Genomic DNA, 144179 nt, shown 5'->3' on the forward strand with positions numbered 1-144179 from the left:
CCCCCTCCCCCCCCCCCCAGTACTGCTCTGCTACCAGTTGAACCCTGATACTACTCAATTCTTTAGAAAACCAATAATTACAATCTCACCACAGTTATTTACAGGAAATAGGAAACCCCAGATCACTAGTGATGGACAAGCTTGTGATTGTTTTACAATTTTAATTTGACTCAAAACAAACATTATTATAAACTTCAATTCGGACATTTGCGCTCTTACTGAAGCAATATACAGATCTTCACTTTAATTTAATTACATAAACACGAATAAGAATCACATTTTGCGTCCGCAACCGAAATCATAGATAGTAGGCACGGTGAAATAATCAATCATAAACAATCGTTCTTATTTAATCATGTCTCAAAAGACTAGTAACACTATACACTTCCAACCAAAAGTTGCACAGCCACATAATACCATAACTTCATTAAAAAGCAAAGATCTTAAACCTTAATAAAACTGAACCACCCACATAAAGGTCCACAGTGAATCATGCTTATACTAAAAATGCAAGGTGGGCCAACCAACGTCGCAAAACTGGCACACACGAAAAATAACAAGTTGCACATTCACTAATGATACACAAATGATTAACATAAGTGTTAAATAAGAGTGGCTAGTAGTAACTCAGCCAGTAAAATGACTTACAGAAACCCTAATATTAACAAAGTGGCCTCACTTAACTAACGGACATAATGACTCAGAATGATTCCCAAATTGCACTAACTTAAGAGAACAGCGTTAAGGCCCACAGCAGTATTTGGAAGCAATAGCGCTACGGCCGGCAGGCAATACGAGCGTTCACTCCCCACGGCTTGTGCACAGGTTCACTAGCAGGCGGTATATATTTACATATAACAGGTATATAAGAGGAAGAGAGGTATCAGTGTCGGTCGGTGAGGCCTGGCACGAAGTCGGCGTTCCAAAACATCCCAAAGGTGTTTTATAGGATTCAGGTCAGGACTCTGTACATGTCAGTCCATTACAGGGATGTTATTGTCGTGTAACCACTCTGCCACACGCCGTGCATTATGAACAGGTGCTCGAGCGTGTTGAAAGATGCAATCGCCATCCCCGAATTGCTCTTCAACAGTGGGAAGCAAGAAGGTGCTTAAAACGGCAATGTAGGCCTGTGCTGTGATGGTGCCATGCAAAACATAGGGTGCAAGCTCCCTCCATGAGAAACACCACTACGCTGTAACACCACCGCCTCCGAATTTTACTGGTGGCACTACACACGCTTGCAGATGACGTTCACCGGGCATTCGCCATACCCACACCCTGCCATCGGATGGCCACATTGTGTACCGTGACTCGTCACTCCATACAATGTTTTTCCACTGTTCAATCGTCCAATGTTTACGCTCCGTACATCAAGCGAGGCGTCGTTTGGCTTTTACCGGTGTGATGTGTGGCTTATGAGCAGCCACTCGACGGTGAAATCCAAGTTTTCTCACCTCCCGCCTAATTATCGTACTACTTGCAGTGGATCTTGATTCAGTTTGGAATTCGTGTGTGATTGTCTAGATAGATGTCTACCTATTACACATGACGGCCCTCTTCAACTGTCGGCGGTCTCTTGTCAGTCAATAGACGAGGTCGGCCTGTACGCTTTTGTGCCGTACGTGTCCCTTCACGTATCCACTTCACTATCACATCGGAAACATTGGACCTAGGGATATTTAGGAGTGTGGAAATCTTGCGTACAGACACAAGTGACACCCAGTCTCCTGACCACGTTCGAACATCTGAGTTTCGCGGAGCGCCCCATTCTGCTCTCTCACGATGTCTAATGACTGCTGAGGTCAGAGGTCACTTATATGGAGTACCTGGCAGTAGGTGGCAGCACAACGCACCTAATATGAAAAACGTATGGTTTTGGGGGTATCCTGATACTTTTGATCACATAGTGTACTATTTGCATACGATAGCTCAGTGGTGCGTGGAGAAAACCCAGCACTGAACTGTCCTATGCAAAGAGTATCTTGCATTTAGCCACTCCTGCAGGCATCGTGGCCAGCATACACATATTATGGTGGCACATACGTGGGTAATTTGATAATGGACTAAGGTGAAAAACTGGTCGCCAGTTAAATAAAAACAACCTCTGTGCAACTTTGACAGTTTCGTAATTTCATTGAGTCATAGTAAATTGCCGCCTATTGCCATCCAACATGCTGGAAGTGAGCAGCTTTTTAAATCAGCTCTTGCAAACCGTTGTTTCAATCGCACTGCACATGATTACGTTGTGTTCAGCTCTTGGTCACCCCCATGTCAAGAACTGACACCTACGGATCTCTTCTCACCCGGTTATGTGGAAGACCTTGTGTATGCGCCTCCTTTCACGAAAGCAACTCGAGAACTCAAAATGTACGTGTGACTACACATGTGCTTCAGAATACGTGATACGTATTATCGCTTAGATGTCGTCTGTGTTACCATGGCGAGTCTATGAAATATGTATAAAACGTGTAAAAAAAGTTCTTTCACATTCTCTGTAATTCATATTAATATATCGCCTTACATTACATACTCATAGTTGTAGTCATTTTGAATCCGTATTTCATTTTCAAAAAAATGGTTCAAATGGCTCTGAGCACTATGGGACTTAACATCCATGGTCATCAGTCCCCTAGAACTTAGAACTACTTAAACCTAACTAACCTAAGGACAGCACAGAACACCCAGTCATCACGAGGCAGAGAAAATCCCTGACCCCGCCGGGAATCGAACCCGGGAACCCGAGCGTGGGAAGCGAGAACGCTACCACACGACCACGAGCTGCGGACTCTTTCATTTTCATTTGCGCTATATTAACTGAATAGAGTCGAGACATTACACACTCAACTTAAAAATATTAGGGCTTTGCGTCCCATCGACAACGGAACCACTATAGTTTGCAGCTCGGATTCGGACTGGAAAGCGGACAGGATGGAAATCCGTGGAGATAAAAAGAACGATAGTACACGTGATGTACGTTACACAGTTCCTCCAAAATGATGTGAGGCTGATTTTGTTCCTGGTGTATAAGCGACGTCAACGCAGTAACTACGTTGTCAGCTTAAACTAATTGCTGTAAACAACAGATGTGTATTCCACTAATCAGTTGTGAGCAGGCAGTGTTAAGTAGTGGATCTGCAGCCATAGTGCGTCAGTGTTGTTGTTGTGTCACAAATAACAAAGGAGAAACATCTCTAATAAAAGTGTCCCAGACATTCTCAAAAAGAAAAGAAAGGCATGTGCAAACGTTGTCCTGCATGTTGACTGCCGACCAAAAGCGATGCGTGAACGCCTGCCGGGACTTCATTGAAGTGCAAAACGTGCAAAATCATTTTTTGGAAAGTGTCATCAGGAATGAAGAGACATGGTATTAACAGTTCCAACCTTCCATAAAACGCCAAAGTTCAGAAATTCACACGAAGAATTAACGCTTTTACGATATAATAAACATTGAAGCCAATGTAACGCGCCAGTTGAACAGCATCCCAAAGAAGAACTGACAGTTGCACGTGGTTGTATGAACGTTCTGTGCGTTGTAGACAGGTTGGGGGAGGGGGGGGAGACTAGTTGGGGGGAGAGGTGAGACTACATAGAACACCTGAAGCATTAAAACAGCCGTCTTAACTTCTGTCTATTCTTTTGTTTATCCACTCTCTAAACGTCATTAGGCTGGAAGGTTGCGCGCCCGGAGCAATTTAAGATAAGTCGCCACATAAAATTAATTCTGGGGAATGAAGATACTACAGTAAAATTTATTGCGTGTGTCCTAAGCAAAAGTAACTCTTCCAGAAAAGAGCTAGCTTGCCAACTCCGGTCGATTCCTAAGCACTGCTCGTCAATCTGAGCCGATCGTCAAGCTGTATTATTGTAGGCCAAACAGAAGGTTCAAAGAAGATTTCTACTTTTATTTGTGGTTTGGTTCAGCCAGCGAGAGAGCGTCACAATGATCCAACTTTAATTACAGACGCTTTAACAAGGGGGAGGGGGCTTTGCATCAATGAGAAGTTTACTGTTCAGGTTTCAGAATCTCACGTTTCAGTAAGCATCCGGCAATAAATTACTTCCTCAGCCATAAATCTCACGAAATGAACATGACGGTAGAACCAGGGACGTCCGACTTCTCACATTGGCTTACCAACAGATGCCTACAGGCACACCTTTCGCGAATGGAACAGGAGTGTGTCCCTGTCAGGGATCCGTCAGTTTGTTAGTACGTTTGTGGAGATATATGGCATTACATATCTACGCATAAGTCCTCAGACCGCTGTAGCACGGTTGTGACTCCGAAACACGGACAATTATACTGCTAAAATATGACACCACTGATGGGGAAGTCATCAAGCATGAAGGGATGCAGGTGGTTGGCAGCTGTCAGCATGTCTTCGATTCCTGCCACTGGTCCCATGCAAGTGCAGGAGAATGTCTTCCATAGCATAATACTGCTCTGCCCAGCCTCCATCAGTGGCGCGCTGCATGTTTCGATCAGCCGTTAACCCCGATGACGACGTTTGTGGAGACGACCATCGACCTAGTGTAGCAAAGACGTGACTCACCCGACGAGCTGACAGGCTTCCATTGATCGACGGTCGATTACCGTGGTCTCATGCCTGCTGAAATCGCAACTGATGACGTCATTGGGTCAATATGTTAACATGTTGGGGTGGTCTACTGCGGAACTCCATGTTCAAAATGTACGATGAACGGTGTGTTCCGAAACACTTACGCGCACCAACAGTGTGCTCTTTCGGCTCAGACGCCACAGGTCAATCCTATTTTACAGAGCAGACAAATCTCCGAGCTCCATGTTCTATGAAGAGTCGTGCAAGTCCAACCATTTAGCTGCTGTTTCACTGTTCTTCTACCTCTTTCCGTATATGCTCACGACAGTAGAACGTGGACATTCGAGCAGTTTCGCCGTTTTCGGGTTACTCGCTCTCAGGCTCTGCGTAACAATAATCTCCCCTTTGTCAAAGTCGCTTATCTCAATGGATTTCCCTATCTGCAGCCAATATCTTTGCTACGGTGCTCTCCCGTCCGTGTCTGCTCCGCTTACATACTTCTGTTACTGCGTCACGTGCGCGCAACGCCATCAGTCTGCATTCAATGTCGCGGTGAACTGTGATCATAATTATATTTTAACTAAAGTTCAGTCTCGATCACAACATTTATGTCTCAATAACATGGGTGACCGGTTTCGGTCATATTTATATAACCATCTTCAGGCCCTTGGCTTCCTTGGAGGATGGTAGGCGGAGCTCTCCTTAGTTGACTTCGTAGCAGCTGAGGAGAGCTCCGCCTACCATCCTCCAAGGAAGCCATGGGTGTGAAGACTGTTATATAAATATGATCGAAACCGGTCACCTATGTTATTGAGGCATAAGTGTTGTGGTAACTGGAGCGTTAGCGGCCACTGGAAGAAAATACCGCTGCTGCACTTCACTAATAAGTAACAGTCAATTTAATAATTTAATAATTAATCACCACATAGGAAGACGGCTGCAAGATTTGGCCAACTCCAACACATCATATGATGCTGCTAGCCCAAACAGCCAAGGGGGCAACAACCTGCAAATGAAAGAATAGATGTCACAGTAGATGAGGTTCCATAACAGGTTAATTGATCACTCAACTTCAGCGTCCAGGTTCAGTGGGCAACGAACTTGTCACTCTCGCAGCTAGCACCTCACGATCTGACAGTGCGTGCACACCACCAGCGGCCCCAGCTCGCGCCGCAGAGCCCCATCCTGAATGACTCACTACATGCAGGACGCAGACAGCATTAAAATAGCTGCTCATTCAAAACCACAAGCTACGCACGGTTCCACGAAAACACTTCCACAAAAATCTCGAACAATACTAAAACCGTAACTGAACAACAACGAGGACGAATAGCAAGTCGACACACACGGAGAGCCCAGAAACGGTCGGCGACCAAATACACGTCGTCCGATGAGACGAGCGGCCGAACGACCAACCTAGGTCGTCCCCACTCAATTCATGTGTGTCGGCAATGGTCAGGCGAATCATGGCTGTCCGGACCTCACTGCTCCTCCGTCCCGACTCGCTTCGGACGGAGGACGTCCCAGAGACACTGGCTCGGACAAAACAATGCAGAGGGAACAACAGCCCATTGGCCACCCGACATCTCTGCACAATGAAGGAACCGACCGAAGTCCTGCAAGATGTTCAATTGAAGGGGCCCAGAAGTGTTTGGAAGACCAAATACACTTCGCCCGATGACACGACCGACCGAACGACCAACCAGCGGTCGTCTCGTTCAAGCCTCCTTCCGTCGGAGAGTGCATGTGTGTGTCCCCAGCAGTCGGGCGAGTACTGGCTGAATAGACCTCACTGGAGCTCCATCCCGACTGAACTCCCCGCACACCACGACCCGGCAGTACTAGCGGTCCCTCCAAAGATAGTACAACAGTGCTGTTATCGATAGCGCTGCTGCTGCCACTCACAGGCAGGCAGGCCAGCAACTTAGTGACGCCAGTAAATCGAAGTGGGGCGGTAGTACCGCAAAGACAAGATGTCAAGTAAAAAATGGCGCGAACACGAGTCGCGCACAGCTCAACTGCATGGCGGTTGCTTTTTTGATAGAAGACCTGTAGGTTGTGTTACGTCGAAACCCACACACCAGCAGCACCTTTTGCTGTGGCGCCTAGGACATGGGCACTGGAGTAAAGAAGAATAGGGCCTCGTGCTCTTCTCGCAGGAGAGTGAAATCAGTCTGAGTAGTGTTTCTGGACATACGCTTGAATGGCGAGTTGGGAGAGACACAATGCACTCAGGAACTATGTCGAACGTGTTGGTTTTGGTGGTCCAGGTGGTCAAATGGTTCAAATGGCTCTGAGCACTATGTGACTTAACATCTGAGGTCGTCAGTCCCCTAGAACATGGAACTACTTAAACCTAACTAACCTAAGGACAACACACACATCCAAGCCCAAGGCAGGATTCGAACCTGCGACCGTAGCGGTCGATCCAGGTGTTGTTGGTGCGGGGTGCATAATGCTGAATGGATGTACTACCCTCCAAATCTTTGAATACGGTACACTAAGTGGTCAACGATAGTGTGACACTGTACCCCTTTCCCGTGTGCATCTTCTCAGGGGTACATGTGGCCCAGACTTCGTGTTTATGGATGACGATCCACAACCGCATTGAGAAGTGCAAGTGGAGGAGCTGCTGGAACGAGATGATATTCGGCAAATGCACTGGTCTGCCCGCTCCCCCAACTTAAATTGCATCGAGCAAGTGTGGGATGCATTGGGGAGGCGTATTGCAGCATCAGGTCCACATGCACCGCAAACCAACCATCATCTGTCAACCCCACTGCTGGAGGAATGGGATGCCCTAACACGAGAAATCCTGACCAACCTTGAGGTCAACATGGGTGCTCGTAGCAGAGCTTGCAATTCCGTCGTTGGTGATCACACAGCCAATTAAGAACCATCATAAAACGCGGTGCGTTCTGTGCAATTATTGTCTTTGAATAAAAGTGTAATTCTGTTCGTCTCAAAGCCTGTTTGTATCACTTTCTTTCTGGACTATACTGTAGCAGTTTTTTATATGTATGGTCCAAGTTTTGTTGAGCTATATTACTTTGCAGTGACTAACGTTCTTAATATTTGCATACCAGTGCATTATGAAACTGTCTGTAACCCTCTGTCTAACGCAGTCGTCTAACTGTATACTATTTAAATGAGTAGGATGCGTTATGCATCTCTCTAAATACACTACTGGCCATTAAAATTGCTACACCACGAAGATGACGTGCTACAGACGCGAAATTTAACCGACAGGAAGAAGATGCTGTGATATGCAAATGATTAGCTTTTCAGAGCATTCACACAAGTCGGCGCCGGTGCCGACACCTACAATGTGCTGACATGAGCAAAGTCTCCAACCGATTACTCATACACAAACAGCACCGGCGTTTCCCCGGTGAAACGTTGTTGTGATGCCTCGTGTAAGGAGGAGAAATGCGTACCATCACGTTTCCGACTTTGACAAAGGTCGGACTGTGGCCTATCGCGATTGCGGTTTATCGTATCGCGACATTGCTGCTCGCGTTGGTCGAGATCCAATGACTGTCAGCAGAATACGGAATCGGTGGGTTCAGGAGGGTAATACTGAACGCCGTGCTGGATCCCAACGACCTCGTATCACTAGCAGTCGACATGACAGGCGTCTTATCCGCATGGCTGTAACGGATCGTGCAGCCACGTCTCGATCCCTGAGTCAACAGATGGGGACGTTTGCAAGACAACAACCATCTGCACGAACTGTTCGACGACGTTTGCAGCAGCATGGACTATCAGCTCGGAGACCATTGCTGCGGTTACCCTTGAAGCTGTATCTCAGACAGGAGCGCCTGCGACGAACACGGGTGCACGAATGGCAAAACGTCACTTTTTGGATGAATCCAGGTTATGTTTACAGCATCATGATAGTCGCATCCGTGTTTGGCGACATCGCCGTGAACGTCCATTGGAAGCGTGAATTCGTCATCACCATACTGGCGTATCACCTGGCCTGATGGTATGGGGTGCCATTGGTTACACGTCTCGCTCACCTCTTCTTCGCATTGGCGGCACTTTGAACAGTGGACGTTACATTTCAGATGTGTTACCACCCGTGGCTCTACCCTTCATTCGATCCCTGCGAAACCCTACATTTCAGTAGGATAATGCACGACCGCATGTCACAGGTCTTGTGCGGGCCTTTCTGGATAAAGAAAAAATGTTCGACTGCTTCCCTGGTCAGCACATTCTCCAGATCTCTTACCAGTTGAAAACATCTGGCCAATGGTGGCAGAGCAACTGGCTCGTCACAATACGCCAGTCACTACTCTTGATGAACTGTGGTTTCGTGTTGAAGCTGCATGGGCAGCTGTACCTGTACACGCCATCCAAGCTCTGTTTGACTCAATTCCCAGGTGTATCAAGGCCGTTATTACGGCCAGAGGTGGTTGTTCTGGGTACTGATTTCTCAGGATCTATGCACCTAAATTTTGTGAAAATGTAATCACATGTCAGCTCTAGTATAATATATTTGTCCAATGAATACCAGTTTATCATCTGAATTTCTTCTTGGTGTGGTAATTTTAATGGCCAGTAGTGTAGAAATGATAGGAGAAAATAATACTATTTTTACAAACTGTAGTTTTTTAGCACAAAGGAGTGTTTACCAGCATTGTCTGTAAGCCTTAAATCATCATCAGTCCACATACTGCTGAGTGTAGCGACCCCGTTTCTTCATCCATTTCTTAAGTAGAGGTATCCTCAACCAGACGCCTCCATCCGCAACAGTATTAAGCCTCTTCTTAATATAACGTGAAGGGGCAGGCCGGTAATCTAATTCGCTGGTTTCACCCATAAACTTGCTGCACTTTCTCCTAGTCTCCTGCCTTCGATTTTGCCTTGGCAGATGGTCTTCTCTAAATTACCCTCAACTCGAAATGTGCTCAAGTAATCTGAAGTAGCTTGGACTGGCATCAGGAGATAAACGCCATGCTCTCATGCAATGCGAGCATTGGTTTCTCTTTCTGTTCATGGTATGCACAACATCTTCCTTCAACACCACACCCTGGCTCGATGGTGATGCTTGTCCCAGTCAAGATGACGTGGAATGGCGTCCGTCGATCACGACAACGCCAATCTGCAACTATTATTTTTTTTAAAAAAACTCCTCTCTCGGTATGGTTAGTTTTCAGATACTGTCTCTCAAAACTGATATCAACGTCTCGATGGAGCCGCACGCCGGAGTGTGTGCGCCGCCCTTGCTTGTAATTAAAGCAATGGTGTTCGATGTCTATCGATCTTCTCCACTTATAAATATAGCGACTGCACCACTCGATAATGCGATGACTCCTTTGATCTGAAATGATAACCGAAAGTCCTTTGGGTGTTCGCGACAGACTTTTCAGTTTACGCGAACTTGGTGATTGTAGTTCTTATGCCCGGTTTGAGAATGGGTGGCCAAACATTGAAAATATAATGTCTTGAATAATCAATCCATCACCCAAGCCGATGACACACCATGATCTTTTGCGAGGATATTGAGTTGTTAATTATTATTCCGTCGTCAAGGCGACGCTACGTCGCGTATTCAACAAGTACACGACGTAATTCCAGAGATAACATGCCCTTGAGCAATGTTCAGAATCCGTCGTATTTCGGTGTAAACTTATTGCTGTTTACAGTTAAATTGTCACTAAATCACTTTTCACTCTTACGTTATCCGAAGAATCAATTAATTCCACAAATACACTTTAAATGTCCATTAAATGACGTATGCGACACGACGAATTAAAGTTAAATTAAAGTTTATTGTTCTTTGTAATTATTTGTCCCTACACTGAGCACACACACCGATTTTTCATTCAGGGAATTGCGTCTGTTAGCATCAGCAATTCTGACTTTGACGATAGATTCTGACAAAACGGTGCAATTGTAAGTTCTTCGTGGTTGAGTTTATCTGTTGCCTACTCAAGTCTAATAATTGAGTTTACGTCGGCGATCAGTCTCTTTCTGTGTTCTTTGATGTTCGTGACCATTAAGTGTCACGAAGGCTAAGTCCCATCACAAATCAGTAATCACACGAGATATTTTTGTGTCACATGTATCAACTATCCCGTTATCTGTCTAAACGGTAAAGATGGTTTTACTTCAGTCCGACTCCTGACTAATACTTCCAAGCGTAAAACTTCTTCAGATCGGTTTTAAAACAATCTAGTAGCGCTTAACATGTGTACTACTATTGCAAGAGTACAAGAGAGAAGTGAAGTTAAAATTCCATTGCCGAGTAACATTGTAGTCACAGCGAACTTATAGCTCGATGCGGCTGCAACTCTCTTCTAGGATAAATGTTATCTTTGGTCAGTTTATGGTATGGGCTTTAACCTTCGTAAATAATGATTTTTGAATTATTTCTTCAAAGTTTCTCTTTCGTATCATATGGTATTCTTTCATTCAGTCCTTTCTTTATGATAAGCATTAGTATTCACGTAACATTCTTGTTAATCAAACTGTCAAGAGTGTAAATTTTGTTGTCACTAGCTGTCATCACTGTCAGAATGACTGATTTTTCTATTTCTTTTTGCAACAAAAGGGTGTTCATTATTGGTTCTATAATTGGAGAGTTCAGGCCTTGGAGTCATACATAGGGAACACGAATGAGTCCACTAGAGAATCTCCGTTTTTTGGATATTGCCTGGTTCAGCAAGATCTTAGTTGAGTCAAATCATTTCAGTGTAGCGTCCCACAAATGTATTGTAAACAGAAGTAGTAACCACAAGTTCTTTTCTATTCAGTGAGTAATAAATGCAATGTATAACACTGATAAATATTCGATGTGCTACAATTAACTTGCACTCAAACCTTGTTCCGTAGGCACGTTTCTTGCAACAACCCAGCTAATCTCCGAGAGTGAAATGGAGCGTACAGTGTTCACTCACCCTCTCGCATTTTCTTGGATCCGAAACATAGCACGGACACCACTTTAACTATTCTGTCACGAAATCAACTAAAACGCGCATTACATTAGTAACAATGAGTGAACACTGGTGAATTACAAATGATTGGTCCATGCAGTAATCGGAATTGAACATGGCCACGTGACGCTGGACCGACCAGCCAAAGTCGTCCACGTTGAGTCGTCGAAAGCCACGAACAACAGCGATGGACGAACAATAAGACAACACTACAGAGTGAGAAGTCCAGTGTAAACCAATTGTAGAGCCTGGGCGTAGCATTATCTGGAGCAAAGCAACTCTGGGTCCAAGGGACGATACGAAAGCGCAGTGGGAACACGGCTGAGGTGCAGGCCCCTACACTGCGAGCTTTACAGAGCGTCCGCTGGTGCGGTAGTCTGACGCTGAGGCTTGAACAGTGCTGAGACGAGAAGCAGCACTCACAAATATTAGGAGCGCCGCTAGTGGCTGTCGTCTAAGTCGCGTTCTGGCGGTTTACTCATCAGGCCAGGAACCAAACCCTCCCCGTTCCTCCCAAAACGGGCGCATAGGGGTTGAAGCACCCTGGAGTATGTTTTGGAAGGTGAGCTGGGAGCACAGTAGGTGTCCTGGTGGAGAATCCCGTCACCTGGAAGAAGGAACGTGGAATATCACGCAATTGTTCAAATGGTTCAAATGGCTCTGAGCACTATGCGACTTAACTTCTGAGGTCATCAGTCGCCTAGAACTTAGAACTAATTAAACCTAACTAACCTAAGGACATCACATACATCCATGCCTGAGGCAGGATTCGAACCTGCGACCGTAGCGGTCGCTCGGCTCCAGACTGTAGCGCCTAGAACCGCACGGCCAATCCGGCCGGCTATCACGCAATGAGCTGGGGAAGGGCAATGTGGGAGATGCCCGTTGAGGGGATAGATGCTGTGATGTGTTCTCATCCTTCAACCTGCATCCACGGGAACTGTCATCGCTACTTAAGAGCTCGAATTGTACCCACGTGGTTGGGGGCTTTGCGACGGTGGGTACAACAATTCCCAATGACCCACCGGTGGTGGTGCACTCAGTAGGTGGGGATGGAGAACACAGCCGGCATTCACAAACGTTTTGCTCTATAGGAACGTGCCCAAACCACTGGACGTAGGGGGTATCGTCCAGTATTTCAGATTCAGGATCGTAAGGGCTGTGATGCCAAGAGTTAGAGGAGAGCTCGTGACTATCACCATGGAGCAATGGTCTTGGAAAGGGGAGGTCCTGTAGGTGAACAGAAACATTGTGAATGTTACTGCAGTAGTGGATATGCTCAATGCTATCTACATTTATTGTTTAAATGTATGCATCATACGGTGCACTTCACCATTGAAGGATGAGTGATAAGGTGGGCTAAGTAGGTTTTTAACGCCACTGGCATTGCCGAACTGTTCAAAGGGTGCTGTGAACTGGGGCTGTTGTCTGACATGAGGGTGTGGCTAAGCCCTTCTACGGCTAGAATCTGAGCAAGTGGATTGAGCATGATGGTCTTAGTGGTGGACGCCATGCTGACGACATAGGGGTAGCTGAAATCAACACCCATGACAATTAGCCACATAGAGCCCAGAAAGGGACCAGAAAACTCCAGAGCATTGTGGTCCTAAGGGTGGGGAGGGGGAGGCTATGGCGCAAAAGGCTGAGAAGGAACAAACTAATGTGGACGCACCTGCACACCATGGCATCAACATCTTTGTTTAGTTCTAATCAGCTGGCATGCCACCTGGCAAGGGCTTTCGTCTGCAACATACCCCAATGCCCCACAATGGAGGATATCCAAGAATGTACCTGGGATGACAACACAGTGGGTATCCACATCCGCATCCAGCAGAGGAACATCGGGGACAACAGACAAATGATGAGAAATAAATGTAACTCCATCCTACGTCCAGAATGCGATTTCCAACGATAAAATACCAACAGCCGTTATTTTGGTTTCATTTGTTAGGCAACCAGTTTTGGCATTACATTATGCCATCTTCAGGCCTGCATACACCGAGTAACCCTCGTGTTAGAAACTAATGCAGCACTGTAACTGTCATCGTGAAGTTTTTTTTTCCCACGGGCGTGTGTGCTCCTTGGACAGTTGTCAGCAAAGGCCAAGAACGCCCAATATTGTAAGAAGAGGGAAAACAGATTAGAATTTAACATTTGATTGGGGAACGAAAGATAAAGTGTTAGGTGGTGTCCTTTTCGAAGAAATCATCCCGGCATTTGTCTTCACCGTTTAGGAGAAAGTTTAACTAATCACGAAAAACCATAATCTGTGGACGTCACAGACATGTGAATAACCATTCCCTCGAACGGTACAGAGTATGAGTCTCCTAACAAAGATGGATGCAGTGCTACTGAGTGGTAGTTTTGCGGGTCACTTCTGCCTACCCTTCATGTACACCAGCGGGACATGTGCTTTCTTTTAACCACTGGGCACAGTTTCTGAAAGATTTGTGGTATGTTATGGTTAAGGGAGTAGATGTTCAATACTATATGGAATCCGACAGATGTTTCACCCGGGCTTACTGCTTTATCCAGTTTTAGCAATTTCAGCTCTCAAAGCCACTAATACTAATCTGGAAACCACATTTCAAAACGGAGTGCATTATTTCCCTTATTCAACTCTAAATTAGCACATTAAGTACGAAGTACAGGTAATCGTAAGCAGACAGTTGTCCTAGATACTTAGAAACAGTTATCATTCCGCTTCAGTTCATGTATTTGTTGAAGAGTAACGCTGCTTATTTTCACGGAAATATGAAAAATAAGGGCAACATCAACATCCTCTCGTAACGGCAACTGAAATTTAACGGCAGCAAGCATCCAGCATAGGAATTGTTTCCTTCTAGCGGAGCGTATGGCCGTGTTCTGGCGTAAAACTTACGGGTTTTAATTAAGGACGCCGACTCGGCTGCCTTAAAACGCCATCCTGTCAAAATGTTTTCGCAGCTGTGGCCTCTTTCATGCTAGCTCATTTTTAATTTACGCTATGCTCCCTCTCGGGAACCATTTTCAAAGCATTCGCTGACGTGGGTTCCACAGAACTCTTGTGTTTACAATATATTTTTGTCTAAACCGAAAGACCGTCTGTCAACATTTAGTTTAAATGATAGTCGTCGCCAGTCTAAAGTTCGATAGACTCGAGGAAATTCTTATTTATCTGAAATACCTTTTATCTGCAATATTTTGGAATTTAGCGTCTGACAGTTATCGATTTTCCACTGTTTCAGTCATCAGCTGTAATATTGGTTTGATGCAGTAACGGAACTCCATTTTTATCACTTGACGTGGCGCCTACTACTCAATGAAAACCCTCTACAGCTATGTACACACTACACAAGCCACCGTATGGTGCATGGAGACGGTACTTTGTACTGATCGCTTCTCTTCTTGTTCCACTGCAAACACAGCGAGGTAAAAGTCGACTGCCTATATGCCTCCGTAGGAGCGCTAATCTACATACAGAGAAATGAAAATTTTCATTTGTTTAAAATCGTATATCTCCAAAAATTCTTCACCAGTTGCTTCGAAATTCTGACACATAGCTACGTTATCAACCAATTAACATCTAATTTTTACACGTTACTGTACTAAATGTAAGGACGTACAGTATATATACAGGGTTGTCCATCTGAAGTTTCGTATGCGATTATCTCGAAAACTATACATCGGGTAAAAATAGTGGGTAAGACAAGTTCATAAGCACAAAGGGGGACATCAACTGATACTACACGTGACCCCCAGCCCCCGCATCCTTGGTTGGGGTGGGATGCAACTTTTAAATCTTAAATGGAAACACCCATTTTTATTGCAGATTCGGATTCTCCATAAAAAAGTAATCAAGTTTTAAGTGAAAAATTTTTTTAAACCATTGACAGATGGCGCTGAAATCGAGAAAAAAGTAAAACTGGGGAAGGACTCGGATTGATTTAGAATTATCCGAGAAAGACGCATCAAATCGATAAAAAATACGAATCAATCCTTTCGTTACGCCAAATTAAGCTATTTTTGTACAAAATGTACTGTATCCTACTTTCAGCGTAACCCAGGAACAACGACATGGACGTAGTAGAATGATGTTCCCATGGGGTGCCTCATTAGTGTGAGTCCCGTTGCCTCTCACATATAAGGGTGCTTAATGAATGAAATTAGCCACGAAGAAATTGTTCAAAATTATCCCCATTTGCATCATTGCATAAAGTCAATCGTCTGCGAAAGTTGTCGAAAGTTTTGAGAAGCACATCCAGTGGTTTGGCCGCACACGCTCTTCGAATGCGTTGCTCCATATCGTTTCGGGTTGTGGGCTGTCTTTCATAAACAATATTTTTTAAATTACCCTACAAGAAAAAATCAGGAGATATTAGGTCTGGTGAACGTGGAGGCCACTGAATAGGATCACCGCGTCCTATGCACCGACCAGGGTACCATAAATTTAAAAGGTTCCGCACATTTTTAGCATAATTGGGAGTTACTCCGTACTGTTAGAACCACATTCGTTGCCTGGTTTCTAAATCAACATCTTCCTATAGCTCCAACAAATCATCGCGGAGAAGTTGTAAATAAGATTGCCCAGTAACATTTCGGTCAAAGAAATACGGTCCTATCAAGTAACCGTTTAAAATTCCACACCAGACCATTAACGACCATTTGTGTTTATTGTCAATTGGTCTGTGCCAGTGTGGATTGACAGGGGACCAATAATGACAATCATGACGATTTAATTCGCCATTGTTTTTCAATGTGGCTTCATCGGTGAACATAACGTATCTGAAAAAATCATTGTCACCTCTTATCATTTCCAAGGCCCATTAACCACAATGCTCGCGTATTTGCATATCTTTCGGCGTTATTGCCTGTGTCATTGTGATATGATACGCATGATATTTATGTGCCTTCAAAATTTTCAAAACAGTTGATTTCGGTATTCCACTCAGTCTCTGAATCGCACGCCTACTCATTTTGGGATACGGTTGAACATAGGCGAGAACGGTAAGGGTACGAGCGTCATTTTCATTGTATTCGTAATGACGAGGTGGACGGTGCATGTATCCATTTCGAGCACGCTGAATGGAATTTCGAATAATGTTAGCGGTTGGATGTCGTCTGTTTGGGAAACGATCAGCATACAATTGCGCAGCTGCAGCGTATTTGTTACGGCATTCATCTAAAATTAACATCATATCAACAATCTCTGTAGGAGGATAGTGAGCCATGTTTCGCTAAAGAATAATTTCCTTTCGTCACTTGATGTTTACGGTTCACAATCTGAAAGTGAAGTGACGTCTGATCACATTGTACCGACCTTTATACTGAGCCATAGTTCACAGTTTGGCCACGGTAGCGCCACAGTCGGGTGAATTATGCAATTGTGAAGAGTTCCCTAAAGATATTTCATGACCATTCCGCCTCCCTCCATCAAAAACTGTGGCGGGTAGGATACATTTTGTAAAAAAAAAAAAAAATAGCTTAATTTGGCGTAATGAATGGTTGCACATTTTGTATCGATTTGATGCGTCCTACAGGGATCATTCTAAATAAATAGGAGTTCTTCCCCAATTTTAATTTTTCTAGATTTCAGCGCCATCTGTCAATGGCTTAAAAATATGTTTCAGACAAAACGTGATTACTTTTTTTTATGGAGAATCCGAATCTGCAGTAAAAAATAGGAGTTTCCATTTAAGATTTAAAAGTTGTCCCCCGCCCCATCCACGGGGGCGGCGGCTGGGGGTACCGTGTAGCATCATTTCATGTCCCCCTTTGAGCTTATGAACTTGTCTTACCCAATATTTTTACCCGATGTCACCCTGTATATATAGTGAAACGTTGTTAAAAAAAAAAAAAAAAAAAAAAAAAAAAGATCTATTTATGGCTTATCGGCTTACGATTAGAATGCCATCACCAAGCAATAACAATTAATAACAATAAATTAGATTCAGGGACAGAGAGAAGGGGGAGTAGAAGATGGACAGTGGGTGGGAGGAAATTGACATAGAAAGCGGAAAGGAAGAGAGACAGGAAGGAAAAGATTGACATGGGGCAGAGTGTGATGGACAGAGAACGGGCGAGAGAGAGAGGGGGTAGGAGGAGATGGGGTCGGAGGGGGCAGGAGAAGATGGACAGTCACGGAGTTGGTGAACAGAGAGGGGGAGGGGACAGAGGAGCAGGAGGAGATGGAGAGAGAAGCAGGAGGAGACAGAGAGAGGAGGGAGGAGAGGAGAAGATGGACAGAGACCGGGAGAGGAAGTTATGGACAGAGAAAGGGAGGAAGGAAGAGGAGATAGGGACGAGAAGATGGACAGACACAGGAGAGAGAAGGAGAACAAGACATATACCCTGTTCCAGTACATATTAGGAAGAAGTTCTTTCTATTTTCTTGGCTTTCCGTTTCACCAGACTTGCCATAGCAGTTTGTGGCCAGGAACAGCTAGTTTCTCTTATGTTAATCTGCGTGATCCTCACACGAAATGCGCATTGGCAGCAGTGGAATCGTTCTGCAGTCTGCTTCAGATACCGGTTTGTGAGGTGCTGGGGTGTAGAAGAGTTTGTACCTCTTTAATTCAGACGAATTTTGCATGAGAACGAGACATGCACTCGACTCCCTCCTTACCTACCACCTAATTAATTATGCGCACAACGGTAACGGAAGAAAATGTTGGTGGATCCTGCTAGTTGGTAAAATAAGGAGTGCACACTCACAATAACTTAATAAAAATCGTAATCTACTCAGAAAAAAGAGAACTTTATCATAGTAAACATCAAGAAATGGGATTCTGCATATATCTACGAAATGATATGCGAATTAAATATTGCAATGAGATTTATTATGCATCAGAACATAAATGTACATCATTGTCGATACACACAGTAGGTTAAAGGATAGGGTACACTGAACTATTATGAGAAAAAGAATTGGCTCCTACTCTCTATGATGAAATAAATTGACGATAATGACTGGAGGTCCTAATTAATCAAATATTAATCTCCCATCTATATAGCAGTATTGCAATTAGTAGTGAGAGCTCAAATGGGATCACATGGAGAAACAAGCAGGGTGGACTTGTAGCAAAGCGAACGCGTGTGCTGCTGAGGGATTCAGTATAAAATTGATAAGGTCCAATAATGCCAGAGCCGCAAAATTCTGTACCAGTACTGAAATCTGCAGCACGTCTTCGGCAGGCAGCGTCCTGATGATGTAGGCGCCGACTTCTGCCGTGCAGCAACACTGTGTTAACCCCTGGCCGCGAAGGCTGTCCGAGAATTCTACGTTCTTCCGAAAACGAGCGACCAAGTCGCGAGATCGTCCTACTCCGAAGAAGATCTGATCCCGAATTCCCTGCTCGCACAACGCAAGAGCGAAGCCAACATTGCTCTACTCCCTACTCTCCTCGAAAACTGCGAATCAGCATTCAGTTCTGATTCCAAAATTCCCCCACACTATCTCAGAACATCTTTTGCGCCAGTAACAACCGTTCCCTCCAATTTTGAGCAGGGCTTTATGACGTCAACTAGCCTCAGTTTAAGTTGACCAATCATGCCTCTGCTATTCAGCTTGCGTTTGACCGGCTACGAAAACAATCTGCCTAGACCATCGATCATCGGGCGCCAGACAGTCGCACCCAGCAGGGTACAATCCACAAGTATTCTCAGAATCAAGAGGACAATGCAGTCAGTCGGTGCCAGGAATCTTCATTCCGGACGCGCCGGAACGGTAAACACGTTAACTACGGAGACACTCAGACGTTTCGCAGGTCGTTTCGCCCTGCATACAATAGGCAAAACTCGACCGATGTCAGTCCGCCAGGCGCTTAAGCCTATTGTACGAACCGCTCAGATCAGAGAAGTGCAGCCCCCAACCGGAAACGCAGTGTGCCGCGTCCTCCGATGCTCGCCTCGCACAGGCCACTCAGGGAAGTAAAACAACATGTTCAGGAATCAAGTGAAAAGTGTTTTTTGAGCTCTCAGTACAAACACTCTCATTACAATAACCTTATTCGGTCTGTTACTACCATGCAATGACATAGAACATTAACAAAATTCATGAAAATGAGAGGAGACATGCAAAAGAGGGCATGGAACCTCTCAGGTTATATAAATTTTTCTTGCTAATAATTCGTGAGAAGAAGTTCGTCTTTCAACCAGGCATTCTGATTTGAATTCACGAAGTGTCTCTGCTATATGCACGTATTGATCGAACCTACAAGTAACTCACGGCTCGCCTCTGATTTGCTTCGATTCCTTCCTTTACTCTGACCTGCTGGGGATCCCAAATACTTGAGCAGTAATCAATAATGGGTTGCATTTGTGCCCTATACGCATTCTTCTACATACAGGGTGTCCCAGGAGGAATGGCTAAAATTCAGGTACATGGGAGGAACTATCGTTGGAAGCAAAAAAAGATGGGCTATAAAATGCACATGTTAAGTGCTATGAGCACATCTTCGTCATCGATACTTCGAAACATACATTTTCTATTGAAGGCTCTTAGCTTTCCATATTTTGGGAGGAGGTAGTGTGGACCAAAAAAGAAAAAAGTTTCCAGAATAATATTTTCACTCTGCAGCGGAGTGTGCGTTGGTATGAAACTTCCCGGCAGATTATAACTTTGTGCCGAACCGAGACTAGAACTCGGAACCTCTGCCTTTCGCGGGCAAATGCTCTGCGATCCGAGCTACCCAAACACGAGTCACGACCCTCCTCACAGCTTTAATTTCGCCAGTACTTCGTCTCCTACCGTCCAAGCTTCACAGAGTCTCTCCTGCATACCTTGCAAGGTTGCAAAGCTGTGAAGAGGAGCAGCGATCCGTGCTTGGTAGCTCAATTGGTAGAGCCCTTGCCCGCGAAAGGCAAAGGTCCCGAGTTCGAGTGTCGGTCCAGCACACAACTGTAATCTGCCAGGTAGTTTCAAGAAGAAAGTTTCCAGTAAAAGCGGGCTGTAATGAAAAGCAAAGAACATACTTGTCTGACAGAATCGATGATGAAGAAGGACTCATAGCTCTTATGGTCTGCCTTTTAGAGCTCATGTTTACTGGACTTTTTGCTTCGAATGATCATACCTGTCATCTCCCTGAACATTCAGCGTCCATCTGGGACACCCTTCAGATGACACGCTGAGAACGCTCATACCTAAGCATTGGGTCAAATGGCTCTGAGCACTATGGGACTCAACTGCTGAGGTCATCAGTCCCCTAGAACTTAGAACTACTTAAACCTAACCAACCTAAGGACGTCACACACATCCACGCCCGAGGCAGGATTCGAACCTGCGACCGTAGCGGTCGCGCGGTTCCAGACTGTAGCGCCTAGAACCGCCTGGCCACCCCGGCCGGCATCTAAGCATTTCCATGCTGTTTTCTCCCACCATCAACCGTAATAATTTTCAGACGTTTGCAATCCTTGTTACTATGTCTTTCTCCCTTCTTCCTTCCTAACCTGTTTTACATCTGAAACACCAAAATTCGACCACCCCATCAACAGCCTTTTGTGTTAATCCAGCATCTAACCTTCGAAAGTAATCATCTACGATTACGTTAGTTTTGTTTTTGTTTACAGTCCAATCGCAGCCAACAGATAGTGAACTTTCCGTCTCAGAAAGCACCCAACTCAGTTACTGTTCATTTTTTGCAACCACTACTGTGTCAGCGGTGAAACGTATCATGCTGATTTTCTGTGAGTTAGAAACATCTTCTGTATCTAGGAGGTCCATTACTTCTCTCACTTCACTCTCAATATTAAGTATTACATGTAAGTAGTGGTGACAAAGAGCAATTTTGTCTTAGACTTTTACGATGACTTCTTGTACCAATCTGTCTGTGCTGTTTACACCAATCTGCTTCCATAAATAGAGTGTATTATTGTTCTATAACTATAATTATTGTTCCGGCAGAGAGTCGGGACTAGGTTCCGAGAACACCAGAGTCTGAAGAATTTGAAATCTACTTTAAGTAGCCACGTACGTGATTCTGGCCAGTCCACGTCAGGTGTAGGTAATAATTTAAAAGTCCTGTGCACAAAACTAAAGGGCCAGACCTTAAAAATTATGGAAGAGGTTAAAATTATGCAGAGTCTAAATCTATGCCCCCAACACAGATTTAACAATCAGTTGGTGTAAAGACACTACAAATTCTGTCGAACTTTGATTGCTTTTCAAGGATATAATGTCATACTTATTCGACTGCTTGTTTATCGATCCTGGGCTTTTTGTTATTTGCGGTGGCGTCTGGTCTGTTTGGTTTTAACGATTTTTATGCTGAAGTGTTCTGCTGCGTAACGGGGGACCTCAATCATTCCTACAATATCTGGATATGCGCGAAAATGCTTGTAACTTTCCCCCTATGTGAATGGTGACATTAGTGCTCTCTGTGACAAACATGAACACGTTGACTAGCAGTGTGGTCCTGCATCGCGAGGCGGTTGGAGGGCTGCCGTCCACTGCTTCCTGGTAGGAAGTGAGTTTTCTTTGCCATGGCTTTTACTTTTGGTAGCTGGGGGTTTTACTGTTGGTAGATGGGGCTTTAATCTTTTCTTGTTTTCTTATTTTGCTGTTTCCATTGTAGGTAAACGCGCTTTTAACATGTCCGTTTTTCAATTGGTCAATTTGAGCTATGACACAGAGTTTGTTGCAGGTAACAGTGTTTTACTTTGAGAAGGCTGAGCCCCGTGCTTCCCGTACCAGGGCTTACTAATGTATAAGTATTTCATTTTGGTAGTCACAGACCATAAATTATTAGGACGGGTATCTGTTTCTTATCATAATGTTGATTGTAAGTTTCCTATCTTGTAGATGGACACATGAAGATGCGATATGAAGGCACGAAGCCGATAGTGTCCCTGTAAAAGTTCATATTCTGCTGAAAGCGGTTTGTTTCAGATATATGGATTAGTTCAAGTGCGGTTGCCCTCAGCAGAAAAAATATTTCTAAGTTCTGTAATTATAGTATATTCGAAAACATTTCATTGTATTCTACATAATCAAAAGCCTTTTACAAATCTATGAATATAATACATGTTTGCTAGTGCCTCCTAAATTTGGCCTAGCCGGCCGCTGTGGCCGAGAGGTTCTAGGGGCCTCAGTCCGGAACCGCGCTGCTGCTATGGTGGCAGGTTCGAGGTCTGCCTCGGGCGTGGAGGATGTGTGTGATGTCATTAGGTCAGTTAGGTTTAAGTAGTTTTATTTTCTAATGGCCTGATGACCTCAGATGTTAAGTCCTATAGTGCTTAGAGCCATTTGAACCATGTTGAAATTTTACCTCTACTCTTAACCTCAGTGCAATAACTGATTCTCGTATGCCCCACATTTCCTAGAATCAGACTAGTTTTTGGACTCTTCCTCTAGTCCAGATAACGATTCCTGCTTTCTTTTATTCTCTACTTAAAATGTACCATAAATTTATAATTTCCAAATTCATGTATTTTTCATTAAAATATGAGTAAATAGAAAATAATAGCAAAGAGGAGAGAAAAGAATTCCTATCAGCCCCCCCCCCCCCCGCCCTTCCCCCCCCCCCCCCACCCCCCCACCCCTCGACGCGGTGCTGCATGGCCGGTGATCTGAACTGCATAGCATACTGTCTAAGAGGTCTGCGTAATGTAATGAGATGGCAGACTCCAGTATCTACAGCGCAGCTTGCAGTCCAGATAGCGATAGCTGTAGAAGACAACGAAGTATTAGCTGAAGATCAAAAGAAGGCTTCCAGGCAAATGAAACTGTTAAAATCCTACTGATTTATTGCTGAAGCATTCCCAACAGTATTCTACTTTCTGAAACCCTCCTGAAAAGCAGTGGAGCTCATACAATAATAATCAGGCCTACAGAAAGATGACTAAACGCAACATTAATAGCAATTAGAGTTTTTGTGTAAAAGGATAAGGGAACAGAGATGGAGGTGGTGTATTTGTTGCAGTAGACAAGAAACCCAATCCACTGAGATAGAAATTGAAGCAGCTTGCGAGACTGTTTGAGGTAGTCTCAGTATATAGGGCGGGCATCTTCCTGTCGACTAGCACACTCACGTCCAGTTTTAAGTGAGAACTTTACGAATGTTCCCCAACCACAGTGTCAAAGTTTTAAAGAGACTTAAATCGTCCAATAATCAATTGGGATGATTCCAGTTTCATATGAGGTGGGCGCGGCAAGACATCCTGCGAACCGATGCTAAATGCTTTATCTCAAAAACTACTTGGGACAGACAGTTCGGAAACCCACTCATGATGGAAATAAATCAAATGGAGACAAAGAGACCTGACTTCTCTTGAGGAAGCATACATTTGTTTTAGTGACCATGAAGCAGGTGTAGCAAAGTACCGCTGATTTGTATGTTTACTAGAGAAATAGGCAGTAATGTTATGTCTTAAGGACGAACTCGAATCATTTAGTCCTGAGCACAAAAATGGAGAGAAACTGAGGACTTAGTTACGAACAATAGTTGACGAAGCATACCAGGTGCTCTGGTTGGAATAGTAGGTGATGGTCGGGACACTCCTCTGTAAAGAGTCCGCTAAAGAAACAAATACTAATGCGCAGTAGGTGCAAAACGAAGTGACCTGCCCGGATAGCAGCATGTGTTTGCAATCTGCTACCGAGATTCGGAGAGGTGTGTAGGACCCAGATCGAATCCACTTCGCGGATTAACGATGAGGGCTGATGTGCCAGCCAGCCTGGATGTGGTTTTTAGGCGGTTTCCCACATCCAAGTAGGTGAATACTGGACTGGATCACAAGTCCCGTCTCAGTTAGATAAAATGAAAACATTGATAAAACCATCAGGTTCGATTCCATTAGAAATCATTGTGCTCAGCTACTGTGAAATGATTATAGTCATGGATGAACACGATTTGTATGTTATTGAAGATGTTGCTAGATGGCTACACTGTTGCTGAAATCTAGCTAGATCTGCAATAAAATATAGATTGATACGCGACTGTTTGCTGTGTTAATCCTTGATTATAAAACGTTCGCTCACTTTCACACGGAGTAACACTAGATGCAGACAGCTGAGATAAATAAATTCCATTCCAGAGGGGGAGGAGGAGGGGGGGAATGATAACAGGGCCTCCCGCCCCCTGTAGGCCTAACACTAACATTGCCAAATAAGAAAACTGACATGAAGACTCTGTGAAGATACAAGAAGAAGGAAAAAAGGTGCAAAACAGGGAGAGAATAGGTGTAGAACAGGGAGAGAATAGGTGCAAAACAGGGAGGCAACAAATGGTACGCATTTGGCTTTAAAGTGCTATGCGAGGTCTCACGAAACCCAGAGAAAGTCTAATCATACGCATAGGCTGTCAGTAGCATTAAGATTTAGCGTCCAGACTATGATAGATGATACAGCCCCTCAGGGTAGTTGAGAGATGCATCCTGGATTTGGGTAGGCGCGCCGGCCCTGGATCGAATCCACCTGGCGGATTAACGACGAGGGCCAGTATGCCGGCCAGCGTCGATGTGGCTTTTAGGTGGTTTTCCACATTCCGCTAGGTGAATACCAGGCTGGTTCCCACGTTCCGCAACTCGCAGACATTTGAAAACGTTCGCACTATTCCATGGCGTACACTAGACGCAGACAGCTGGGGTACACTAATGCCATCCCAGGGGGTTCGGAGTGGCAGCAGGAAGGGCATCCGGTCACCCTCTGCAACTAACACTGCCATATCAATAGTAACACGGCAGATCCCGAGTGACGCGGGACAAAGGCCCCAGGAAAGAAAGAAAGAACTATCATGGATGACACAGGAAACGGAACTGAGTGTAGCCATGCAAAAACAGAAATAAGCCACACCGTAAAATATCAACGTCACCTTGGCAAATCATGCTGCTATTCTACGCATTTTCTTGCACACATCATTAATCAACAAAAATAACTGAAGAAAATACGTGTAACTGGTTTCTAACTGACAGTGGCCCCTCTTTCCTCTATTCACTGTATTTATATTACAAAACAAATGCTCCTCCTGAACAACGTATTACATCTCCTTCACTGGCCACATTGTAAGTAGGCTGCTTATGTGTTTCTATGTTGGTAGCGCTATGTAGCACTCTGTATTAAATCTCTGACTGCGCTGTGCGCTGTCTGTAAGAGACTCTCTGTGGCTGGCCGGACTTGCAGTTGGAGGTGAACAGCAGCAGTGATGGAGGTTCGAAGTGAGTAGATAGCATTGGTGGAGGTTAGGGGTTTGAAGTCCTAGCGCGGGTGCACGATCTGGACGTGTCCGCCTTGGAGACTGAATATTATTCATGATTATATAATTTTTGGAACTGGATGTCACGGAAGATTATATATTTGTTTTGAACTGGATGTCATATTATTAATGAAAAATACATTGGATGTTTTGCAACAAATTATTTCCTTTGCTAACTACATGCCTATCAGTAGTTAAAGCCTTCAGTAGTTAGAATCTTTTATTTAACTGGCTGGGGTTGGTGCTTGCAGCATTGCTGTAGTTCGGATAATGAAGATTTTTGTGAGGTAAGTGACTTATGTAATGTATAGGTTATGGAAATGGAAGAGGATGTAGATGAAGATGAAATGGGAGATATGATACTGCGTGAAGAGTTTGACAGAGCACTGAAAGACCTGAGTCGAAACAAGGCCCCCGGAGTAGACAACATTCCATTAGAACTACTCATAGCCTTGGGAGAGCCAGTCCTGACAAAACTCTACCATCTGGTGAGCAAGATGTACGAGACAGGCGAAATACCCTCAGACTTCAAGAAGAATATAATAATTCCAATCCCAAAGAAAGCAGGTGTTGGCAGATGTGAAAATTACCGAACTATCAGTTTAATAAGTCACAGCTGCAAAATACTAACGCGAATACTTTACAGACGAATGGAAAAATTGATAGAAGCCAACCTCGGGGAAGATCAATTTGGAGTACGTAGAAATGTTGGAACACGTGAGGGAGTACTGACCTTACAACTTATCTTAGAAGAAAGATTAAGGAAAGACAAACCTACGTTTCTAGCATTTGTAGACTCAGAGAAAGCTTTTGACAACGATGATTGGAATACTCTCTTTCACATTCTGAAGGTGGCAGGGGTAAAATACAGGGAGCGAAAGGCTATTTACAATTTGTACAGAAACCAGATGGCAGTTATAAGAGTCAAGGGTATGAAAGGCAAGCAGTCGTTGGGAAGCGAGTGAGACAGGGTTGTAGCCTATCCCCGATGTTATTCAATCTGTATATTGAGCAAGCAATAAAGGAAACAAAAGAAAAGTTCAGAGTAGGTATTAAAATCCATGGAGAAGAAATAAAAACTTTAAGGTTCGCCGATGACATTGTAATTCTGTCACAAACAGCAAAGGACTTGGAAGAGCAGTTGAACGGAATGGACAGTGTCTTGAAAAGAGGGTATAAAATGATCATCAACAAAAGCAAAACGAGGATAATGGGATGTAATCGAATTAAGTCGGGTGATGCTGAGGAAATTAGATTAGGAAATGAGACACTTAAAATAGTAAAGGAGTTTTGCTATTTGGTGAGCAAAATAACTGATGATGGCCGAAGTAGAGAGGACATAAAATGTAGACTGGCAATGGGAAGGAAAGCATTTCTGAAGAAGAAAAATTTGTTAACATCGAGTATAGATTTAAATGTCAGGAAGTCGTTTCTGAAAGTGTTTGTGTGGAGTGTAGCTATGTATGGAAGTGAAACGAGGACGATAAATAGTTTAGACAAGAAGAGAATAGAAGCTTTCGAAATGTGGTGCTACAGAAGAATGCTGAAGATTAGATGGGTAGATCACATAACTAATGAGGAGGTATTGAATAGAATTGGGGAGAAGAGGAGCTTGTGGCACAACTTGACTAGAAGAAGGGGTCGGTTGGTAGGACATGTTCTGAGACATCGAGGGATCACCAATTTAGTATTGGAGGGCAGCGTGGAGGGTAAAAATCGTAGAGGGAGACCAAGAGATGAATACACTAAGCAGATTCAGAAGGATGTAGGCTGCAGTAGGTACTGGGAGATGAAGAAGCTTGCACAGGATAGAGTAGCATGGAGAGCTGCATTAAACCAGTCTCAGGACTGAAGACCACAACAACAACAACAACAACAGGTTATTAGGATTTCCTCTAATTCAGGACAATTCTTTTGTATTAATTGTTTGAAGTCAGGTTATCATTTTTGAGCAGCCAGATCGCGTTATCCTTGAATATTGTGGGTCAGTGCTGAAATGACAAAATAGCAAAGAGACAGTATAGTCAATTTCACACAGCAAAATACTCTGAAACATTTAATTAAGAAGTTTCAACGTGTCAGACTCTTCTCTATAACAAAACCTTGTCAAGTTCAGATATTATTGTCAGGATTATCAGTACATAACGCGTGTTCACTAGCCCACAGACAAGTTCACGTAACAGTGAAGTTTCGCTACAGTCAGTCAGTTTGTCATTTAGTGCGAGGTGCGTTCAACAAGTAACGCTACTCCCTTTTTTTCTTCGGCCAGTTTCGGTTGAAAAGATGCGGAATTTGTTGTACGACATGGCGATATGTTTCCCTTTCAGCACCTACAGTTTCACGAAGTTGCGATAGATGGCAGTGCTGTACGTGTCCTTCATAATGGCATCAGTAACGGAGGTGCGTTCTAGGCAGAGAACTGTCACTGAGTTTCTTTTGACGGGAACCTAAAGCATCGCAAATATTCATAGGGGTTTGGCTTTTCTCTTTGGCTCTGAGCACTATGGGACTTAACATCTGTGGTCATCAGTCCCCTAGAATTTAGAACTACTTAAACCTAACTAACCTAAGGACATCACAGACATCCATGCCCGAGGCAGGATTCGAACCTGCGACCGTAGCAGCCCCTCGGTTCCGGACTGAGCGCCTAGACATAGGGGTTTGCAGAATATCTACGGAGTCTTGGCAGTGAACAAAAGCACTGTGAGTCGTTGGACGAGGCGTCTGTCATCATCGAAACATGGTCGCACAATCCAGTCAGATCTGCCGCGCAACGGACGGTTGTACACAAGCGTGACTCCTGCAGTGTTGGAACGTGCGGACACTGTCATTCGAGGTGATCAATGGATCACAATCAAATACCTAGCTGTGCATCTGGACGTCTGTGTTAGCAGTGCCAACCCACTCGTCCACCAGTTGAGATACTCTAAGGCAGGGGCGGGCAGGAATCCTGCACATGTGCGGTGCACTTGCACGCGTGCAGTTAACAGGTGTTCCGCGTGCACACAAGGGCAAGCTGGCCACCCACTTATCTCCCCTCCCCACCATACCTTCTGTCCGCTCCTTCTCTGTAATGCGTTTTGTTTCCTAGCTTGCTTTATTGAGTGAATGAATAAGGTTAGTAGGAGTGCTTGAAAGAAATCATGGCTTGAAAGAGTACCTATTACCTACGATACGTTTTATTTAATTACCACAGGTGGAGTTTACAATACATTTCATATCTGGAACAAAATTTCTGCCCGCATCTCGTGGTCGTGCGGTAGCGTTCTCGCTTCCCACGCCCGGGTTCCCGGGTTCGATTCCCGGCGGGGTCAGGGATTTTCTCTGCCTCGTGATGGCTGGGTGTTGTGTGCTGTCCTTAGGTTAGTTAGGTTTAAGTAGTTCTAAGTTCTAGGGGACTTATGACCACAGCAGTTGAGTCCCATAGTGCTCAGAGCCATTTGAACTATTTTTTTTGAACAAAATTTCTACATACACACAAACACAAACAGTTACGTAAATTTTCATCACTGATGTTTGCTCTTAACCGAGACTTATTGATTCAGCAAATGGATTTCCAGCTCTCGCTATATTAAGCGCAGTCTTATAACTTGCACAGACCGCTGGGCTATTATTGTTGTCGCCCTGAAAACTTGAAAACAGTGCTCCATAAAATGTTAAATCAGTTAGATGAGAGGCATGACGAGAGAAAGTCGCAGATCTCTCGTGACAACAGCAACTACGACAAATTCAAATGGCCCTGAGCACTATGGGACTTAACTGCTGTGGTCATCAGTCCCCTAGAACTTAGAACTACTTAAACCTAACTAACCTAAGGACATCACACACATCCATGCCCGAGGCAGGATTCGAACCTGCGACCATAGCGGTCGCGCGGTTCCAGACTGTAGTCCCTAGAACAGCTCGGCCACTCCGGCCGGCCAACTACGACAGATTCATCTGGTATCGTCAGATCGCTCTTCTTAAGCTCAGTCAATTCCCCATCCGCTCAGCATCCGACAATAAATTGTACTCGTCCTTGTGAAATTTATTATAATGGCCTTCAATACTAAACTTCCGTTGACCAGCGAGAATACTGCCACATATTAAACATTTCGAATTTTCACGTTTTTGCACAAAGAAAAAATGATTCTCCCATTACTTTTTAAAAGATAGCAAATCTCCCCTTCTTCGTTTCTTGAAATACAACGTTCACTACATAGTGCTCGCTTCGCATCAACGTCCGTAGCTTATCCTGGCACTACACTACCGCAACCTGCCGGCTGTCGCCACAGCCCCGCTCGACGACTGCACGCGAGCAGCACACGTGCAGCGCTGCGCGCTCAAATGGTTCAAATGGTTCTGAGCACTATGGGACTCAACTGCTAAGGTCATTAGTCACCTAGAACTTAGAACTAGTTAAACCTAACTAACCTATGGACATCACAAACATCCATGCCCGAGGCAGGATTCGAACCTGCGACCGTAGCGGTCCTGCGGTTCCAGACTGCAGCGCCTTTCACCGCACGGCCACTTCGGCCGGCGCTGCGCGCTCATGAGCCGCGTGCAACGTTTGCCCGCCCCTGCTCTTAGGTGTGTGCCCGCTGGGTTCTTGGCGGCCTAACAGAAGACCAGCAGAGTGGTGCCATCCGGGTATATAGGACCTCTCAGTAAGAGACGCAATGCTGTCACATTGGACAGAGTTTATGTGGGAAAACGGGGTTTTGTAGGCAGACGAGTGGAGAATAATATGGTGTATTGGAATCCTGAATAAAACCAACATGCTTTGAGGAAAAAAGTGTGCTGCAGTGCCCCTCGTATATTACCTACTACTGTTTAATTTCACAATGCATAACACCTTGTATGGTATCCTCAGAAATCAGTGTCAGAACTTTATCAGATGGACTAACATTCTTTCACTCTGAAATCAGCTTCCAACAGAGGCACAAAATCAATGCAAGGGCGAACAAACAGAACATCTAGCTGGGTGTAAGTAATACGTTACAGGAGCAATATATGGAATCATGGCAAGTATCTTCATTCCTTATTAATGAAACAATTATTATACAAGATGAGAAAATCATTGTAACACCTTGTAATCTATTATACAGTTACCAAGAAATTTTACAAAAAGTGATGCCTTCACTGTACAATGGATGAAATGGGTACATTCACTTCCGCTTAATTAAAGCCTTCGATACCTTTTTCCAACTTACAACCAAACTGTCAGCTTACACTATAATCCAGGCAATGTGGAAATTTGTGGCAAGTTCCTATGGGACTAAACTGCTGAGGTCGTTGGTCCCTAGGCTTACACACTACTTTATCTAAAACTAACTTAGGCTAAGGAGAACACACACTCATGCCCGAGGGAGGACTCGAACTTCCGACGGGGGTAGCCGCGTGAACCGTGGCAAGGCGCCCCAGACCGAGCGGCTACCAAGCGCGGCAGTCCAAGCGTCAGGCTATGCTACAGATCAGTATTTCATACTTCACTTTCACAGTTGTTGGCTTCGTAAGCTCACAACCAAATTGTCACCTTTCCACCTAACCCACATCTCGGGATATGCTACAAAACCGTCGGTCATAACATTCTATATTCCGAAATATGATATTGACACACACAAAAAAATTGTTAGTATTCTGTTCTCTTCCTGTTCGCACGTTTATGACATCACCGCCCGCATTATTACGTCATACGAAGCCAACATCTGATTTCGATAGGTTAGATTAACTCTTTATTGGCGTAAGAAATATCAATAGTATGAATAAATATTTGTTTTCCTGAGAATTCGAATATATTTAAAAATGCAATGAGACAAAGAAGATGATACCGGAAACCTGGAAGAAACAGGGTTAGAGAAGATCCTCTGAGTCAAATTATTGTTGAACTGTTAACAGAATTAGTATAATCACAAATAAACAAAAAATTGGAATCACGATTGTTTTGAGGCGTTAGATCTAACAAAGGATAAAGAAATTCATGGAGAGCTGAAGAATGCTTTCAGACAAGGTTGTACCAGTATTTCACAGCTTTCTCAAATTTGTTTTCTTAAGATGTGAACTTGCAGTAAGAACAAATAAGTAAATTTAGACCACAGTTTATAAGTGTCAGAAAAACTATACATAACCACATACAAGCTAACAAAATATAAAATAAGGCTACAAACAAGTACAAAATAAATGTAGGAATGCAATAATTAATTTCAATTGTTAGAGTTACTATGAGCGCAACCAATGATGATGACGACTGTGTTATGTTCCCAAAGAAAGGCAATATTGTTTGCCACTGCACCTTTCAGGATTTTAAGTTCTCTGTGGCATAAAGCGTGAATATTATGTTGAAGCTCGTATACGACACGATTAAGCTCAATCAAAATGAGGAACACCGAAATGGTTGCCCAAGACTAACGTGAGTGGCTGGTGAGAAATATGTGACATAATGCCTGTCGGTTAATATTTAGGAATACCAGCATTTCTGACATGTTGATATGCCTTGGCAAAAAAAAGGTAAGATAAATCGAAGTTAAGTTTAAAAAACTAAAATTTGTGGTAATACTTTCACCTGTCGCATATTAATATTGGCTTACAGACCTTAAGAGCAATTTTCTACTATCATTACAGAAAGAAGTGGCACACCAGCAATTAGCTAAATAACACAGAAATGTTAAGCTCGGCTTTTTAATCTTGTTTTAGAAAGGAGGATCCAGGAGTACTGCCTCAGTTTAATTCTGCCACCACTAATAACTAAACGTTTTAGCAAGTGAGGAGGTGGGAGTGGTATGGTGCCATGGCAAGAAAAAATTACACGTCACCTAGAAAAGAATATGTTTAGTAAGCCGTAAACTTCTTTTTTTTTTAATCCGTGAAGTTTAGCAATCCCAAATGAATGTATGAAGCCAAGCAAATTGAAAAACTTTCTGTTGAGGTTTAATATCGTAAAATTATGTACGGTTTCCGTCTCAGATAAATTGAATAAAATACGGAATGGATTCGGGACTTACTAAAACAGACAAAAATGATATTAGCTAGCACATGTCCCAAATAAAAATGTATCAGTCATCGTTTAATATTCAGTCAACACATCAGCTGACGCCTGGAAGCCGAGCAAAACAAAACAACCAATGGTGAATTATACAAGGTGTGCAACTTTGCTTCCGCCGTTTGCCGATAGGTGGCGACAACGGTAAGCAGCGGTCGAAAGAAACAGATCGCAGACGTCATGCAGTTAGCTTGGACCTTGGTCAACATAACCTCATTCAAGCATTAGTCGGTTTGTGTGTGCATCGTAAAGTTGTTCTTGATTGGAAATGTCAGTTTACCAGCCTAATTCTCGTCATTTGCGGGAGGTGTTACTGTTTTGCTTCAGTGTGAAGAAAACAGCGGCTGAGTCTCATCGAATGCTCTCAAGTACGTATGGTAAGGACGCTATTACTAAAAGAACGTGTCGTGAGTGGTTTCGACACTTCAAGAAAGGTGATTTTACTGTCTTAGACCGGCATAGTGGTGGAAGAGAGAATGTTTTCGAAGATGCAGGATTGGAGACATTGCTGAGTGAAGACTTGCGTCAAACTCAAGAAGAATTAGCACGATCAGTGGGAGTGACACAGCAAGCCATTTCAATACGTCTCAAGGCTAGGGGCATGATTCAGAAAGAAGGAACTTGGGTCCCGTGTGAGCTGAAACTAAGACGTTGAACGGCGTTTGTGTGTTTGTAAACAGTTGCTTCAGAGGCAAAAACGGAAGCGATTTCTGCATCGCATTGTGACCGAGGACGAAAAATGGGTTCATTACGATACCCCTAAACGCAGAAAATCATGGGGATATCCCGGGCATGCATCCACGTCGACGGCCAAACCGAATATTTACGGTTCCAAGATCATGCTCTGCCTTTGGTGGGACAAGCTCCGCGTCGTGTACTATGAGGTGTTAAAACCAAGTGAAACAATCGCAGGTGCTGGTTATCGAACGCAATTAAAGCGTTTGAGTAGAGCATTGAAAGACAAACAGCCGCAATACTGCGAGAGACACGATAAAGTGATTTTGCAGAACGACAAAGCTAGACCCCACGTTGCAAAAGAGGTCAAAACGTACTTGGAAAAGTTAAAATGGGAAGTCCTACCCCACGCGCCGTATTCTCCAGACATTGCTCCCTCTATCACCTCTTTATATCAATGGCGCATGGCCTGGCTAACCATCAGTTCCGATCTCATGAAGAAGACACAAATTGGTTCAATTCGTGGATGGCTTCAAAAGATGAACAATTTTTTCGAAGCGGGATTCGTGCACCGCCCGTAAGGTGGGAGAAAGTAGTGGCCAGCGATGGAAAATACTTTGAATGATGCATGTGTAACCAATTTGTTTCATTAAAGCCTCAAATGTTGGGGAAAAAACGGCGGAAACAAAGTTGTACACCTTATAAAATAATGTGAAATACAAACTTCAGAGTAACATTACCTGAATTCTTTACGTTGGACGCAGATGACTCAAGTTAGTTCTGTAACAGGGCGTAGAAATAAAATTTAACTAATAACGCCCACGAGGATCCAACTAAAGCAGCGAGCAATAAAATTAATACTGGGTAGAAAAATAAATCATACTAAGGCAACACAGTTCATATAACACAAACCGGGCTCAGACCCGATGGACAGGAATTACTGTGACATAAACAGACACAAACCTTCACCAACGAAAGTTCGCCAAATTATAATCGGCAAACATTTTAATAAACTCGGGCTCAGCTCAGACCAAAAATAAGTAATATAAAAATCTCTGCAGCGCAGTAGATAGCATGAATAACAGTTCACACAGTCTAAATGCTATGGGCTCACCAAACAAGTGCAATAAGCACTGACGAGTACAGCTCAATAGTCCGACCTTGCTCATGAACTCTGTAGCAACACGTAGCATACCAAGCTCCAGGACCATCCTCCAACATCTGGACGACGTGCTTCTCAGGAATACACACGTCCAGTCTAAAGCCTCAAAACAGTCTTTTCCATCTTGTGTTGATCCATTGTGCCTTCCATAATGACGGGATCGCCCAGGGAATCCCATGAAAACAATCCTCAGACCATACAGGTCGCTCCTCCGGCCGGGACCCTTCTGATGACCCATTGGCCGTCTGTCCGATGGAGCCTAAAACGTGACTCATCTGAAATGCCATCTGTCGGCACTGTGTGGACGTCCAGTTGCGGTATTGGCGTGCGAGTGGCGGCCTTTGTCGTCATTGAACAGCAATCAACATGGTCTGAGAGAGCAGAATGGGGCGGCCTGAGGAACTCATGGACTTCGAACGTGGTCAGGTGACTGGGTGTAACTTGTGTCATACGTCTGTATGCGAGATTTCCACACTCCTAAACATCCCTAGGCCCACTGTTTCCGATGTGATAGTGAAGTGGAAACATGAAGGGACACGTACAGCACAAAAGTGTACGGGCCTACCTCGTCTGTTGACTGAAGGAGACCGCCGACATTTGAAGATTGTCGTAATGTGTAATACGCAGACATCGATCCAAACCATCACACATAAATTCCAAACTGCATCAAGATCCACTGCAAGTACTATGACAGTTAGGTAGGAAGTGAAGAAAACTGGATTTAATGGTCGAGCGGCTTCTCATAAGCCACACATTACACCGGTAAATGCCAAACGACGCCTCGCTTGGTGTAAGGAGCGTAAACATTGGACGATTGAACAGTGGAAAAACGTCGTGTGAAGTGTCAAATCACGGTACACAATATGGCGATCCGATGGCAGGGTGTGGGTATGGCGAATGCCCGGTGAACGTCATCTGCCAGCGTGTGTAGTGCCAGCAGTAAACTTCGGAGGCGGCGGTGTTGTGGTATGGTCGTTTTCTCCAAGGAGGGGGGTTGCATCCCTTGTTGTTTTGCATGGCACTATCACAGCACAGGCCTACATTGATGTTTTAAGCACCTTCTTTCTTACCTCTTGCATGGGGGCTTAATTAAATAGTTTGAAAATATTTTTTTTTTATTTTTGGTAGCTGTATATCCGATTACGCTGTGTCGTAATCGGTTGGCCCTGACTAGTATTATTACGCTATCTGACTGCATTGAACAACAACAAAGAATGAAATGAAATTTTCGTTAACACAATTAATTAATTAAGTCCCCAGCAACTATAAAACCAACGCAACAACAAGCACAAGAGTAACTGTTCTGTGTGTGGAAGTATGACTCAACGTACACATCTGGCACGGTTCTTCTTCAATAAGACAAGAAATTTCAAATACCATTTATACTGAAGTGATAAAAAAATAGAAATACTATAATTGCTCAAGAAAACCAGGATTACACTCTAATACAAGAACACAAGCCAGATGCTTTGTTGACTGAACCTGTAATGACGCATTATTCAGGACATTAAAATAATGAGAAAAAAAGTAGTTTGTTACCTTAATTGATATTGATGAAAAGCACTCCAAACATTACAATCTCTCCACACCGACACGCTACTACCACATCTTAACCAGAACTCTCCAATATCACATCTCAGCAAGCACTGCCTACTAGCACATCTCAACAAACACTCTACTACGAGCTCTCCCCAAGAACTGACTACCACGAGTCCTCGACAGGCACTGACTACCACGAGCTCTCCCCAAGCACTGACTTCTACGAGTTCTCTCCAAGCACTGACTTCTACGAGTTCTCTCCAAGCACTGTGGAGGCGGCAGAATAATACTCTTTGGCGCAATCTCTGACGCAGTGGCTCAGTGTAGCCACCTTTCACTCTCTTGAAGAACAATTCGGGAATGGCGATTGCATCTTTCAACACGATCGAGCACATGTTCATAAAGCACGGCCTGTGGCGGAGTGGTTACACGACAATAACATCCCTGTAATGGTCTGGCCTTCACAGAGTCCTGACCTGAGTCGTATAGAACATTCTTGGAATGTTTTGGAACGCCGACTTCGTACTAGGCTTCACCGACCGAGATCGATACCTCTCCTCAGTGGAGCACTCCGTGAAGAATGGGCTGCCGTTCCCCTAGAAACCTTCCAGAACCTGATTGAACGTATGCGTGCGAGAGTAGAAGCTAAGGGTGGGCCAACACCATACTGACTTCCACATTACCGATGGAGGGCGCCACGAACTTGTACGTCATTTTCAGCCAGGTGTCCGGATACTAACGATCATATACTGTAGTTCAGGGAAACTGACGCCAAAACCATTGAGCATCGTGAAAACGAAACTGCATGACGAAATTTGCTTGAGATACAGGTGAAAAATGTTCACAAATACGAGTAAAATATGTTAAATGTAGGTGAGATATACACTGAAGCGCCAAGAGAACTGGTACGACTGCCTAGTATCATGTAGTATCCCCACGATTACGCAGAAGTGCCGTAACACGATGTGTCATGGACTCGACTAATGTCTGGAGTACTGCTGGAGGGAATTGACAACATGAATCCTGAAAGGCTGTCCATAAATCCGTTAGAGTACGAGGAGGAGGAGATCTCTTCTGGACAGCACGTTGCAAAGCATCCCAGATTTGCTCAATAATGTTCCTGTCTGGGGAGTTTGGTGGCCAACGGAAGTGTTCAATCTCAGAAGAATGTTCCTGAATGCACTCTGTATCAATTCTGGACGTGTGGGGTGTCGCGTTTTCCTGCTGGAATTGCTCAAGACCGTCGGAATGCACAATGGACATGAATGGACGCAATGATCAGACAGGATTCTTACGTACGTGTCACCTGGCAGAGTCGTATCAACACGTATCTCATATCACTCCAACTGCACACGTCCCACACCATTACTGAGCCTCCTCCAGCTTGAACAGTCCCCTGTTGACATGCAGGGTTCATGGATTCATAAAATTTCCCCATTTCCGTACACGACCATTCGCTCGATACAATTTGAAAAAGAGACTCGTCCAACCAGGCTACATGTTTCCAGTCATCAACAGTCCAATGTCGATGTTGAGGGTCCCGGGCGAGGCGTAAAGCTTTGTGTCGTGCAATCATCAAAGATGCACGAGTGGGCCTTCGGCTCCGAAACTCCATATCGATGATGTTCTTTTGAACGGTCCGCACGCTGACGTTGATGGCCCAGCATTGAAATCTGCAGCAGTTTGCTGAGGGGTTGCACTTCTGTCATATTGAACGATTCTATTCAGTCGTCGTTGGTCACGTTCTTGTAGGAGCTTTTTCCGGTCGCAGTGATGTCAGAGGTTGATGTTTTACCGTATTCCTAATATTCACGGTACACTCGTGAAATGGTCGCATGGGGAAATCACCGCTTCATCGCTACCTCGGAGATGTATTGTCCTAATGCTCTTGTGCCGACTATAACACCACTTTCAAACTCACTTAAATCTTGATAACCGATCTAACTACACTTATGGTCTTACATAGGCGTTGCCGACACCAGCTCCGTATTCTCCCTGTTTATATGTCTATTTGAATACGAACGCCTATACCAGTTTCTCTGGCGCTTCAGTGTATATGACATGTGCGTACCCAAGCAAAGTTGGAGGCAGAAGGCTCCTCCTAAACTCCTGGATCATTTTCAACCAACATTAGTGCACATATTACTATCTGGTAAGACCCATAGACTATATATTAGGGTGGAGATGATAACGTGACGTTTGAGAGAGAAGAGGAAGAGGAGGAAGGGATGGACAGAGAGCTGTGGGAGGAGGAGGTCAAACTAGAGGTTGGGAGAGGCAGATGATCAGAGAAAGGAGGCAGGAGGGTTTAGAGTAACAGAAGATTGAATCAAATACATATCCGGGCAAAGCCAAGTACTCAGATAGTAATAAATAATTATTTTTATTACGCCTGCTAAAGCGACGTATTTAATGATCCTTCCGTATTGAAAAAATTGTTTTTTCGAAAGAATTCGAATGACATCAGCACTAGCTGACTTCCAATCCATCGATTCAACTGCCAAAAGGTATAAAATTTAGTAACCCTTGGCAACAGTGGCGTTAGGCTGTTGTTCATAATTCTGTGGTTTTTCATGTCTTGTGTATTCTACCGGGAGGCTATACTTGAACTTTCCCTATTTAACACGCTATAACACGGAAACTACTTATCTTACGAGGACCAAACTTGGTAGCATTAATGTTAAGGACATGGGGAAGAGAAGTAATGGAGATTCAGTTCAATTGAAACACCTATAATGTGCTGCTACGGTACATCATACCATTACATACCGTTACCATTATTGCTGCAAAAGGGGCTCAATATGGCGCCAATCAGGGTCCAGAAGAGTCTGAAAGCGTAGGCACAGCAGACGAAGCATGTCCGGGTATGACATACTGAAGAGGCATATCGCAGTAACGCTTTTTAGTCCTTGAGCGCCAACCTGTTCAAAGAAGAATGGGCCAATGATGAATATGTCGTGAAGTCACACCATGCGGCGATACGTTAACCATCCAAAGGAACTTGAAATGCGCAGTGAATGGATGTGAATATCCACACACTCAACAATTCTGTGTGTTCACCTCACCCATCAGAGAAAAATGAGTTTTGTCTGCCCATAGGACGGTCCAGGGCCTGGCCTCGTCAGCTTCAATCCTTGCAAGAAAGTGGAGAGCGAAGTCAATACTTCGTTGTGCATCCTATGGTGCAAGCTGCTGTACGATGTGGATATTGTACGGATACCATTTGAGAACGGCTCAAATCCCTTTCTGTACGGTGGAAAATGGGAAGCTCAACTGCCGTGACACACTCATTGCCCGACGATCGGCAGTCACATACTGCCTTGTCTGCCATAGCAACAGAGATTTCATCAAACACCAGTGGTGCAACCGGTAATCGGTCTCTTCCCGTAGCGACGGCCAGTTCTCCAATTGATTTGAACTTCTTCATCATGCTCCACACAGCAGGTGGACAAAGAGAACCCTTGCGTAATCCTTCCAGCCGGTGATATTCTAGAAGTGTAGCTGCATCATTACTTTTGATAATACAGCGCCGGCCGTTGTGGCCGAGCGGTTCTAGGCGCTACACTCTGGAACCGCGCGACCGCTACGGTCGCAGGTTCGAATCCTGCCTCGGGCATGGATGTGTGTGATGTCCTTAGGTTAGTTAGGTTTAAGTAGTTCTATGTCCAGGGGACTGATGACCTCAGATGTTAAGTCCAATAGTGCTCCGAGCCATTTGAACCATTTGATAATACAGCTTCACCAACAATACCCTGCTCCTTTTGTCCAAGCTCATGTTGAAAATTCAACAAGTGCATTGCGACTAGTCAGGTGTGTGAGGCTATGAACCACGATGACTAACCACGGCACCTGGGGCCATAGTTGCAACTGGACGGTGGAGCTGTGACGAATTCTAGTCATGCACCCATACTCTAATGCTACCAAGTTTGGTATTCGTACGATAGTTAGTTTCCGTGTTATAACGTGTTAAATAGGGATAGCTTAATTATAACCAACCGGAATGTTGGATCGCCATAATCCCTATCAGTCCACTGGTAATCTAACAACCTTATGAATTAAGCATGACCAAATTCTAGAAATCGATTATATTTTTAGGCTAGTTTCGAGAATGTTCCATTCTACTAGATTAACCGTCTCCAGATGAATAGAAGTGAATGAATATTACGGTAAGTCAGAACAAATTGTGTCACTGCGCATAGAAACTGTACAATCATACATAAAGCTCGCCTCCTTCTCCGATGGGAGACTCGACTACAGGGTGTCCGAAGGACAATAGCCAATATTCAGCGATATGAGAGGAACGATAATTTGAAGCAAAACCCTTTATAGGAACGTATGTTCTATTTCGAATGGTAGCACCTTGTACAACTTATTATGCGGGAGCATTGGCTGCTCTGAGCATCATCGAGACTGTTGTAGGTTGCCGAGCAATAAACTATGCTATTCTCACGACAAAACGTCGGACGACAATCGGAAATCCACAGCTACCCCACCCAAGGTGCTGAACTACTGGCTTCCTTATCTCTAATGACACAATTCCACCAATCACTGTAGACGCCAACCACCCCTAGCCTCTACAAATGGATGGCGTGATGCAGTTGAGTGGAGAACTGTTGAACGATAGCGAAAGAAACTGAAGTGTCAGGAGGGCAGAAACTGGGCTCCATAATGAAACACTTGTGGGATGTCCTTTCACAGTCACTGCTCCCGAATGGAGAATCAACAGCAGCCGTTATTCGTGCCGACCGACGCATCAAGATTTGACAAAGGGTTCTTCAGCTACCGTCGGTGCTAGTAAGTGTCTGTGCAATGGCTAAGACGCTTGAATACTCAACGGTGTGCTGAAAAAGATTCAAAGGGATCTAATAGAACCCAGTACGTGTTACTCGACTCCCCACCTGCAATCCCCAAAAGGAAGAAATTTAAGGCAGAATATTAATCAGAGGCAAGTTTATAGCCAAGAGTGCCCTGGGAGGTGTCATAGGATCTGTATACATAAACAATCTAAAGGACGGTGTGAGTAGCAATTTAGGGGTGTTTCCTAATGGCACTGTGGTGTACGGTGAGATGTCATCGTTTGAATGACAGTAGTAGTATTTCTAGGTGTTGCCAAAAATTGGGACCCCGCACTACTCTCTAAGCGTAGAAAAATGTCAGTTATTGAGGATGAGTAGGAAAATGCACACAAGCGCACAAACAAGAATGGGGAGTATTTCATAAAGTACTGTCAAAATTTTAACTTAAAAATTACGTTGACACAATTTCAGACACCAAGACAAAAACTCACAGCGTGGAAAATGCCCAAAAACATGTGGGGAAAATTCCAAATAGACCACGTAGCCATAGCAAGTAAAAATACAAGTGAAATTCTAATTGTGAGAACTCTCAAAGGATTCTTCGAGTCTGACCATCACTTGCTACAAGTAAAGATTAGGCAAGTTCCAAGGAATAGAAAGACAATACAGAACAAAATTATAAGACCAGATCCAGAATACATAAAGATAAACGAAGACAAAATTACTGCAGAAATTAATCAGAATACAACAGAGAATTGGACCGACCTGGCGAAGGCAATACAGAAGGCAATGCCTTGGGGTCAGTCTCGCAGGAAACGCAAACATAGATGGTGGTATGCAACTTGTGATGAGGCAGCTGAACGAAGAGCTAAGGAATGGAAGAAGTTTAGCAGCAACAGAACAACAGAAACGTGGCAGGATTTCCACAAGGTCCAAAGCAGTCCTCGAGAGGTATTAGAGCAGTGAAAAGGGCATACGAGAAAAATAGACTAAATAAAATCGGGGAAGACTTCAAGGAAAATAATACGAGAGATTGCTATAGAATATTCAGGGAAGATAATGGGTTATCAGCCTCCAAATATCTGCTTCAGAAGAACAAATGGATCTCTAGAAACAAACGCTAAAGAAAACTGCAATATTCTTAAAGGATTCTTTGATACACTCCTCAACTGTGAGAAGCCCACAGAAAAATCACACTTCACGAAAACACTACCAAACCCAGACTCAAAGCCACCTACAATCACAGAGGTATAGGAGGCTATAAAACAACAAAAGAACAATAGAGCCCCAGGGGAATATGGCATTATCACTGAGGCCTGGAAATTCGCAGACAAAACTATTACAAATAAAATTCATAAAATTCTCTTCGAAATATAGAGTAAATGGAAAATTCCACGGGAATGGAAATGCGCACTTATTCACCCACTCCACATAAAGGGAGACAGGACAGACCCTACTAAATACAGAGGGATCTCATTATTACCGGTCACTTACAAAATTCTGTCCAAGGTGTTACTGAACAGACTGGAATTACAAGTGGATACAAAGATAGATGAATACCAGGCAGGGTTCAGAAAGGGAAGATCCTGTATTGAACAAATTTGGAACCTGCGAACACTCTTGAAGGTCAGACAGGCGAACAACACTGTAGTTACATTTGTGGAAGTTAAGAAGGCCTATGACGCCATTGACAGGCAGACTCTCTTTGACACACTAGAAGAATCTAGAATAGACATAAAAACTATGGCACTGATGGAGCAGATGCTCACAGACACCACATCCAAAATAAATTTTATGGGAGAAATCTCAGAGCCATTAGAGATACATAAAGGGGTCAGACAACCACTTCTATTCAACATAGTCCTGGACATAATTATCAAGCAATGGGAAGAAAAAGTAAAAGAAATTCAGTTAGGAAGAACACGCGAAAACAAGACAATCATCGAACGCCTAGCATTTGCAGATGACTTGGCAATACTCAGCAACAACCGAGAAGAAGAGTAAGAAGCAATGAAATATTTACATGAAGTCCCTGCTAAAACGGGGTTACAGATATCACACGAGAAAACACAATATATGGAAAGAAAGAACAACAATACACAAGTCATGTACACAAAATACGGATTGGTTAACAGAGTGTAAAAATTCAAGTCTCTTGGAGAATACAAACAAACTGGAGCAAACAAAGCATCCAATACAGAACGAACAGAAAAACTACAGAAAGCGTACAAACTCACACGCACACACTACAATGACAGAAGCAACTTAAGACACGCGAAACTCCGGCACTACAATACAGTTGTACTACCAGAACCCCTCAACGCATCAGAAACTACCACAATCGAGGCATCAGGCATCACAGAGACAGAAAAGAAAGAACGTAAAATCCTTCAAAAACTTTTTGGAGCAGTACATAGAGACGGTGTGTGGATGAAGAGGCCAACCATACCGAACATACTGATAGACTTACAGACATAATCAGAAAACGTCGGTTAACATTCTTTGGGCACATACACAGAATGAACAACACCAGACTCACATAGGATTTTTGATGTAGTCAACAGCTCGATCAAAGAAACCAACTGGTTTCATTAAATAGAAGAAGACCTAAAACAAGCAGGAGTCAATAATGAAATGATAGATGAACGACACAAATTAGAAACAAAATTATGAACTCCAAATTTCAAGTAAAAGAAAGGAAGAGATCGGATAAAATATGGACAGAACAAAGGAAATATGAACACAGACAAAGAATGAAGAGGTTTTGGAAGAGAAAAAGAAGAAGAAAACATAAAAAGAGGAAAATTGTATAATCATGTAATATTCAAGTTCACTGTCTTAAGGGCAAAAACGTATAATAATAATAATAATAACAACAATAACAATGTTTCCCATACTGCCTGTTATCCTTAATCCTTAGTTCAGAGGATATCATGTGACAAAGGAGCAAGCTGACTTCCCCATGAGTGATGCTTTCTAAATCCGTGCTGATTTGTGGGCAGCAGCTATTCTGTCCCAAGAGAACTTACTACAATCGAACTCTGAATGCGTTTAAGAACTCTGCAGCAAACCGATGTTGGGGATATTGGTTTGTAATTACCTGATTCTGTTCTTCCATGTTTCATATATACAGAAGTCACCTCCGCTTTTCCAGTGGCTTGGGACTTTGCTCTGGGCGAGAGATTCGTCATAAATTCAACGCATAAGTGGCCAGAGCCACAGAGTTTCCTCTGTAAAATCGGACTGGGATTCCATCTGGACCTGGCGACTTACTTGTTTTCAATTCTTTCAGTTGCTTCGCTACGCCGCAGATGCATAATTCTACATCCTCAGGCGGGAGTCTGTACGACAGTCCAACGAACGTTGCTTGTACGATCCTCCTGCGTGAGTTATTGCTTAAACGTGAAATTTTTAAACTTAGCTTTCGTTTTGCTGTCTGCTATTGCCACCCCAGACTGGTCGACGAGTAAATGGATAGAACATTCGACCCGCTTAATGATTTTAAGTACGACCAGAATCTAGAAGCACGTGTGAAGACACTGAACAAACTCAAGAACCGTTTCGTCGTGTGCGTTCCAACAACAATCCCAAAGAAATCTTTCTGCAACATGAAAAGAAACAACCATACACAAATATCAGAACCTGGGATCTTACCTCGTAACTGGGTTGGTAACATTGCATCATCCACCTTATAACGCAGAACGGATGCCCTCGCACTACCATCTGTTTGGCCCACTTAAGGATTTTCTGCGTGGGCCACACTTTGAAGGTGATGAGAACGTAATTCACACATTGAAAACATGGCTATGAGCACAGGATAAGAGATTTTATCAACAGTGAATATATGATGTTACACAACACCCATTCAATGAATTTGGAAATGACTCTCGTATAAAAGACGAAAACGGCTTTGAAATTCAGGAAGCAGTGCTGAACCCAGTGGTTAAATGCCGACGTACCATGTATTATGCTGGTCATTCATACGACCATCAAATATAAGCCATAAAATATTCTATTCAATGCTAATTTAGCTGACGCCACGGGGACGAACTTTTGGTACTTACACGTAGCTGATATTTGTAGTGAATTTATGTGATATACTGTGTGCACGCACGTCATGGTGGTACTGTAATTAAATTTCATTCTCTACCAGCTACAGCAGTGCTTTTAGTTCTTTATTTTTTGCCGGGATTACGGCAGCTGTGACAATAAAATTACGGTGAGGGAGATGAAAAGGGGGGAGGGGGGTGGCGTTCGACGGCCATGCGAAGCGCTTTCGAAACCAAGCTACAGGTAGAAAAGCACAGTTCGACAAAATTATAAAACGCTGCTTGTGCAGCAGAAACAACCCTTAGCACCGGACGCCTAAAATGAGATGTTGTCACTGCCTTTGCGTATATTTGCTGCTGGGTTAATGGGACGCTAACCATCGGGCATAAAAGATGTTTTATTAACATTTCTTAATATTTCAGCGTTTTCTATTTCATCACAGAATGCTCTACGGCAAAATATATTGAAAATAACTGGTCCCTCAATTTTCCATCGTGCAGCCTGTAAAGACTCTAGTGAGCAGCAAAATTTCCAAACTACTGTACGTGAGTAACTGAGCTTTCATCTTGCATATAGGAGGAAAAGTACGGCGATAGAGCGTTGGTTCCCTACTGTTGGCATATTACTTATTACACTCATGAAATATGAGCTCTTACATCACAAACAAGAGCTGCACCTGGCCATTCTACTGACGTACTGCATCTACAGGGAATTTTAAAGTGTACATACCGGAGGATATAATATAAACATGAACAAAAGCAAAACGAGGATAATGGAATGTAGTCGAATTAAGTCGGGCGATGCTGAGGGAATTAGATTAGGAAATGAGACACTTAAAGTAGTAGATGAGTTTTGCTATTTGGGGAGCAAAATAACTGATGATGGTCGAAGTAGAGAGGAAATAAAATGTAGACTCGCAATGGCAAGGAAAGCGTTTCTGAAGAAGAGACATTTGTTAATATCGAGTATAGATTTAAGTGTCAGTAAGTCGCTTCTGAAAGTATTTGTATGGAGTGTACCCATTAACGGAAGTGAAACATGGACGATAAATAGTTTGGACAAGAAGAGAATAGAAGCTTTCGAAATGTGGTGCTACTGAAGAATGCTGAAGATTAGATGGGTAGATCACATAACTAATGAGGAGGTATTGAATAGAATTGGAGAGAAGAGGAGTTTGTGGCACAACTTGACTAGAAGAAGGGATCGGTTGGTAGGACATGTTCTGAGACATCAAGGGATCACCAATTTAGTACCAGAGGGCAGCGTGGAGGGTAAAAATCGTAGAGGGGGACCAAGAGATGAATACACTACCCAGATTCAGAAGGATGTAGGTTGCAGTAGGTACTGGGAGATGAAGAAGCTTGCACAGGATAGAGTAGCACGGAGAGCTGCATCAAACCAGTATCTGGACTGAATACCACTACAACAACAACAACATACCGGGTGGTTGTAATGAAACTGACGGTGTTGCGAGCGCTGGAGTGCGGGCTTCATATCACAGACGCTGAAACATGATAGGTACATTTAATCAGTGCGCCCGTGGAATATGTTTAAAAAAATAATACTTCCATCCCCGGCCACCAGATGACAATATGTCGCCGTAAGCAGTCAAATTTTGGTTTGGAGGTAGGGAAATGGAACAATTAGACATATGATAATGGTGATTCTGGCATGTTTATTAGGATATGGTCACCAGTTACAACATGTGTTCGGTGTGGTTTTTCGACTCAACTACACGCTGCACCAGTAACAAGGCATTCTCGACAGTTGTTCGCAGCGTATCTGGTGTAATGTTCTCGTACGCTATCCTTCAGATCGGGAAAATTCCGGATACATTCCTGATAGACACAGTCTCTGAGATATCCCCACTATTGTAAATCACTTGGATTTAGGTCAGGGGGTCTGGAAGATAGCACATCTTGAAATTGCCTAGTGATGATGCGTTAGTTACCGAAGGCTTGTCGAAGAAAATGTCTCATATGTGGTTTCGCGTCAACGTGCGTGGAAATGGTGGTATAGACACTATTACGTTCTTGCAAAGCTGGAATAACGTTTTGCACAAGGAGATCCTTATAACGCGGAGATGTCACTGTGGACTTAACAGGCCCGCAAGGTGCCATCTCTTCGAAGAAAAACGGACCGAAAATGAAGGAGCTTGTGAAACCACACTACACAGTCACGTACGCTAAGTGCAGTGGATGTTCCCGCACAACATGTGACGGAGTAGAACCCCTTATGCGACATTTCTGTGCATTCACGGCACCGTGCAGAATAAAATGCGACTCGCCCTTTCAAACAGTAAACCCCAGCCACATGTCGTCCACTCCCATGCGTGTCAAAAAACGAAGGGCAAAATTATGACTTCTTAGCCCATCTTCGAACTTCATTTCGTGCACATCCCTTATGTTGTAGGGATACCAGTATAATATTCGCCGCAAAATCCCTTAAACTCTGGACAGGGGAAGAGACATAGCTTTAGCACTGGGTGCAGAATCTGTGGCATCTTTTCACGGTTGGCTATAAATATTGTAACTTCATCAACCACCGGCATAGGAAGGGGCTACCTCCATCTCCATGTTGCACCATCTCATTTAGTTGTTTCTTAAATTTTCTTCGTCATATTCGTTTTCCCATTTATTGACATTGAATCTCTTGCATTTGTTTCTGTCGGCAATATTCTCGCAACGCAGCGCTGCTATTGCATTTCGCAGGGAAAATTCGACGTTCTTAACTTACACCAACACTCACTTCTCTCATGAAATTAACGCCTGTCGCCAAGCGACAAACAGCACATTGTCGTCAAAACAGGTAACATTCCACATTCTGGATGCTAGAGCATCATATTGTCACCTAACGGCAGAAAGTGGAACCATTATTTTTTTTCAGTATACTGCACGAGCACTATGTTTAATGAGCATGAGGATGTAGTAGCGTCCTGCGATATGCACAGCCCGCACTGCGGCTCTCGAAACACCGTCAGTTTAATTACAACCACCCAGTACCAGCAAATTTCAAAAGAACAAGTAAATTTTCTAAATAAATCTTTTAAACATGTTGCTTCCAGACAGTCAGAGCTCAGTTTTAATGAGCTCAATGATATCAAATTTTATTGAAAGTAAACATTAAGAAAAAATTAAATCACCACCAGGAGCTGGTAATACTGAGCTATTACGAGCTATCAGTTTCATTTGGAACGATCATCATTAGCTACAGTAAAATCATTACAGCATTTTATATACAGAGTGTAAATATTTAAACACGCGTGGAAAATATTTCGTGCTCCTTAAGATATCCAACCCAGCTTACACTGCCTGATAAAAAGAATGAATCACTCAGAAGGCATGGTTAGATGTCTATGCAACTTTGTACAAGCTGTAACACCCCAAATATGGAAGCCCTAATGAAAGCACTTTGGTAGACGCCTCACTGCCATGAATCAGTACGCGATTGATTAAACGACATTGTATCTGACCGCTGGATTGGCCTCAAAGGGCAGGATGACAGAGCTTGTTTTGCATGAACGCTGCTTTCACACACGATCTGACACCATGCAGTTTTTACCTTTGTGGGGTTCATAAAGGGTCATGAGTAAGTGTCTCTGCCACCAACTGATCTACAGCTCCGCAAGACGACGGTTGACATTCCGCTGTGTGTGCACCGCCCCTTTTCGGTCCCGCACTCGAGCCGAAGTCTTTGGCCTCAATGGCGGCGTGCACCTTCTCGTCTATTTTTTTTATAAAATCGTTTTGAATTTTGTTCATCAACCACCGGCATAGGAAGGGGCTACCTCCATCTCCATGTTGCACCATCTCATTTAGTTGTTTCTTAAATTGTCTTGATCATATTCGTCTGTCCATTTATTGACATTGAACCTCTTGCATTTGTTTCTGTCGGCAATATTCTCGCAACGCGGCGCTGCTATTGCATTTCGCACGGAAAATTCGACGTTCTTAACTTACAACAATACTCACTTCTCTCATGAAATGAACGCCTGTCGCCAAGCGACAAACAGCACATTGTCGTCAAAACAGGTAACATTCCACATTCTGGATGCTAGAGCATCATATTGTCACCTAACGGCAGAAAGTGGAACCATTATAATTTTTTTCAGTATACTGCACGAGCACTATATTTAATGAACATGACGATGTAGTAGCGTCTCCCATAAGTCCAACCCCTCGTCCAAGTCGTGGGAGATGGGCAACGGCACAAAGTAGGGGACTGCCTATAGGGGCGATGTACAGCGGGGACTTCGTGTGCTCCAGGACCGCTACGGTAGCTGGGAAGGCCCTATGGGAACCCTGAAACGTGACGGCTAACGGGGCTCTGGTGAAGCTGTGATAGGCCTAGCAAGCCAGTAGTGGATAAATCAACTGCTTTCAAAAAGGGAACATGCCTCGGATCACGGAACGGATTTAAAGGAAACCGACCAAGCAATGGAAAAGGATTACGAGATGGTTTACGACTGGGCACCTTAAACGTAAGGACTCTAACTGGGAAGTTAGAAGAAATTGTAGAAATGATGGAAAGGAGGAAATTGGACATCTTGGGACTTGCTGAGAATAGGTGGAGAGGAGTTGGTGAAAAACCACTAAGTAAAGGATGTAAACTGTACTGGATAGGGAATGAGAGGGGAAGAAATGGAGTGGCAATAGTGGTCAGAGAGGGTCTGCAGGAGGAGGTGGAAGGTATCAATGATCGAATGATAAAAGCCAGAGTACGAGTGAAAGGAAAAAGCATTGAAATCATCCAAGCATATGCCCCACTGGTGGGGTGTACAAAAGAGGAGGAGGAATTTTAAGATGACATGCAAAAGCAGCTAAATGGAGGTAATCAGATTATAATAGGGGACCTCAATGCACATGTTGGCACAGACAGGAAAGGATTCGAGGAGATAATGGGACCAGAGGGCTGGGGGAACCGAAATAGAGAAGGAAAATTGTTGCTGGAATTCTGCAAGAGGAATGGGCTCGCGATCGCAAATTCCTGGTACAAGAAGAGAAGTAGCCACAAAATAACTTGGTACAGTGGAGACTGGTCCCAAACTTCAGTAGTAGACTATGTACTAGTGGATAGGCAGATGATGAGCAGCCTCACAGATGTTAAGGTCATTCCATCTGAGGCCTTAGACAGTGACCATCGGCTGTTGGTAGCCACCCTGAGAGAGAAAAAAGATAGGAGGGCAACAGACATACAGGAGAAAAGGTGGAAGACATGGATGCTGAAAGAGGATGAACGGAGGACCCAGTACCAGACACTGATCAGGAAGAAGCTGCCAAAGGAAGATCAGAGAACAGTGGAAGAAGAATGGGGAGATTTTAAGAGGGCTCTAGTTGAGGCAGCTGAGACTGTGTGCGGAAGAACTAGCACAAAGAGGAGAAGTAAGTAAGGGCGGAGAAGAAGAAGTGGATGGAAAAATGGACAAGAATGTTAGAAGAGGACAGTGAAGGGAACAAAAAAGTACTTTACACCATGGTAAGAAATAAGAGGAACGACAGAAGCGAGTGCCTGAGGATCATGGATAATAATGGAAGAGTTGTGGAGGAAATGCATGAGCTCAAAAAGATTTGGAAGGAGTACTTTGAAGATCTGTTGAATGCCATCAAGCAGGTAACTAACAGCGATGGAGAGCCTAAGGCAGCAGACGATTATAATAGTGGGGAAATTGATGATCTAACTTGGAATGAAGTGGAAGAAGCCATAAAGAGGATGAAAGGGGGCAAGGCACCAGGTTGGGACGAAGTAACAGTGGATATGATACGAGCAGCAGGAGAAGTAGGAACCCAGTGGCTATACAGAGTGCTGAGGGTGGTGTGGAAGGAGAACAGAATTCCTGAGGATTGGAAGAAAGGAATTATAGTCCCGATCTTCAAGAAAGGGGATAAAAGGAGATGTGAGAACTACAGAGGAATCACCCTGCTATGCCACTGTGGAAAAATCTATGAAAAGATCCTGGGGAAGAGAATAAGAAGCAGTATTGAAAGAAGACTGCAAGAGGAGCAGTATGGTTTCAGACCGGGAAGATCAACAACGGACCTCATATTTGCGGTAAGGCAACTGCAGGAAAGGCACTATGAGTACGGGAAGGACTTAATCATGGCCTTTTTAGATATTGAGAAGGCGTATGACAGTATCTATAGGGACAAGCTCTGGGATGTGCTGAACGCAAAAGGGATAGATGAAGAGATAACACGAAAAGTCAGAAAAATGTATGAGGGAAGTGAGAGTTGTGTGAAAGTGGGGAGGGAACGTACTGCATGGTTCAAGCTGGAAAATGGGCTGCGACAGGGAAGTGCACTTTCGCCTTTATTGTTTATTATTGTTATGGATGAAATCCTACAGCAAGTATCAGATGCAATTGGAGATCATAAAATGAAAGCAGTGCTTTTTGCCGATGACCTGATGTTATGGGGAAATTGCGAGAAGGAGGTGCAAGAGCAGTTAGATGCATGGGAGGCAACGGCAGCACAATATGGAATGCATTTCTCTGCAAAGAAAAGTGAAATAATTGTCACAACAAGGAAGAAGAATAGGCCAAATGTGGATATAACTTGTGGAGGGGAAAAACTACAAGTGGTAGAGAACTTCAAGTACCTGGGAAGCATGATTGAAAGTAAGGGGGGAAACGCAATGGAAATAAATGAAAGGTGCAGGAAAGCAAGGCAGTTCTTCAAATGCATTAGGGGGCTTATTTGGAGCAAGGAGGTGCCACAGAAATCCAAGGGAATTATATACCGAACCTACTTTGTCCCCATATTGGCATACGGAAGTGAGACATGGGTAATGCACAAAAGCGACAAAAGTAGAATACAAGCTAGTGAAATGAAGTTCCAGAGGAGCAGGTTGAGTGTAACAACACGAGACAGATTGCGAAATGTGTATGTGAGGGAAAGACTAAAGGAGGAACCAGTACAGGACAGGATAGAAAAATCAAGACTGCAGTGGTATGGACACATGAAGAGAATGGATGAGGGAAGAATTCCAAAGAGGATGTTTGATCTGCAACTGGAGGGGAAGAGGCCCAGGGGAAGACCAAGAGATAGATGGGTGAAGGGAGTGAAGGAATGTGTGACGAGAAGAGGAGAGAACTGGACGAAGGTGGAAGAGGGGGAATGGTGGAAAGACAGAACACGATGGAGAGGCTTGTGTTCCCGACAGACCCAGCCAGTGGCTGGAAACTGTCCAAGATGATGATGATGACAATGTAGTAGCGTCCTGCGATATGCACAGCCCGCACTGCGGCTCTAGAAACACCGTCAGTTTAATTACAACCACCCAGTACCAGCAAATTTCAAAAGAACAAGTAAATTTTCTAAATAAATCTTTTAAACATGTTGCTTCCAGACAGTCAGAGCTCAGTTTTAATGAGCTCAATGATATCAAATTTTATTGAAACTAAACATTAAGAAAAAATTAAATCACCACCAGGAGTTGGTAATACTGAGCTATTACGAGCTATCAATTTCATTTGGAACGATCATCATTAGCTACAGTAAAATTATTACAGCATTTTATATACAGAGTGTAAATATTTAAACACGCGTGGAAAATATTTCGTGCTCCTTAAGATATCCAACCCAGCTTACACTGCCTGATAAAAAGAATGAATCACTCAGAAGGCATGGCTAGACGTCAATGCAACTTTGTACAAGCTGTAACACCCCAAATATGGAAGCCCTAATGAAAGCACTTTGGTAGTAAAAGAAATAGCATAATTAGTTATCCTGACATTGACGGGAGCTACTGAGAACAAAATTAACACTATTGCAAGTTTGACTAACAGGAATACTATGTAACTGATGACGTTTGTTATAAGGAAGGGACTGAATGAAGGACTATCAGATGATACGAAGCCAAAAACTTTAAATAAATAATTCAAAATATATTCCTTACGAAGGTTAAAGCCCAGATCATAAATAGATCGGAGATAACATTTATCCAAGAAGAGAGACCGAGAAAAGGAAGGTGTTGAGGTTATTGATCGTGTAAAATGGACGAAAAGGTCAATGCGTCGTCAGAACAATTCGGGGGTACATCTGAACAGGCCTTGTCTGAAGATATACTATTTGTATCACGGAAAGAGTAGGGGGATTATCAGATCGTATTAATGATTTGGAGAAAAATTCGTTGTGTAAAGTGGACACGTACATGTTCCACCAGACTTAGGAGTTGGAGGAGGATTTCTCCGAGTGGATAGACCAAAATCGTGGAAATTAAGCGACGGGTGCGTTGGGCCATCGCGACGGGTGCGTACGGCCATAGTAAGTGCGCAAAGCTTTTAAATTACAGGCCAGGCGATAACACATAGTTCACTGATACAGACTACCAGAAATTTTCTTCTTAATTTTTGTTAACGGACTGCAATTCACTTTGGAGGTGTGGCGGTGGGACTTGTAGTCCCGTACCATCCTCTGACGGTAATGGTACTACATGAGTCGGGCAGAAGGATTTTGCCTAACATGGACAGGTGAAGGTGTGGCAGTGGGGCTTGTAGTCCCGTATTGGGGATGCTAAATGTGTTGGGAGGGAAATGAACTTATATACAACACCGTAAAATGTAGCTGCGAGAGAAAAACGCCTGCGAATGCAATATAATATTTGTGTAGGTGAACCATGGGAAGCTAATAGCCAATCATATGAAGAGGATGATCCTTTCGTTCAGAAAGGCTGCATCTCAGCATCTCATCATTGAAAGTCGAACATAGCATTTTTAAAAGTCGACAGTTTCCCACATTTTCAAATGAAAAGAATAATATTCACCCAAGGCTGTTCATTGATTCATTTAAAAGAATATTCCCTCGTAGCTGGACGGAATGTGATAAGTTGCAGTTTATTGTGTCAAAGATTGTGGGAGAGGCAGCGTTATGTGTTGCTGAAGTTAGCGAGACCTGTAGTTCGTGATCTGAATTTGAGAAATTGTTTCTGGCGAAATACTGGTCTCTGAGTAAACAAGAGAAACTGCGTAAGGAGGTATATCAACCACAACTTAGTAATTCAAAAAAGGGAACCGTCAGGCAGTATTTCGTACGCTACTTGAACAAAATGCGTTACTGGACAGAACCAATTTCGAATAGAGAAGTTATCCGAATACTTAAAGGTAGGTTACCATTAAATATTCGAGAGAAACTAATTCATGTTCCTGATTCTGACATTGAAAAGTTCCTCTCAGTGATCGATTCAATCGATATGCTTATGGATGATGCGAAGAAGTGGCATAATAATAACAACAACAACCATTATTATGCTAAGAACAACGGTAGTAACGACGCGTGGAATTGTGGTAATCAATTTAATAATCATTCTGGGGAATTGAGTCGTAATAACGGTAATTTCAAGAATGGGAATGATCATTTTTTATCATTACCAGAAGAAGAATCAGAATAGGAACACGAATTATCAATATTCAAAGGGGAATATTGTGGGAACCAACAACCAAGTGCCCTTAATGGGAAGTTTACAGCAAGTTAATGTAGTAAACACTAACACAAAGAGAAAGTATGGGGGGGCGGCAACCACTGAACTCTTAATACTATGATAATAATAGTAGAAACAATTGCGTTCTCATGAATCAACAGAATCAATCGAAATGGGGAAATTGTCCGATGCACCCTTCGAGTGCATCTTACGGGTCCAATAGTCCCATACCTTTATCAGATGGAAGAAGTACAGTTATGGATAATTCGTATCCACAAACCGTATCCACAGCCTAGGGACCTAAAGGACGGTCGGTCAAACTAATGCCAGTCATTTTAGACCTGGTATGAGGAGGGAGGCACACGTCGTGAGCTGATAAACATACTGAACTACAACAAGGAAAGTGATATTCGTGAGGATCTCATGTTAGAATCGAGACAGGAAACAAATGAGAGTGGATATATTTTAAAAGTAATTGTAGAAGTAAAAATCAATGACGTACCGATGAACGTGCTCACAGACACAGGAGCGACATTTAGCGTAATGACGATGAGTTGTCTAAACATGGTTAGTAAGCAACGAAAGGTACTCACCTTACCGGTAACGGGCTGCACGGTGTCATGGGGGCTTAGCGCAAAAGCGCAACGCATTATTATACCAGTGTGACGGTAGAAGTACAAGGGTTAGACACTGAATGCACCTTCTTAGTAGTATCTCGGATGTCAATGACGTGTATATGGGAAATGGATTTTTTTTTTTTGTGACTACGGTGCAATGATAGATTTTATGGAGGGTGTATGTACTTGCATGGTTAAAACTCAACCACTAAGAAATTTTATTAAAGAGGAAACTTATTTTGGGAAAATATTGCCAAAAGGTAACGGTTGACTGTCTTACGGTAAATGCCATATGATTGGAAAGCATTAATTGTATAGAAAGAAACGATGCTGAGATAAATGTATCAAGCTTCATGGCAAAGGTACTTGAATCGGAATGTCTGTCTATAGAAAATCAAGACGAGTTGGGAAAAGTTTTGCAACGATATCTGCCTGAATTTAATAAGAAACTAGGCGTTATTAAAGATTTTGAATTTGTATTCAAACGTATCCACACTCTACGTTTTGTAAAACCACTTATTCGATTCCCTGGTCAAAAAGAGAAGCCGTGGCCAGAGAAAGAAATAAGATGATTGATTGGGGAATAATTGAAACTTCAACTTCTGAATACTCAAGTCCATTGCTTTCAGTAACTAAGCCGAACGGTGATATTCGGCCAGTTCTTGACGCTCGCGACATTAGTAAAATTAATGTCTAGGAGTGGGGTGAAATTTTTTAGCTCCCTCGCCCTCTGAAGTTCCTACTGGCAAACTAAAATATCAAAAGAATCGAGAAAATATACGGCATTCATTTTCATGAGACGGAGTTACCACTCCAAGATAATGCCGTTTGGTCCCAATATTTGCGGGGGTGTTTCCATAACCGCTTTGGACACAGTGCTAGGACCCGATTTGTTAGAACGTGTCACTCTACAAGTAAGTGATCTATTGATCGCCACTGAGACCTGGAGCTAACATATCGAGTTAATTGTTCGAGTGTTTAGTAAATTTCTTGAGTATGGAGTCACGGTCAATTTGTGTTGTTGTTGTGGTCTTCAGTCCAGATACTGGTTTGATGCAGTTCTCCATGCTACTCTATCCTGTGCAAGCTTCTTCATCTCCCACCACCTACTGCAACCTACATCCTTCATCCTGCATCCTGCATCGCTTAATGTATTCATCTCTTGGTCTCCCTCTACGACTTTTACCATCCACTCTGCCTTCCAATACTAAATTGGTGATCCCTTGATGCCTCAGAATATGCCCTACCAACCGATCCCTTCTTCTAGTCAAGTTCTGGTACAAATTTCTATTCTCTCCAATTCTATTCAATACCTCATCGTTAGTTATGTGATCTACCCATCTAATCTTCAGCATTCTTCTGTAGCACCACATTTCGAAAGCTTCTATTCTCTTCTTTCTCTTCTTTTCCAAACTATTTATTGTCCATGTTTCACTTCCATACATGGCTACACTCCATACAAATACTTTCAGAAACGACTTCCTGACACTTAAATCTAAACTCGATGTTAACAAATTTCTCTTCTTCAGAAACGCTTTCCTTGACATTGCCAGTCTACATTTTATATCCTCTCTACTTCGGCCATTTTCAGTTATTTTGCTCCCCAAATAACAAAACTCATTTACTACTTCAAGCATCTCATCTCCTAATCTAATTCCCGCAGCATCACCCGATTTAATTCGACTACATTCCACTATCCTCGTTTGTTTTGCTTTTGTTGATGTTCATCTTATATTCTCCTTTCAAGACACTGTCCATTCCGTTCAGCTGCTCTTCCAGGTCCTGTGCTGTCTCATAGAATTACAATGTCATCGACGAACCTCAAAATTTTTATTTCTTCTTCAAGGATTTTAATTCCAACTCCGAATTTTTCTTTTGTTTCCTTTACTGCTTGTTCAATATACAGATTGAATAACATATGGTCAATTTAAGAACATCTGAATTTGGTAGGAATCAGATAAAATTCTTAGGACAGATCGTGACGCCACAAGCGATTGTACTGAACCCTAAAAAATTGGATGCCATTAAAAATTGTCCGTATCCACAAAATAAAAGACAATTAAAGTCATTTTTCGGTCTCGCCTCTTCCTTCAGAAAGTTTGTGTCACAGCAATTGTTAAATTAAGACTGTCTATTACGTTTGTTACGGAAAAACATTTCGTGGCACTGGACAGAAGCGTGTAGTAAAGCTTTCGATGATATTCGAAATGCTTTGATAAATGCTCCATTATTACATCATCCCCTAATGTATAAAGGCTTCTATATAGCGACCGATGCAGCTGAAACAGAATTAGGTGGTACACTATTGCAAATGAAAGATGAGAGTAATATAGAAACAATAAAAATCATCGCTTTTGCTCGCAGAACCTTGTCCGGTTGCGAGAGATCGTACAGCACTACTCAGCCGGAAATGCTGGCAATTATTTGGGCGCTTAAAAAGTTTCGGTATTTCGTGTATGCGAAACAAATTACAGTTTATTGCGATCATAAAGCGGTAACGTTTCTAATGACCAGTAGCATGCTGTATGGCCGATTAACGCCTTGGGCATTGTTGCTACAGAAGTATAACATAACCGTTAAGCATGTCAGGGGAACGGATAACGTTATCACAGACGCCTTGTCAAGACTGCCTACTGAAAAGGTAGATGAGGTCGAAGAAGAAAGGGTAACGGACTTTAATGTTTGAAACAATTTCGTATAGGAAAGAATTTAATGATATGTGTTCACGAATAGGACAGATGCAAAAATTAGATGCTAAATGGCGAAAAATTAGAAGCAAAGTAAAAGAAGGAAATCGTAGTAATGTTAGTGACCATTACCAGTTAGAATCAGATGTGTTATTTCATCGAAAGAACGAGGAGAATGATTGGAAGATATGCATTCCCTTACAATGTACTGTGACATTACTGTAGTTCACGCATGCTAGATGGGGACATTTTGGAGCCCACAAATGCTTGATGAAATTACAACAACAATGTTTTAGTCCGGGTTTATTAAGAAGAGCTCAGGAGATACTCAAAAGACGTAAAATTTGTCAAAAATCAAAGTCTGTTAATTATTGTATTAAGGGTGTATTGCATCCCATTATACCAACAAAACCACCGAGTATAGTCTCATGTGATACATGTGGACCACGTCCAATAGCCAAAGGAAATTTTAAATATATAATCGCGATGTACGACCTATTCTCGAAGTATGTGAAACTTTACGCTTTGCGAACTACCAATGTGAAACCCATGTTATTTGATTAATGTAGGGAAACCGGGAATGCTTATTTCAGATAACGCCTCATGTTTTCGGAGTAAAGCGTGGAAAGAAACAATGAAATTATGTGAATTCCTCATGTATTCATTGCACGCTTTAATCCATCACGAAACCCAGTAAAAGAGTATTTCGAGAAATAAATAGATATGTAGGAAGTTATATACACAGTCAAAACCATAGGTGGATCGAATTAATTGTAGATTTTGAAAAGATGTACAACCATTTACCCCATATGTCAACTGGGTATTTGCACAATGAAATTCTATTTAATAAGCAAGATAGTGATAATTGGCATGGTAATTTACCATGTATGCAAAATGACCCAAAGGATCATGATGAAATTATAAAGAAGATATACCTGAATTTACAACATAAAGCAAGGATTCGTAAACGTCAATTTGACAAAAAGGTTGGTGATAGTATTCTATTGAAGAATCATCCCAAGTCTTCAAAGATAAGAAAAATCAATCGAAAATGGAACAGTCTTTATAAAGGACCGTATAAAATCGTTAAGATACCACATGAAGGAAGCTTCCTATTAGAAGATGAAGAAGCCTCGATAAAAGGGGTATACCTTCATATTGAGTTAAAGAGATATTTTAGTTAACTGAAGATTTAGCTTTTAATTATGCAAAGTAGGAGGAGATATAATCCAAAAATGTGTTACAACAATCTTTGTGACTTTTATTTTATATTTAGAATTAGTGGACAGTGAATTAGTTTTAAGGAGTTTTTGCTACAAAATGAGTTATATCTAATTAATTTATTAAAAAATGTTATGAGCAACAGCTTCATAATGATAACTAATTTATATTAGTTGATCTTTATTTAATTAAATAGAAACCGTTAGGTGATATTCTCATGTTAACAGTTGATATTTTCATATTCTTATATTAACATGCCTCTACTTGTTTGTATTTGAAGAACGAGGCACGAGTTTAAATTACTCATGGGAGCAGAATGAAAGATCTTACCGTAGTCATTCGTGAATAGGGGAATGAACTTAACAAAATCACCTATTTTGAGGAATGAGATCCTAAAAGACAAATTAAAGTGAATATATTTCGAGGAATGAGATGCTAAAAGACAAATAAAAGTGAATATAATATAAATGATTGAACTAGTGATACATGATAAAAAAATTACTGATAAGAACAAAGTGTGAGGATTATTGTACTGACAGTACAAGTGTGGGACTGAAAATATTACCTATCCTACCACAAACATTATTGACTAAGCTAAGAGACAATGCACAATGATAAACATTAAGAAATGCGTTACCGAGGTGTGATTTCATGTCATGTAGTTGTTAGTTCCGAAAAGAGAAGTGGTTTAGATGTTTCAGAACACTCAACAGTGGTAATGAAGACTATCTTCGGACAGATTATGCTGACATGTGGTGCAGTCTAATGGGAGCGCAGCCACTGAGCAACGAGAGTAACTAGACGAGAATGCATGATCGGATCGTACTCGCTGCCATATGCGGTCCGATGCTGTTGCATCTTCGCCCTGGTAATTCGATAAGAGGGCACTGGCATCGAACCAGGCCATGTTCGCAGCTTTGCATGGTCTGGTGCAGGTGCAGCGGCAGTGTGGCAATGGGCCGAGTATATAATTGTGACATTAAAATGAAATGGTGAAGTAGTTAAGGAGCATGCACCCTAATTTCCGTATTAAGGTAAAAAGAACAATATAATGATTCGATTTTTTGTATGTGTATGTGTGTGAATGCCAGTAAGCCAGTGATAATAATAAAAAAAGGAAACTTTACCTGGTTAGGGACGTTGAAGCGGGAAGTCAGGTACCCACTTCATCGTCTGGGGGGCACATGTATCACCCCAAATATGGAACCCCTAATGAAATCCCTTTTGTAGTAAAAGAAATAGCAAAATTAGTTATCCTGACACTGACGGGAGCTACTGACGACAAAATTAACACTATTGCTAGTTTGACTAACAGGAATACTATGTAACTAATAACGTTTATTATAAAGGAAGGACTAAATGAAAGACTATCAGAAGATACGAAGCCTGAAACTTTAAATAAATAATTCAGAATATATTCTTTATGAAGGTTAAAGGCCAGACCATAAATAGATCAGAGATAACATTTATCCAAGAAGAGAGTTGTAGCCGCATCGAGCTGTAACTTCGCTGCGGCTACAATGTAGCACTGCAGTGGAGATAATTCAGTCTCTCTTGTAGACATCGCAATAGTAGTAAGCCTATTGAACGCCGCTAGATTGTTTCAAACCGATCTGAAGTTTTAAAAGTTTTCCAGTATCGACTTGAAGTACTAGTCAAAATTTCGAACTTAAGTAAAATAACATTTACGGTTTAGCCAGACAACGGAGCAGTTATTGTATGTGACAGAAAAGAAAATCGTGTGATACCTGATTAACGCTGGGACTTAGCCATCGAGATCTGTGATTGTCACGAACATCAAAGACAAAGCAATACACCAACCGCCGACATAAGCTCTGTTATTAGCCTTGAGTAGGAAACAGCTACACGCGATCACGAAGAACTTACATTTACGCCGTGTTGTCGGAAGCTGTAGTCAATGTCAGAATAACTGATGCAAATAGATTCAAGACTCCTAATGACAGATCGGTGTGTTTTCAGTGCAGGTTTAAATAATTACGAAGTTCAAGAAACTCCAGTATAACCTTAATGCTTCGTGTCGGCTACGTCATTTAATGGAAATTTACTGTGCAATTGTGAAATTAACTATTTCTTGAGAGAACCCAGAAGTTAAATGTGATTTAGTGATTTTATTAACAATGAACAGCAAGTTTACTCTGAAATACGACGCTTTCTGTACGTTGTCCGAAGAGTACTTTATCTCTGGAATTACGTCGTATTAGTTGTTGAATTAACACCATAGCGATGCCTTGACCCTTTATAATTCAGGACGTCCTATTATCTGCGTTTGAACACTCATTCGCAAACCGGGCATAATAATTACAGTTATCAGGTTCGCGTAAGCTTATCAGCCTGTCGCGAACACACGAAGCATATTTGGTTAATTGTTTCAGATCAAGGGAGCCGTTGCGGTACCAAATGGTGCAGTCGCTGTGGGTTCGAGGTAAAGAAGCGCGACAGAAAAATGGCTGTAAGCACTATGGGACTTAACATCTGAGGTCATCAGTCCCCTAGACTTAGAACTATTTAAACCCAACTAACCTAAGGGCATCACACACGTCCATGCCCGAGGCAGATTTCTAACCTGCGACCGTAGCAGCAGCGCGGTTCATGACCGACAGACTTCGTACACCAGTGCTTCAGTTTTAAACAAGGGCTGCTTACACATTCCGGCGTGCTGCTACATCGATACGCTGATATCAAATGGTTCAAATGGCCCTGAGCACTATGGGACTTAACTTCTGACGTCATCAGTCCCCTAGAACTTAGAACTACTTACACCTAACTAACCTAAGGACATCACACACATCACTGCCCGAGGCAGGATTCGAACCTGCGACCGTAGCGGTCGCTCGGTTCCAGACTGTAGCGCCTAGAACCGCACGGCCACTACAGCCGGCCGCTGGTATCAGTTTAAGGCAGATAGTGTCTGAAACTAATCAACCCGTTGTGGCCGAGCGGTTCTAGGCGCTTCAGTCCGGAACCGCGCGACTGCTTCGGTCGCAGGTTCGAATTCTGCCTCGGGCATGGGTGCGTGTGATGTCCTTAGGTTAGTTAGGTTTAAGTAGTTCTAAGTTCTAGGGGACTGATGACCTCAGATGTTAAGTCCCATAGTGCTCAGAGCCATTTTGAACCATTTTTGAACTAATCAACCAAGCGAGGAATTTGTTTTCAACAGTTGCAGATCGGAGTCGTCACGATCGACGGACACTGTTCCATGTCAACCAGTTTGGGACAACCATCACCATAGAGGCGACACAAATAAGACGCCACAAATGGAAATGAGCGTTTGGCGTCATAGGCCGGGAGGCGCCTTGCGGCACAGGTCCGGCCTCCTTGGTTCAGGTCTTATTACATTGGACGCCACATTGGGCGACCTGTGCGCCGGATAGTGATGAAATGATGATGAAGGAAGCACAATACCCAATCTCTGAGTGGAGAAAATACCCGCCCCAGGCGGGAATCGAACCGGGCACGTAGGACGGCAATCCGTCACGCTGACCACTCAGTTATCGAGGCGGACAACGCCACAAAGCACACATCACAGACGGGAATGTAAATTTTTATTTACATATCTCTGTAACAGGTGGAAGGGCGACAGGAGTACATTAGTCTTGTTCGTGTTCTTACCAAGCCTAGTAAGTTAAATAAGAGCTGTGGACTGTTAGATGTCGATTGGTCACTGTGAAAGGCACAGAGGTAATCGTATAAGGCCGAGTTATCACCACCTAAAAAAGTTTGAATGAGAAGTTATTGTGGGTCTTGCTTTGACTGGCTGATAAATTGTGCAGTATTCAGGTTTGTGCGGTATGCGGATGCGACAGTGGCATGATGTTGAACTGGATGAGAACGTGAGGGCAGGCAGACCTGTCGTCAAGGTTTCAGTAGGCCTCGTCTGACCACCACGAGCGAGCACCGCTGTATAGTGCACCAGATACGTCGTCGCCCCTTCACATCTGCACCTTCAATCTGATAACAAGTAATGGACTTCCTGTTATATTCAGAGGCATTCTGCATCGTTGGTCGGAGACTGTCAGCAACTGGACTAGGGGATTACCGTCCCATGCATAGGCGGCCGTTGACCACAACACAGGTACCAACATTTGGAGTGCCACCGTGACCTGGAAGCCCGGATTGGTGGTGGATGACGTCGCATTGTCTTCGTGATCAATTGCGGTTGTACACTAACCTGAATGACAGTCACCAGCGAACATGGCAGCGACCTGGGGGATAGATCCCATTCCTCCAATGTTTTGGAGAGGCACGTCGGTGTTCCTCCTGGGTCATGGCGAGGGGAGCTGTTGGGTATGACTTGGGTCATGACTGGTGGTAATTGAGGGAACTCTGATGGCGCAATAGTACGGAAGTAGTGTGTCCTCTCTTATCTCTCATGCGACAATATCGTGGTGCTATTTCACAAAAGTACAGTGCTCATCCAAACATGGCACGTTAGCCTGTGATTGATGGCTCTGCGGCCAGCGAGATCGGCAAATGTGTCCCAGATAGAACACATGTGCAGTAATTTCGGATGTCAACTCTGTCCTAGTGCCAATATCCAGGATATGAAGACCAGTTAGAACAGCTGTTGATCAATTAGCCTCAGGAGAGAACAGAATATCTTTATGATACTCTTCCACACTGAAGCAGTGCATTTACACTGGCTAGAATGTGTGCAATGTCGTACTCATGAGCGTGATCAGGCGCCGAAGTTCTTTGTAAGTTTGACTAAGACAACATCACACACCCTCTGAATCCGTGTGCGGATGATACAATTCAGGTTGTCTACCTCAAGGAACACGAAATATCTTCTGCACCATACTGCTTTGCCCATTCTATACTACCTCTTTACTGTGGCGTCAGTAGGAATATAATGGTAAGAAACCGTCCTACGTCTTTACTTCTTTTTATAGTTTCATTTTGACTGATACCATAGCATATACTGTAACAAATAATTTTACGTTGTTTGCTCATGATCATTTCGATCGATTCTGGTACTAAATAACGTTCATTTTATCAGTAGTTCTTGGTAGTACTGTTGTGTCCTGCCCACTCGTCAAATATGGGGTGCCTAGGAAACCTGCTTCTCGGATCGCTAGACAATAATTCAAGCAAAGCGGACTAATGAGTTTTATTATTGTACACAAAATTAAATGACAATAATTAACTTTGAGAATTTACAATGATGTGTTGCAAGCAAATGGTGGCAGATAAATAAGAAGCCTCTTCAGAACATACAATTCGTAATGCAAGAGAAGTAATTCATTTCCTAAGTCGCTGCTATACAAGTGCCTATTCTTGATACCGCTGTCGAAGTCGACGAACTGCTAGCCATCAACTGGCATTAGCAAATCTAGCAAGCACACAGTTTCTTCAGTGCTACGCCAGTCCAACAAGCTTTTTGTACATATGCATATTAGTGGGAAAAGTTGGAAATTTCAGCTGGACACGAGTGCCTCTGTTACGTTGCTGAATCATAACACATGTGAACCGTTAGGCTCCTCATGGCTATCTAAAATTAGCATGCACCTGACAGCTTCTAATGGACACGACATTCCCGTTCTCAGAAAGTGTACTTTGCCTGCCATGTATCGCTCGCGTACGCGAACTGTAACTTTCACTGTGCTACAATCACATGATCGTGAGAATATATTTGGCCTTTATTCTTTTGATTTGTTTGCCTTTAACATTCATGACAATGCGATAGATGCAATGCAGCTAACACAGATGTTTCAGTTTCAAAGCCAGCAAGTATCTACACTGTTAAACACAGTGCAGCAGCTACTGGCCAATGCTGCATGCCCAGTAGAACAACAAACTACACCTACAGCAGCTCCAAATACCATACCATACCGACAGTTTAATGAACAACAAGACGAATGGCTCGAATGGTTGCAACAGTTTGAAGCCCCAACGTAATTGCTCACAATGTACCAGTTACTGTGAAACACCACTATTTGTTGTCCATGGAAGAAAATGTTGTGTTCAGCCTCCTTCAGAAACTCTTCCCTAACGTAATCCGTGTGAACCTTCCTAGGATCACCTTGCAGATTCGCTAACTAACTATTATGACCAATGAGTGAATGCGATAGCAGCTAGGAATCAGTTCTTTAATTCCAAGAAACGGTCAAAACAAACTTATCATGAGTGGGTAACAAGTTTGCACAGTATGAAGAGGAAATGCAAATTCAAATGTGCTTGTGGTGCTTTATATTCAGATGTTATGTTGCGTGATGCGATCGTGTACAATGTAAGTGATGTCAAACAAATAGAACAGATTTTTAAACAGTCCGAATTATTATTTCAGCACGTAGTGCAAATACTAGATAAGTACGATTCTGGTTCCATGTCAACTGATAAATTTGAATAGCCAGCAATTTGTCATATTGAGTCACTCCTTGCTCACGACCGGCCCCTTAGGCAGCAGCAGTTTGCGCATGCCACGCTGCACAAACAATTCTCCATTCCACATAAGCCGCTCTCTAAACATGCCAACATAAGTCATGCCCTCGGTGCTACTCACAGCACAAACGCCAAGATTGCCCACCCGAACAAGCACAGTGTTACACTTGTGGCAAGAATGGACATGTACAATCCATATGTTTGCAACTGGACAACCATAGGAATACTGCCCACTCATAAAAATCTCGTCACAAGGCCCATGTCATTAATGCAGTGTATTCCAAGCCTGCAACAGACATTAGCAAATTTAGCAAGCACACAGTTTCTTTAGTGCTATGTCAGTCCAACAAGCTTTTTGTATATTTGTATATTAGTGGAAAAAGTGAAATTTCAGATGCACATGGGTGCCTCTGTTACATCACTGAATCGTAACACATATGAACTGTTAGGCTTCCCACATCTGTCTAAAACTAGCATGCACCTGACGGCTTATAAAGGACAAGATATTTCCCTTCTCAGAAAATGTACTTTGCCTGCCATGTATCGCTCACATACGTGAACTGTAACTTTCTCTGTGCTACAATCACGCGACTGTGAGAACATATTTGGCCTTGATTTTTGATTTGTTTAGCTTTAACATTCAGGATGCAACAAGTATATAGGTTTGACTTCTTATAAATATTAATGATCTGCTGTGTCGAAAATAAATACGACATATTTTTAAGAAGACTCTGAGCCATTGGGCGGTACTTGCGCATAATATATTAAAATATTAAGCTGTAGTAAATTCATCAGTTAAGTTTCTTCTTGTGACTGCTTTGTCTTAACAGCCATTTGGTGGCGGCAACCGTGGGTGGAACTAAGTAACTTTTTTGCAAGCTGTAGCTAATAACAAAAGATCGAGGTAACTAGCAGGTTCGCCAGTTGACACGTTTGATTCCATGGGAATAATTGTGCTTCACAACTGATGTAATCCAGAACAGAAAGAAGATCAGCATCGGTCACAATATCGTAATGTATTTTGTTGCAGATCTAGATTTCAGCTAACAGCGCAGCTATCATCAGTGCGCTATAGGTAGCTGTGTAGCCTCAGCATAGTTGCAACGACACATACCACAATATAACTTCGGTGTGTACAAGCGAAAGTCAAACTCAATGAAAGTTATTTGGAGAGGGTCCTGTTTTCAAGCTAAAATCTTGAACTTTCAGTGCCCGCAGTGCTTCCTGCTGCGTGACTGTTCTTCAGTCTGACGGTCTTACGAATTGGCTCATCGAACGTTATTTTTCTTTGCAAACAGAGGGTGCTGACTTTCAAGGCAGTAACGCTTCTAATCACTGGCTTCGATCTGTATGCCCTCTTTCTCAAGGAGACAGTGTGATTTTACAAAAGTCTCTTTTTTTGTATTATTTGTTTTAACAAAATTTCGGCACATGGCATGACGGTGATTACAACTGATGCCATACGTCTGTGTACCAAACCGAGAGAGTTGGGACACCAGTGAAGACACCATACTCGCTTTGGCTAGAATAGGTTTCGATTCCCTGTCCGGTTATCCAGATTAAGGTTTTCCACGGTTTCTCTAAATCGTTTGGGGGAAATTCTGGGCTGGTTCCTTTAAAAAGTATACGGTCGATTTCCTTCGCCAGCTTTCGTAAGTCTGATCATGCATTCCATCTCTAATGACGTCACCGCCAATAGGACGTTAAACCGCAATATTCCTTTTCTGTGTACGAAATGTTGAATGCGAATACAAAACCTGGTCATTATTTTCATTCAACTAATGCTTCTTTGGATTTACATAGATTATGTAGAAGCGAAATATTCTTCTAATGGACATAAAGGAACATAAAAAAAATAATTAGAAGAGCAGATATGATAATTAGACACGCGTGAATGACACATTTGGTTGTTCACTGTTTTCGAAATTCAGAATTCCGTGTCACATTTCCCGCTACAATTTTAATTCTGTTTTCTGTGAAGTGTTCGGAATTATGTTTGCTTGTTCAAAGCTGTCTTCAAATTTGCCGGCCGAAGTGGCCGTGCGGTTAAAGGCGCTGCAGTCTGGAACCGCAAGACTGCTACGGTCGCAGGTTCGAATCCTGCCTCGGGCATGGATGTTTGTGATGTCCTTAGGTTAGTTAGGTTTAACTAGTTCTAAGTTCTAGGGGACTAATGACCTCAGAAGTTGAGTCCCATGGTGCTCAGAGCCATTTGTCTCCAAATTTATTTATTCTAGTTATTATATTATTTTAAAGCTGACTTTTGGAGATGTCAGGCGCTCTTTTTAGTCGGCTTCCGTCTCCATAAATTTGTTTGGGATTTGCGACTGCTATCTTCAACAAACGTTAACAAATTTAACGAAATCTGTGTGGTTGGCGCAACACAAGCAGCCGACAATTACCACTGCAGGGTGCTGGAGTTCCAAACCACGTTGGAGATTACGTAGTTGTAGTTTTATTATTCCGCGAATCACTTTTGATAAGGTATTGGACGTGTTGTGATACTTTAGTTTAGGGAAAAAAAACGTAATTGACGTAGCAAGAAAAGTGCTTTTAGTTTGATAAGGTGGGATAAGTTAACGGCCGTGGCCTTACGGAAAGAACCATCCCAACATTTGCCAGAAAAAGCTAAATAATTGTGACTGTATATAGAATTTCTTCCAGATAAAGTATTTCATAGTGTAAAACCCTAATGCTACATTTTTCATTGAACTATCAACACTGCACATACTGTACACACATCATTTCAAAACGCAACGTCACATAAACTATCAACTGACATCCGGAAGAGACAACAATATTTGATTTCCATTATGTGTACCGCTTTTTCTCATTTGCATGCCGGATAAATCAAGTCAGCATTCCTCCACAGTGAGTGAGGTGTACAATCGTATCAAAACGCGCTCCAGCCATGTCGGAAATCATATAAACGTCCATATTCTAATTTATGCTTTGCGTGAAAATGGGTTGAGGGGTAAACCAACTGTATAGTACTCACGTACTATTCGTGCACACAGTAATTTAGCTGCTATACGTAAGCAATACGTCTGTTAATATTTGCACATCTACTACCCGACCACACTCACAGCCAGGAACTATCTCATTTCGTTAGCCGTTTCAAGCGTCACATGTAAAATTTTCCTTCTCAAACAACACCCGCACACCACCTCAACACCCATGTTTTACCTCCACTGCGCGTCCCTGAATCCGATTCCTTCTGTGAACTCAGAGCTGGCCATAAGCCTCAGAAGACTACATCATTAGAGCAACAGCAGCTGTAGTAATAGCGTCAGCATCACTTCAACGCCATTACTAACTCCGTTCATCGCAATATTAAAACCCTCCCTCTTCATGTATTGAATGCAAACTTTTATCGTCTTGTGCTATTTTCACTACGTTTGAGGGAGTCAGATAGGAAAATGAGACTAAAAGTAGTAAAGGAGTTTTATTATGTGATGTAATATGCACGGCACCATGTTCTAGCCACAAGATGTTAAAATGAACTAAGCGAAAAAACTTCCACAAATATTATCGATACTACGTATAAAAGGACTGTATCGTGTAAAAATGACGATAATTTTCTCGTTACTTCTGTAATAATTTAATTTCTGTGTGAATTAAAACTATTATCAGAGAACTACACTCATGGACAACAACAATTATAATCTTTTTTTTGTTATCTATGATAATTGTGTTTCAGTTGCTCTTCCTGTGCTAACAGATGAACTGTTCGGACGTGAGACGTGTGAGGTCTGTAAAGACCTAACCTGTAGTTATATATTGTTAATTATTATTTGAAAAATAGAGTAGTCATTGTCTAGACGTGGATTTGTATTTATTTCAATTGTAATCCAAACTAATTAATGTTTTAAGTGTTAATTTTCAGCTCCGCAATTAGGAGCGCAGCCATTAGCGCTAGTAACTTACAGCGAAGTTTACTAACAGCTGGTATAAAAAATATGACGGCATTTATCATTGAAAATGATTTTAAATGCTAAAGAATAGAGATAAAAGGCTTAAAGAGTTTTATCTGAATATATTACCTTGATATAAAAATAAATCGAAAATAACAAAGACAAATTGACTATCATCTGTCTGCCGCCATTTAGCAAAAATATCTCCGCGGCAGTTTTGAATCGAGAATTTTAACGAACATAAATGTTGTTAGATATAAATGAATGGAAGTAAATGTGCACTGGTGGTCTCGAATCTACTTTAAAAGAAATACTATAAACCGGTTCCGCCACAGTGGGTAGCAAAATAGTTGACGACGGACGGAATAGAGAGAATACTAAATGCAGACTGGCAATAGCAAGAAAAGTGTTTCTAAAAAAACAGAAATATGTTAATACCTAATATGAAACAAAGTGTTTGAAAACCTTTTTTTGAAAGGAATACTTCGAACGAAACGGTCTAGAAGACAAGCTTTTGAAATGTGGCGCTGCAGAAGAATGCAGTAGACGGGAACGTCCAATAACAAATGAAGTGGTACTGAATCAGTCGGGGAGTAAATAAATTTACGCCGCCATTTTGGTAATAGAAATAATCTGTCGTCATGACACTTTCTAATGCATGAAGGAATTTGAAATTTTCTGGTGGTGGTAAACGTAGGGAGTAAAAATTGTAGTGATACCATTGCTTGAGTACTGAGGGTCGGGTAGATGTACAGGGGTTTGATAAAGAAAAGTGAAAACACAGCGAGAAATGCATGCGTAAACATAAAAGCAGATGCTAGCCTAGCGGTGTTGTATTTGAACACAAACGACACCTGTGCAATGTCGTCAAAATGTTGCAAATATCAATCGTGGTCAAATCAGCGTTTTGTGTAGTTGTTAAACGATTATGTCAGAGCTAATTCGAAAGTTGGCCAATTGTTCGTGCTCTTATGGCGGATGCTTCTGTAACCACAGTAGCCGAAGTGTTCGGTGTTTCAAGAGGCACTGAATCGTAGTGTTGTACCGCATACAGGGAAGCGGAAAGGCATAAACATCTAAGTCACAACGCGGACGAAAGTGTGTGATGAGTGATCGTGACAGACGAAGAGGATTGCGGGAAAAAATAAAGAACGACAACAGTAAAAGTCACTGCTGGACGGGATGTCGCAGTCACAGACCCTTTCAGAACAACACGAAGGGGGCTCCATAAGCAGGGAACGTCAGAGCGAGCTGGAGTCCCGAAGCCACTCATCAGTGGTGCAAATGCTCGTACCAGGAAAACTTGATGCTCATGCCTTAAACCCGGATATGGGGCGAGAGAAGAAAGTAATCTGGTCGGCTGAGCCTTGTGTCTTGTGTCTCGCCGAGTTTACGTCCCAAGAGGTTGGGGGGTTGGGTTGTTTGTGGGAAGATACCAAACTGCGTGCTCATTGGTCTCGTCGGATCAGGGAAGGACTGGGGTGGCATTCGGCCGTGCCCTTTCAGAAGAACCATCCTGGCATTTGCTTGGAGCGATTTAGGGAAATCACGGAAAACCTAAATCAGGATGGCCGGACGCGGGATTGAACCGTCGTCCTCCCGAATGCGAGTCCAGTGTGCTAACCACTGCGCCACCTCGCTCGGTTTACGTCCCTAGAGTGAAACATTGCGGTGGTCTTTTGATGATTTAGGAAGGCGTATCGTGTTATACTATACGCTCCAATGGATACTATATATGGTCGTGCCACTGTATGGATTATGTGACCACTTTGATCGATCAAGTCCATCCCGTAGTACAATGTTTTTCACCAACGGGGATACCTCGTTCCAAGACGACAGGGACCCTTTTTCATATAACGCACATCGTCCGGGACTTGTTTTGTGAGCACGAGCATGAATTGTCGCATTTGTCCTGGGCACAACAATCACCCAATCATAATATTATTGAGATTTTGTGGTCTAATTTGGAGAGATGGCTGCGTGATAACTATCCACATCCATGATCCCTAACTGAACTTATCACTACTTTCCAGGCTGAATGGTGGGATTCCCTTGAAAACTGTACCAGACCTGTTTTTAACCATTCCGAGACGACTGCAAGATGTTTTGATTGCCAACCGTTTTCCTACACCATATTAGACATCGTAACGTGTTGTGGTTTTGATGTATCCATATTTTCGTCTAAAGACTGTAGGTTGCAGTACTTAGGCAGAGACAGGACAGACTTGTGACGAGAGCTGTATAAACCACAACACCAACAACAACATTTTTATGTTATGCTTGATTACATGGGAATGAGTGTGCTCCACGAACCGTGATGTAATCCAGGACAGAAAGATGGTCAGCATCGGACGTGATGCTCTGTCTGTGGTGTCACCGCCAGACACCACACTTGCTAGGTGGTAGCATTTAAATCGGCCATGGTCCATTAGTATATGTCGGACCCGCGAGTCGCCACTGTCAGTGATAGCAGACCGAGCGCCACCACACGGCAGGTCTAGAGAGACGTACTAGCACTCGCCCCAGTTGTACAGCCTACTTTGGCAGAGACGGATCACTGACAAATACGCTCTCATTTGCCGAGACGATAGTTAGCATAGCCCTCAACTACGTCATTTGCTACGACCTAGCAAGGCGCCATAGCAGTTGATAATTAATGTATTGAAGCATGTATCATCAAGAGCGATGTTCTACAAATGTGGATTAAAGTTAAGTATTACAAGATTTTCGTACTTTATTGCAATTCTCAAGACATTGTCCTGTTCCAGACCTCACGCCAGTCTGCGTGTATTTAAACGCGTGCATTTCGGCCTCCTCTAGAAATACAGCACTGTCTTTTTTATTACAGGTCTGTGTTCATGCTAAAAGTGCAGCTATCATCAGTGTGTCAGAGGTAGTCACGTAGATTCAACGTAATTGTAACAACACTTGTCGAATATACACAACTGGCACTAAAATTGCTACACCACGAACATGATGTGCTACAGTCGCGAAATTTAACCGACAGAAAGAAGACGCTGTGATATGCAAATGATTAGCTTTTCAGGGCGACACGTACAACGTGCTGACATGAGCAAAGTTTCCAACCAGTTTCTCATACACGAACAGCAGTTGATCGGCGTTGTTGTGACGCCTCGTGTAAGGAGGAGAAAGGTCGGATTGTAGCCTATCGCGATTGCGGTTTATCGCATCGCGACATTGCTGCTCCCGTGATCCAATATGCCATTAATTGCCGTGCAATGTGTGATGTCGCTCCGTCCTGTTGAAACCAGACTTGTTGAACGTTTGGAAAGTTGTTCAATGTTGGTGCAACGAAAGTCCGCAACATCTCCACGTAACGATCGCCCTTGTCAGTTATTGTGTTTCCCTGTTCATTTGCGAAAAAATACAGTCCGATAATCCCATGTGCTGAAACACCGCACCATACTGTCACTTTACTAGCGTGTAAAGGGCGCTCCTGAACGTCATTAGGATATGTTTGCCCAGTAACGGTAGTTCTCTTTATACACATAACCTGTGCCATGAAAATTGCCTCATCTGACATCCACAACTTGTTTAGAAATTTATCGTCATTGTTTATTTTGTTATCATTTGTTGATAGAATCCTAATCGTAACCGGTAATCGTTGCCCTTCAATTGTTGCACCATCTGTAGTTTGTAGGGATAAAATTTTAAATCAAGATGAAAAATTCTGCGAACACTCTCCCAAGACGTTCCAAATACTGCTGCTTATGAATTGAACGCCGTGGGTTCCGTAAGACAGTCTCTTGTACAACATCAATGATCGCTGGAGAACGCACACTTCTTGGTTGTCCTGTTGGTTTCTTCTTGAGGGCAGATCGAGTCTCTTCAAAGTTATTAATCCAACATTTTATCGCGTGTTTCGACGGAACGGCATCATGACATCTTAAATTATAAAAACGTCAAAACTCCCTCTGCGCCGCTACCAAACTATTATTGTTTTTATGCAGAATTTTTATGGCTAACGCACGCTGTTGTCCGTTCGACTGATCTATGATTACTGAAATTGCGGACTGTTTACTCTCTGTCACGAACCCACATTGCTGCCAACTGCCCATGGCTGCCACTACTCATTTCAAACATTCTCATTATTCTGTGTCACCCTGTATTTCAGTAAAGTGCTATCTCGTGAATTTTCAAACAGTTTTATCAGAGAGTCAGATGCGTGTCGTATGTTCGTTTGCTGTGTAATTACAGTAACAGTTCTGATACAGTGATTGTTTACAAAAACGACATTAAGGTTAGCTATATTCAGGACCAACATTGTAAGTTGAGTCACTTGTTTTGAAATCAGATAGCCTATGTAGGTTTCATGGAAACAGGTTCCTTTCTCGCAGGCGAAATGTTTGATGTACCGTCTAGTCTGGATTTCGCTTCGTGTAGCGTGAGCACCACATATTTCCGTTCAAAATAAAATTTTCACAGAGTTCTGTCGCTCTCCACTAAGATTCACATGCTTCGTTGTAAAAATAAGTTTTTCACATTTCTCAGATAGAAACTTGACATTTACAAACATGAGTTTACATAAATAAGAACACGTTTCAAAGCTACAACCCAGCCACTCATAAAATAATGATGTTGGAGGATAGACTGTTCACCATAGCATTGTCAAGACAAATTGATGGTACGTGAGGAAGTAAGACACAGATACAGATGGCGAATGTAATCGGGATCAACACCGAATCAAGGCATTAGACAGGCGGCAGTGGAAGAGACCAGTAGAAGAGGAGCAAGCAAGTAGGAGCCTGCCATATAAAAGTAATTAGGTAAAGCTACCCAAATCCCGACTTAGTTGATGTTGTATATTAATCATGAATAAAAAAATTAAAAATACTCTCATTTTAGAAAATGATACAATTATCTTTAATGAGGTATTATCTTAAGAACGGGCGAAGACATATCCAGTTGGAACTTAATAAGATTTTTAAGTGATAAAATAATTGTCAACTCAAGCAAAAACGTCAGAAATGTAAAACAGTGCAGTTAACAAGCCTACGACTACAGTGTAGGTCACAGTTGTGTTCGTCAGGTCATACAAATGCCTTGGTGTAACAGTATGTGGGATGCGAAATGGGAGGATCAAAATAGGATCAGCTTATGTGATGGAGGTTGCATACTTTGGTTCGTTGCTAGAATGCTGAGAAAATACATACATTCTACAGCTGAGACTGTTTACAAAACCGTCATGCGTCCCATCTTAGTAGATTTATTGCTCTAATGTGTGGACCTATACTAAATAGAATTAACATGAAGCATATAGCGAAAGACAGCATGAACATGCAGGAGAGTGTCACAGAAATGATGGTAAACATTATCAAGCAGATCCTTCAAGAAAGATTAAGTATCAACTGAAAGCCTTGTTACAAAGTTTTATGAACCAGCACTAACCGGAGGCTCCAGGAAAATACTACAACCCCTACGTACTTCTACAGTGACCGTGAAGACAAGATTTGACTAATTACAGCTTGATCAGACGCATTTAAGCAGTCATTCTTTCCGCCTTCTATATGTGAATGGAACGAAAGAATCCTTAATATGTGGTACAGTATGTGGGGGACGCGGCCATTCACGGAAGAATGCTCCACCTGCTCTATGAGCACTAAGAAATTACTTCCCGTCCAGCGGCATAGTGCAGCCTGCGATGAAGAGTTTGCTCATTTCGTTTCTTATGCTAGTCATGTCAGTTATTGCTGTTATTTAGGTAATTAATATTTTCGTCAAAAGAATGTGTTTCAATTACACAAAATGCTTCTTAAAAATTTTGTGTCCTTTGAACTTCATGAAAAGAGAACCCGATAGCTTGAGAACGGGTGCTTATCAACGCGTTCTGTTACTAAATCTATGTCTTGATTACTACTCGTCCAATTCGAGGAGCCGGCCGGAGTGTCCGAGCGGTTCTAGGCGCTTCAGTCTGGAACCGCGCGACCGCTACGGTCGCAGGTTCGAATCCTACTTCGGGCATGGATGTGTGTGATGTCCGTAGGTTAGTTAGGTTTAAGTAGTTCTAAGTTCTAGGGCACTGATGACCTCAGAAGTTATGTCCCATAGTGCTCAGAGCCATTTGAACCATTTGAGCCAATTTGAGGAAATATAGCTTACATACATTCACAATACATATTCTACACAGTATTGAAGACTGCGTAGGAACCATACACTATTCTCAAGATAAACCTAAAAAGAGTTTGAGACGGTGTGGGATTTGATACCTACATTTCGTCTGATCGCTCAGTAGTAAACGAAATCTAAGAGTTCCTAAACTTTAGCCTACGTCACAGTTTCATTCGTGCTAGAATAAGAAGAAATATACATAAAAGCAAGGGCTATTTCCAGTTACCATACGACACTGTCTATGACCAGTGGCAGAGCATACGTTTGGCTGCAACGGTAGACGAACAGAGATGACTGCCCATAAGCACAAAGACCAAGAACTCCCGTAATATTAGAAATCAGCTCTGTAGCTGATTACGTCTTATTCTTGAATTCTTTTTCATTTACGCGACTGATTAGAGCAGCAAAAGTCCTGGCTGGAGATGCAAGTGAATTACGTATATACTGCATATTTTTTGCTTGCTGCCAAGGCCGTTGCGTCTAGTTCGAGTCTTTGTCGGCAGCAATCGGAAGCATTCGGTCAATCCTATAATGCAATAGAAGAAGAGGTCATTGTTGAGCGATCTGAGCGAGCGGCAGCTTCAAACGCATGCTTCCCCTCCACTGCAAGTGCTGTGACGTCACGCGCAAGCCAAAGCGTAATCTCCGACGTCCACGTGTATTCGAGTCAAACATTTAAAGTTATTTTTTCCCTGTAGACGTGTTAACTTGTGGTTTTTACGGGTGTACAAAGGCGAACACGAAGACTAAAGGTCCTCAGTCAAGTAATTTTTTTAGCGTTAGTGCGCCCGCCGACCTTCAAAGACAAAGTATTTGCTTTTGCTGATATACGCCATTTAACGCAACTGCCATGAGCCGTTTCTTGGATCAATGAGGAAATCACAGATGAAGAGTACCTATTGGAAATGTTGCATCATGCACAAAAAATGAGATTTAAAGGTCGCGTTCGAACTGCAGGACAATCACTTATTCGTGAATGACAGACAAAATGTCAAAACTGCAGCACAGCTGTTCTCTCATTAAATAAAAATTCCAAATATGAAATATTTGAAATATTACGGCAGAGACGGATTTGTAACTTGCCTTTAAGTAAAAACAGACTACAGTCGCATGCAATTTTTTAAATTTTCACATCTATTTATCAGGAGACCACTCGTCGTCATGGAGTTTCAATTTTCTGATGCTGATCGTGCCATGCTCGAAACCGGGCACCTGAGCTATAAATTTTAAGTTTTAAGAACTATGTTTGAGGCTAAACTGTTTTGTTTAAAAGCTTTTATTCTAATTTTTTATCGCTGTTTCCCAGGAAAAATGTTCCAAAAGGTTTTTAATCTCCGATTGTAAAAACAACGGGTTTCTTTATGAAATAACTTACACTACAGTACAGATAAAAGAATAATGCAGCATCTCACACATGAAAAACACCTCGAGTAAATGATATAGCAATCGCAAAACGCACTTGAAAATGAAAAAACATTTCCCGAAACGCGTCGTGAAAAGTACCAAAAAATGAAAATCATTACTGATAATAGTTTCATAAACAAAACTAATATTTGTCACTAATAGTTGGAAATGTAATGCTGGCCTTTTGCTCAAGTTCATTAATTGGTTAGGCGTTCTCTGTTCAAGTAAACCTTTGCCCTCACAAAGAGAAAAGTTTGTTTTCGACTAAACTTCAATGAGCAAGGGAAAATATTAACTGAAATGATTAATTTATAGAGAAAATTCGTGTACGTGTTTCCAAATGCAAAGTTACCTTTCAGGTGGATCTATTAATTTCCACACAGTAGTTCACAAATTTTCAATATCTGCAAGAAAAATTTTGGGCAAAATGTACACAGAATCTGAACTCGGATTGGGGTGCACCTGATAATTTGTTTGATATAAATATTCGTTACATGTTCTTGATTTTTCGAAGTGTCCACTGAATCGGTATACGCTTATTAAGTAGCGCCGGTTGTGAGGTTGGTTCACAAAGATTTTTTTCCTAGTGGCAGCGTAGTGGTCTCTATCGACCTTCGCTGGACACGCTCTCGTCTGCGGATTGCAAAAATTGACCAGGAATTCCTCAAGCGTTCCTTCTCGCATACCAGAAATATGATCCAAACCTACTATCATCTTAATGTATAAAAATTTACGTCAGACTTTACTGGTACATTACGGGCAAGCATTTGTCAAGAGCCTTTCGTATTAATGAAACTTTGAAGTTAATAGTGAAGAGCGTCTGAATGATTCCAGGAAAATGGTGACATTTTTAGTATGAGGCAAAATAAAAATGTCCTATTTCCAGGCGAAGTTATTGATAATTTTATTTGTAATTCCATATATGACAGTGTGGGACATCTCAGTAAGGAAATAATTTTACATTAAAATAACAGAAGACGGAACAGGCATAAGAAGTTCAGGAAATATGTCTGCATAAAAGTTTCTCTTTTTAACACTATCAATAAAATTTTTGTCAAGAAAAAGATTTTAGGAACTTTAATCTTCGAGTTGTTTGAAGAGGGAACATGTTAGGAGGAGTAAAAATAAAACAGAAATGCTAACTGCCATTTTTTGAGGATAACTATGACTATATCACGTCCAAGAACAGTTGTAAATATTGTACGTTTCTCTAGTAGTATACATAAACTTGAGAGTTTTATTATTACAACATTTTCATTTGAAATCCATGCCAGACATCAATTTCGGGAGGGGTAAGGGGCAGAGCTCCCTTTCATGAAGGAGAATAGAACGTTTTACACAGGCAAAAAGTATAAAATTTACACATTGTACTGGGAAAGGCCCGGTCTCCAATATCTGCTGAGAGACTGTAAATGACTAAATTCTTAGTTTTACAGCAGTCTGAAGCTCGGAATACTAGTATAGCTTGTGTGTAGTTGGTTTTTCATTGTTGCAATATTCTCGCTGCTTCCATATTTGAAAAATGAGTCTTAAATGATGAACCTTCTTGTTACTTACTCGAGCGATGGTGTGTAGTTAGCAAAATTAATTTTACAAACAACCTTCTCCCTGCTCGCTTCTACGAGATCCAACTGAACACAAATTCATCATCAATAACATTTTACGTTGCAAAGATTAAACAGTTTCACACCTCTTGCGGCACATTATTTGTATCTCGTAACACGTTCATTTTTTCATAATAAAATATGTATCACATGCGTCTATAAACTTTTAAACTTAGAGACTGTTCATACACCTTTTCAGTCGAAATTTGTTTGTGCTTCTGGTCCTTTCCCTGGTTGTAGTAAAAAATTTAAAAAAATAAAAAAACACCTTGAAAATCTGTTGTGACATTAGATTTCTTTTCGTAACGACTGACTACAATTTTCTTTTCGACCTGCACAGTCGGATCTTTACTCGCCTATTTTCGTAATGAACAGTATGGGTGTTTCTTTCTGCGGTTACTGGGGCGAACATTGTAGAAAAAAAAATGCTGTGACAACAGCGTGCATTTACAGTCGCGGGATGAGCAAAAGCCTTCTTCTCGTAAGCAGAAATGTATGTTCCTCTCCCCGTTAAATCGTCCTTGTGTTTTCTTTCGTCTGTTATTGCAGTCCCCTTCTGCAGTGTTCCATCTTGTCACGCCCTCGGCACTACGAACTATTAAAGTGGAGTATCCTTTGCCACGCGCTTCACAGTGTTTTGCAGTGTATCGATGTAGGCGTAGATACAGCAGCTTGCTGCGGGCGACATTCTTCACTAACACGACCGTACTGTCATTCACGCTCCGTCCTGTTTCGAAGGCCTCTCTGAGAAAAACCCGATATCGGCACTGCCGTTCGCGTGTTGCCGCCACCAGTAAAACGTCGTGAATTCTCCAGAGCCCGCGGGGGCTGCGAGCGAAATGCAGGGCGGCTGAAGGCGCCGGCGAGTGCCGTTTCCATTAGCACGACAGAACGTGTTTCGCGACCGGTTTGCAGCCGTTGCGGCGTGGCTGGAGGCGGCAGCCGGAAACGGGGGCGGTGGCGGGGGCGGCAGCGGCCGTGATAAGGCGGCCCCCGCTAACGACGCGCCGGCGTGGCTGGGCGTGTCCCTAGTGGCAGCACAGCCACCGCCCCCCGGGGCTTTGTCTGCGCGGTGGAGGCGGAGGGGCTGCTAGAGGGGTGGAACGTCGGGGAGGAAGAAAACGGACCGACATCAAGCAGAAGGTCGCCACTCCCGACGCGTTTTTTCGCTGTTATTAATCGTGTAACAAATCGCAAACACCGACCAGGGGCCCTATTCTGTATCGTTCATACCGATCGGTGCAGTAGTTTTGTCTCGGTAGTGACGTCATTTTCGGTTCTTTATCGAAATATCTTATTCAGTAAGCTTCTGAGACCTGTTACCGAACGGTCCTCCCACCGTTTTTAAGACAATTGTACCGAGAGGTTTTGGATTTCGGTGTGGCCCTGTCGATCGGTGAGCTGCGGTTTATGTACACCTATAATTTGTTATTTTAAGCATATTTAGCGGTTTTAGCTTTGGATTTAGTGATTGTTGTAGGGAAGCAGCATACTCACGCCTTATAAAATTCACATCAGTCTTGCCATTGTGTGCCAGCCTAGTCCGCTGTAACTAGCTCTGACGTCATAAATGTTGCGCAATACTTTAAAAATCAAGTAAATAACCTGAAACGTTTCTAGCATGTCAGGAGTAATACTAAATCAATATGTGTTGAATATCAGTTCAATAACTTTAACCATTTTCGAAATTTGGATGTTTTTCTGTAAAAATCATTGGTGTAACAGAAAAGAGCTAGAAACTTAAAAATTTATATTTAGATTCCTTTTTCATCATAATTTAGTAGAAACAGTATTCTGGATCCCACAAATTAAAATTTTAGTTGAAATTCATGATTTTCTGGTTTTTGTCTTAGAAATTAAGGAAGCAAGATAGATTAAGCAGGCGAATAAATAAAACTAGGATGTTTAAATTTAAGTAGAAGGGAGATCCGCTATAATCATAAAGATGTGAGAAGTTTTAACTGAATAACTATAAAACTATAGCGATAGCGTATCTCCAAAGGGCAAGTTCAGAGCTCGTCTACTGCGTGTAGTGTAATTAAATTAATTCTCTCGCCCAAAATATTTGACTTAGCCACGTCAGACTTTTATTATGATTACTTACCTGTGTACTGATTGCACAAAATTGAGAGCTTCATCGGCCATCAGCAAGGGAAGCAATGATTTATTCGATAACTTAAAGTGGGGCATTACTAGCCCAGTGGCTAGTCGGGAGAGCGGATTTGATCGGGCGTTCCCTTAGCCGTCCGCACCGCGGCTTTATATGTAAGAACGCTGCGTGAGAAAGGAAGACCCCAGTTCTCTCCAGACACTGATTAGCGCACCACCTGTGCCCGGAGTCACGTCGCTATAAACTGCCTCGGATGCCGTAATAAGTTACTCGGGATACGCGTAACCATGTATTCGTTTTTGAGTGAAGTGTTAATTCTGGGATGACTTTATTGATCTATCTTCAGTTTGCGTATGTCGTATTTTCACGTGCCGCCGCGGGACAGACATTCTACCATTATTTAGTGTGGCGTTTGATGAACATTATCATCAAATTATGGCGAGCATTCACTTAAACATTTAATTTGAACAGTTATAGTTGCATCAGCGCATTAGACTCTGAACTGCCCTGGTAGTTGGATTGTGTGGATTCTTTTTGGTCTGTGACTTTCAGAATATAGCGAACATTTTAGAGAAAATGGTTTTTGATTATGAATCCCAGACAATCTCCTAATTCCTGAGAGCTATAAGCTGTAGCTATAAATGTATTTCTCAGATGATGTGGGCGCTAGGAATTCTAATTACAGGCTTCACATTTTGCTAATCACTTTCTGGTTGCCAATATTGTAGTTAGAGAGCCAGTGTTGAGAACGGCAAACATCAACAGCATAAATACAAAACATTTATTACAACAATTATTCCACCCCCCGCCCCACATTGTTTTACTGCAGAATCACCAGAGGACGCATCTGGTTGGAAAGTGAGTTCATAATAGACTATTTTCCTTTGTTACAAATATGGTTAGGTTAGGTTGTTACCGTGAATGGTCACATCAAGAAAAACGTTTTCGATCAATATTCTCCCAAAATACGTGTTATTTTTATGCAAATAAGAGTTTAAAGATCATTAAATATCAAGACATCGGCTCTGCTTACATATATTACGTGAGTGTGAACTGACGTTACTCGTGACTTTGTGTACTTTTTCCCACAAATGGTTTACTTAGTAACTATCGAAACGTGTATACAACTTTCAAGTAACAATGGAAAGCAATTATGTGAAGCCTGATATTGGAAACCTTCCAAACCATCACCCATTTATGAATTACGCAGCACCGTTTGGCAATGAAGTCAGCCTAGGTTCCTCAGCACAATAGTACGAGAATTGAGCACAAAGCTTCTATTGTGTGGCGTGGCTAAGTGGTTATCGCGCGGGAAGGCCATACGAGAGATCACGGGTTCGTGCATGGGTGGATGCAAAATGGATGTGTGAAGAAATTTTTTGTTTCCCCTTCATATATGCAACACGTTCTCAGACATTGTTGTTCGTGTAAGTTAAGATTTTTCTGAGCGCACTTCCTCAGTAATGATTTCGTGATTTCTGTGTGTTTAAAAAACGAAACATGAAACTGCTGGAGATGAAATTGCTGTGAGTGAAACAACCGACAGTGACCTTTATATTTTTTCGTGGCAGAAATAATTCACCATTTTTTCCGAATATGTAGCGATTACCGAGTTGCGGTTAGACACGAATCTAAGAGCACAACTTAAATTACTGGGAATGTAACTAGCAGCGGTCATTTTCATAATCTTGCTTGTCGCAACTGTTTATGTGCGATCGAATCCTCAACAACAGTAGACAGAGATGAAAGATCTCCGCCGTAATATTTTTAGACTGTTGTTGTTGTTGTTGTTGTGGTATTCAGTCCTGAGACTGGTTTGATGCAGCTCTCCATGCTACTCTATCCTGTGCAAGCTTTTTCATCTCCCAGTACCTACTGCAACCTACATCCTTCTGAATCTGCTTAGTGTATTCATCTCTTGGTCTCCCCCTACGATTTTTACCCTCCACGCTGCCCTCCAATACTAAATTGGTGATCCCTTGATGCCTCAGAACATGTCCTACCAACCGATCCCTTCTTCTGGTCAAGTTGTGCCACAAACTTCTCTTCTCCCCAATCCTATTCAATACTTCCTCATTAGTTATGTGATCTACCCATCTAATCTTCAGCATTCTTCTGTAGCACCACATTTCGAAAGCTTCTATTCTCTTCTTGTCCAAACTATTTATCGTCCATGTTTCACTTCCATACATGGCTACACTCCATACGAATACTTTCAGAAATGACTTCCTGACACTTAAATCAATACTGGATGTTAACAAATTTCTTTTCTTCAGAAACGCTTTCCTTGCCATTGCCAGCCTACATTTTATATCCTCTCTACTTCGACCATCATCAGTTATTTTGCTCCCCAAATAGCAAAACTCCTTTACTACTTTAAGTGCCTCATTTCCTAATCTAATTCCCTCAGCATCACCCGACTTAATTAGACTACATTCCATTATCCTTGTTTTGCTTTTGTTGATGTTCATCTTATATCCTCCTTTCAAGACACTGTCCATTCCATTCAACTGCTCTTCCAAGTCCTTTGCTGTCTCTGACAGAATTACAATGTCATCGGCGAACCTCAAAGTTTTTATTTCTTCTCCATGAATTTTAATACCTACTCCGAATTTTTCTTTTGTTTCCTTTACTGCTTGCTCAATATACAGATTGAACAACATCGGGGAGAGGCTACAACCCTGTCTTACTCCCTTCCCAACCACTGCTTCCCTTTCATGTCCCTCGACTCTTATAACTGCCATCTGGTTTCTGTACAAATTGTAAATAGCCTTTCGCTCCCTGTATTTTACCCCTGCCACCTTCAGAATTTGAAAGAGAATATTCCAGTCAACATTGTCAAAAGCTTTCTCTAAGTCTACAAATGCTAGAAACGTAGGTTTGCCTTTCCTTAATCTTTCTTCTAAGATAAGTCGTAAGGTCAGTATTGCCTCACGTGTTCCAGTGTTTCTACGGAATCCAAACTGATCTTCCCCGAGGTTGGCTTCTACTAGTTTTTCCATTCGTCTGTAAAGAATTCGTGTTAGTATTTTGCAGCTGTGACTTATTAAGCTGATAGTTCGGTAATTTTCACATCTGTCAACACCTGCTTTCTTTGGGATTGGAATTATTATATTCTTCTTGAAGTCTGAGGATATTTCGCCTGTTTCATGCATCTTGCTCACCAGATGGTAGAGTTTTGTCAGGACTGGCTCTCCCACGGCCGTCAGTAGTTCCAATGGAATATTGTCTACTCCGGGGGCCTTGTTTCGACTCAGGTCTTTCAGTGCTCTGTCAAACTCTTCACGCAGTATCGTATCTCCCATTTCATCTTCATCTACATCCTCTTCCATTTCCATAATATTGTCCTCAAGTACATCGCCCTTGTATAGACCCTCTATATACTCCTTCCACCTTTCTGCTTTCCCTTCTTTGCTTAGAACTGGGTTTCCATCTGAGCTCTTGATATTCATACAAGTTGTTCTCTTATCTCCAAAGGTCTCTTTAATTTTCCTGTAGGCGGTATCTATCTTACCCCTAGTGAGATAGGCCTCTACATCCTTACATTTGTCCTCTAGCCATCCCTGCTTAGCCATTTTGCACTTCCTGTCGATCTCATTTTTGAGACGTTTGTATTCCTTTTTGCCTGTTTCTCTTACTGCATTTTTATATTTTCTCCTTTCATCAATTAAATTCAATATTTCTTCTGTTACCCAAGGATTTCTACTAGCCCTCGTCTTTTTACCTACTTGATCCTCTGCTGCCTTCACTACTTCATCCCTCAAAGCTACCCATTCTTCTTCTACTGTATTTATTTCCCCCATTCCTGTCAATTGCTCCCTTATGCTCTCCCTGAATCTCTGTACAACCTCTGGTTCTTTTAGTTTATCCAGGTCCCATCTCCTTAAATTCCCACCTTTCTGCAGTTTCTTCAGTTTTAATCTACAGGTCATAACCAATAGATTGTGGTCAGAGTCCACATCTGCCCCTGGAAATGTCTTACAATTTAAAACCTGGTTCCTAAATCTCTGTCTTACCATTATATAATCTATCTGATACCTTTTAGTATCTCCAGGGTTCTTCCATGTATACAACCTTCTTTCATGATTCTTAAACCAAGTGTTAGTTATGATTATGTTGTGCTCTGTGCAAAATTCTACTAGGCGGCTTCCTCTTTCATTTCTGTCCCCCAATCCATATTCACCTACTATGTTTCCTTCTCTCCCTTTTCCTACACTCGAATTCCAGTCACCCATGACTATTAAATTTTCGTCTCCCTTCACAATCTGAATAATTTCTTTTATTTCATCATACATTTCTTCAATTTCTTCGTCATCTGCAGAGCTAGTTGGCCTATAAACTTGTACTACTGTAGTAGGTGTGGGCTTCGTATCTATCTTGGCCACAATAATGCGTTCACTATGCTGTTTATAGTAGATTACCCGCATTCCTATTTTCCTATTCATTATTAAACCTACTCCTGCATTACCCCTATTTGATTTTGTGTTTATAACCCTGTAGTCGCCTGACCAGAAGTCTTGTTCCTCCTGCCACCGAACTTCACTAATTCCCACTGTATCTAACTTCAACCTATCCATTTCCCTTTTTAAATTTTCTAACCTACCTGCCCGATTAAGGGATCTGACATTCCACGCTCCGATCCGTAGAACGCCAGTTTTCTTTCTCCTGATAACGACATCCTCTTGAGTAGTCCCCGCCCGGAGATCCGAATGGGGGACTATTTTACCTCCGGAATATTTTACCCAAGAGGACGCCATCATCATGTAATCATACAGTAAAGCTGCATGCCCTCGGGAAAAATTACGGCTGTAGTTTCCCCTTGCTTTCAGCCGTTCGCAGTACCAGCACAGCAAGGCCGTTTTGGTTATTGTTACAAGGCCAGATCAGTCAATCATCCAGACTGTTGCCCTTGAAACTACTGAAAAGGCTGCTGCCCCTCTTCAGGAACCACACGTTTGTCTGGCCTCTCAACAGATACCCCTCCGTTGTGGTTGCACCTACGGTACGGCTATCTGTATCGCTGAGGCACGCAAGCCTCCCCACCAACGGCAAGGTCCATGGTTCATGGGGGGGGATTTTTAGACTGTAGCACCATATACGAAATATTTTCATTCATGAGATGCATGTTATAAACTTCGACGAACTGCAGGAGCTCTCGAAAATGTGTTTTCTCAATTTTGTTTTTAAGACCCAAATCGTTGACGTATCGTATAGGGAAGTGGGCTACTTAATCATTTTGATCTCTAGGAGCGAGTTATAACCACATTCTGTTTATCTTCTTATTCTTTGAAACACTCAGAATCAATTTTTCGGATGCTTTTATAGATGTATTAGTACAATGTGATACTACACACTATTCCTAACCCACTCTCCGAAACGTAAAATCCAAAAGACGATGTCAGTGTGAATAAGATGAATAAGATGACATAATCCGGCATTTACGACAATCTGCAGAATACAGTCAAAAACGCTATTGTTATTATGCATGTCTGGAAAGATGCGGTCAGGGAAACTGTAAAAATTTGTATGAATTTCAGCTGAGAATCATGGAAATGAATATACTGCACCTGATACTGTTAAGGAGGAGGCAAGAGCGATGAAGGCGGGCACGTCAGCTCGATGGAATGCGGCGTCATGCGTTATGACAACGTAAACGCAATTTTCGGTACTTGGAAGAATAGCGCGCCTGTTTCGTCTGCTAGCCGCTTTGTGCTCGTGGCGCTGTGCGCGCTGCAGTGCGCATGCGCGGATTTGCGGCCGCTTGCTTTTGATTGGCTTGCGCGACGCGAACCGACAACATCGCTTCGGTTCTCTAGACCCGAACGGTATCGCTACCGAAATGCATACTGAATAATGCAGGGAATCTAATTCGAGTACTAGACCGTTCGGTGCTCTTGAGTACCGAAACGATCGGCACAATGGCGGAAAGATACAGAATAGGCACCCTGGAACGTCCCTAACCACCATCACGGTCACTCAGCGTCACTTCCCTGCCTCTATTGCTTACTCAATAGCATGCTCACCTGATCGCAGTTGCAGGTTGCCTTTCTAAAGACGTACAGAGTATTTCATTTAATCGCTGACCGAAATGAAAAACTCACAATGCTTACATCATCAATCAATCTTGTAAAGTTAGTCAAAGAGGATTATAATTTTAAGATTGCATTAAATAAAACCAAGAGAACGGCATTCTATCGGAAATACCCAGTAAGAAACAAAACTTTTATTCCAGTATATATTTTGGAACAAGTTCAGGAGTTTAATTAAAAGGGGCAGTCAAAAGAAATGGTTCCATTCAGAATTGTTTCCCAGCCGAAGCGTAGCCTTCTTGTCATCGGCAGTGTGGGGGCAGGGATTGTCGTGCAACATAGCGATTCAGTAAGATTACATTCTTGGACGTTTTGACTTTAATCTTACATTAATCGATGCATATCAGTGGAATGTTCGTATTTATTTATAAATAAGGAAATTTACTGCGCTGTTCTTTTCGAAGCAGTCCGCTATGTGATGTAGTGCAGCACAAATAAACTACAGAGGATAACTGCTATTTCTACTGTGCAAAAGTGTTTTGAACTGTATTTTAGTGATAAATGAACGTTTCTGAACACAGTGTTCTCTATATTCACAGTTTGAAAGTACCATCATTTCAAGTTTTCGTTTCACAGCAACAGCAACAAATATATATATTTCTTTTTGTTTTGTATGGTAGGTTTTTTTTTCACATAGCAAGGGTATATTTTTTCAACAATCCGTTACAGTGTTTCTGTTTAATTTCCTTTAGATCTTATATATCTAATAGTTGGCGTAAGTTGTATTATATCCTTTTATGTCTCCTATGCTGGAAAAAAATTCAACACTCTCAAGGACTATGTTCATTGGCACCAGTGTCGAATATATGCATCCTGAGGAGATGCAGCGCTACTGATTCATTTGTCACGTTCATCGGATATCGGTTGGCCTTCAAGACGCTTGTCTGTGCGCTCTCTGCTTTGACTCTGCAGAAAGCAACTTTGCTTAGTTTATAAGTGAGCAGTGTTTGCAACATTTATTCTAGCATGAAATCTAGTCCCACCGACAGGTACGTACTCCTGTCGAACAGATTCAGCCATCTGAACGGGATCGCATTGTGGGCCTGCGGGAAGCAGCATGGATGTATCGGTGGATTGCTACATATGCTGTATCGGTGGCGTCTTGCTACTTTCTACAGCGATCTGGGGAACATTCCCACAAACACCTCACTATCGACGCACAGTGCGATTAGCGGTGGCCAATCTATCATCATCCAAGAACGAGACCCTGGAGCATGTTACGTGCTGTTTCGTCAGAAAACACTGGGAGACGTCTACATACGGAAGAACTACAATCACATGTGCCTCTGGCCAGGATACCACTGGTATCAAGATAGTTCAAGACTTAGGTACCCCGGTGTAGTGAAAGAATTGACTGGGGCGTACACCCTCTCTATTGTTTTCAGTGATATGAATACGGTCTGTCTGTATGTGATTGATGGATGTACACGTGTATGGCTAGACCAGGTGAGCTACCTGTATCGTGGTGCCTTTCATGTCGCGGAGCACCATGATTTACAACCCGCGGTTACGTCTGTTGCTTTTGTAGGGCAAAGTAAAGAGTGCTTTTTCAGCAGGACAAGGCACGTCCACATACGACTGCTGCGACCCAAAATGCTCTTTGTGTTGTCTAACAACTACACTGGCCAGCAGGATCACCTGATCTATCGCCAACGAAATATGTATGGGACGTTATGACTCAGGAACAATCGTGCTCCAGGGCCTGCGAGGACCATTGCCGAATTTCAACAAAAGGCGTAAGATGCTTGCGACAATCCATCACAGGTTGCCTTTCAGCACCTGTAGGATAGTTTGCAAGCAAGAATAAACACCTCTTGTTTATTGATGCGACTCTTCTGGTACCCTTTACTATGACATCAAGTACTCCTACAACGATGAACTACCCGTCGTCTCGCCGGCCGTGGTGGCCGAGCGCTTCAGTCTCGAACCGCGCGACCTCTACGGCCGCAGGTTCGAATCCTGCCTCGGGCATGGTTATATGTGATTTCCTTAGGTTAGTTAGGTTTAAGTAGTTCTAAGTTGTAGGGGACTGATGCTTTAAGATGTTAACTCCCATAGTACCAGAGCCATTTGAACCTGTCGTCTCACTTGTCAATAAAATGACCTTGTCCTTTAGGATGCAGCAGCTTTTTTCTGGCAGTGTATAAATTGAAGTCCGCTCCCCCCCCCCCCCCCCCCTGCCAAATCATCGTTTCTGTCAATATGTTTGGGCTAATTGTAAGAACTGCTCCAGGGATTTTCGTGCAGTTTGCACTAAGAGATCGACTGATTGATTCAGGAGGTTTGAGTATATAATTTAAAACTATTTGGTGCTTATTGGCTGAGCTATGATGAATTAAGGTCCTTCGCCACCGTGAAAATGATACCGTTGCAATTTAATTGTAAATGGCAGAACTCCGAATCATCCAAAAAAAAATGATTCAAATGGCTCTGAGCACTATGGGACTTAACATCTGTGGTCATCAGTCCCGTAGAACTTAGAACTACTTAAATCTAACTAACCTAAGGACATCACACACATCCATGCCCGAGGCAGGATTCGAACCTGCGACCGTAGCAGTCGCGCGGTTCCGGACTGAGCGCCTAGAACCGCTAGACCACCGCGGCCGGCTCCAAATCATCCAAAAAGGTCATTTTCCAGCCTCCCAATTCCAGCGCCAGTCTGTTGTGAAGTACATTTTCCATATCATCTATTCCTGCATTTCACTTCTAACACTTTAATCATCAAGTCTGTTGCAAAAAATGCTATTTCGCTTTAGTTTCCCTGCACTACTTATTTATTTCAGTCCTAAGTGACTTTTATTTCTTTGTTTCTGAATTTCCCTGACACTTCGTTCTTTTGTCGATCAGGTGAAGTATTTCTTCCGTTAACCATGGTTTCTTCGCAGTTACCTTCTTTTTACCTATGTTCTTCCTTCCAGCTTCTGCGATTGACCTATTACAGATGTTCATTCCCCTTCAACTGACCTACCTACTGAGCTTTCCCTTATCGCAGTATGTATAGCCTCAGAGGACTTCAAGCGTATCGCATCATTCCTTAGTACTTCCGTGTCCCAATCCCTCGAGGATTGATTCTGCCAGAATAGTCTCCTAAACTTCAGTCTATTCTTCTTCATTACTAAATTGTGATTTGACTCTATATCTGCTCCTGGGTACAACTTACAGTCCAGCACCTAGCTTCGGAATATCTGCCTGACCTGATGTAATCCGATGGAAACGATACCTTATCTGCGGCCTTTTCCTAGTGTAGCTCGTCCTCTTGTGGTTCTTGAGAGAGTATTCGCTATTACTAGCTGCAATTTATTGCGGAACTCAATTAGTCTTCCTCCTCTCTCATTCCTGGTACCAAGCCCGTTTTGTCCTATAACCCTTTCTTCGCGTCCCCATGACTGCTAGATTTTCATCTCCCTTTACGTACTAAATTACCCGTATAATATCCTCATATACTTTCTCTATTTCTTAATCTTCTACTTGCGACGTCGGCATATATACGTCAATTATTGTTGTCAATGCTGGTTTGCTGTCAGATGAGAACAGACCTGTGACTGAATTGTTCGCAGGTTCGAATCCTGCCTCGGACATTGATGTGTGTGATGTTCTTAGGTTAGTTAGGTTTAAATAGTTCTAAGTTCTAGGGGACTGATGACCTCAGATGTTAAGTCCTATAGTGCTCAGAGCCATTTGAACCATCTGAATTGTTCGCAGTAGGTCACACTCTGCCCTACCTCCCTATCCATAACGAATCCTACTCCCTTTATAACATTTTCTGATGTTGTTACCCTATGCTCATCTGATCCGAAATGTTTGTGGTTCAAATGGCTCTGAGCACTATGGGACTCAACTGCTGAGGTCATGAGTCCTCTAGAACTTAGAACTAGTTAAACCTAACTAACCTAAGGACATCACAAACATCCATGCCCGAGGCACGATTCGAACCTGCGACCGTAGCGGTCTTGCGGTTCCAGACTGCAGCGCCTTTAACCGCACGGCCACTTCGGCCGGCCCGAAATGTTTGTCTTCACTTTACCGACCCCCATTGTGTCTAGACTGAGCTTTAGCATTTTTCTTTTCAGATTTTCTAGCTTCAAGTTTCTCACATTCCACGTCGTGACTCATAGAACGTTATCGTTTCGTTGGTTATCCAGTGCTTTTCTTATGGTCACGTCCCCCCTTGGCAGTCCCCTCCCTGAGATCCGAATGGAGAATTGGTCAGTAATCTTTGGCCAATGGAGAGATAACCATAACATTTCTCAATTACAGGCCACATGTCCTATGGATATACGTTATGTGTCATTAATGCAGTGGCTTCCGTTGGCTTCTGCATCCTTATGCCGCTGTCATTGCTGATTCTTTGCCTTTAAGGGCAATTTGCCACCCCAATGGCAATGTAGTGCCCTGAACCATGGTCCGCTCCTCCACACTCTTTGACAAGGTCGTTGGCTGGATGAGGGTTACTTCATGCGCCGGATGTCTTCGGTCGCCATTGCTGATTGGTGTGGCGGTTACACACTCAAACATTGTACACCAGTAACACAACCAGTTTGTAGTTGCAACACTTCTTTATTGATTACACATACACATGAATTCATCAGCAGCAATAATCAATTAACAACATTTGCATATCAAGGCCCTATCCACAATTAGTATTTACAATATTAACCGTCACACTTGTGACAACGGCCCCCTTACGTTCCGGTTACAACAACCAAAATAATAGATGAAATAGATGACCAAATGTTTACTATGTCGGCTATCGTCTTTCTCACTCAGTTTTACGCTTATTGAAAAGGTAAAATTAATTTGATGCTATCTGACCTGAAGGGTACTATTAATTGTTGTGTTTACACTTAGCATTCTACTACACTCAACGTCCGGAAGATTCTAGACTTTATGCAAGCTTAAGGCAAAACGTCAATTTGATGAACATGTGTTGGACGCGAGCAAACGTTAATCTATTACGATTTCACAAACACACGATCGAAAGGGTGAACTTTTACTCAACTTTGGACATTAGGAAATCTTCTGCCTAAAACAGGCCTCTCGTTGAATGGACTAGAGAAATCGCGCGTTGATGGGGTCCGGACGGGCCTGAGTTCAAATCCTGCGATTTCCGTCACACTGCAAGCTCGCGGGGCGAGTTTTCCTTGCGTCGGCCACTATACACGTTTCTGAAAACAGGAAAACATGAGCGGCAGACTCACTGAAACAATTACAAGTTAACTAATGAACAGAATTAAGGAGCTTAGTTTCCTTCGATCCAAAAAAAAGTCTAGATACTAAATGAAAAGATGTGTCAGTCCACCCCCAATGACTTAAGTTCCACCTTACAAGATAATCTGTCTTTGCTGAATGGCTGACACCACATAAATCATACGTGCAGCACCCAACGTGACAATCCACCTTTAGGTACGTATTTGAAATTGCAATAGAAAAGTAATGTCACTTCAATAGGTCACTAATGCAATAAGCACGGCCCCTATGGCCACAGACCAAAATATACACGGCCTCTTTCCGACCATAAAACACCATGTGACCTATATTTGTCATGACCACTTGCCTTCCATAAACACGAGAAATTATTAAGAAACAACAACTACCACTAATTCGTAAAACCAGAAAATTCTAAATCTGTAACTAAATTAAGTAACGACGTTCAAATGAACCAGATACCTTCAGCGTGCCACTAAGCACCAAATCCAGACTTACAAAATCGAGGCGCTATTTCTAGCCACTTTACTAACATAATTTCATGGCCGTTCCAGAACGTAACTCGCCTCGCTACCACTGCAGTGAATTTTTTGCTGGCCACTAGCACGGGCAACTGCAACAGTCAACAGTCCTTCAGTATATTCACTATATATGGAAGTTGGAAGCCACCACGAAAGCTTGGCGATTAATTTTTTCTTCTTCATGTGAAACTCACACGTCAGCCATCCACATAGCTCTCGAGGTATTAGCAAATCCTGGTCGCCACCGGCCAGCCGTGTCAATACAACTTTAATACTTTCCGGCAGCGGCCCATGCTTCTTCGTTGCTCCAACTCAACTGGTCCTCAAGGCATACCGCCGTGCCACGTGACATGGTGTCGCCAACTCCCTACAACGTCAACATCAAAAGAACGTCACGTCACAGACTGATTCGGCTGATGCGCGGACCCAATCTCAATGACTTGCGCACGCGCACCACCATAAATAGCCTGCCTCAAAGACGCAAAGAGAACAAGGCACAGAGACAACGATCAAAGATGGAAGTAAGAATCGATATCGTCTGGCGCGTGAAACCCACCGGCTCACTTATGATCTTATTTAAAAATTAAGCATTGTGGGGTCCTAACGCGGGACAAAGGACGTTTTAATTAGTAATCGAAGGCGCCACCCCTAGACCACGGATCTCAGATCAGTTCTTTTGAACGCAATATTAGATAACGCCCTGCACAGCAGGTTATTTAGGAAGTCGGTGATGACTCGCGCCGTCCTGGCACTGCAGTCGGGTGACCTCCCGTTAGCAGTAGCTCAGGTCAGTCTGGCACTGAGCTTATACCTCCGTACTGCGCTAAAGTGTGACGTTCTTCTACATTTCTCTTCCCATTCTTAAACATTAACTGTGTATCAACAAATCTGTTCTCTTGAGGTTAATATTTGATACAATCTGCATCACAGGTCATCTAGGAAGTCGGTGGAGTGACACCAACCTGGGCTGCAGACATGAGGTCTTCCGCATGAGATGTCACTCCAGAGGACAATTAAATATATAACAGGTAACATTTTTCACGCCTGACAAGTTTCCTGGCGCGCGCTATGTGAGTACACTGGTCTGCATGGTATCAGATGACAGAAAAGTAATACGTGATGCTACCTCAACCTTTTATGCTGATTAAAAATCTGTTTTCAGTTTTCTTTACTCTATCACGTAAAGATTTTCCGCACTTGTACTGCAAAGATATACTGCTGTGCCGGAAGGTTATGCGCATTGTTCGAAGAGATATCGGGAGTGCAGTGGTCGTCGTAAGCTTCACTCCACGATATTTCTACTGGACCTGGACACCTGCCACTCTTCTTCAGTTGAGCCAGCGAAGACTGATAAAGACGTTCTCCGCTCCGCCCTATACATCGCAGAGAGAGTATTGCTGCGCTTGCGTCAGAGTCTTACGGTGACGTGGACCACACCGCCCGGCGGCAGCGCCCTCGCTGGTGGAACTACGGAGATCTGCTGTCTTCGTCGTTGCCGCTCGCGCAGTCAGCGGAGTATTCTGGCGTCTTCGTGTGAGGATGACGGGATTCCACGCATTACCTTGCTGGTAGCCACTGTGACGGTTCGTCACATTTTCCGCGATGCGTATCTCCACGGATTCTTTTATAATGGAGTCCCAAAAAGATGCTGCTGTGGTCAAAATTAATGTTTGGTCATATTCAATAGAAAGTCCACTGGCGATACAAAGTTCCACAGTTGCAGACTTACTGGACTGCAGAAGGCAAGTGCAAAGTTTATGTTCCATTGTGTGTGTTGTTTGTCGTATACAGGGTTGTCCACTGATCGTGAGCGGACCAAATATCTCACGAAATAACCATCAAACGAAAAAACAACGAAGAACGAAACTTGTCTAGCATGAAGGGGGAAACCAGATGGGGCTATGGTTGGCCCGCTAGATGGCGCTGCCATATCAACTACCTTTTTCTACATAGGAGCCCCCATTTTTATTAGATATTCGTGTAGTACGTAAAGAAATATGAATGTTTTAGTTGGACCACTTTTTTCGCTTTGTGATAGATGGTGCTGTCATAGTCACAAACATATGGCTCACAATTTTAGACGAACAGTTGATAATAGCGAAAGTCGCGAGCTCTACCTTCTTACCTCGTGTTTTCTACTGAAAATCTCGTGCTTGTACTCTTGTTAACTTTACTATTACAGAGATCGCCTAAACTTTATTTTTTTTATTGGTCCTGTGCGCAACAAATAACTTACTTGGTCTTTCTGCTGCCACTGCTTGATCTACTGCATTCCATTATTTAACAAAAACATAAAAAAACCTGTTATTCGTGCTGAGTGCAATGCATGTTCTGTATGGCGGCTCTTGCTGTTGCTGCAGCTGCTTCTGCTTGCTACAACTACATATAATTCAAGAGAAAGGGTTTGGTCGAATCAAATTCCTTTTTTTAAAAAAACAACTGTATTCTGAAAGCGATTCTTCCTCATTCAATTAACAGAACGCTAGAAGCTCTTTGAACAATCGCTTCGTATGTAAATCTGCCTCCAGTGGCATTAAATCAATATTACAAATTAACCAAACTCTTGAGACAGACTGAAATACTTCTCAGTTAAATGCATAGTGAAACAATTCCCTGACAATTACAAAAGAAATTAATGACAAAAATCAATACTTAATCTATTCGCATAACAATGGTTTCCCTTAAGAATTCAACTCTTATCATTATCAAAATTACCGTTTGTTGCTACGCACATACACAAACCCTTTTCTTTAAATTAATAAGCGCGGTGCAAATTATAAAAAAATGTCAACTCACTGCCAAATCCTGTGTCGCTGCTGGCGGACACGGCAGTACGGCAGCTCGGCGACGACCCCTCGCCCAACACACGTGCGCACCACAGCAGGCGGGCTCCTACACTGGCTTCCAAAACTGCCACTAGTTAATCCGTGCGCTGCGAAGCGCGACAACAGTATCTTAGATTGCAGAGCATGTATATGCGCGCTGTAGCCAACCTTTAAATCCTAAGAGAGTATTGCCAACTATCATAACCCCCAACCCCATTTCTGAAAATTTTGCGGGGTGATTCTTGCCTAACATATTCACAAGGAACAAACAGTAAAATTTTTTACAAAACGACGAAAAAATTAGGCAAAAAGAAAAAAGTGTTACAATTTATATCCAATGACTAAAAGTATTTCTTGTTTAGCGTCTAAGTAAAAAAAATTTTTTTTACAAAACGACGAAAATTGTCTTGCGTGGCATATAGGCAAGAGAAAAATGTTAAAATTTTGTACAAAATGGCAGAAATGTTGCTTGCCTAATTGATTGGAAAGGAAAAAACATGGCTTCTTTTACAAAAATTATATGAAAATGTTGCTAGCCTAGTATGTATCTAATAAGAAAACATCAAAGGAAATATAACAAGTTTCTTACATAAGTACATAAAAAAGATCATATGAGTTTTAACAGATGTGTAACAGTAACTACGTAAGCACTGAATAGTCTTCAATAAGCTAATATAACCTAATAACCAGTAAAAAATTATATTTTATTTACTGCATTTGGGCACTTACGTTTCCATGACATTAATCAGTAGTGGTCTGACTACATGATATTTTACGTTTTTATGCTCGCAGTTCCCTCTGGTCAAAAGAAACCAGGTCTACATGTTTTAAGTGCAGCAGACTCAGCGACTTCATATCCACTGACAACCACACTAATATTCCAACATCAGTTAATTGACGGTGTAAGCAGATTCAGGGACTTCATATCCACTGACAAACACACCTGAAGTCAAATTTTCCTCTGGTGAGACAGTTTGACAACGTAGGCAGACTCAGGGACATTATGTCCACTGACAACCATACGTAACGTCCGTTCTCCCAGGATGACACAGTTTCACAGTGCTGGCAGACTCAGGGACCTTGTGTCCACTGACAACCCCACGTCACTGCGTTATTGCATAAGTACCTCCTCAAACTTATGTAGTACAAGTCACGGTCGAGTGTCTCTCTATACTGAAAACGTCATATTTTATAGAAAATAGATTCTTCCTTTAAAATACGATCTCTCTAACCTAATTACAGAAATTAAGCAAGGAATAATATTATATCATATAAACAGGCATGTAAGTTCTGAGCTCATTTAAATGTTTTCTTTATCTCTGTTGCCACAGCAATTACAGATTTGTGGCATATATCTCAAGTCATGAATAATGTGAGGCTCACCACATGGTGGCAAAGTCAATTTTCTTTAAATTTCTCGCCACAGCAATCACCGATTAGTGGCATGTATTTTTCAATTCAGTCATAATATGAGGCTCACCACACGGTGGCAAGTTAATTTTCTTACGATTAGTTTGGCCAATAACAGTGGCAAAGTTTTGTTTGTGACCACGAATCATTACAAATGTGGCACCACACAAAAAATATTATTTTAATTTGTTACAATATTTGTTACAATAATTGTTATGTACATTTTGGTTATAAAATATTTAAATAATCCTACAGATAGAAAAGTAATTCCATAGTGATGCTATAATAATAAAAGTTACGAAATCATTTAGAAAAAGTCTAGCCAACGGCTTGCCAAATCAATTCATGAATATGTACAAAATTTAGTGAACAATTACGTGACTTTGCGTCAGAATTTTTTACACTCTAATTACTAAGTTATACCATATTTATAATTATCAGTCTGTAATGACTGCCAATATTTCTGATGTCAGACGTCAATGTCTGTGGTATAGCGTCTCAATCGTTTTTATAAGGAGTCCTCATTGTCTCTGTTTGGAGGCCTCCCTAGTCTTTGTATGACTTTGTGTGGCCTTACCTTGGATGGTCACAAAGAACAAGAATGAGAAATAATCTACAAAGTACATAATAAAAGATAGATTATTTACAAAATACAACACACAAAACCCCTCCATCTGTCCAGTAGAAACTGAAAGAAAAGGTTTACTCATCAAGGTGACAAGAAATAAATTTATGACATGACAAGAGAAAAATCATCACCTTCCAATTAACCTCGTGCTGGAATCGGCACTGCATCACTAAATGACAATCATGAAATAGAAAAACACAAGATAAATTTTAAATTGACTTATTTTACACTCCTATTTACACATTCATAAAATATGGCAGATACTCTCGCCTCTTGGCGTAAGAGTCATTTCACACTGGAAAGAGAAAAGAAATCGTTTAATGCATGACATAATTATCTAGATCATAGCTAAGTTTTTTTTTTTTTCCACAGCCGTCTCTTTCTGGAACGTCTTTCTTCTCGCGAGCATTAACGGTTAGCGTGCTGTGCTCCGATCTGAAAATATCGTCTACTACACAAAATTACGTCACGTTAAGTGCTTTCGTTTCTGCCATGGAGAAAACTTCCGTTGCGATCATGCTTCCTGTAAGAGATGCAATAAAGTCAGCCTTAACAACAACAATAAGAAGGGAAACAACACTATCATTCTTACCATTCCACAATTTCACAGAGCAAAATATATTCTTGGCACTCATTCAACACATAATTTAACACTTTGCTGTGTATTTGTATCAGAACTCTTTTCATGACTCATAGCTATGTCTTAACTTTACCGTGACTTAGATTTTAAGTAAGTGTGTACTCTACCTTAACATTACTGTGACTTAAATTTTACGCAAATGTGTATAAGCTATATCTTCCTTCATAGAATACCGTTGTGGGTTTCTTCGTTTAGAAGTGTATCTTTCTTACTGTCTCTTGTTCTATAAACGTCTGCAAAGAGCTTCCTCATTGTCACACTATTCATGAGCGCTCCATAAATCCTAATACGCCTTACCTGGCAAACTAATAAACACGAAAAATCCACATAAATCATCACTCTTCAAACTACCTCATAAGTGTGCTCCCTACCGCCATTGGATAAGCAGCTGCAGCAGCAAGTCGTATACCCCTAGCTTACTTATTTGTTACATTGTTTAATTCTTAATTTCTTTGCGTGTTTATGGGTACTTGCATTGTTTAATTCATAAATCTCGGGCGTATTATAGTATTTGAGAGCTGTAGCATCGCGCTTTAGTACCTGAATAGTGTAAATTCGCGTAGTCGCCTGTCTTCTGTTTTTGTTTTGAACAGCCAGTGTCGGTTGGTCACAGCCAGTGTGCTCCCTGCCGCCGTTGGATAAGCAGCTGCAGCAGCAAGTCGTATACCTCTAGCTTACTTATTTGTTACATAGTTTAATTCTTAATTTCTTTGCGTGTTTTTGGGTACTTGCATTGTTTAATTCATAACTTTCGAGCGTATTATAGTATTTGAGAGTTGTAGCATCGCGCTTTACTGTTTACTTCGTAGATTCTTAGTTAAATTGCGTGTGAGTTTCGTATAGGAGGTGTAATTTCTTGTTTTAGCTACTGTAATCATAAATTCAGGCAGATTGTAGCGCAGTCGTTAGGCATTTGTACAGGTTAGTTCATACATTCTTTGCGTGTTTCCCTTGCGTTATCTAGGTACGGACTCGTGTTTCAGTAACTGTTGTTCAACATCGATTGGAATGGACAGGGACTGTGATTGCTGTGTTCGGATGAGGGCTGAGTTGGCATCCCTTCGCTCACAGCTGCAGGCGGCGCTGACTTCGGTCGCGCAGCTTGAGACTGTTGCCAATGGGCACCACTGTGGAGAGCCGGACTTGGGTTTCACGGGGATGTCAACCTCGTTCCGTCTGTCCCCAGATCTGTCTGCAGCTGTGGTTGCCCCGGTTGCTGCCCGCAGTGGGGCTGAGCCCTCGCCTGTGGTTGATTGGGAGGTTGTTCCAAGGCGTTGCAGGCAGCGAAAGACGTCCCCGGAGGCTGATCAGAAAGCCTCCCCGGTGCGTCTGACAAACAGGTTTCAGGCACTGTCTCTGGCTGAGCCAGATGCAGCTGCCTGCCTCGTTTCAGAGGATGATTCTCAGCCTTCAAGGTCCGGGCAATCACAGAGGGTGGGCTTATTGGTAGTTGGGAGCTCCAAGGTTAAGGGCGTAATGGGGCCCCTTAGGGATATGGCGGCTAAGGAGGGGAAGAAATCCAGTGTGTACTCCGTGTGCATTCCGGGTCGACTCATTCCTGATGTGGAAAGGGTCCTTCCGGATGCCATGAAGAGCACAGGGTGCAGCCAGCTGCAGGTGGTGGCACATGTCGGCACTAATGACGTGTGGCGCTTTGGATCTGAGGAAATTCTCTCTGGATTCCAGCGGCTATCTGATTTGGTGAAGGCTGCCGGTCTTGCTTACGAGATGAAGGCAGAGCTCACCATCTGCAGCACCGTTGACAGAACCGACTGTGGACCTTTGGTGCAGAGCCGGATGGAGGGTGTGAATCAGAGGCTCAGACGGTTTTGCGACCGTGTTGGCTGCAGATTCCTTGACTTGCGCCATAGGGTGGTGGGGTTTCGGGTTCCGCTGAATAGGTCAGGAGTTCATTACACTCAGCTGGCGGCTACACGGGTAGCGGAGGCTGTGTGGTGTGGACTGCGCGGTTTTTTAGGTTAGAAGGCCTCGCGAAAGTACGGGGTGGGCTGCAATCTCAAAGGGTGCATAGCAAATACAGGACGTGCTTGGATCAAGGAACAGTCGGAATTGTAGTTGTAAATTGTTGTAGTTGCGCTGGGAAAGTTCCTGAGCTTCAAGCGCTAATAGAAAGCACAGAATCTGAAATCGTTATAGGTACAGAAAGCTGGCTAAAGCCTGAAATAAGTTCTGCAGAAATTTTTACGAAGTCTCAGACGGTGTTCACGAAAGATAGCTTAGGCAGAATTGGTGGTAGAGTGTTTGTGTCTGTCAGTAGTGGTTTATCTTGTAGTGAAGTCGAAGTAGGTACTCCGTGCGAATTGGTATGGGTGGAGGTTATACTTAACAACCGAACTAAGTTAATAATCGGCTCCTTCTACCGACTCCCAGACTCCGATGATATAGTTGCTGAACAGTTCGGAGAAAATTTGAGTCTCGTAACAAATAAATACCCCACTCATACGGTTATAGTTGGTGGGGACTTCAACCTTCCCTCGATATGTTGGCAAAAATACTTGTTCAAAACCGGTGGTAGGCAGAAAACATCTTCCGAGATTGTCCTAAATGCTTTCTCCGAAAATTATTTCGAGCAGTTAGTCCCACGCGAATTGTAAATGGTTGCGAAAACACACTTGACCTCTTAGCCACAAACAATCCAGAGCTGATAGAGAGCATCATGACTGATACAGGGATTAGTGATCACAAGGTCGTTGTAGCTAGGCTCAATACCGTTTCTTCCAAATCCACCAGAAACAAACACAAAATAATTTTATTTAAAAAAGCGGATAAAGTGTCACTAGAAGCCTTCCTAAGAGACAATCTCCATTCCTTCCGAACTGACTATGCAAATGTAGACGAGATGTGGCTCAAATTCAAAGATATAGTAGCAACAGCAATTGAGAGATTCATATCTCATAAATTGGTAAGAGATGGAATTGATCCCCAATGGTACACAAAACAGGACCGAACGCTGTTGCAGAGGCAACGGAAAAAGCATGCGAAGTTCAGAAGAACGCGAAATCCCGAAGATTGGCTAAAATTTACAGACGCACGAAATTTGGCACGGACTTCAATGCGAGATGTCTTTAATAGGTTCCACAACGAAACATTGTCTCGAAATTTGGTAGAAAATCAAAAGAAATTCTGGTCGTATGGAAAGTACACAAGCGGCAAGACGCAGTCAATACCTTCGCTGCGCAGTGCCGATGGTACTGTTACCGACGACTGTGCCGCCAAAGCGGAGTTATTGAACGCAGTTTTCCGAAATTCCTTCACCAGAGAAGACAAATGGAATATTCCAGAATTTGAAACACGAACAGCTGCTATCATGAGTTACTTAGAAGTAGATACCTTAGGGGTTGCGAAGCAACTCAAATCGTTTGATACGGGCAAGTCTTCAGGTCCAGATTGTATACCGATTACGTTCCTTTCAGATTACGCTGATACAATAGCTCCCTACTTAGCAATCATATACAACCGCTCACTCACCGATAGATCTGTACCTACAGATTGGAAAATTGCGCAGGCCGCACCAGTGTTTAAGAAGGGTAGTAGGAATAATCCATCTAACTACAGACCTATATCATTGACGTCGGTTTGCAGTAGGGTTTTGGAGCATATACTGTATTCAAACATTATGAATCACCTCGAAGGGAACGATCTATTGATACGTAATCAGCATGGTTTCAGAAAACGTCGTTCTTGTGCAACGCAGGTAGCTCTTTATTCGCACGAAGTAATGCCTGCTACCGACAGGGGATCTGAAGTTGATTCCGTATTTCTAGATTTCCGGAAAGGTTTTGACACCGTTCCTCACAAGCGACTTCTAATCAAGCTGCGGGCTTGTGGGGTATCGTCTCAGTTGTGCGACTGGATTCGAGATTTCCTGTCAGGAAGGTCGCAGTTCGTAGTAATAGACGGCAAATCATCGAGTAAAACTGAAGTGATATCAGGTGTTCCTCAGGGAAGCATCCTGGGACCTCTGCTGTTTCTGATCTATATAAATGACCTGGGTGACAATCTGAGCAGTTCTCTTAGGTTGTTCGCAGATGATGCTGTAATTTACAGTCTAGTAAGGTCATATGAAGACCAGTATCAGTTGCAAAAGCGATTTAGAAAAGATTGCTGTAAGGTGTGACAGGTGGCAGTTGACGCTAAATAACGAAAAGTGTGAGGTGATCCACATGAGTTCCAAAAGAAATCCGTTGGAATTCGATTACTCGATAAATAGTACAATTCTCAAGGCTCTCAATTCAACTATGTACCTGGGTGTTAAAATTACGAACAACTTCAGCTGGAAAGGACACATAGCTAATATTGTGGGGAAGGCGAGCCAAAGGTTGCGTTTCATTGGCAGGACACTTAGAAGATGCAACAAGTCCACTGAAGAGACAGCTTACACGACACTCGTTCGTCCTCTGTTAGAATATTGCTGAGCGATGTGGGATCCTTACCAGGTGGGATTGACAGAGGACATCGAAAGGGTGTAAAAAAGGGCAGCTCGTTTTGTATTACCACGTAGTAGAGGATAGAATGTGGCGGATATGATACGCGAATTGGGATGGAAGTCATTACAGCAAAGACGTTTTTCGTCGCGGCGAGATCTATTTACGAAATTTCAGTCACCAACTTTCTCTTCCGAATGCGAAAATATTTTGTTGAGCCCAACCTACATAGGTAGGAATGATCATCAAAATAAAATAAGAGAAATCAGAGCTCGAACGGAAAGGTTTAGGTGTTCGTTTTTCCAGCGCGCTGTTCGCGAGTGGAATGGTAGAGAGATAGTATGATTGTGGTTCGATGAACCCTCTGCCAAGCACTTAAATGTGAATTGCAGAGTAGTCATGTAGATGTACATGTAGATGAATCAGAACAAGTGCAGTTCGAAGGTTTCCTAATTATACTATTGCCCATCAAATATATCTTCTCAATTCAGAGCCACTTATACACTATATTTTACCTGAAGATAATGTCAACAGTTTCTGTTATTTGATGTTATTTCTCCCTAAAAAACGTACATAGTTAATTCTTGCATTTTCCTTCAAATAAGACACGAAAATTTCATTCTTTCAGTTAACAGTTGCAAAATGTCAACAGCTGGTATAATCCTCTCGTCAGAAATGTCCCTTTGCAATGTTCTCATTCTCTCAAACAATACAAATCATTCATAATCATTCATTCTTGGTCTTTCATACAGGATAGATTGATAGTAAAAGAATAATAGATAAACAGGTTAGTCAAAGATTATGAAACAGTACTGAAAATTAAAAGCAGAAGAATATACTGTAACGGCTGGGGCACCTATGCTCGCCAAACATATATTTACCAAAGATCAGTAAACCCCCTAGGGCCTTATTCCTTGAAAATTTTAATGTGTGATAAGTGATGAAGACCTCGCGATTTATGTGTTCGTACTGTCTCAAGTTCCACAGCGTTTGTGTGTGCAATGCGTCGTATACGGAAGGGTCCTTCATACACCAAGAAAAACTTCCTACTTAAATATTTTCCCTTATGAGATAGTCGATGTGATCTAAGCAGTACTTTTAGACCTGCCTCTAAATTCTTGACGTTGACTCGTGGATTATGCAGCTTCTTTCTTCTGTCTGCAGCTTTCTTGATCTTCTGTAATGGTATACTTACTAATTCATGGTGTCTTAAACGTCGCTGTGCAGGGAAGGCTACTAATTGTTTTATCTTATCTGGTGGTTGTTTATTTTTTAACACAAGCAGTGGAGGCAGGGTAGTGGAATCATTAGTTAGTTCATTAATAATGTTTTGGAAATCGGATAAATGTAGTTTCAATTTCTATGTTGGCGATGGCAGTACACTCTGCAAAGTTTACCTAACTCCTTCATGATACGTTCTGATGGGTTATATGATGGCATAAAACGTGATATAAATATCGGTTTAATTTTCCTGCGTCGCAAGGTTTTCGCCCAACTGTTGGAACGGAATTGGGGGCCATTGTCAGAAATCACCTTGTCAACGTGCCCTACTTCCTTCAACAAATTCTTGACGAATGCTGTACAAACTGATTTTACTGTAGCTTTTCGTAAAGGTGTGAATGAGACAAATTTCTAAGTAAGCTCAACAGCTACGAAAACATATGAATGGCCTTGTCTAGATCTTATTACTGGTCCGAAGATGTCCACGGCAGCCATCTCTTTTAATTTGACTGGGATGATTGGAAATAGTGGTGTTCTGTGTGTCACTATTGGTGGTTTTGCTTTCTGACATAACTTGCATATTGCCAGGACTTTACAGATTCTCTTTTCCATATTGTAAAAATAACATGTGTCTCGCAATTTTTGAAAACATTTATTCGTACCAAAGTAGGCATAACTGAGATGTGTGTACCAAATGAGTTTACTTACAAGTTCGTGTGGTATGCATAATACCCAAGAAGGACAGTCAGGACGTCTGCGTCTGAATAAGATGTTATCACGTATGATATAAAACTGTCTTATAGCAGAATGTGACTTACTCTCCCACTTCCTTTTTATATCCTTCCAAATCGAATCCTTTTCTTGTTCACGAGAAATGTCACTTAATGAGGATGAAATGAAGTTTTCAAAAGCAACCTTCTGCATGTAGAGTAAGCTGTAATTATTTTCTAGGCAATCTTCCTCGTTACTTTGAGCTAAACCAACAGGTACTCGTGAAAGCGCATCAGCAATTATGTTTTGTGAACCTGGAATATATATAACTGTGAAGTTAAATTCCTGAAGAAGCAAAGCCCAACGTTTTAAACGGTCGTGATTTAATTTGACTGACATGAGAAACTGTAACGCCCGATGGTCGGTGTATACATTTGTGTGCTTACCTTGCAGATAGTAACGAAATTTATCAAACGCCCACATTATGGCTAATGCTTCCAGCTCCATGACTGAATAGTTGCGCTCTGATTTTGTTAATACTCGACTGGCAAAAGCAATACTTTTCTGAGTAAGAATTCCATTTTCAACAACTTCTTGGAACAAATGGACACCAAGCCCAGATCTTGAGCTATCTGTCGAAAGGCAAAAATCAAGGGATAAATCAAGATGTGACAATATAGGTGCATTCGGTAGAGCAGTTTTCAAATCGTGGTACTCTGTTTGAGCAACATGATCCCAGTCCCAAACTGTGTTATTACCTGTTAGTTGACATAATCTAGGTGTTGACAAGCTTTTTAGGCTAATAAAACGACAATAAAAATTTATTAGTCGCAAAAATCCTCTTAATTGTCGCTTGTTTGTTGGTAGGGGCATTTCTTTGATTGCATTTAATTTTTCTGGATCAAGTAGAATGTCTTTTGTTGTAACAATGCGACCAAGAAATTTGATATGTGTTCTACCAAAGTCCGATTTTTCTAAATTGACTGTAAAGCCATGTTCCCGAAATGTTTGTAATAATTCACTTAATACTTGGTTGTGTTTTGTCCACGAATTTTCTGCGTTCAAAATGTCGTCAGCATAAGTGGTGATCCTGTCTTTTAAGTGTGTCGGTCATATTGTATTCAAACCACGGATAAATGCAGCTGACGAAACGTTGAGACCAAATGACAATTTTTGAAATTGGTAACAATTTCCAAAACAGAGGAAAGCCATGTATTTTCTACAACTCGGATTTTCGAAATTGGTAACAGTTTCCAAAACAGAGGAAAGCTGTATATTTCCTACACCTCGGATTTAATTCTATTTGCCAAATACTACTTCGTAAATCCAAAGATGACATCACCTTCACTCCATGGAATTTTTGCAGCAGTTCATCTAGTGTCTGTGGTCTATCGGTTTCAGGTTGGATTACTGTGTTAATTTCTCTGGAATCAAGAACCAGTCTAACGTAATTATCCCTTTTCTTAACCACGTGTAATGGGCTATTATATGAACTCACAGCAGGTTAGATGATTTCCTGCTCTAACATGGATTGTATTTCCTGTTTGACTATGTCTCTGTATGTCAATGGGATGACATATGGCGGTACAAAAAATTTATTATGTTCCTTGACCTTGAATTCATAAAGAAAGTTACGTATTGTTCCTGTCTCGTGAGAAAACAATTCACAATTTGTTTGTAATATTTCAAATAACTCATCAGTGCCTGCATTAGGATCTACTACGTCTCGGCAAACTTTCCTTTTAATTAATTGCTCAGTACTAATGGATTGTTCTGTTTCACAGTAAAATGTAGTAATGTTATCTGTGCAACTATTAGACAAATTCAGTGATTATTGTGCCTCAAGTGGAAAGAGAAAACGCAGATAATTCACTTCCTCATCCTCCTTTATTAGCCATCCTTGAAATTTAAGGGTGACTATCATTTGATTTATTCGTAACATGACTTCAGCATTACAAAAGTTTAACATTGCTTTATATTCACGCAGGAATTCCACACCCAAAATCATTTCTGTTGATAAAAGAGGGACTACTAAGAAATTTGCAGAAAACTCGTGTCCTTGACACCTGAAAACTAAAGAAGTCTGATTGCGTACGTCTACACACTTTCCTTGAATGACTCCCTTTAATTTGGTCTTTAATAATGGCATTGTTGGACAAACAGATGCCTGTTCACACTTCTTAAACATTATCTCGCTAATTATATTTACAGGGCTGCCAGAATCAAGTACAGCTGAAAGTATAATATTTCCTACCGACATTTTTATAATTGGATGAGCATACATAATTTCGCTGTTGTCATTTTCTTGTAATAATGTGTCTCTAATGTCCTCCAGTCCAACAAAGTTAACATAATTTGAGTGTCGGCTTTCCGCCGCTACAAACGGTTTGTTTGTAGTCCTTGTTGCTAGTCATTGTTGTGTCGGCTCGTATTACCGCGAATTATTGCTTGGGTTGGGTGGTCTGATTTCCACATTGTCGCCACGCTCTAAATTGGAATTTCTGTGATCCTGCCAATTTTGATTTGTCCCCTCATCATAACTGTTTTGGTTCTCATAATTGTTATGACCATAATTATCACGTGGGCTCGATGCTCTCTATTCTGCATGAGCACCACGTTCCGAATTGTAATTTGCGTGTCCCCGCCAGTTTGGGTTGTCTCTACCGCGACAATTCCTTCTAAAATAATTTTCATTTCCATAACGCCTTTGCTCTCGCGGTCCGCCATCCCTATTACTGTACTGAGAGTTCCTATGATCATAAAAATCAGTTCTCTGGCGTCTATGATCTGTGTTATACGGTTGATGCCACATATCGCGCCTATCTTCTTCCGCCCTGTACGCGTGAGGTTCGTCCAAGTTCCATACGCGTTTACGGTCACGCAGCGGATTATGATTTTCCCAATACTGATTACCATTATCTCTTTGTGTGTTTTCATAGTTGTCAAATTCTAATTCTTGCAAAAGAGCTTGGAATGCCTCCAAGTCATCTTTGCACCTACCTGCCAAAATTATGTGGCGTAATCTGCGCGGCAGTTTTGTCAAGCCGATACGAATTAATTCCGACTGACTGTACGGATTCGTTAAATATCTGTTCATGCGCATCATGTTTTCAAAATATTGCACTGGAGTTGAAAATTTCGACTGCTCATAACTTTGCATCATAATGATGTAATGTTTTACATGATCTTGTGTAGTCTCTGACCAGTAAGCAGATAAGAATGCGTGATAAAAATCACCATATGTGTGACATTCACGTACTATAGAGCGCATTCTTGCTGCAGGCTCTCCTTCAAGATAACTGTAAATGAATTCCAGTTTGTGGCGAATTGGCCATGTCGGTGGTAAAGAATAGTCAAATTGTTGTAACCAATCTCGAGGGTGGATTTCGTGACTACCTTCCCGAAAAATTTTAAATTTCCTAACTGTGAGAAAATGCTTATAGTCAGACTCGTCATTTTTCTTAGCGGATGAGTTTTCTTTTACAGCATGACTCACCTTTCCTTCATAAGTCCCGCAAACGTGTCATATTCACGAGAAAAGTGGTTGGCATTTCAATAATTATCGCGCTCATTGTTACCAATTTGGTAATTATCAGACCTACCAGTGTCATTGCTGCGATCGATCTTTTCTTCGATGCCGACAAGCTGTTCCTGTATATTTTTTACGTCACGTTCGTTTTGCTGATTAATTGTCATCTGCCCTTGTTTAAAACGTTGCAGAGACTGAAATTCTTCGGTATCCGCGATCGGTACCGGCTGAGTGTCATCTGACCTCGTCTCTAACCCGCTACTCAGTTCCGTCTCTTTCATGGATAATTTATCTACCTGTTTAGCTACTGTCGTTAATTGAGTTTCTATCTTTGAAACTTCATTGGTGGTCTGTAATTGCAATGACTCAACATTTTTCGGTAATTCCTCTACCTGCAGTTCTTGTTGTGACGTCTGTCATTTCACTTCAACAATATCAACATTTTGTACGTGATCAAGTCGGGATACAAGATTATTAATATCTGATTTGAACTCTTCACGTAGCTGACTTTTCAACTGAATGGTGTATGGAGGCTTAATTATTAAAATAAAAATAATTTTAGTAGCTGTGTGTCCGGTTACGAAGTCTCGTAACCGGTTGGCCCTGACTAGTTTTAGTACGCAATCTGACTGCATAAAATAACAATAAAGAATGAAGGGAAATTTCCGTTAACACAATTGATTAATTAAGTCCCCTGCAACTATAAAAGCTACGAAACAATAAAGCACAAGTGTAACTGTTCTGTGTGTGGTAGTGTGACTCAACGTACGTGTATCTCGCACGGTTCTTCCTCAATACGACAACATATTTTAAACACCATTTACAATGAACTAATTGAAAAACCAGAAATACTATAATTGCACATAGAAACCAGAATTACAAGTGTAATACATGAATACGAGCCAGATGCTTTGTTGACTGAACCTGTGACCAAGAGGCATTGTTATTTAGTAAATTTGAAATAAAAATTTTTTTTGTTACCTTCAGATATATTGACGAGAAATACACTGTGATCATTGCAACATCTTCCATCTATACATTACACCAACCGAACAGCATCTGCTGTCTCGCCCAACAGAACAACTGCACACGACAAGCTCTCAACTAGTACTGCTCTCGACATCCTCTCAACAAGCACTTCCCACGGCAACCTCTGAACTACTACTGCCCTCGACATTTTCTCAACAACTACTGCGCCGCGGAATAATACTCTTTGGGGCAGTCTCTGGCGCTGTGACTCAGTGTAGCCACCTTTCATATGCCCCTCCTACACAGGCTAGAATTTGATGGTATTTTTGCCAGCATTGGTGGTGAAAATACCACCAAATTCGTCCAAAAAAAATACAGACAAAAATAAAAGATGATAGTAATGAGTAAATATCACATAACTAAATAAATTTTGGCTTTGCACTGACCCATCAATAACCTAATGTATAAAATACAGTAAGGAATTCAAATGCTTGCATACATGTGATTAATACATAATAGTTTACACAAATATTACTCAATCAATGGCACCCGCAGTTACGAATAGGTGTAGGTAAGAGCCTCATAACATTTCATAAACAGTAAATACACAAAAACTCAGTTTATACAAATATTCACATAAAATCTTTTCAATAGTTCAATAAACAAGTAGCACTCCTCAGAGTAGTTGACAGTTCCAACAGTAGCACCCAGCAAAGGTAACAGGTGCAAATAGCAGTTTGATAACATTTCATCACCAGTATTTAAACAGCTCCAACACTGGCACCCAGTAATGGCGAGCAGGTGCAGACACCAACAAGTGACATCATCTCAGTAGAAAAAGTTCCATCATTGGCACCCAGCAATGTTGAACAGGTACAAACACCAACAAGTGACATCATTTCAGTAGAAGCAGTTCCATCAGGGGCACCGACCAATGTTGAGCAGGTGCAGACACCAACAAGTGACATCATTTCAGTAGAAGCAGTTCCATCAGTGGCACCCAGCAATGTTGAACAGGTGCAGACAGCAACAAGTGACCTCACCAGTAGTAGCAGTTCCAGCAGTGGCACCCAGCAATGTTGAACAGGTACAGACAGCAACAAATAACATTATGTCAGTAGAAGCAGTTCCATCAGTGGCACCCAACAAAGTTGAACAGGTGCAGACAGCAACAAGTGACATCATCAGTAGTAGCAGTTCCATCAGTGGCACCCAGCAATGTTGAACAAGTGCAGGCAACAGACCATAATATTTACTATCACTAATTAGACAGTTCATCAGAGTTCATCAGCAGTAATTAAACATTTCCAAGTGGCACCCACCAATGTTAATACGTGTAAGCACGAACAACAGTTTGAATGCACACACAATTGCTTTTACAAAATTGTTATCAATGCTCTTACACTAAACATACAAATTATAATAAACACACAAATGATATCAGATAATTGTCATATTAACTATTACAAATACACAAATATCGGTAAACCTATAATATTTATGGGTGTCAGTGCAAGCCACAACAACAAGTAAAATAATATTTAGGAGATAGGTCGGTACCAATTATTTGGGATTAGGAAAGGAAAACACACAAAACACACTCACTCATCTTTCATCCACATTTAAGTACTACTGTGTAATTGGATAGTGTTAACTGTGTAAATGCAATTCTGTCATAATTTGTAATGTTCAACATGTGTGTCAAGTAGTAGTGGTAACGGTGTATAACAGTCAATAATAGTTAGTGAAGGTCATAGTCATCATGTCAAGACCAATGTTTGCCAAGCCAAATCAAAATGTATGGTTGCTGAACAACTGTCAGCGTGCCAAGATATGCAGATACTTCCTCTCTCCAAAAAAAAGTATATACTGTTTATTGATTTAACAAAGTGTGTGTGTAGACAATCTTCCTTCCACTTGAGTGTTCTAGGCTGCCATCTTCATCCTCCTTGTTCCATCAAAACCAACTAAAAAAATATGCTCCTCACTTACTTTACTTCTTATCCACCAGAACTCCAATAATCATCAGCATCACATAATCTTAATACATCAATAATACCTCTTATGTCAATACATATAAACCTTATCATCAGTATCATTTACCACTTGTCCACCAAAACTCCAATAATCATCAACTTCACACAATTTCAATACCTCAATAATACCTCTTCAATACATCGATACATAAAACCTTATCACCAATATCATTTCACTTCCATAACAACTCTTTCCTCTTGTCAGAGTCCTCGAACAAGTACAGATAAAATCCTAGTGCAAACTTGAATTCATCATCCCATAGAATCCGAAGACACAATGTCCACACACAACCTCTGTGTAATCCACCTGACCCAAATCTTCTACTCATTATGAATTATAAAATACATTTTGCTTACCTTGACCATCATTAAATAAAAGAAATGCATACATGAACTCTAACAGCCTTTAGTTTGAATAACTTTCAGTAAGTAAGTACGAGTACGGAGTGTGAATGAACGTAATATTTCACAGTGTGTACACCACTTCAAAAATCATGGCAAAACAGAAGCAAACATGTGGACTATTTCTTGTGTCAAGTGTCACTTGCTATTTCAATTGCTCACGAAGAATGCAGTGTAATAACTGTCAATGGTCTAAACCTTGTGTTGGTATTTCATGTCGTTAGCTTCCTTTCGATTAGCATAAATTTACACAGCTTCCATAAAACCTCCAGCTCATGTGACTTCAACGAAGTTTCTTGTAACAATGCCGTTTTAAGAATTCTAGCAGTTCATTTTCTTATCTTAAAATATAAAGCACTGAGCGTAAGCAAAACATGCAATAGCAAGTAAATATACCAGTAGAGAACAGAATGTCAACAAGTGGATGTAGCACAATCCCTACAACGAGGTTCTGCCAAGTGAACAATCTATAATTAATACCATAATGTGACCTAAACTCCATGTTCTTACACAGTATATCAGCATTTCTATATACCAAATTAAAGAGTAGTTATGACAACAACAAAAAAATGTGTAAATATGCAATCCATACGCAAAGCAGCAAGTATATATCTTACATAATAAAAAGGTCATTAGCATCATATCAGCATAAGCAAATAAATGTTCACATGTAATCTTAATAATTAAACATGAAGGCGCAAGCAGATAAATCATGAAGTATAACTTACATACATAACCATATCAGCACGACTAATCAGGTGACAATTACAATTTAAATAATTAAGCACAGCAGGCACATAATAAAAAATATGACATCAGTGAAAAAGCAGAGCAGCCAAGCGATGCATAATATACATAAGTAACAACCCTTTTCATTAATCAATCATTGTCAAAATCAGTTAACACAAAGTATAAATCACGTAATTGCAAGCAGCAAATTATGTCTAAAGTATGTACCTAAGTGGAAATATGTTACTTGAAAAATAAACTCAATTAATAGTTACCTTTTTAGTTTATTTTTTCTTCTTCGAAATTACAGTCTTCCTGAAATTTTCTCGATAGCAAATCCTCGTAACGTCGGACACACACAGAACTTACCTGAAGTTCTTAAATATTTTATATAACTGTATCCTGAAAAAAACTGAACGTTAATAACACAATTTACCAAGTCACCATAGCTGTACACTGAATTTAATCGGAGAAATTAGACTATGTATTTGTTTACGGCTGTCAGTGCATTCGCACTGAGCGCTCGATCAGCTGTAGGTACGAGTGACGTAAGAAAAAATTGTTTGCGGTCAACGACTGCCTTGTGCGGCGTGCAGACTTGACTGTTGCTTTGAGTATGTGCCGCCGCCAGAACACGGCGCGGTATCCTTGTATTCTCAGCGTGTTTACATATAACTGTTAGTTTCTCAAAAGTATGTCATTCCACAAAAATTTTAACGTTCGATATATGATGTATTCCCTAAGAGCGCCGAGATTTAAGAGTTTCTACTTCGACAGTGTTATCATGAATAATTTTGTGAACTCTATGTGGACCGTTATAAAGCAGAAAAAATTTGCGACACAAGCTTTTTCCTTTGTGAGACAAACGATGAGACTTAATCAACACCTTTTGACCAACTGACAAGGTTTTTAAACGACCAGGATGTTTAGCTGATTTCTCTCTTCTAGCAGCCGCAGATGCAATATTTTGTAGAGCCAGGTTGACAACTTCAGAATGCCGCAGTTTCCGTGTAGGCGGAAAAGGAACGATTTCAGAAATGCGATTTGTCGGTGCTTTATTTTTTAATATCAATATAGGCGGTAAAGAAGTTGAATCATTAGGGAGTTCATTCAGAATGTTTTGAAAAATATGAAGATACTGATCCCACGTTCTGTGATTCTGATGACAATAAAGTCGACACAATTTATTGATTTCCTTCATCCACCTCTCTGAAGCGTTAGATTGAGGGTGAAAAAGTGAAATGAATATTGGTTTAATCTTACGACGCCGTAGAGTACGAAGCCGAATTTCAGAGCGAAACTGTGATCCTTTATCTGATATAACTTTATCAACATGACCCACTTCATTAAGAAAATGTTTGAGGAAAGCATTAGATACTGAACGAGCTGTTGCTTTGCGTAAAGGTGTAAAACACACATATTTTGATTTCAGTTCCACTGCTACCAAAATGTACGCAAAACCATTAGTAGAACGAACCACTGGACCGAACAAATCGACTGCAGCCATCTCCTTTAATTTCGCTGGAATGATAGGAAACAACGGTGGTCTGTGAGAAATAGTTGGCGGCTTAGCCTTTTGACATATTTTGCATTTGGCAAGAACGTTTTTCCATATTACTGAAGTGGCAATTTTATCGTAATTTATGAAATCATTTTCTGGGACCAAAGTGTGCATAACTGAAATGTGTATACCAAATCAATTTATTAACCCACTAATCAGGAATGCAAACTAACCAAACAGAGTTGTCAACCGATTTTCGTTTAAAAAGAATATCATTGCGAACGAAATAATACTGTCTAATCGCTACGCTTTCCTTTCTCCTCCACTTCTCCTAAATGTCCTTCCAGATTGGATCCTTGTTTTGCTCCTTAGCGATGTCCTGCAGCGAAGACGAAATAAAATTTTCAAACGCAACACCTTGAATATACATCAAACAATAATTGTTTTCTTTGCAGTCCTCCTCAGCACTTTGTTTTAAACCCATAGGTGCACGTGATAGAGCATCAGTAATAATATTTGAAGACCCTGTATGTAAACAATACTAAAATCAAATTCCTGTAGATGCAGCGCCCATCGTGACAATCTTCCATGTGTTAATTTTGTTGACACAAGAAATTCCAGAGCTCGATGATCGGTGTAAACCTTAGTATGTCTGCCATACAAAAAGATGCGAAATTTTGTGAAAGCCCATACAACAGCCAAAGCTTCAAGTCCCGTAATCGAATAATTCCTTTCTGATTTAGTGAGAACACGACTTCCAAATGCAATAGTTTTCTGTACTAAAACGCCGTTTTCTTCTATCTCTTGAAGTAAGTGTGCACCTAGGCCTTTGTATGATGAGTCCGTCGCCAAACAAATATCTTTAGATAAATCCGGATGTGAAAGAAGTGGAGCAGCAACTAAAGCATCACGAAGTTGTTCAAATTCTGATTGAGCTTCCTCATCCCAACACCAATTAGAATTCTTTCCAGATAGTTCACATAAAAGAGGTTTGGCCAAATTGTCCAATCTAACAAAGCGTCTAAGAAAATTACAGACACCAATGAAACTACGAACGTAACGTTTTGTAGTAGGAACAGCATAATTACGAATAGCGTCTAGTTTCTCTGGATACCTTCTGTAAAAATAATATGACCAAGAAATTTCACCGGAGAGCGACCCAATTCAGATTTTTCCAAATTCACTGTAATGCCAACTCTTGCAAAAAAACGTAATAATGAATCCCAAATTTTGTTATGCTCACTCCAAGAACGTTTAGCAATAAGAATATCGTCAACATATGAAGTAATATTGTTACGAAGATAAACAGGTAAAATTTCGTTTAAATTACGAATGAATGCTGCAGAAGTCCAAACGGTAATTTCCGAAATTGATAACAGTTACCAAAGGCTAAAAAGGCAGTGTATTTTCTATAATCAGGTTGGGGTTCCATTTGTCAAAAACTTGCGCGCATATCAATTGAGGATAAAACTTTAATTCCATGGAAATGTTGAAGAAGTTCATCTAACTTTTGTGGACGGTCAGTTTCAGGAATGATGATATTATTTATGTCTGGAATCCAGATTCCAAACGAATTGACCCATCCTTTTTAAGAACGACATGTAATGGGCTGGTATAAGGAATGACTGCTGGCTCAATAATGCCTTGATCTAACATGTATTGAAGTTCACTCTCAACCTTGTCTCTATAAGCCAATGGAATAGCGTACGTTTTTCCTCGAAATGGGGTGTGTTCTTTTACTTTAAATAAATATTGTAAGCCTTGTATAGTTCCTGTGTGATGACTAAATACTGTAGCAAGTGAAGTCAAAATTTGGTGCAATTCTTCTCTTGCAACGTCATCTGGCACTTCAGCTTTGTTAACCTTTTCATTAATTAATTCTTCGCTAATAATAATATCATCCATCCCGTCTCTGTATCTATTGTCATTGTCATGAATAAACACATTATCGTCATAATACTCAGCGAAAACATCAGAAGTAAGAAACCTTAAACAATTTGTGTCTGATTCAGATTTCGTTACACACTCGAAAAATTTCAAACATCTTGGCATTCCGGCAACAGTCAAGTTCACACTTCCTTCCTTAAAGTTTAAAATAGACTTATATGTGTTACGAAACTCCATACCTAATAAAATTTGTGTACTGATTAATGGAACAACAATAAAATTAGCAGAAAATTCATATTCTTGACAAATGAAATTTAAATTGGTCTGTTGTTTGACTTCCACACTTTTTCCAGAAATAGCTCCTCGAATTGTAGTTTTAGAAACAGGTAACACAGGACAAGCAATAGTTCTTACACATATACGAAAAACTGATTCACCAATGACATTCAATGGGCTCCCAGAATCTAAAACCGCAGTGAACTTATTCTTACTCACACATACTTCAATAACAGGATGTAAAAATGCGCCTACATTATTTTCCTTTTCGTCTAGAAAAATATCTCTCATGTCTTCCAGGCGTACGTAGTGTAAAGTCGTAGTGTCATTACTTTCTGAACCGTCTATATTGCTGCCAGAAGCCGAAGCTACAAGTCATTGTCGATTGTTTGCGTCACGTCTTTGATTATTCGCGTCATTTTGCGGATCAATTTCTGCGATTTGCACCCCTCTCTCTGAAGTTCTGTCACGTGGAGGATGCCTATTAGATCCCTCCCGTCTGTTACATGTAAATTCTTGGTTATGTCTATTATTAAAATTTCTGTTTTCTTGGCTATCTGCATGACTACGTCTTGTGTAATTTCGACTGTCACTTCTGAAATTATTGTTATATCTACTACCCTGGTCATTTCTGTAGCAAGAATTTCTATTATTGAATGAATAATTTCTGTCTTGATGATACCGATTACTGTTTCCGTATGATTGATCATTCCGGTAGGAGTTTCCGTTATTATAATTGTCTATGTAATTTCTATTAGAACGTCTGCTATTGTCATAAGGCTGGTATCCATTTCTTGTCTGTTTCGTCTGTCATTTTCAAAATTACCGCTATAACGTCCGTTCCGATCACTATCCCTTTTATCTGAAAATCTATGGTGATTACCGTTACTGAAAAGTTACAAGAAGTCCCGTCGTCGTTGTCATACTCAAATTCTTGTGGCAAAGTCTTAAAAGTTTCAATGTCGTCTTTACATCTTTCGGCTAAAGCAATGTGTCTTATTGATTGTGGCAGCTTAATTAAACAAATGCGAATTAATTCAGTCGGACTATAAGGGTTGGAAAGGAATTGACTCTTTCGAATCATGTCTTCAAAGTATTCTGCCGGCGTGCGGAACTCAGACTGTTTAAAATTACGCTGCATAATAAAACTATGTTTGACTCCGTCTTGCGTGTTTTCGGACCAATATGCCGATAGAAATGCATGATAAAAATCATTAAAACTATTACAATCTCTAATAAGTGCGCGCATGCGCGTCGCCGGTTCGTTTTCTAAATATCCACACATAAATTCCAGTTTGTGACTTAGTGGCCAATTTGGTGGAAGTGCGTACATAAATTGATCTAACCATGAACATGGATGTATGTCATTCTTAGAATTGCGAAAGATCTTAAATTTCCACCTTTCACTGGTCATTTCTTCAAATTTACTATTTAAATTGTCATTCACCTCACCCCGAAACAATGTGAGATTCTCGTTAATTTCGTTCTGAAGCGATTTGAAATTCTTTGCATTATTGTTGTTAAATTCAGTGAGTTTACTCTCCTGTCTGTCATTAAATTCAGTGAGTTTACTCTCCTGTCTGTCATTAAATTCTGTGAGTTTAGTCTCCTGTCTGTCACTAAATTCAGTGAGTTTACTCAGTAATAATTGTAAAACATCATTACTGCGGCAGGGAGTACAACGTTACTCTTCTCTGTTAAAGCAGAAACAGTACCTCCATTTCCACTAACAGAAGGAAAGGCAAAATTATTCCGCTCTATCGGAGTGGCAACCAGACCTGAATTTCCACCGAAAGTGGGGAAAACAAAATTACTCTGCACTTTTGAGGCGGAAGCAACGCTGGAATTTCTCATAATGAGTTCTGTTTGCGTCACTGTATTGTCATGTCCTAAGTTGCGTGTAGCACACAGTTGTTCATCACGCATTGTTGGCAAATGATCGCCTACATTCCGATTCTCAGCAGTATTGTTCGAAAATTCCCGGATCTCAATATTCTCAAAACAATTTTCTACTCTCTGTTCCGAATTTTCGGAAAATGCGTTTGAAACCGCTCCTACATTCATGTTCGCAAACGTATCTACGTTCGCATTTGCAGTAGCGTCTGCATTATTTTCCATCTTCTTTTGTGCTCGCCGGTCTTAGTGGCCGTGCGGTTCTAGGCGCTACAGTCTGGAGCCGAGCGACCGCTACGGTCGCAGGTTCGAATCCTGCCTTGGGCATGGATGTGTGTGATGTCCTTAGGTTAGTTAGGTTTAATTAGTTCTAAGTTCTAGGCGACTGATGACCTCAGAAGTTAAGTGGCATAGTGCTCAGAGCCATTTGAACCATTTTTTCTTTTGTGCTCACGTCCTCATTGTTGCAATACGAACGAAAACATGCCACTAACATACACCGCTATCCTAAAAATTCCACTGTTCAATTAGCTATTACACGATGCACCAACAAATTCAAAGACAAAACTGCTGAAATAAAATTTTGTGTTAATACAAAGCAGTGCGCAAGCGATCAAAATCCTGTGCCTCCACTAATGATTACTGCTGCGTAAGCTTGCAGTTGGCAGTAGAAAGACGAAGCATGTCTAACTACGACTCACCCACAAAAAAAAAAAAAAATAAATAAATAAATAAATAAATAAATAAAAAATTCAACGTATCCTGGCAGGCATGTCGACAGGTGAAAGTCGCGAGCTCTATCTTCTTATCTCGTGTTTTCTACTGAAATTCTCGTGCTTGTATTCTTGTTAACTTTGCTATTACAGAGATCGCCGAAACTTTATTTTTTTTAGTGGTCCTGTGCGCAATAAATAACTTACTTGGTCTTTCTGCTGCCACTGCTTGATCTGCTGCATTCCATTACTTAACAAAAACATAAAAAAACTTTTATTCCTGCTGAGTGCAATGCATGTTCTGTATGGCGGCTCCTGCTGTTGCTGAGGCTGCTTCTGCTTACTGCAACTACATATAATTCAAGAGAAAGGATTTGATCAAATCAAATTCCTTTAAAAAAAAACACCTATATTCTGAAAGCGATTTTCTCTCATTCAACTAACAAAACGCTAGAAGCTCTTTGAACAATCGCTTCGTATGTAAATCTGCGTCCAGTGGCATTAAAGCAATATTACAAATTAATCAAACTCTTGAGACAGACTGAAATACTTCTCAGTTAAATGCATAGTGAAACAATTCCCTGACAATTACAAAAGAAATCAATGACAAAAATCAATACTTAATCTATTCGCATAACAATGGTTTCCCTTAAGAATTCAACTCTTATCATCATCAAAATTACCGTTTGTTGCTACGCACATACGCAAACCCATTTCTTTAAATTAATAAGCGCGGTACAAATTATCAAAAAATATCAACTCACTGCCAAATCCTGTGTCGCTGCTGGCGGACACGGCAGTACGGCAGCTCGGCGACGACCCCTCGCCCAACACACGTGCGCACCACAGCAGGCGGGCTCCTACACTGGCTTCCAAAACTGCCACTAGTAAATCCGTGCGCTGCGAAGCGCGACAACAGTATCTTAGATTCCAGAGCTTGGGTATGCGCTGTAGCATACCTTTACATCCTAAGAGAGTATTGCCAACTCTCTATAGGTAGGTTTTTTAAAGTAAAATATAGAACATAGGTACGTTAGAACATTTTATTTCGGTTGTTCCAATGTGATCGTGTACCTTCGTGAACTTATCATTTCTGAGAACACACACCATCTTAATGCAATAATTGCTCAAAATGATGGCCATCAACCTCAATGCATTTGGCAATACGTGTTCGTACATGCATTGTCAATGTGCTGACGCTTGTTGTCAGGCGTTGTCGGTGGATCACGATTGCAAATATCCTTCAACTTTCCCCACAGAAATAAATCCTGGGACGTCAGATCCACCTCTCATGAAATATGCTATTCAATACCGCTTCAACCGCACGCAGCTATGTGCCGGACATCCATCATGTTGGAAGTACATCGCCATTCTGTCATGAAGTGAAACATCTTGTAGTAACATCGGTAGAACATTACGTAGGAAATCAGCATACATTCCACCATTTTGATTGCCATCGATAAAATGGGGGCCAATTATCCTCCTCCCATAATGCCGCACCATATATTAAACCGCCAAGGTCGCTGATGTTCCACTTGTCGCAGCCATCGTGGATTTTCCGTTGCCAATAGTGCATATTATCCCAGTTTACGTTGCCGCTGTTGGTGAATGACGCTTCGTCGCTAAATAGAACGCGTGCAAAAACTCTGTCATCGTCTCCTTGCAATTCCTGGTGCATAGAAATATGGTACGGGTGCAATCGATGTTGATGTAGCAGTCTCAACACCGACGTTTTTGAGATTCCCGATTCTCGCGCAATTTGTCTGCTACTGATGTGCGGATTAGCCGCGACAGCAGCTAAAACACCTACTTGCGCGTCATTATTTGTTGTAGGTCGTGGCTGACGTTTCATATGTAGGTGAACACTGCCTGTTTCCGTAAATAACGTAACTATCCGTCGAACGGTCCGGACACTTGAATGATGTCGTCCAGGATACCGAGCAGCATGCATAGCACACGCCCGTTGGGCATTTTGATCACAATAGCCACACATCAACACGATATCGACCTTTTCCGCAATTGGTAAACAGTCCATTTTAAAACGGGTAACCTATCGCGAAGCAAATACCGTCCGCACTGGCAGAGTGTTACGTGATATCACGTACTTATACGGTTGTGACTATTACAGCGCCAACTATCACATAGCGAAAAAAGTGGCCCAACTAAAACATTCATATTTCTTTACGTACTGCACTAATATGTAATAAAAAATGGGGGTTCCTATTTTAAAAAACGCAGTTGATATCGGCTTGACCTATGGCAGCGCGATCTAGCGGGCCAATAATAGCGCCATCTGGTTTCCCCCTTCAAGCTAGACGAGTTTCTTTCTTTGTAGTTTTTTCGTTTGATGCTTATACCGTGAGATATTTGCCCCAGTCACTATCAATGGACCACCCTGTGTAGGCCATACCACGGTGGCAGACTATTTTGTAAATTTCCGCCTACCGCAATAGCAAATTATCATTCATTCATCCCAGCAGGTCCAAAATCTTAGAGAAAATCACTTTCACCTGAAAATTACTAAGGATTCTTGCTATTTTGAAGGAAATATTTCCCACGAAGGGAAGAAAAACTAGGGACATTGATGGTGCGTTCTCCTCTTTATCCACTTCCTGGTTTTTGGTTATAGCTGAGAATGCTCTTTTAATTTTCCGTGTAGAGTATCCACTGTCTCTGAACACGGTCCTTAGGCAAACTATATGCATCCGACACTGAACGGACTCTGTGTACAAGGGTTTTAAGCACACTCATAGTTTGGTATGGTTGATTGCTACTTGAAGAGTGTAAGTAAAAATCTGTGTGAGTGGGCTTACGATAAACAGAAGGTCCCAGAAAGCTGTCACTCTTCCGTCTAGCCAAAACAGCCAGGTATGGGAGACAATCTTTCTCAAATTCCTTAGATTCTCATGAATGGAGTTAAGATTATGCAAAAAAAGAACTCTATACCCTTATCTTCTCCGTGACGCCACACTATGAAAGTGTCATCCACGTACCTCCAAAAACCTGTTGGTTTAATAACCGCTGATTGAAGTGCTTTTCCTCAAAATCCTCTACAAGAAAATTAGCCACCACGGGAGACAATAGGCTGCCCATGGCGTCTCCGAATAAAATAGGTTGAAGAAACAGTGTGCTGAAACAGTGATGGCCTTCTGAAACTGTTAACCACTTTTTTTTAGACAACATGGTTGTCTGGAGATAACAGCAATTAATTTACTTATAATCAATTATTCAAAATAACAGTCACAATCGCATTATTTATTTTGCCGGCAACCGGTTTCAACGCGCAATGGGGTCATCTTCAGGGCGATTTACACTGTAAAGTTATAATATTAGTGAGTAATCATGTACGTATTCTACAAGCAGTTAGTCAAAGTACATAAATAAACAGATTATCTTTGCACAGCATGCGTTGTCGTTGCAGAACACACCACACAAACGCATGTTGTGCAAAGATCACGCCGCAACAGAAGACCATATGGATTGACAACAACATGGCGGTAAAATCGTTATGGTACGCCGTTGCCATAACAACGAACGCCACGCGAAGATAATATTACAGCAGGCGACTTATACGAAGTGGCTACCTTGACGACAGCGTCCCAACCACACAGGTTAGGGGGCGCTTGACATAAACTATCGCCCATGGCAACGGCGTCCTTACCACAAAAGATAGAGAGCTCTATCCACAAATGATGTGAAATATGAATGAGGCAACAGTTACCTGAATTTTAAATAACTGTAAATTCCTCGAGATTTAATTAATTATAATTATTGTTTATTATGTTTTATGTTACAACTGGAACAAACTTTAAAATTTACGATTTCTTGCTTAAGCATATAACTACCGTTGGTGACCGTGGAGGGCGTTACCGTCTGCCCACGTGTTGTGGGCCGTTATTTAAGCTCATGCAGAGGGCCAACCATGCACAGTTACCAACCGTGCACAGGCAGGGTGACGACTCCACCGAGCGACCAAATGGGTGTAAAAATCTGTTTATTTATTTAACTTTGACTAATTGTTTGTAGATTACGTACATGATTACATACTAATATTATAACTTTACAGTGTAAATTGCCCTGAAGATGACCCCATCGCGCCGGCCGCGGTGGTCTCGCGGTTCTAGGCGCTGAGTCCGGAACCGCGCGACTGCTACGGTCGCAGCTTCGAATCCCGCCTCGGGCATGGATGTGTGTGATGTCCTTAGGTTAGTTAGGTTTAAGTAGTTCTTAGTTCTAGGGGACTGATGACCACAGATGTTAAGTCCCATAGTGCTCAGAGCCATTTGAACCATTTGACCCCATCGCGGGTTGAAACTGGTTGGCGGCAAAATAAATAATGCGACTGTGACTGTCATTTTGAATAATTGATGTTAACCACTTATTGCCAAGGAAACAGCAAGAGAAATCTTTGTAAAAAGAGATACCACACCAAAACTCACTAAAAGATCCGAACTTCTTAGGTGGAGAGCCCTCAATCTGCTGATAAAATCGGCTGAGTTCCACACATGATGCGCGCATTTGCCAAGCTATGGTCTCAGCAAGAAAGTAAGAGGGTTGGCTAAATTATATGTGGTGGCGTCAGTGTTACTCAGTATGGCCAGTAAAGGAAGACCATCTTTGTGCACCTTAAGGAAGACCATACAATCTTCGTGGTCGTTGCCATGTGGTCTTAACTGCTTGACACTCGCTGGAGGTAACGAGGAGGAATTCATGACTGTGCACATCTTCCATTGCACACGTGCTGTAGGGTCATGATCAGTCTTCCTGTACTAAGTAGGCCATACATCTTCTCCAAACAAAAACTACGAGAGAACAAAACAGTTGAGTTACCTATATCAGCTTATGTCCAGATCCTCACGGAGATTTCGTAGTGCAGCCCTTCCTTCAGAGGTTATATTACCGCGCTGAGAAGGTGCTTTCAACAGAGCATGGCCAGTTTCCCTTCTTATATCTTCGGCAGCACCCTTAGAAAGGGTATCAGAGGTAGTGCACTTGGTGTAGGTGCAGAACTGAATGCTTTATCCAATACAGACAGCGACGCATCGTCCAAATTCTTATCCATGAAGTTATCTTCGCTGTTTCACCAGCGGGGTCACTGCTGCCGGGCGGTGTGCTCCGTCTGTTATCGTGACTCTGACGCATGCGCGGAAATACTCTCAGGGCGCTATATGAGGTGGAGCGGAGAACGTCTTCGTCCCCTCTCCTTCCTGGCTGCTCTTGCTACCCTGCACAACGTCCTCCTCTCCGCCGGCTTTTACCCTGACCTGTGGAAGACTTCGTCCATCCTGCTGTTCCCTAAACCCCACAAATTCACCATTGACACATCTTTCTATCGTCCCATCTGCCTCACCTCCGTGTTCAGCAAGGTGTTCGAGTCCAACCTCCTCTGCCGTATTCATCGCCACCTTAACCAGCACCACCTCCTTTTCCTTACCCAGTGTGGCTTCCAGCCCCCCTTCTCAGCCGACGACCAGCTCCTTAACCTTACCAATCTTCTATCCCTCCTACTTTACTCCTGTTGCTCCGCTATCTTTGTCTCCCCCGACCTCCAGAATGCCTACGACCGTGTCTGGCATCCCGGGCTGCTCTTCAAGCTCCAGACTTACGCTCTGCCCATCAATTTCGCCCATCTCGTTGCTTCCTTCCTCTCCCATCGTCCCTCCTATGTCACTATCCTGTACTTTCCATCCCACCACTGGCATGCCCAAATGCTCCGTCCTATCCCCTCTCCACTACTTCCTGTATTCTGCAGATGCAGATATGCTCAAACCTCCCCCTTCCATCTCCCACGTGAATCCTCTACGACCTCATCCCCTTCACACACTTTCTTCTTCCCCTCGGACACATCCGCACCCTGTACATCATCCGCCAACTCAAACACTCCCATCCCCCGCTGTCTTCTATCCTCTCTAGCTCCAGCCCATTGCCGTAACTTTACCATTGTGTTCCGCCCTCTCTCCATCTCCACATCCTCCACCTCCTATCCCAACACAACTTTCAGCAACCTACCTCTCCCAGATGACGAGCTTCGCCCTCATCTCTACCCCTCCTACCAACTCTAACCCTACCTTCCCTCCTCCTACTCCCCAGGGCTCCCTGTACCCTCCTCCTCCCTTCCCCTGAGCAGTTTCACACACCCCCACACCACCCTCCCTTTCCAGTGCCCCCCTTCTGTGTCTCTGCGCTCCCTCCTAATACGCCTTGAACCTCCCGCCCTGCTTGTCTCCTGCCTCTTGGTGTGCCCCCTGACCTCCCTTTCTTATTTTCCTCCCACACCCTCCACCCTCCCACCCCCACTGCCCCTTCCTCTCCCCTCCTTTCCCTCCTCTCAGACAATTTTTGAAATGTGATCCCGGTAAAAATGTTCACCCTAGCGAATTTTGGAGTAATTTTGATGAGGTTTTGCCAAAAGTATGGAGTGATAATCAGAATATTGGATTTATTATTTCAAATTTGATGGTAGAGGCAAGAATTTGGGGAAACTTGGCCTCTGATAAATATGACCGATTAGTGGAATTGAAACAGGCTTTTTTCTATGAGTGTTGGGGAAAGGGAAAGCAAATTGAGGTTTTAAATAAATTCAGGTCAGGGGAAAAATACGATCCCAAGAGAGATAGCATAAAAAGATGTGGACAGAAGTGGGTTACGGCTTTGTCCTATTTGAATGCCAAAGTAGAGACAGAGCAAATTATTATGGGGATTGAAAATAAATTGCCGTTGTATTGGCGAAATAAGATAATTTCTGAACGCAGGGATGACATTGACCGGTTTGTGCATTATTTGGAAGGAGTTGAAAATATTTTAAAAGAGGAAGAAAATACTAATAGAGATTTTAGGCCTCCCGCTAGACCAAGCCGAAGTTAATGTAAACATAATAGACGTACAGCGTGCAACAAGTTATAGAGACAGATATCGGGGGAGAGGTTGCTCTGCTGGAAATAGGTTCAATGACAGAGTACAATATTTTGATTGCCGTCAGCTGCAGTCTGATGACGTAAAGGATAGTCGCGGCCCGACAGGTGACAGAGACGTCAGAGGCAATGACGTCACACAGGAGGAAAACTGTTAGCAGTCTGTAATGACGCCAGCGTTTGCAGACTGAAACAGTACAGATTAAACCCACTAGCGACGCCCTTCATAAATAAGGCACCTACTAAACAGCGTAGGGATAGCATAACAGAAAATAGAAGGGTACAGGAGAACTGCAAAACAAATTGGTTATTCAGTAAATTCAGTACTTTTTTGTGGAAGGGAAAGCTCAAATATAGATCACAGGAACCATACTAAGAAGGAAGTAAATACAGAAAGTGAAGACTCAGATCAGGAGGTGGGGGTGAATCAGCACTGCGAAACGAACGAGAGGCTACCTATAGACGGAGGAATGAACACTAAGGAAATACAAGAGGAGGTTGTGAATAGGCTGAATCCAGTAGTTTCCGAGAGTGAGGAAGAAGAGTCGGAAGAGGAAGAAGAAGGAGATGATTTAAATAATTCTGACAATAGCTTGGCCGGGGCTGCAAATGGTTCAAATGGCTCTGAGCACTACGGGACTTAACATCTGTGGCCATCAGTCCCCTAGAACTTAGAACTACTTAAACCTAACTAACCTAAGGACATCACATACATCCATGCCCGAGGCAGGATTCGAACCTGCGACCGTAACAGTCGCGCGGTTCCGGACTCAGCGCCTAGAACCGCTAGACCACCGCGTCCGGCTACGGGGCTGCAGAAACAAAAGTAAGTACAGAGGGTGAAAAGTTAGAGAGATGTTTTTATTTATCTATAGTGGACAGGATAGTAAGAGCCACATCTGTTAATGAAATAAAAGGGGATCTAGTTAAGTGTACTTTCCACAGAAAGGGTAGGGTTTGACAGATGTGACGTAGTGCATGAATTATTAGAGAAGCCTGAGTCTGTAATCAGAAAGGAATATGTTGGACAACCTATCATTGAAGTCACTGTGTTTAAAGAATAGGTTCCTTGTTTAATAGATACTGGTTCTGAAGTTTGTGCAGTGTCCCAGAATTTTGTGAATGCTCTCCCTAAAAGTAATCAAATGGTGATAACGCCCGTGAGTGGACTGAAAATTGTGGTGGACACTGGGAAAACCAAGAAGGTGGTTAAACAGGAAATATTGTTACCAATCACAGTAAGTGGAGTACAAATAGAATTACATTTTTTGATTATTAATCGACTCAGTGTTGAAATATTAGTAGGTGTCGATTTCTTACACAAATATGAAAGGTGGGTTAATTTTGGGATAAATGATGTGATTATTAGAGTACATGAAAGACCGGTAGTTATTCCCCTCATAGGTAAAAGACATTGTGTAAATAATGAACCAAGTGATATTTCAATAAGATACTGGAGGGCCACAGAGGTAATCGAGGGCTACAATGAATATTGAGAAAGAAAGGAAATAGATCGTTCTGCGATAGAAAATGTCAAAATTAGGATTGACGAAAAATTGGAAGAATTAAAGGATTTGACTGTCGTACAAAGAGATGATTTGAGACGAATATAGAACAACCTGGATTAGTTCGGAATCATGAGTGCTATTTAACTGTGAAAGAGGATACACATTTTTTCCGAAAACCATTTGCCGTTCCAGAAGTGCATAAGGAAGCCGTTCGAGATTTGATACAGAACGTGCTCGAATGGGGAAAAATAGAAAAAACGATTAATGTATATAATAACCCATTGGTTGTAGTCGCTAAGAAGGATGGTTCCACTAGGCTTGTTTTGGACACCAGAGCGTTAAATAAAATTATCTTGCTAGAAAGTGATAGGCCTGAAAACATAGAAGAATTATTACAAAAAATTGAAAGGTGCAATATTTTTCACATCCATGGATGTAACTGGTGGTACTAGAACCTACCGTTGGCTAAAGAATCTCGAAAGTACACAGCTTCCCTACTTTAGGGGAGATGTTATCAATATAAGGTAGTGCCCTTTGGTTTAAATATCAGTGTTTGTGCTTTTGTTAGTGCGATGTCCCAGGTTTTAGGTAACCGTTTGTTAAGGAGAATTACAGTTTATGTGGACGATGTATTCATTTCGATTCCCATTTGGGAAGAGCACTGCCTGTTATTAGGCACAGTGTTCGAAGCAATTAAAACGGGGGGAATGAAACTGAAATCGGATAAAACAGAATTTGGGAAGAAAGAGATTAAACTTCTGGGACATATTGTTAGTGGCAATGGGATCATGCCCTATCCAGAAAAGATAAAAGCCATTAGAGATTATGCAGCACCAACCACACGTAAAGAGTTAAAAGGTATGTTTGGCCTTTTCGGATTTCACCGAAAATTTGTACCTGGTCAGTTATTTAATGCACCTTGTCTGAGGGAACTTTTAAAGAAAAACTTACCCTATAAGTGGACTCAGGAGTGTCAAACAGGTTTCGAAGAACTTAAATAAGCACTAATGAACAGTCAGATTTTGAACCATCCTGACTTTTTAAAACCTTTTTGTCTAGGATCAGATGCATGTGGTTACGATCTGGGGGTGGAATTGTTCCATTTTGAAACAGTTGGTAAAGAACAGGTCCACAAAACGATCGCATTTGAAAGTCGATCGTTTGCAACAAGCAGAAAAAAAATTATAGCATTTCTGAATTGAAGCTTCAGTCGTTATTTCCGGATTGAAAAATTTGAACAATACCTCTTCGGACATAAAGTTATTATTTTTACTGACATAGTGCTGTAACATATTTAGATACGTGTCAGCTCAAGCAAGGTAGACTGAGGAGGTGGGCCATGTATATCCAGCAATTTGATCTTTGCACTTAACACATAAAAGGCTCCGATAACATTGTGGTAGATGCGTTATCTAGAAGCGTAATGGAAAAAGAGCAGTGGGTACATCCATTAAGGAACAGGGATTGTGACGAAATCTTGCTGGTGGTCATTCAACTGCACGAAGAGGGACCAATTAAACGCATCTGCAAGAATCTCAGACGGGAACAAAACCAGGACGATAATCTGAAATTGGTAAAAAGCAGGACAGGTCACCCTGATTTTCCAAAGTTAGCTGAATATTACCAGGTATACAAGGATATACAAATGAAGATTGGCGTATTTGCTTCCGGAACAGTATGTCGATTTATTAATTGATTTTATACATGGGATATATGGACATTACGGAGCCCGTAAGTGTATTGGTAAATAAAGTGAAGTAGTAATTTTTGAAAACATGTGATGTAGAGTGCATAAGAGGCTAGAATACTGTGACAGATGTCAAAAAGTACGAGCGAACAACAGAATTATACAGGGACAGATGCACTCTGTAGAACCTCAGAACAAACTAGATATAGTAACGGTGGATCTTTTCGGCCGTTTGCCAGTTTCTAGGGGAAGTTGTGAATATGTGTTCATGTTGGCGGATGGATTTTCGAAGTATGTGAGATTTTATCCTATTCAGAAGGCAAATTCCAAGGTAATAGTGAGTAAATTGGAAAAAGACTATTTTGTCAACACTGGGGTGCTGAAAGCAATTTTGTCAGATAATGGGCCGCAACTTATTTCTAGGCGTTTTGAGGAATGTTTGAAGAAGAGAAACATAGAACCCACTAAAATTTCGGCCTATTTTCCACAGGGAGACATGTGCGAAAGGATCATGAAAGAACTTAACCGTCTCTGTACAACATACTGTCACAAGAAGCACCCTGCTTGGGCTAATTAATTGGAGTGTTTTGAAGAAGTGATTAACAATTTGAAACATGAAGCCAGCAGGATTAATGAGTGGAGTTAGACTTAATAATCTCCTCTTTGACCTACAAGAATTTCCGACTCTTGCAGAGGTAGCTATGGAGCAGAAGAAGAAAGCAGCACGTGCCAATATTAGGAAAAAGGTTTTGTAAAGGAAAAGAAGGCACGATGCAAGGGTAAGTCCAATGAGTTTTCAGATAGGTGACGTACTGCTTGTGAAAACTAAAGAAAAGTGTAAGAAACTGACATCTCAGACTAAAAAATTCACTGATGAGTATGTGGAACCTTTTAGAATTATAGCCAAACCTCATGCAAACGCCTACATCTACATCTACATGGACACTCTGCAAATCACATTTAAGTGACTGGCAGAGGGTTCATCGAAACATCTTCACAATTCTCTGTTATTCCAATCTCGTATAGTGCGCGGAAATAATGAACACCTATATCTTTCCGTACGAACTCTGATTTTCCTTATTTTATCGTGGTGATCGTTTCTCCCTATGTAGGTCGGTGTCAATAAAATATTTTCGCATTAGAAGGAGAAAGCTGGTGATTGGAATTTCGAGAGAAGATTCCGTCGCAACAAAAAATGCCTTTCTTATAATGATGTCCAATCCAAATCCTGTATCATTTCTGTGACACTCTCTCCCATGCTTCGCGATAATACAAAACGTGCTGCCTATCTTTGAAATTTTTCGAGGTACACCGACAGTCTTATCTGATAAGGATCCCACACCGTGCAGCAGTATTCTAAAAGAGGACGTACAAGCGTAGTATAGGCAGTCTCCTTAGTAGGTCTGTCACATTTTCTAAGTGTCCTGCCAATGAAACGCAGTCTTTGGTTAGCTTTCCCCACAACATTTGCTATGTGTTCCTTCCAATTTAAGTTGTTCGTAATTGTAATACCTAGGTACTTAGTTGAATTTACGGCTTATAGATTAGACTGATTTATCGTGTAACCGAAGTTTAACGAGTTACTTTTAGCACTCATGTGGATGATCTCACACTCTTCGTTATTTAGGGTCAACTGCCACTTTTCGCACCATTCGGATATCTTTTCTAAATCGTTTTGCAGTTTGTTTTGATCTTATGTTGACTTTATTAGTCCATAAACGACAGCGTCATCTGCAAACAACCGAAGACGGCTGCTCAGATTGTCTCCCAAATCGTTTATATAGATAAGGAACAGCAAAGAGCCTATAACACTACCTTGGTGAACACCAGAAATCAGTTCTGTTTTACTCGATGACTTTCCGTCAATTACTACGAACTGCGACCTCTCTGACAGGAAATCACAAATCCATTCACACAACTGAGACGATATTCCATAAGCACAGAATTTCACTACAAGCCGCTTGTGTGGTACAGTGTCAAAAACTATCTGGGAATACAGAAATACTGAATCGATCTGAAATCCCTTGTCAATAGCACTCGACACTTTTGTGAATAAAGAACTAGTTGTGTTTCACAGGAACGATGTTTTCTAAACCCATGTTGACTGTGTGTCAATAGACCATTTTCTTTGTGGTAATTCCTAATGTTCGAACAGAATATATGTTCCAAAATCCTACTGCATATCTACGTTACCGATATGGGCCTGTAATTTAGTGGATTTCTCCTACTACCTTTCTTGAATATTGGTGTGACCTGTGCAACTTTCCATACTTTGGGTATGGATCTTTCATCGAGTGAACATTTGTATATGATTGTTAAGTATGGAGCTAATGCATCAGCATACTCCGAAAGGAATCTAATTGGTATACAGTCTGGATCAGAAGACTTGCTTTTATTAAGTGATTTAAATTGCTTCACTACTCTGTGGATATTTACTTCTACGTTACTCATGTTGGCCGCTGTTCTCGATTTTTATTCCGGAATATTTACTTCGTCTTCTTTGTGAAGGCATTTCGGAGGACTGTGTTTAGTAACTTTGCTATGGCAGCACTGTCTTCGATAGTATCTCCATTGCTATCGCGCAGAGAAGGCATTGATCGTTTCTTGCCGCTAACATACTTCACATACGACCAGAATCTCTTTGGATTTTCTGCCATGTTAGAATATGTTAAGTCACGCAAATTGCAGGGCTTAAGAAACACTATTATTTTAAAGTAATACATATTGAAGGATCAATTGAACAGCAGTAACTATGAGGCCTTAGGGGACACGCATTCTGTGCGTTGTCTGGTGGTTGACGAACACCAGGTGTCCCGAGTTGTTGGCAATACTATTTCCGTTTATTTTCGAGTTGTCAATCTACCTCTTCATCATTCAGAACTTCTGCTATCGTCTTTCCTTCATCCCTAATGTAAATGTAGTGGTGTAAATAATAGTATTGTTGTAGACGCATACGGAAAGCTAGTGGTTCCAGTAAGAATCTAAAATAGTAACCAGAAAGAGAGAGGAATGAAAGTGAACTGAAGGGAAATACAGTAATGTGTATTTTTCTTGAATATTGTGTATGAGATGGGGTTGAGAGCCGCATGAGTTGGTGTGAGTAATGTTCAGTACTTTTCTATTAGAATTTTTGGTATTCTCTGTTAATAATGTATATTCCTTATATATTGTGTCTAATGTGTAATGGAGAGCCACTGAGGTTGGCGTGAGTCATAGAGTATGTATTCTCTGTGTATAGCAGTACGTAAGGTATGTTACAGAACTACTGAAGATAGATAGAGTAATTTTCCGTAATTTTATAAAATGGTTTTCTCTCTTGTATAATGTATATAGGAGGAGTTGCAGAACTGCAGAAAGTGGCCTGAATAATTTTCAGTGTATTTAATGATTTTGTATTCTCTTATATGACGTATAATGATATTTTTCAGAGCCACAGATGGTGGCAGAAATTTATTTTCAATATATTTAATCATGTAATTTTTTCTTGGTATATAATACCTTATTTGCACAATGTTAAGCAGTAAAATTTCCCAAAAGGAAATTTAGAAAGAAAGAGCAAGAAATTGAATCAGCAATATTTGCAACAGTAACTTGCTTAATTATTAAAACAGATTTGAAAAAATAAATATTTCAGTAGTAGTCCCAATTTTAGGTACTGTTGATATTTTTTTGAGGGGAAGAGTTAATTCATTTTTCACTGAGTTAATTAATACTAAATGTAAAGAAAATATTAGTACAGTAAAGTTTGAAAAAAATGTTTTGAAAAAGTTCTTTAAAAAATTTTGCTTTTAACTTTTGAATTTGAGAGTCAAGCTTTGAGAAACATTATTTATTAGGAACAAATGAGTCTGTGTTAGGTTAGGATGTTAATACTAAGGATGGACACTTAGACGTACTGTATATTTCAGGTACGAAAAAGGTGACAGAATACTATTAGGACAACAAAGTGGATTCACAGAAATGCCTTGCTTTCTATGCAAATGGGACAGTCGGCCAGAGGAAAGACATTGAATTGTGAGAGTCCGGCCAGAGCAGAGAAATTTTGTGCCTGCAACTAAAAACATCCTGCACGAACTGCTTGTAAAAACAAAAAAATCTCCCTTCCACAAATACACATGAAACTGGGCTTGATGAAGCAATTTGTAAGGGCTCTACCACAGGCTGCTTCAAGCATATTTCCAAGAAATTTCCCTTCAAATTGAAAGCTGGAATTTTTGTTGGTTCTCCAATAAAGAAATTGATGAAGGACGAAGATTTTTTTAAGGCAATGAAGGAGAGAGAAAAAGACACATGTACCGCCTTCGTTTCAGTTACTGACAAGGGAACCTCCCCATCGCACCCCCCTCAGATTTAGTTATAAGTTGGCACAGTGGATAGGCCTTGAAAAACTGAACACAGATCAATTGAGAAATCAGGAAGAAGTTGTGTGGAACTGTGAAAAAATAAGCAAAATATACAAACTGAGTACTTCATGGGAAGATAGGCAACATCAAGGAGAGTGGCAACGGAGGAGCGCCGTGGTCTCGTGGTAACGTGAGCAGCTGCGAAACGGAAGGTCCTTGGTTCAAATCTTCCATCGAGTGAAAAGTTTAATTTTTTATTTTTAGTTTATGTGACAAACTCTTATGTTTTCATCACTTTTTTGGGAGTGATTATCACATCCACAAGAAAACCTAAATCGGGCAAGGTAGAAGAATCTTTTTACCCATTCGCCAAGTGTACAAGTTAGGTGGGTCGACAATATATTCCTGTCATGTGACGCACATGCCGTCACCAGTGTCGTATAGAATATATCAGATGTGTTTTCCTGTGGAGGAATCGGTTGATCTATGACCTTGCGATCAAATGTTTTCGGTTCCCATTGGAGAGGCACGTCCTTTCGTCTACTAATCGCACAGTTTTGCGATGCGGTCGCAAAACACAGACACTAAGCTTATTACAGTGAACAGAAACGTCAATGAACGAACGGACAGATAATAAATATGCAAAAATAAAGAAAGTAAAATTTTCACTCGAGGGAAGACTTGAACCAAAGACTTCTCGTTCCGCAGCTGCTCACGCTACCACGGGACCACGGCGCTCCTTAACTGTTAATGTCCATGATGTTGCCTATGTAGCCCGTGGAATACTCAGTTTGTATATTTTGCTTATTTTTTCACAGTTCCACACAACTTCTTCCTGTTTTCTCAATTGATCTGTGTTCAGTTTATCAAGGCCTATCCACTGTGCCAACTTATAACTAAATCTGAGGGGGGTGCGATGGGGAGGTTCCCTTGTGAGAACTTTCTAGGGAATACCAAGGATCCTATTTGTAAGGCCATAGTTGAGAAAATTGTTGATAAATTTCAAGATGGTGGGCTATAACATGAGTTTGAAAGTCCGCATTCTTCAGTTAGATGCTGACTACTTTCCGGAAAATCTGGGACGTTATAGTGAAGAGAAAGGTGAACGTTTTCGCCGAGATATTAAGGAGATGGAGTGGACGTACCGGGGGAACTGGAGTGCAACTGTGGTGGCCGACTGCCGTTTGATGTTGAAGAGGGACGGTCGTCACATCCAAGGATCTGCAAGGAAGGCAAAGAAGAAAAAGTTTAAAAATTAGTGGAACACTGTTGACATCATGTTTTTACACAAGTTAGTCACGAAATAAATTACGGGTGTTCTGTAGAATATTTTTTGGTTCAAATGGCTCTGAGCACTATGGGACTTAACTTCTTAGGTCATCAGTCCCCTAGAACTTAGAACTACTTAAACCTAACTAACCTAAGGACATCACACACATCCATGCCCGAGGCAGGATTCGAACCTGCGACCGTAGCGGTCGCGCAGTTCCAGACTGTAGCGCCTAGAACCGCTCGGCCACCCCGGCCGGCCGAATATTTTTAATGCATTTTATTTTGTAATGTGTGTTGATTAAAAAGTCAGCTTGTGTGAAAGTTAAAATTGTCAAAATATTACTTTTTATTCTGTGTAAAACCATGAGGGGACAGACAAAAACGGAAGTTATTTCTTGAGTCCGAATAAAAATTGATCCGGAAACATCTGCTTTTGACAAATCATCTGACAAAATGTTTCTAAATGCAGACTAATGTTATGTGAAACTTATGACAGTCAGTTATCTAACATTATTCTCTGAATTTTATTCGTAACTAAATGTTGTGGCCCATAAACAAGATTACTGCTGTGCAAGATACATGGCGGGGCAATAGATACTTACTGCTAGCAGGGCTGGGTCGCTAGCAGCTCATTTACACGAGTGATCCAGCTTGCCTGACTTCCTATTAAACTCCTCGTTCATTTCAAATGTTCTTCTCCGTAACAAAATGCTGTGTCCCCATTTTTCTTGCGTTTACACGTTCTCTTCTATGTAGAATATTTTGACGTTTGTTATTGCCTGAAAACAGCAGCTTAAAATCGCACATTCATTGTTTTCACTGTTTCAGAGGCTACTACCAAGTATCAAGAGAGTTCAGCCACGGTGAGTGTGTCTTCCGTCTGCAAGGAGCTTCTGAAAGAGTAGTGGTCAGGAATATTTTGATTCGTTATTTGTTTATTTGCACAGGCAGCGAAAGAAAGACTCAGTTCATGAGATGAAAACCACTATAAACAGGCGTGAGGTTTAGCAGGTTTATCATAACAAACTTCTAGTAAAATACACACACAGACATACACACACACACACACACACACACACACACACACACACACAAGCGAAACAAGATCTCGATGTTCGCTATACGTCGGCCGGACCGGGTGCAGTATTTTCAGTAATTCCGCTCGCGGTACGCAGGCCGTAAACATCAAAATCAAAGCAGCGAACTGGTCAGAGGCGCACGAGTGGGCTCCGAGAGCGAAACGAGCCGAGAGGACCGGGAAAATAAATATTATTCCTAGGAGATTGCCTCTCGGCAGGGATACGCCTGCCGTTGCCGCTTTCGCTGTCGCGTCACAGTTAACGAATAATTTGTGCCAAACTGCCCGTGAAATAGTGTATTAAAGGAGGGGACGAACTAATTGAGAGAGCGTCAGAGTATTTTATATTCTGCGTCAGAAACCTAAATACGGCTACAAGTAGGAACCAAACGAAACGAAACGCTGGAATACATTTATGTCACCGTAAATATAAATAATCGAATGAAGCGTCTGTTTTGCACATTATGGAAGAGGCGTTAAACGAAATATTACACAGAAAATTAAATAATGCTCAAATAAGTTACAACATGACAATACGAGATTTCAGTATGATGGCTTCACCCAGTTGCAGAAGGAAAATGATTAATCTTAAGGGGGGAGGGGGGGTGGGATTTATATGGTCACTAAACCATCTTATATCTTACATTTTGTTCAAAGCATGTCATAACTTACAGTTTATTCACTAGTTAATTAAAATTACAAGGTCTCCAATGGTATGCCACATACAAAATAAGTACAAAAGTCCTGTTTTACACCCTAAACTAGCGACATTGAAATAGGGGAACCGCATGTTGGTACCAACAGCAATCGTAAATTTTACAAGGGTTCAGTTATCTATCGTTAATTAAGAGAAGTATGTCACGTACCTCTTCAAAGTCCCAAACAGTTCCATGTCGTATGGCTCTAAAAAAAGCAAAAATACTTTAAATGAGACGTGATTTTTTTCTTCAGAAAAGGAGTTTCCGTTTTATAACAACCAACACTACTGTGGAGTTTTTCTGACAATTTTTGCAAGTGTTATTTGTGCTTCAGTTTACAGCGCTCACAGTAATAGTAAGATAAACTGTCTACTTTTGAGTAAAGTTATCGTCTCCAGCCCTCACATACGTGCCACTTAACCCTGTTCATTTAAAAGTCTCACCACAAATAACACTGTCTGGGTTTATATTAATAGATTATTCTCGTGCTTCAAGAAGATAAACAGTTTATAATTTTTAGATGAAAAATCTATAAACGTAAGATGAAAATAATTTTGACGTAACCATTGGAATGATATCGTAAGGAAAATAAACCTATAACTTACTACCAGTGCTCTCTCTCGACATAGTTATGACGTTAAATAACTACTGGCGTCTGTATCTCATCTATATCTTTGATTCGATCATCTCCAACTACTGTTAAAGCAATAGACATACTGCTGAAGGCTTTTCTATTTCCCGTTATGTTAATACTGATTCATATCATCTGCGGAGGTTTCTATATTTTAAACAGTACTGTATGATTACTTCTGGTTGTTACAATACGTAAAGTGCAAGGAAGAGTCTCCCCACTAACTGTATGTACAGGTGGAAAGCATTTCAATAGCTGTTCTGAACAATACCGACGCTGATCATACATCGGAAGTAAAATACCGATATTCACTTTTATCGATTTTTTCATGCATCAAAAATAGTGATTCTTAATCCAAAAGCTGCTAATTTTAAAACAGGAATTGGTTGTTGTATTTCTAAATATGTATGGGGGGTGTGTCATTTTTAATTTAATTCATATTTGCTAAGAGATCTGTTTAATTCTTATAAAAATGCAATGTCATTTTTCATTACTTTTAAAATGAAAAAAAGTTGTAGAACGTGATAATGACATGAAACAAGTGTTAAACAGATATCACAGAGAAAATTGCATTAAACGATAGGTAATTCACTGACGTAAAGAAAATTCGCAACACCAAGAAGGAATTGTGCGCTATAAACGAAAGTTGGTAGGTGTGTTTCTACATTTGAAAGATGATTTTATTCAAATTTCACGAAAGTCGTAAAAAAGTGGTGGTAGTAGCGCAGCTATGAGAACGAAAATCATTATTGCTTTAAATAGACGCTGTAACGCTCGTCAGCGTCAGAAGATGTTAGTCAAGGATTCCTTTAAGGCGACACACATGTCACTATCAAGCAAAAGCTTTGTTTACATCTTTCGCCTATGGGAAGCTTTAGAATTTGTTTGGGAACCGTGGGTGACGGATTAGTAATAATAGCCAAAATTCTGGTATACAGCTTCGGCAAAGGCATGCAGCAGTTCTGAGATAGGACTATTCCTGTATCTTATAACTTAACATTGCTGCATGCCTTCACCTTACCAAAGATTCGGCTATATATGACTAACGCGTTACCCGCAGTTCCCTAACAAATTCTGAAGCTGCCTCAAAAAGGGGAAACGCTTAAGGAAAGCTTCTGTTTTAATTTGAAACCTAGATTGTTCTTCTTCCTGAAAACAACGAAGTGCTTGGATTGAGAAGGGTGCAATCTTTCTTTTCTACGTGTTCATGAGCGGGATTAAATTGTAGGATGAAAGATAAGGTGATAAGATTTGACGATGACGTTACTGTCCCCAGTGAAAGTGAAAAAGTATAAGATCCATTGAATGGAACGAACACTCTAATGCCAGCCGGAGTGGCCGTGCGGTTCTAGGCGCTACAGTCTGGAACCGAGCGGCCGGTAGGTCGCAGGTTCGAATCCTGCCTCGGGCATGGATGTGTGTGATGTCCTTAGGTTAGTTAGGTTTAATTAATTCTAAGTTCAAGGCGACTGATGACCTGAGAAATTAAGTCGCATAGTGCTCAGAGCCATTTGAACCATTTTTTTAACACTCTAATGAGTAAAAAATATGGACTGGGCGTAAAAGTCAGGAAGGCGAAAGTAATGAATGACGTGTGGCAGAGATGAGAATAGCGACAAGCATCAAAGTAGGTGACAGAAGCAGAAACAGTTAAGGGGTTCTGCCACTTTCGAAGCAACTTAACACATGAAGGTCGAAGTGTAGCACTTCGTGAGAGACTGTTGCTGCCGCCCACTCTTTAAAAGGACATAACGCAATTACACGAATGATTAGTTTATTGCCAGTTTTGGGAACGAATGGGTGGCATATAACGAATTCACTCATGGAAAGCAATTAATTGAAATGGTATAACCTTGGACTAACAATCTTTAGTCACCTAATTAAACGTAATAATTGCAAGTTGCTAGAACAGCTAGTCACCTCACTAGACTGTCTCCCATTTCTACATTCGTACCAAGTGTGACATCGATGGCACATTTATTTCAGTTGGTAATAATTTTGCAAATAACAGCAGGAGAGATGTTTCGAAAGACTTGATGCTGTAAAAATGGTACCATTTTTGGCGGTTATTTGTGGTGATACCTAGATACCTGACAGCCTGCCGTCAAGGATGCAACAAACAGTGCACCCCTGCTGCTATCTGCACTGTGTGGCCACGCTTGCCAACTGTTGAGTTGCTTCTCCTTCGCGTTGGCAAGATAAGAGTTGTGGTGATTCCTCCGGGTCACCTCTGCTTGAGTTAACATGCGGTGCCAGGTGGTGGCCAACCTGCTCACCGGAAAAACATGAAGGGTGAATAATCTATGCAGCCGGCTCTGTCTCGTTGTTAAAATGTCTGTGATGCAGTCGTTGTGTGTGTGTGTGTGTGTGTGTGTGTGTGTGTGTGTGTGTGTTCACCCTCCTCCTTAGTCGAATGATCAATACAGATGGCTACCGTGTGGAGGAGCCGGTTTCGATTCCTGGTACTCCTAAGGATTTTTGCTTGGCAGGAGGGCTGGTTCAGGGAAGCCAACTGAGGTCTGGAAAGACTGAAAAATGGTCGAGAGAGCAGTGTGCTGACGACGTGCCCCTATATACCATATCCACAAACGCTGCAAAGCAGAGCGTGACACGGGGTCGGTAGAAATCTTTCGGGCTTTTATGGCCTGCAGAGATGCTCGTTGGATGGATGATGATGAGGTCCCATACACCGAGGAGCATAGGGGACAATGCGGGAAACCCGCACCGCCGTACAGGGCAAGGTCCTAGCGGAGGAGGTTTGCCATTGTCTTCCTCCGACCGTAATGAGGATGCATGATATTGATGAAGACGACACAACAACACCCAGTCATCTCGAGGCATGGAAAACCCCTGACCCCGCCGTGATTCGACCCCGGGCCCCCATACACGAGAAGAGAGAACGCTACCGCAACAACACGAGCTGCGGACCTCGTTTGTATAAACACCGACAAAAAAATCGCAACACCACGAAAATAATTAATGAAGAAAAATGAAATTTCGAACGTAAGTGGTTAACTTTGCAAGACCACAGGTTGATGTAAACGCGATATAAAGCATTTCAAATGTAAAATCCATCTGGATCTTCAGAACGGTGAAGGCAAGCATGCAAACGTGCATGCATTGTGAAACTTGCTGGTAGATTAAAACTGTGTGCCAGACCGAGACTCGAACTAGAGATCTTTGCATTTCGCAGGCGAGTGCTGGCGGAAGTAGAGCTATGGGAACGGGTCGAAGGAAGTGCTTGGGTAGGTCAGTCGATAGAGCACTTGCCTGCGAAAGGCAAATGTCCCGAGCCCGAGTCTCCGTCCAGCCCGCAGATTTAATCTGCGCCGGCCCGAGTGGCCGAGCGGTTCTAGGCGCTACAGACTGGAACCGCGCGACCGCTACGGTCGCAGCTTCGAATCCTGCCTCGGGCATGGATGTGTGTGATGTCCTTAGGTTAGTTAGGTTTAAGTAGTTCTAAGTTCTAGAGGACTGATGACCTCAGAAGTGGAGTCCCGTAGCGCTTAGAACCATTTTTTTAATCTGCCGGTAAGTTCCATGTCAGCGCACACACTGCTGCAGAGCGAGAACGTCTTTCTGGATGCATTACGTTGTACAGGTGCCGGATGACTGTTTATGCGATGGAATTCCACGCCTTTTGTACTTCGTCGGTAAATACAGAGACGGATTTCGTCGGATGTGGATGACGCTGGAGTTGTCATCCTATTATGTCCCATATGTGTTCGACTGGAGACGGATGTGATGATCGAACAGGTCAAGGCAACATGTAAACACTCTGTAGAACATATTGCTTCTCAACAGCGGTATGTGGGCGAGCGTTATCCTTCTGGGAAACACCACATGGAATGAAACTTCCTGGCAGATTAAAACTGTGTGCCCGACCGAGACTCGAACTCGGGGCCTTTGCCTTTCGCGGGCAAGTGCTCTACCATCTGAGCTACCGAAGCACCACTCACGCACGCTCCTCACAGCTTTACTTCTGCCAGTAAAGCTGTGAGGACCGGGCGTGAGTCGTGCTTCGGTAGCTCAGATGGTAGAGCACTTGCCCGCGAAAGGCAAAGGTCCCGAGTTCGAGTCTCGGTCGGGAACACAGTTTTAATCTCCCAGGAAGTTTCATATCAGCGCACACTCCGCTGCAGAGTGAAAATCTCATTCTGGACCACATGGAATGCTGTTCGTTCCTTGCCCTCCAATGAGCTCTCACTTAACATCACTGAAGTTGCAATGTCGGTGGTCTGGACTCAGTGAAATGCAAGCTACAGTGCGTCTGGCTCGGAACCCTCCTTGAAGTAACCAATTTTTAACAGTTTGTTGTGTTACTGCGGTGTCAACTGCTGCTTACACTGCTGGTGCAGATGCAGTACTGTGCGCCAGAGTCATATACCGAAAACGGGTGTTCCCTCTCAGTAATGCCACGTGCCCCCATCCGGAGCCCAGTCTTCTAGCAGCCGTACATTCTCGTGATCACCGCTGCTTGCATCCATGTACCGTGGCTACATTCCTGCCAAGTCTTTCTGCAGTATTGCAGAACGAACATCCAGCTTCTCGTAGACCTATTACACGATCTCGTTCAAACCCAGTGAGGTGTTGATAATGGCATCTTTGTCGCCGTAAAGATATTCTTGACTAACATCAACTCACCTCGTCCAGTCTCAAAGGTAACTAGCTCACGATCGTTACAGCTTGTGTTTAAAGAAAAACCTGATTTGCATCCTCATAGTGGTGCTACTAATGCCACTCTTTTTCGACCGGCGCGAAATTCCCGTGGACATAATCTTTCACCTGTAGGAACACGCTTACCAGCTTTTAATTTTTTTTATGTCGAACAACCACTGGCGCGAAATCTTTCAGGTGCAGAAACATGTCTCCCGTCTTTCGTTTAAGTCGCACAACTCCATCTTGATGTTGCGACTTTTTTCCCCCTCAGTGTGTATATGTATAGAGGGTGGTCCATTGATCGTGACCGGGCCAAATATCTCACGAAATAAGCGTCAAACGAAAAAACTACAAAGAACGAAACTTGTCTAGCTTCAAGAGAGAAACCAGATGGCGCTATCGTTGGCCCGCTATATGGCGGTGCCATAGGTCAAATGGATATCAACTGCGGTTTTTTTTAAATAGGAACTCCCATTTTTATTACATATTCGTGTAGTACGTAAAGAAATATGATGTTTTAGTTTGACCACTTTTTTCGTTTCGTGATAGATGGCGACGTAATAGTCACAAACATATGGCTCACAATTTTAGACGAACAATTGGTAACAGGTAGGTTTTTTAAATTAAAATACAGAACGTAGGTACGTTTGAACATTTTATTTCGGTTGTTCCAATGTGATACATATACCTTTGTGAACTTATCATATCTGACAATGCATGCTGTTACAGCGTGATTATCTGTAAATACCACATTAATGCAATAAATGCTCAAAATGATGTTCGTCAACCTCAATGCATTTGGTAATACGTGTAACGACATTCCTCTCAACAGCGAGTAGTTCGCCTTCCGTAATGTTCGCACATGCATTGACAATGCGATGACGCATGTTGTCAGGCGTTGTCGGTGGACCACAATAGCAAATATCCTTCAACTATCCCCACAGAACGAAATCCGGGGATGTCAGATCCGATGAATGTGCGGGCCATGGTATGGTGCGTCGATGACCAATCCACCTGTCATGAAATGTGCTATTCAATACCGCTTCAACCGCACGCGAGCTATGTGCCGGACATCCATCCTGTTAGAAGTACATCGCCATTCTGTCATGCAGTGAAACATCTTGTAGTAACATCGGTAGAACATAACGTAGGAAATCAGCATACATTGCACCATTTAGATTGCCATCGATAAAATGGGGGCCAATTATCCTTCCTCCCATAATGTCGCACCATACATCAAGCTGCCAAGGTCGCTCATGTTCAACTTGTCGCAGCCATCGTGGACTTTCCGTAGCCCAATAGTGCATATTATGCCGGTTTACGTTACCGCTGTTGGTGAATGACGCTTCGTCGCTAAATAGAACGCGTGCTAAAAATCTTTCATCGTCCGGTAATTTCTCTTCTGACCAGTGGCAGAACTGTAAACGACGTTCAAAGTCGTCGCCATTCAATTCCTGGTGCATAGAAATATGGTACGGGTGAAATCGATGTTGATGTAGCATTCTCAACACCGACGTTTTTGAGATTCCCGATTCTCGCACAATTTGTCTGCTACTGATGTGAGGATTAGCCGCGACAGCAGCTAAAACACCTAATTGGACATCATCATTTGTTGCAGGTCGTGGTTGACGTTTCACATGTGGCTGAACACTTCCTGTTTCCTTAAATAACGTAAATATCCGGCGAACGGTCAGGACACTTGGATGATGTCGTCCAGGATACCGAGCAGCATACATAGCACAATCCCGTTGGGCATTTTGATCACAATAGCCATACATCAACACGGTATCGACCTTTTCCGCAATTGGTAAACGGTCCCTTTTAACACGGGTAATGTATCACGAAGCAAATACCGTCCGCACTGGGAGAATGTTACGTGATACCACGTATTTATACGTTTGTGACTATTACAGCGCCATCTATCACAAAGCGAAAGAAGTGGTCCAACTAAAACATTCATATTTCTTTTCGTACTACACGAATATTTAATAAAAAATGGGGATTCCTATTTTTAAAAAAACGCAGTTGATATCCGTTTGACCTATGGCAGCGCCATCTAGCGGGCCAACCATAGCGCCATCTGGTTTCCCCCTTCAAGCTGGACGAGTTTCGTTCTTTGTAGTTTTTTCGTTTGGCGCTTACTTCGTGAGATATTTGGTCTGGTCACTATCAATGGACCATCCTGTATACATCGGAGATTTGCCCTCATCATCGCATGCGTACTCGTTAGACACATATATTGCAAATATCTAGTGGCGAAACAAGGGTTGTATCATTTGAGAGATGCAGAGGCGAGCGAGTGTGCCGCGACTTACTCCAGTTCACTGCTATGGTACTCGCGCCACGACATCATAGCGCGCCTGTGCGTAGCATACAAATGTTGCACCATACTTAAGGATGAAATTAAAAATGAAAGCATTTTCCCCAAACTTTGTCAACATATGCTTCAGCATATTAATGTTAAAACTGTTAAATCCCAGAGCGATCAAATGAATTTATTTCGCTAAATATAGTGTTGTGCGAAAAAATCAAGTGGCGCTAAATAATAAAGACAGAAAACCAGAAATTGGTTTAGAATGTGAAAATGTATGTCGTAACTAACTGCTACAAGTCTCAACTCGATTGAAGTAATATTTTGGTCAAAATCGGCGTTTTTACGAAAAATTGAAACCGCTATATATTAGAAAGATGACAATTCGTGTGAAGCTTCGGATTGATATAAAAATTTTAGCTTTGTGACCCGATTCGGCTACCTCTAATAGTTTTCAAGCAGTCTGGAGAAAACTAGATTTGGAACAAGAGCGTCCCTATTTATAGTAGATTAAGCATCAGTTGTATTAATGATAGACAGTTCTGATTACAGCACTTTATTACATCCATTATATAATAGAATTGTAGCAAGTTCAAGACTTTTCTGTAAATACCAGTCAATACAGTCTCTTAAAGTTGTAGTTCAGAGGCCATGTTCTACTGCAGGTTCCGTTCTAAAAATTCTAGCAGGCAAAGTTTAAATGCAGTCGACCTAAACCTTTTTTCCGTAATTAAAGCCAGTTTAACTCCATTCATATGAAAATTACCAAGATTCTAAATTGATTCCTGACAGTATTATAAAATAATACGTGTCCGAGAAAGCGGCCATTTAGAGGCTGCTGCCTGGGCATACAGCAGACGACGGCAGATGTTTCCTTCGACCGTCCGCTGCGCCCATATATAAATACGGCCTGAGAGGCTGTGAAAGAGACACTTTGCACTCAAATATCATGCTGTCCGCGTCAATCAAACGTCGGCTTATGCGCTCCCTCGGATGGCGTCACAACCAGGCCGCGATTGAACGCATGTTTTCAGTAAT

This window comes from Schistocerca piceifrons, chromosome 6 (assembly GCF_021461385.2).
Source record: "Schistocerca piceifrons isolate TAMUIC-IGC-003096 chromosome 6, iqSchPice1.1, whole genome shotgun sequence".
NCBI lineage: Eukaryota > Metazoa > Arthropoda > Insecta > Orthoptera > Acrididae > Schistocerca > Schistocerca piceifrons.